We start from the raw sequence: 144,179 nt of genomic DNA, 5'->3' as shown, positions 1-144,179 counted from the left end.
GGGGTTTGCCAACGGTAAATAGTGGATCCAGACATGCATTTCACTGCCTTTCATACAGAGGGATGGGAACAAACACCAAGTTGACACATTGCATACCAAAGGGGTGTTAGTCCCGCCTTCCTGTTGTCTCTTCAGCACCCAAGCCCACTCAGCAGGCTTGCCTCAATTATCTCTCATTAGTATGCACTGCCACCAGCTGGAGAACAAAGGAATGCAGATTCCTTGAGCCTTTGATATTTTAATTAGGCTGCTCATGGCTGGAGGAAGTTGTGCTTTCCCCCTTGTCGGAATGCTTTGATGTACCCAGGCCTGTCACATTCCATGTGAATATGACAGGGGAAGATGGCGCCTGTAGGCTGTGTCTTCCGAGAGTACAGGTGACTATGTTTTTGGTGCAAGAAGCAGATGAAATGGGTGCGGATGGCTGCACTCATTTCTCAGAGGTTGGTCTCCCATCATTCATTTTCATTTATCAAAAATCAAAAAAGGCCAGGCGTGCGCACTCTCCCTGTGCGGATGGTTGAATTCCTCACATACCTGCTCTGATCGATTGTGCTGCAGCCAGCAATTTCATGGATGATCAATGTACATATGACCATCTCTTCAAATCAAGAACGTTTGAAATTCAACTTGATCCGAGCAGCTCATTACCCCATAATCTTAGGTTTGCCCTGGCTTCGTCAACACAACCACTTTATTAACCGGTCAGCTGGTTCGCTCTTTCTGGGGCCAGAGCAATGGATAACCCACTGTTTGACTCAAGGATCAGCCGGATTGTATACTCCGCCCGATCAAGTCAACCGTTCATCCCATGCTCTCTCAGTGGATCTTGTGTTGCTATAGCAGTATGTGGCCTTTCAAGACATCTTCAAGGACTTTGGGCCTCATTACAACTCAGGCGTTAAGGGTTAACGCCACCGTTAACCCTTAACGCCTGATTCTGATTTTAACGCCTGCTTTTAGCAGGCGTTAAAATCCATGGCGCTAACCTGCCATGGTGCTAATTACGCCGCCGTAATTTACGGCGGCGAATTAGCGCCTTCCCCACTCCCATTATGCCCTATGGGGCAAAAATGGGAATGGGGAAGGGAAAATGGGAAATGGGGATTTACCGCCCCACTCACCTTGGAATGGGGCGGTAAATCCGCCATCCACCATGGTGTAAACAGAGTTTACACCATGGTGGTAAAGTTGGTGCACTTAGCACCAAGGTTGTAATGAGGCCCTTTGTGTACAAGAACTTACCTCCACACAGACGGGATGACTGTTGTATCAACATTCTCAAGGACAAACTACTCATCTTTGGTAGAATGTACAGCCTATCCGGTCCAGAGAAGGGGCTCAATCTTCATCATGGCTTAATAGCAGAATCCAAGTCCCCAGCTTGAGCGTCTATCATTTTAATTCCAAAGAAGGACACTAAGGTTTTTTTCCTGCTCGCCTAGGAGGGGCCAATGGGCACTCGCGAACCATGTGTTCCATGGTGTTAAGAAAGGAAGAAGGCATACTATGGCAAAAGGGAAAATACACACAGTTGCACTGTGAACAACTCTGAATCTAACAACGTGTATATAATACCCAAGTCTTGTGTATATATGTAAAACCCAGGAACGTCAATAAGGTAAAACAGGATTACCAATATAGGAAAAGGGATGTGGGGTAAACACTTAGGACCTCCTTATGACTGAAAGGAAAAGTCGGCAAACTCTTTACCCACTATGCTCTTACAGATACTGACAGCGCTAAACCCACGTAGCGGGCAAGCAAGGACAGATTCTGTGAACTGACAATCTGTAGAATACTGAATAAGGAAATTATAAACAGTACTCACGAGGACCGGAAAGACCACTTGAATGTCAGTAATTTCACGAACCCTGTAGATCAAACAGGGACCCAGAAGGCTGTAAAAGCAAAGGGTTAAAGATAACGAAATACATAAACCCTAGTGAAAGGCAAGGAAAACTAAAAGGGGAACACTCTGGAACTTGTAACAACAAACCCACACCTAATAATCAATGGAAAATGAATGCAGAAGTGTAATGGAAAACATGGAGTGGAATCTCAATAAAGTAGGATCAGGAGCAGGGAAAATGATATCACAAAAGGAAACCTTTCCCACCCAATCCAAGGAGAAAAGGCAGTCACTAATTCTACGAAAGTAAATATTAATACATCATGCTTTTCAGTAACCAGGACAGCATAAAGGGACAGAAAACACCGGCAGACTGGGCTGCATCAAATAGTGAAGTACAGAGAAAGGCTGTCTGCAGACAGAGGAAGACAGAAAGGGAAAAGCATAAATCAATTAGCACATAATCCGAAATCCAGGGCAGAGGAACAAGATACAGGAGCTAAGGAACTGGGCACAAAAGCTAGGGACTGGAACTAGGTACAAGGCACAGAAACCAGGAACAAGGAACAAGGAACAGGGGACTAGTCACAACAGGAACACTGCTACAATGACCAGCGCCGGACTGAAGCAAACTGAGGCTTTTAAAGCTGCTAAACGAGCACACCCCTCAGGCGTGCCGCCTGCTGCACCTGCAGCCACAGGTGTTGCCTATTCTCCACCCAGCCTTGTGCTGCAAGGGAGGAGACGAAGCAGTGAGCCAGGCATTCTGGGAAACAGGAGGTGAAGCAGTGAGCCAAGGCATTCTGGGAAACATAGTCATTTGATTTAAGTAACATGCTGGCTGCCAGAGAGGAGATGAAGCAGTGAGCCAGGCATTCTGGGAAGCAGGAGGTGAAGCAGTGAGCCAAGGCATTCCGGGAAACATAGTCATTTGATTTAAGTAACATGCTGGCTGCCAAAAACCTGGAATGGATCCGGAAGGGAAGTAACTTGGATTATAAGGGTTTAACGTTCCCAATTCATCAGAACACTGTAGCATAGGGTTCGAAGGGAATGTCCAGTAGGGAATAAACCCCAAAACATGCCCCCAAGTGGCGGGAACGGGAGCGAAGGGAGCGAGCCGTGACACATGGAACCACAATACATGGAGGGGCCCAAGTTGCGTCGTCAATTGAGTTCCGTAGTAGTCAAGGGACCACAAGCGTCTCTGACTTGCATAGGCTCATCTTTGGATATCGCTCTGGGATTTCCTTTGGGCGTGTCATAGGTAGATCGGGTATTCCGATTCTTCTTCTCTGCAAGTCGTTCCTGAAGCCGGTAATCCACCTGCATGACCAGGGTTATCATATCGGCTAGGTTGGCAGGTGCGGCTACTCATGAGACCTCATCTTTCCGGTCTTCATGGAGTCCACAGCGAAAGATGGTCAACAACGTATCTATCATCTGGCCAAGCCGTCCCTGCATCAAATTGTTTGAAGTGGGTGGTATAATTCAATAGGTCCAGTGTACCCTGGCGGAAATCAAGAAGTTGCTCCTGAGTGGAGACTGTGGTTTCTTGTCTCCTGAACATGGCGTTTATACTATTAAAGAATCCTGCATAAGAATCCATCAAAGGGTTGTTCGAGACCACCAAAGGGGAACCCCAGGCCAAGGCACCTCCCGCCCAATTAGAGATCACGAAAGCGACTTTTGTTCCGTCAGTGCGGAAGGCAAACATGCCTCCTGGAAGGGACCATGGAGGGATCTGAGTTGCATGCGGGAGGGCCATAATCTGACGTAAAGCTATGTTTTCTGCTTTTAAAGTTTGTATTTCTGCCATCAAATTTTGCACGGCTGCGGCTAGGTACTGTAATTGATCCATGCTGGGGAAAACGGGCGTTGCTAACTGTCAAGTTTAGAATGTTCTCCACTAACCTTTGTTCCTCGATCTGTTCTGCAGGTAGATATAGGAGGGAATCCCCCACTCTGTTCATCCCCTAATAGATGACAGGAGGACGTGCAAAGTTGGGGAAAACCTCTGTGTTGGGAATAAAACCCCTGAAGCGTTGATAGAGCAGGCTGTGGTGCAGGTAGGGTTCTGTGATAGAGAAAATGCAAGTGTTTTCCTCTGCAATGTCTTTGGTAGTGGAGAGGAAGGTTGCTATCTGAAGGATCCAATAATAGGAATATAGTGGGAGTCCAACAATGGGAAGAAAGAGAATAGGGAGTTTTAACGCTGGAGGCAGTGATATGTAACAGTAATCAATCTGTCCTGGAGTGTTGATACTCCGTGCCGCTTGGTGCGAGGAGCGCGGGTTACAGCATTAGCAGGGAGCGAGGAGCGCCTGATCCAATAACTAGTGAGGTGCATGGAGCGCAAAGAGTCACTGACATGCAAGGGAAAGGAGAAGGCTAGTGTGGAAGCAGAGCGCAGGAGGCGCAGAGAGAAGGAGGGGCGAGCTGGATGGGGGCAAGGAGCGCAAAGATGGAAAAGCATGGGCCGGGGGAACAAAAGCGCTGTGTAGAGCAGCAAGGAAGCGAGAACCGGACACGAACAGAAAGAACGGGGGAAGCCGCGAGGAGTACAGCAATATTCAGGAATTACTTGGAACCGCTGCTGGCAAAAGGAGCGGGAAGTTGATGTTCACGCTATGGATTACAAACGTAGCACGGCCAGCGAGCCACGGATTACCAACGTAGCATGAAGAACATAACACTGGGGAAGAAAGTAGCAAGTAGCAACGCAATGAGTGGCTGATCTGGGAGGACTTATGAAGGCAGCAAGTTGTTCATGAGTGTAAGCTCAAAGGAAGACTAGACCGTGGTCTGCTCTTCTTGTTTAGTTCTTAAGCGACGGCCATCTTGGGAGGGGTATGTTTGGAGGTTTTAACATAGTAGAGCAGGGGTTTCTTTCTCCAACTATCGCATATCTTTCAGAGCCTGCGATCCTTGACAAGCAATTGAGTTAGGAGAACGGGTTAAGAATGCTCTGATACTGTGGTTAGGACAGAAGACCTTGCCCAAAGTGTTAGAAACTTTGAGTCTGGAACAATTTGTTAATTCCTTGCCTCCCTCGCTCCAAAGACCAGTTTTACAATTGAAGAAGCCCACTCTCCCCCTAACAGTTGAAACAGCTCAAAATGTTTTAGATGGAAATAAATACTTCTATTCGCTACATCGAATCGAAAAAAGAAAAGAGAATAAGGGACCTCTTAAACCCACTTTTTCTCCTAAAGAAAGAGTCGATTTCTCCAACCGATTTAAGGATCCTAATAGCGGGGGAAGAAGGAAAATAGAGAGAATACAAGAACCCAAACCCAGGGAGGAAATTAAGCTGTTATACCTATTGAGTATTACATTTATTCCAGAAAAGAACAAGTTAAGTGAACCATTGAGAAGCCAGAAAGGTTCCAAAGCTGGTTTGGAACACTTGATGAAAGTCAAGAGAACTGACTTTGCTGACCTTGAAGAAGGGAACCCTGAGGCCTTTTGAAACTGTGTAGGAACTTGCGGAAGCGATTCCTGAGGCATATTGGAACTGTGTTGATCTTGAGGAAGGAAACCCCAAACTCTTTTGTGTGGGACTGTTTTGAACATAGGTAAGCGGCTGAAACGCAAGCCAAGAGCTGGAAGGGGCTCAGAACCTTACTTGGAACACTATTATGCTGACATCCCTACACATTGTTTAGCTTTAGTTGGGAGGGCAAGTACAGGTTTTGGACACAGACAGACCTTTAAGTTGAATTTACTGACTCAGACTATCCTTGGTTTCTTTAGGTAGGGAAATCCCACCTTAGCATAGGGCAAGTTAGGCCTTAGACCAGCCTGACATTTAAGTTAATACACATGTTTTGTTTAAACATTGAATCTGTTCTCTGTTTCTTGCTTCAAGATGCCTTCACAGTGGTCAAATGTAAAGACATCCCTTGACTACACTCACTTGATGTTACCATTCTAGTGAGAAATCTATCAGTATTAATGGCAGTGATATCCAATCGTCCTACATCTTTAATCTTGGGTCTTGTGAAGTTCCCTATTTTGATGAACAGATTTTTCGAGTGACTCATTTAAAATTGAAAACTATGAGAAATCCTAATAGTCAAGTAAGGAAGAAAGATTTGTTGTACTCCCCTCATAATTACTACAGAAGAGTTATTTTCTGATGATCCAGTCTGGGACTGGTACTGGGAAACCTGTAACTCTACTATGAATACAGGGGAGGCAAGTGAAGAAGAGGAACAGGAACCTGGACCAGAGGGCCATGTCTTTAGGGGAAGGGCATGTGATGAATCGTGCAGCTCCCCCACTGAAACCCTGCCTAAAGTTTTCTCCCAGGTGGCAGACGCTTCCTGATCCTGATCTTGGGGGTGGTGTACTGCGGGAGGATCACCTGGAAGGAGAAAAAGCCCAGGGTGGTGAGGAGATCCTGTGGCATGAGACGCAGTATTTTTCCTTGAAAGGGAAGAACCTTTCGGGAATGCCAAAGCTTGTAATGGCTTGCTGTTATAATATATCTGAACCACATGTTAAATCAGTTGATGTAGGAAAAGTTGGTATCACACTTATAAATACCACAAGGAAAGGAAAACCGGTTAAAGTCTATTGAAAATCCCCCTTTCTCCAAAAGATACACTGGAAGGAAATGTATAAAGATCGGAACAAACTGCCTTCCTCTTTCCAATTAAATCCTAATGATTCTTCTTTGAATGCATTTAAGAAAACCAGATCTGCATTTAAAACTAAGAAGTTGATAAAAAAAAACGAATGTTATTCATTGGGACTACAAGTCCCATAATCCCATGAGTACTGGGACGAGGAATGAGGAAGAGTGTTGAAGAGCAATGTTGCAGCAGTAGTCAGGCAATTACACCTAACAACATACACCTGAAGGACAGTAGCCAGTAGGATCACTTGCATATGAGTGAAAACTTTTATAACGCGACCGTTGATGATTGAACAGTGGGAAAGAGTACAAAGTAGCACTCGTGTGCAAGTAAAACATTACTGCACTTTAATTAAATGTTTAAACATCGGAAAACAGATGAAAGGCGGATTGTGTATAACTAAAAGCAATGCTGAGGCAAAGGGTGTCATCTGAGTCAATTATAAAGTGGTTGAATACAATGTTACTCTGAAACAAAGTGGCTAAAACATTAATAATTGTGATTTGAGGAGAACAAGCATTGTCCAAGCCAAGAGGGAAACAAGCATTGCCCAACACAAGAGTGAATGAAACCTTTCCCAAAGTCCCAGAGTGATGCAAGTATTGTCCTAGGTTAAGAAGGATACAAGCACTGCCCAGGACAAGAGTGTACTAGCATTGCCTAAAGCCAAAAGTGATTGACACGGTCTATCACTAGAATACTCTGGTTGGCAAGTTGCAAAGAGACAAATATAGGGTTGGGAATAGGGAAGTTTGCTGCTTGTGATTGTTCTCTACAAGTTGCTATAACTCGCATTGCCAAAGCCAATGGGTGAAAGGGAGAATAGCATCCTAAAGGCATTTGGCTGTTGGTGTTACAGACAGACAAGAGTGGCAAAGAGGCTGCCTTTCTGGAAAGTGAATGCCAGAAGAAGAGTGCCTTGCTTACTTGAAGGTGTTGAGGTGCCCTAAAGTGAATCTTGTCCTATCTGTTTAAAGTCACAAAGAAACAAAATGTTGAAGTTGTGGAAATACATTGGGCCTCATTACACGGTAGGTGGTAAGGGTTTACCGGTACCGGTAAGGGCACCGGTACCGGTAAACCCTTACCACCTTACTACAAGGTCCCTTTGCGGGACCCGACCTTAACGGCTGGTGTAGACTAGCCGTTAAAGTTGGGACCCGCAAAGGGACCTTGGTGCTAATTATGGTACCGCAATTAGCTCCTTCCCCATTCCCATTGAGCCCTATGGGGCAAAAATGGGAATGGGGAAGGGCCATGGAGAAAAAGGGAATTACCGCTCCACCAAACTTGGAATGGGGTGGTAATTCCCCTTTCCTCCATGGTGGAACCGGTATGGTACCGGCGGCAACCATGGTTCTAATAGCACCATGGTTTACCGCCTACTGTGTAATGAGGACCATTGTGTTGTCAGTAGATTTATAACGTCAGAAGCACACTGACGTTAATCTGGAACACTGTGGAGCAGGCGAGTATACACACATAGTGAACATTAAGCAGAAGTGCTGTGAAGCCATCCTGACAAAGATATACACTGGGCCTCATTACAAGTTTGGCGGTAGCCTTGCCGGTAAAACCGGCAGGCTGCCGCCGAACTTGCGCATTTTACCAGCGCCCGGGAATGGGCAATTACCGGGTCATTACGGCCCCGCTGGACCCGGTATTTTCCCATTCCCGGGTGCCGGTAAAAAATGCTCCCCGTTTGAGGCCCACAGAATGGTGCTGGTGCATCCGACATGCTATGCTCGCGGGTGCCGGTCTGCCCGCCAGGTCCAACCTGGCGGGCGAATAGGCACCTGCGAGCAGAACACATAGTTTGCCGGTCCGGTAACTACAGTACCAGCAAGCTTACTGGTACCGTAGTTACCGGACTGGCAAACCTGTAATGAGGCCCACTGTGTTTCAATAACATAACTTGAAGCTGTTTTATTAACCTAACCAGAAGTTGTTTATCAAAACCTCATAAGGAACTGTGTTTCTTCTTTGACATTTATACGTTATCACAAACCATCTCAGCATAAGATGACATTGGTGCTATTTGATGAAGTGGAAATTCACTGTTCAAGGAAGAAGTAGAACCTTTCTGTTGGTTGAACTGTGATTAGAAAATCTTTCTTATGACATCTTGAAGGTGCCAAGAACTGAATTGAGACTTTGTTTAAAACCCAGATTTCCTTGTTTCTGTTTGTTGAACATTGGAACTGAATCCAACTTGAAACCTGGGGAAGGGGTGTTCACCCAGGGTACCAAGAGAGACTGTGAATATATCAGAAGTCCACCTGTTGATATTGTTGTGAATTGCCATATATTCTTTGCATATTTAATGTTTAAGGCCAAAGGCCAGATATCCTGTATTAGAGTGTTTTCCTTTGGTTTTGACAGGCAGGGAAATCCTTGTCAGAGTAGGGATAATGAGGTGTTTGATGAAACTTATGATTTAATAAAATGGCGTATTTTGAGAAATCATCCAAAAGTGGTCCACCTCACATTTCTGACCCCTCACACAAAGCAGCTGACAGGGCTATTTGGAGACACATTCCTGATCCACAGCAGTACCATGGTCAAGTGCCCAGGTCCACCACAATTCATGTTCAGGATTAAACTGCCCTGAAATAATCATTTAAAGCAACTCGCAGTTCTTGTCGGGTCCCCAAGGTCTGGAACTCTGCTGTAGATGGTGCTGGATAATTTTGGCCCTCCTGGCTGTTGGTTGCTTGGCCTTCTATGTGACTGGGTCAAGGACCTGACATTGTCAAGAGAGGATGGGGACCCCTCTCAACATAGGTCAGGAGCCTACCAGGTTGTTTACCAGAGCCCCCAGTGGGGGGAGGGAGTTGGGAATGACCTAGTCTGTGTTCCTTTAGCCTGTGCCTTGCTACCTGATCTAAGTACAGAGAGACCAGGCGGAGGAAGAACGGTGCTGTGGAGCCTGGAGGAAGATTATTGAGACCGCGTGCAAGATGAGGTATTGGCTGTGGAGAGAAAGTGGTACGTGGGTGTGAGAGTGCATGCATGTTGTAGAGCGTGAGTGACTTAGTGAGACTAAGTGGGCGTGTATGGGAGCAAGTAAGGCTGACGGAGTGAAAGGAGAGTAACTAGGGAAGAAGGAGGGGTGGAGTGTAGTGGAAAGTAGTGGGAGGAGAGAATAGTGAAGAGTAGTGTGAGGAGAGAGTAATAGTGAGTAATGGGACGAGAGAATAGTTGAGATTAGTAGGAGGATAGAATCAGAGAGTAGTCGGAGGGGAGAGTAGTAGAATAGTGGAGAGTAGTGGGAGGAGAGAGTCATGGAGAGAGGTGTGAGGGGATTGAGTAGTAGTAAATAGACTAGTCGGTAGAGAGTGAGAACATCAGAGGCACAGAAGAGGGGGAGAAGAGAGAGAAGGGGGAGACTATGGGCGGAAGAGCAGGGAGGAGAGTACGAGGAAGGAAAAGTAGACAGAGAGAAGACCAGAGCAGGAATAAGAGGGTGTGTAAGGGAAGGACAAGTTGAGCCTGGAGGCAGCTTCTGAGTGTGCCTGGGAAACCTGTATTGCTGTATCTAATGAGGGTTGATGCTGCTGCAATATACCTCGTTGTAGGGAGGTGAGTAGGGAGTTTATAAATTGGTCTAACATCAATGTGTCTAAAACTTCTGGTAGGATTTTCTTTCCCATCCATTGTGTTAGAACATTTTGTACGCGGCTCACTTGGGAACTTTCATTGGGTAATAATTGAATGTTCCGAAATTGTAATCAATAGAAAATCTGTTTGTCCTACTCATTCTAACAGGGCATTCTTTATCCCGTATGTAGAAATGGGTTGTCCCTTGGGGATTTATACTCTGGAACAAGGCCTGTAGATCTCCTTTTAGCAAAGGGGCTAAATAGCAAATTTTAGGCGTTTGTCCCATTGAAACTAGGCGGTGATTCTTTCAAAAGTAAGGAAGAATCCACCAAAACTTCTGCTTCCTGATATGGTTGGAGAATCTCATGAGGTACTATCCAGTGAGGGAAACCTATTTGAATTGGGGTTAGACTTTCTTCAATACATTGATTGACTTGGCTCTGTGATCAACGATCTGTTACAAGATGGACTCTAGCGTAGCCATTTCTCTGATGGGATGAGGGGCCTCCTGAGCAAGAATGTCATACTTCCGACTCCCAGTCATCTGAGTCTCCCAGAAGTTTAGAATTAATGGTAGTATCCTAACCTATTGCAGGACTGCCAGCTGAGATTTTACCCCCTAAAGATAGTTTAATGTTCAAAAGGCCTATGGGTGAAAGCTTATCAATGGGTTTTGCCATACAACCTTATTTCCCGGCTGGGTCTGACTCTCTATTGGGTCATTAACATCCCACCCCAGACACCATATGTGGTGGGTCGGAAGAAAGAGTAGCACATTTTAAGGACATTTTGTATTCTCTTTATTAAACTAAAAGAATAAGGGGTATCTCTCCCTATGACTAAAGGGAATACCCTACCTATCGAAAGAAATTAGAGGTGCTTGTCAGATGTCAGGAAGTCCAAAGTAACTCTGTCCTCCGTCCAAGCTAACCCTATCTGATCCTACCACTAAATATAACTAACCTAGGCTAAGCAAATCTCTCTTCTTCCCTTGGTCTTCTCTTTATCCTACTATATCTTAGTATAGTCCTTTCTGATAATCCTTCTTATTAGGTCTTGCAGTTCTTCAAGACAACCTTTTGGTTCTTGACCTTTCTGTGGTCCTTTCTTGGTAGTAGTTTTCCCTACAAACATTTCTCCTCTTCTTGGTATCACATACACATTCTTCACAGTCTTTCTGGTTATGTTTTTGCAAAGTATCCATACTTCTATTTCTTTTTAGGTTTTCTTTGTCATTTGTACTCTCTCTGAGGTTTTGCTTTCTTCTATCCTCTTCAATTGCAAGCCTTATATTTCCTTTCTTGTTATATGTATTAGGCTTTCCTTTCTCACACGCTTCAACTTTGCATATATAGGCTTCTTGTCCTTCTTCATTCACGGCCACAGCCTCCTCGCTCCCCAATGATGTGCTGTCCAGGGGGCGTGGCTGGGTCTTGCGCCTCTGCCTGGTAGAGGCATCCCTGCTGCCTTGCTCCACAGCACTGTCTCCGCCCTCTTTTTCCAATGCCACCTGTGGATAAGGAGACATAGAACACAAACATCAGGGTACTGCACCAATGTGTGCATGGCAACACAAACATGCACATGAATTACACTAGTGAAGGGAACCATCATCCTCCACCATAACACACATGTACATGCAATACACATACATGCACATACATGCCTGTCCATCCCAACAGACAATCACATCTGGGGACATGGCACTGTCACAAACTACCTACTGTGCATGCTACACACACATGCATCATGTGCTCATACACATATCATGCACACACATCAACTGATAGTCCTCAGAGTGCGATGAGCAATCACATCAGAGTACAGTCAACTTCAATCCCACCACATGAGTACTTCACACATTGAAATGCACCTGTTTCATCCAGCCATGAGTGATGCCCATTCACACAATCACATCTTTGACACATGTAACAAAACACGTGCACATTGTGAAAGGCAGCAGTACAACACACACTGCAAATGAAATCTCATTAAAATTACACATGGTTCACTGCACACATGTAGAGCACTGTCTGGGTCATGCACGCAGACATCCGTACAAGAGGCATACTTGCTGTAAGACTAAGGTGCTCACTCCCAACATGCAGGACATCCACATGCACTGTGGAGCCCAGCAACACATGGACACTCACCTGACGACTCCAGACGTTGCTGCAACTCGCTGATCTGGGTGTGCAGCAAAGGGTAGAACTTTTCCAGGACCCGCATGTTGGTGGTGTTGATCCGGCACCCGCACCCCTCTTCGGTGGCACCGGCCTGGAGGAAGCGCAGGGCCTTGCTGTGGGTACTGGATTTTAGGTCCTCCCATGGCTTGTGCACGTGTTTGAAGGTGTGGGATGCCACCCCCTCCGCGTTGATGGCATCCACAATCTCTTCCCATATCAGTTTACGTCCTTCCTTGCCGTGTTGCATCGGGGCATTGAAGAGGGCATCATAATGCCCAGGACCTGCCCCACCAGGATGTCAATTTCCATGGCAGTGAAATTGACAGCCCTCTGCCTCGCTGCCACGGGGTTGCCACTTACCTCAGAAGATGTTGGTTGAGACATGGCAACCCCTGAGGCAGGTGTGAGTGGGCAAGGTGGTCCTAGAGCTGGGCTGTGGAGCCCTGGTGATGTATGGCACGTTGGGAGTCTGGTGAATCAGCTGAGGTGGTCACAGGGCCAAGGACAGCAACACTGGCAATGGCTGGACAGCAGGCACTCAAAATGCAGGGCAGGTGGGCAGCAGGCGCACACAGTGGGCAGGCAGCAGCAGATGGCTTGGTAGGAGGCAGTTCAGGGCAGTAGGACGCAGGTAAAAAGGCAGGAGCGTGGGTCTTCCGTGTCTATTGCGTGGGCAGCCAGAAACAGAGTGACGGTTACTTTGCGCGTTCGTAATTAGCGCGGACACCTGAAATCAGAGGAAAGGCCCTCAGCGCGTAACTTACATGACACACGCTGGGCGCTGGCGCTCTCAGGATAAAGAAGTGCGTACAAGCAAATCCAGCCGTACGTGTGATTGGGAGTGAACGGAAAAGTGCATTACAGAGAATTTTGGGGTGGCATGCAATTTGTTCACTACTGTGACATTACAAACTTCTTATTTTGGGGGGGGTTTGCCTCTGCGCATACACGCCTGTACTTTTCTTTTTCGGAGGCTAACAGTGAGTCACGTACACATTATTCATACTCTGGGTGCCCCTCTGTATTGCGTACCTCCATTATTACCATTACAGTAGCTTTCCGGGCTTCGCGTATGCATTTTCTTGTGTTGCTGGGTGCCACAACGTATCGCGTAATGCTTTTTATTTTTACGGGAGCTACAGAGGTGTCGCGTACACGCATTTTTGATTTTTGGGGTGCCTGTGCGTTACGTGTCCCGTATATTTTTTCACCATGGGTAATATTGAGCCTTGCTGGACCACAGAAGTACGTTTTCCATCACGTTGTTAGGGAGAATTCTCACACAAGTGCTAAATTCCCTCTACCTTAGAGCCCTCCAGCTCATTTGCTATATTTTGGGACTTTGAACTTTTCATTTTCAGTGTGTTTTACTTTTGTGTTCTTTGGATATGGAGTTTTAAAACAACTCCGTAGGCATCATCTTTTTCTGTGTGTCACACAGCACCTTCAGTGCAGTGGCACAGGGGTGTCTTTCAGACTCCCCAAGGTTTAAATACCTTCTCTGGGACTGACTACTGTCTCCCAGAGCATGTAAAGTTAAATTGACTTTACTAGTCTCTTTAAATTTACAGACCCAGCACACACTATCTTCCTATAGAGTGCTGGAGGGGTTGCCTAGCATCCCCTGAGTCTAAACACTCATGTAACAGTCAAATGTTACCCTTTCCCACTTGAAATGGCTGATGGCAGTGGTTTTAAACAAACTACCATGATTTTTCCCGACCGTGAACACCGGTAGCTAAAAATCGGGTCAGCCATGTTTTCCAATATGGCGCCCTAGACCTATCTGTAAAAACAGACTCCGGTCATCTTTTTTCGCCATTTCTTTTTGGAAAGGTCCTTCTTGTGTTTGTCTCTGCACGCCAAACCAGGTTTGGTCCCTTTGTTTGTTGGCCTTTGGCGGGCTTCAGCGCTGAAGCCCTCCTCTGGTGCCTGAGTGTCTGGGGTGGACAGGATGTGAGGGAGGTGCCCGGAACTCCCTGTGCTTAGTCTCCTAGGAGACCTGAATGCACTCTGGCGTGATTGACCGGCTGGCTGTCTGGCAAGGACAGCCACCCTGCTGTGTGACAGCCAGGCTGGAATGAATGGAGGAAAACTGTTTAAAAGTCGGTCTCTGAGACTTGGAAAGCAGAGTCTACCACTGGAACGAAAGAACCGGAGACGAGCTGAAGGAAGACGACTGCTGCAACTCCTGGTCTACCAGTGAAGCCCTGCTGCAGGTCCGAATTGCCTGAAACTCCATCGACAGAGAAGCCCTTCAAGGTTAACTTCTTCCCTTCAGTTTGATGGGAACAACCAACTCGTAAGCCGCCTGGACACCATCCCCATATTGGTCGAATTTTCTCCAGAGTGCTGTTGAAAATCGGATAGCCAGTGGGAAGGATACCAGTTTGTGGTCTTTAAGACACTCGCACCTTAAACCGACGTCTTGCTAAGCTTTTGGCCTCATCCCTGGGTAGTGCAGGAACCTCCCGACATCCTAATTCTTGTCCCCATGACTGAAGCTCAGGAACAGCGAGATCTGCTCGAACTGCCAGGAACAACTGCCTCAGCTACAGCTTTTCTTCACTAACAAGGTACTGTGCAAACCCGGTCCGGAAATCCTTTCGGCCACCAAGAAAGTGCGTGAAACTTTCCCGACTTTGAAGGCTTGTCCTTCCCTAAACATTCGTCAAATTTTCACCTAGCCAAATTCTTCTAAAAACCGTGGCAAAGACTTTACCGTTACTACCAGAACTGTGCTATCCAATACAAAGACTCTGAACCATTGACTTTGGCCCAGGCCTATGAGATGAATTGCTGGTTGTAGTTTACTGAAACCCTTTGCCCTGCCTATGAATGCATTTGTGCTGTTGATCCTTATAACCTTGTCTTTTTACCCATTTTAAAAGTATAAGAAGTGTCATTTTGCTCCCACTTCAGGAGAGCTAAACTTGTTCATTTACTTACCGGTTGTGTATTTGTGGTTTATTAGTGTGTGATATTGAGCTACTCTTGCTAGTGTAATGTTTTCAAACTGGCTGAGTAAATAAATGTATATTCTTTCACCAAGAAACCTTGAGTAAGTGTTTGTTTGAATCACTGTATTAGTTGATCCTTTGTGTAACTTGTTCTACTGCTCACTTAAACTCTTGAGATAGGTCTGGCTGCTCAGCCATCACTACCACTTTACTGTGTAGTACAGGCTTGCACCAAATGTGAAATTGTGCTTACACTTGTAGTCTTAATTGCATGTAGTGTTCCCAAAGGGTACTGCATGTGATTCTGCCTAACACTGGTGTACAGCGGTGAGGATAAAGTATACTTGTTACATTTAGAGTGCTTTGTTCAAATAATCTTCACAAGGCTAAGCAACACTACAAGAGCAATTGTTTTATCATGACTGATATGGAAAGCTACAGACAGGAGACCCTAGTCACTTAAACAGTTGATCAGTTGAGAGTTATGTGTAAAGCTAGGAATCTCACTGTAAAAGGCAATAAGGTTGAATTGATAGAAAAGTTGTTAGAATACCAAAGTCTGAGGAGTGGGTCTGAAACCCCCACCCCTGCAGCAAATGTGGAAAATGTTGTTGAGGATGATAATATGTCAGAGCCCAGCTCTAATATTGTGGATGAGTTAGATAAAGCAGAAGAGTCTCACAATGTAGGCCCTGTTTTACCTCTACCTGCTCATAGGCCTCAACCTTTGACCTCAGGGACCTCACCAGTTTCAACACTAAGTCCTGAATTAGTCTCTTTAGAAAGAATGAGACTTGAGTTCGAGTTTAAAAGAATCCAAACTCAAACTGAAAGCAAACATCAATAACTTAAACTCAGAGAAATGGAGTTGAGCCATGCACTTGAAATGAAAATGTCTCTTGAAACTGGTTCTCTCCAAGAGTCTTCTAGGTCTTTCAGTCCTAAGAGGCCTTGCATGCCCAAAGATGCATTAAGTATGTATGAGGTTAAGCTTGATATTTTGGATTGGTTGGCTGCTTTTGAATATAAACACCAACTTTGACTTAAAACAAAATTTAAAAGAATGGACAGCATTGATCAGTGAGATTTTTAAACGCTGCAAACAATCCAGACACATTCTGGCGTCATGGACCACATCTATTGTGGTGCCCATATTCAAAAAAGGGCGAAAGGAAGATCCGAAAAACTACCGCCCTATAGCGCTACTTGATACCATCGGCAAAGTTTTTGGGGCACTACTTTTAAAACATTTCCAGCGATGGGCAAAGCACGCTGTGTGTGCCGACCCGTTTCAAACGGGCTTCACCAAAGACAATGGGACGGTGACTAACATCTTGTTTCTTAGCGCTTTAAAAAGCAAAATTCTTGGAGGTGGGCCACGTGTCTTCCTTGCGTTTGTAGATCTGGCGCAAGGCTTTGATCAGGTAAACAGAGCGAAATTGTGGAAAAAGCTGAGACTCTGGAATTGTCCAACTGACATCCTTCAACCGATCCAAGCGCTCCACAAAGACACTAAGCTCTGCGTAAGGCTGAACCAAGCGGGTTTGTTGTCAGCGGAAATTTCTGTGGAAAGAAGGGTAAAACAGGGCTGTCCATTAGCCCCGGCCCTCTTCATCGCATATCTTGGTGACTTCAAGGAATCTGAACTACCCATTCGCTCTTTCCCCCCGTCCATGAGAAGCCAGAAAACTACAAGGTTATTATACGCAGACGACCTTATACTAATGGACTTGACTCCGATTGGCCTTCAGCGCCAGTTAGACAACCTGGCTATTTACACCAGAGAAAACAATCTTACGATCAACGTATCGAAGACAAAGATCCTGGTCCTAGAAAAAAGGAAAGGACCAAAAGAAATAATGTCTTGGCATCTGGGAGGGGGTCCCCCTAGAAAAAGTCCACAACTTTAAATACCTGGGAATAATGCTCGACTGTTCGAACACAAATTCAAATCTATAGAGCTCGTTAATGGCCAAGGCGACCAAATTGGCGGCACAAGCCCGCGCTCTGGATAAGAAATTCGGACGATTTTTCTTGCTCCCAGTGATCAAATTCTATCGCGCAAAAGTGGTTCCGTCCCTTACCTACGCAGCGGAAGCCCTGCCACACACACCTGGACACCTGTGGCCAAAATTAGAGGGTCATTTCTGGCGTACGGTACTAGGCCTCCCAAAGTCCGCATCAATGCCTTTAATTAGAAGAGAGCTAGGTCTTCTCTCTCTGGGAGGGACTACAGAGATCAAAGCAATGTCATTATACAGGAAAACGTTTCTCCTGGATTGTCCGCACTTACTAGCCACAATACGAGCAGAAACAACAGCCGCACGCTGCAACGTGCTAAACTCTTGGGAAGCAGCGTGCAAAGCAAAACTGCTAGAAATCCAGTTCTCAGAGGATGACCTTGTCCGGTACCCGAAAAAAATAAAAAGGAGAATGGCCGAGCTTGACTGGATTAAAACCTCGGACACTGCTACAAAAGCGAAATCAGTCAGCCGCCTTCCGCCATATCAAACCAAACTGAACTCGGTCCCAAACTACCTGACCAAGTTCCCTAGAAAACCAGCCAGAAACTTGTTTTTGAGAGCACGATTAAACTTGTTGGCAACAAATGAGATTTTAAAGCTGAGAGGTCAAAGCACCTCAGACTCATGTCGTTTCTGTGAAAACGAAGCAGAGGTGGAAACTATACGCCATTTGCTACTAAACTGCCCTGGAACAAAAGAAATAGGCGAGAATTTTTGTTAGCACACCTCTCGGCGTCTTATACAAAGGAAGAGGAAGTATGGTGGAGCCGCCTGATGAGCGGAGAAAGAACAACCTGGACAATTGCTACTAGACAAACTCTTAAAGCTATTCTGTCAAAATGGCCAGCAGAGTCAGCTACTCATAACCCAGTAGAGCTAGCTGCTAAATAATAAATAACAACTCAAGCGACCGCAGAACTATTCTAGGAACCTGCAAAAAAAAAAAAAAAAATGTACTGGACTTACAGAAATGTCTCTTTACATAAACGTTTCTTTACAAAAATGCTTCTCCTTCACTTCTACTTCCTCATTTTCACCTTTATCCTCACCGTTTCTCTGCTCTCTACTTTTCTACCTCTGCTTTCTTATTCTGCTTGTTTCCGCTCTCTTCTCTTCCTTCTTTTCCTTCTCTTCTTCGAATCAACTTCTACCCACATCATTGTTCATTTTCAGTTTTCTTTCTACTTCTACAATGTTTTGTAAAAATCATTGAATTAATTAAATCAACTAAATAAATAAATAAATAAATAAAATATAACCATGGAATTCAAGAGATTACAGGGAATCAGCTGATTCCTTGGCTTTTTTCTAGGCTACCCCCTGTTGCAAATGATGTGGTAATGGAGTTGGGGGATACAGACAGAAAGGAGTATGAAACTGTGAAGCTAGCTTTGATAGCTAGATTTAGGAAGACCCCTTCTCAGTATCTTAAGAGGTGTAGGACCCTCAGAAAGCATGATGGTACCCCTTGGGCTACCTGGGTGAGTGCATGTTTGAAAAACCTAGATGGATGGGTTAAGGGTTACAGAGTAAACACTTATGAAGGTATGAGAAATTTGTTTATGTTGGAATCTATTTATGATTCCTGCTCTCCTGAGCTGAGACAGCACTTGGCTGACTCTAAGGAAATTGATCCAAAGAGGTTAGCAAGGGCACCTGACTTGTGGATTGCCAACAGGGCCACTCACAAGGATTTTGGGGTAACTCAGAAGAAGGATGAGGGGAAGCAGCACAAAAAAAGATACCAAAGAGAATTCTTATACCTCCAATCCAAAAGAGGGCCCCAAACATAACAAAGGTAAACCACCAGGGAAACCAAATCAGGCTAGTGTACCTCCTGGTGCCAAACCAGAAGGAGGTCAGAACAAACCCCCATTCATAAAGACATTTGGAAAATGTTATGCTTGTGGGTCAACTGACCATGTGAAAGGGGATCCCAGATGTAAAGGTACACCTTCAGGGATCAACACTGTCTTCTTAGCCTTCTCCCCAGAGGATGAAGTATCAATGGCAAGTGGAAACTTTCACTTACTGATGGGGGCGTGGCTTGGCAGCCATGGAATAGGCTGGAAACCCTGCGAGCTCCGTGATCCGACAACTTGATCCGACCAAGAAACGCATATTTTTTTGATCAGTGGTGGCCCAAAAAGTATGTGCTGGCGTGGGAAGGCACAAAGCAGAGCATGAGCAGGTTGACTGCAAATTTAGAGCGGAGGAACAGACGCATTGTTACTTTGTTCTGAGAAGTTGGCCGTGGAGAAGGCACCAAAATGGCCACGGACGAGAACAAAGAGATCCCGAGGGGCGCACCCCTGAGACGGAGGAGCTGTCTCCGCTCGACAACAGCAGAGGAAGATCGCTAGGGATACGAAATAACTATCACATTGCCCAGTCTGGGTGGCCGCGGAGAAAGAAAAGCAAAGGGAAAAACGCTAGTTGAGTGCTCTGAACGGAGCGTGGACGATCGAAGGAACTAGCAGATACCATCGGCCCTTTGAGGACAGTGAGAACCCACCCTTGCTGGGACTGAGGACCACGGGTGAAGGGGCTGAGCCACGACTCATAGGCACAGCGCCATGTCTAATAAACCCCCAAGACTGAAGAGTAAGCAACCCACATTAGAGGAATACACAAAGACGCCACCAGGCCCGGAAGGAGCCAGGAGCAAAGACAAAGCCCAAGCTGGGAGCAGTGCCACCATGGGCGCGAATCAGGAGGTCCTCGAAGCGATCGCCGATCTGAATGCGGCTTGGGAGACCAAGCTCAAACTGCCGGTGGCAGAACTAAAAACAGCAATGGAGCTCCAGGTCGGGGCAGTGCAGGAGGATGTGAATCTGCTACGGCAAGACGTAAGGTCTCTGGCGGAACGCAGAGAGAACCTCGAGAAGGAGATGGGCCCTAACACGGCAGACTGTGCTTTTCACCGGTCGGAGCTTCATGCCCTGGTACAGCGAGTGGGTAATCTGGAGAGCAGAGCGGAGGAGGCAGAAGGGCGGGCCCGGAGAAATAATATCCGTATGGTTGGACTACCAGAAGGAGCGGAAGGCCATAACCCCACGGATTTCGTTGAAACAATGTTGCTACAAGAAATCACTGGAGTGCTGTCTCAGGGGTGCACGGTGGAAAGGGCACACAGGGCCCTAACGAGGAGACCGCCACTAGGAGGCCCACCTAGGCCGGTGATCGCTAAAATACTTAATTACAGGGATCGAGAAAGAATCCTGGAACACTTCCGCAAAGGTGGGACAGTACAAAGAGGTTCGGCAAACATAACGGCTTATCCAGATTATCCCCTGACGGTGCAGCGGAGCAGAATGAACTTTGGGGCAGTTAAAAGGAGATTGCGAGAAGCGGGTCATAAATACATGCTGCTCTACCCGGCCAAACTGAAGGTTTTTCACAAGCACAGAACTTTGTTTTTTGAAACTCCGGAAGAAGCCATGGGATGGCTCGACACGCAGGGATGCCCCCAGGAGTCGGACGTTCGGACAGCAGAAGGAGGTGACGCGGATAAGTAATGAACGAGAGAGGCACCAGGGGGTCTCAGAACTTAAGACTATGGGACTTGAATATAGTCATTAAAGTAGCCAGCGTAATGGTGTTGTCGGGATGGGATACACTCATGATCCGCGAATATTGCGATTTAGACTTTAACTAGGAGCCTTGCAGGACCAACCTGTACATCCCCCATTTAGAGTTTAGTTCGGTTGCCGATAGTGCGGTGACGCCCTACTGGGGTCTTGCCTGCGGTACCAGGGTAGGCCCAAACAGGGGAGCCTGAGATCCAGGGATGGAGCTGGGCAACTGTTGGGGTAGGTTGGGGAGGAGGGAGGGAAGGGGTTGTGTGCTGTGGTTTGTTATAGTTGGGGTAGAGTTATGGGGTAAGCCTACACTTCACGGAAAACGAAATGAACCATGGGAGACCTTAAGATAGTCACTTGGAACGTTAGGGGGCTCAATAGTTATCTGAAGCGGAACAAGGTAATGATGTACCTACGCAGACAGAAAGTGGATATAGCCCTGTTACAAGAAACTCATTTAACGAAAGACAAACTAGAAGTGATATGGAAAAAATGGAGAGGGACAATGGTGGGGGCAACATACTCCGCCTATGCAAGAGGGGTAATCACATGGGTGGCTGCGCATGTTCCGTTTCAGTTGCTGAGCTCGCAGGTAGAGGCGGATGGTAGGATGGTGATTATGAGAGGGATGGTGGAAAACAGAGAGATCTGCATTGTGAATACTTATGCTCTGAACCAAGATACAGCTGTGTATTTTAGGACCCTGTATAGTAAACTCAGTGGCAGCGTGGAGGGGGCCATATTGTCGGGGGGAGACTTCAATTGTGTGTTGAACCCCACCATCGATAGATCAGACACTAAAATAGTTAGACCCACCCCGGCTGCAAAGGCACTACATGCACTATTGGCAGAGTTTGGGCTTATAGATGCATGGAGAACATGCCATCCGCAGGATAGACACTATTCACATTATGCGGCCCCAAAGGGCCTACATACAAGATTGGACTATATATTTGTGACGCAGGAGTTGCTGACCGAAATACCGCAGGCGGAATACAAAGCTAGAGTCCTCTCAGACCACTCGCCACTGTTGCTAACATGGCAATACCGACCCCCTAGGGGAAGGATACCCACATGGCGATTGCGTGCAGAAGCTCTTAAAGACAGCGTATTTATTCAGGGAGGATATGCGAGAGGAAATAATAAGTTATTTCCAGATAAATACCGGCAGTGTAAAGACAGCGGGCACACTCTGGGAAGCTTTTAAAGTGGTGGTGAGAGGAATTGCCATAGCCAAGTCTAAAGGACTGCAGGATGGGATTCTGACCGAATTACATAACTCTGAGAAGGAATTGGAGAGGGTATTGGAACGGGGCAGTAACACTAAGGCAGATATTGAAAAGGCTGTGGGCCTGCAGCAGAAATGTGCAGGATGTTGGGAGAGATTATGTAATCTTAATTATAAAAAATACATAGAAAGACAACATGCTGGAGGCGACAAACCAGGAAGACTCCTTGCATGGCTTTACAAAAACGAGACTCCTAGGCCCCCAATCAGAACAATGGTGAGAGATAATGGCGATGTAGTGGATACGCAGGAGGGGGTTAACCAAGAAAAGAATTTGTAGACTATTATAGGTGCTTGTAGGGAGACGAGACGGGAAGCGAGAGGGGGGAGATAGGAGACATATTGGAAGATATTGGGCTACCCCAAATTAGTGCAGAAGAGAGGGAGGAGCTAGATGCCCGATCACTCTAGAAGAGTTAGAAGAAGTGGTGAGGCAGCTGCCCACGTGTAAAACCCCGGGAACTGACGGACTTCCGAGTGAATTTTATAAGGCATACAAAGCAGAGATTCTCCCCCCACTGCTGGAAATGCTTAACGAAGCATATGAAGTTGGGAGACTACCGGAATCACTGCGCAAAGCAGTTATTATACCACTCCCCAAGCCCGACAGGCCTGGTAGTGACTGTGGTTCCTATAGACCCCTATCGATGTTAAACCAAGATAGTAAGATTTCAACAGCAGTGTTAGCAAACAGATTGAAAAAGGTCATAACCAAATTAATTCACCCTGATCAAACAGGATATGTTCCAAATAGGAATATTTCGAATAATTTGAGGTGACTCCATCGAGTGATTGAACATACTGAAAGGAACACTAGCGAAATGGCGATAGTGTCGCTGGATGCGATCAAGGCATTTGACTCGGTCAAGTGGCCCTGGCTGAAGGCGGCCCTAGCCAGCTATGGTATGGATATCTTCACTGGGTAGAACTTCTATATAGCGAGAGTGAAGACAGGAACTGTGATTTCTGAAAGGTGGCAACTTGGTAGAGGGACCAGACAGGGATGCCCCTGGTCCCCCACGTTGTATATTCTGGCTTTAGAACCCCTGGCGATTTATCTGAGGCAGCAATATGACGCAATAGGCATTGTTGTTGGAGAAACATCACATTTAATTTCTCTATACGCAGACAACATGTTATTGTATTTGCGCTACCCAGAGGAAAATCTGCAGTATGTATTAGAAGTGATAGATAGGTTTGCTGAACTCTCAGGTATAGCTGTGAACCCAAGTAAATCCTGTGTGTTTCCGCTGGGCAGATATAGAGGGCTCTTGGCAGAGAATTTGCCGGTACTCCAGATACCGTGGGATACCACAACCTTTAGGTATCTTGGGATAGATATACATCATACAGTAGAAGCCGAACATAAGAATAATACGGAAAGAACGGTTCAGAAATTGGAAAACAGCATGAAGTTCTGGGCAAAACTCCCCTTAGAAATGATGGGACGGGGGGCGATGTTCAAGATGGTGGCATTGCCCAGACTGTTGCATTGCTTCGTGAACATCCCATACTCCATACCCCAGCAATTCTTTACTAAGCTGGACAGCATATGCAGGGAATTCCTGTGGCACGGGATGAGGGTAGCCCTATGGAAACTCCAAAACCCGCATGAGAAAGGAGGCATCAAATTACCTAACTGGGAAGTATATTATGTAGCGAGCCAGTTGCAACATGTAGCCAAATGGCTCTCTGCGGAGTCCAACTTAGAGCATAAGCTGCATCAAGGAGATTGCACCCCATATTTTTTGAGAGAAATGATATGGTTACCCAAGCGGGAGCTAAGAGTTTGCCCAGGGATGTTGGGTCTTGGGTGGGGGATGTGGCAGAGGGCGTGCCGGTTGATGGATAAGCCGGCCCTGTGCTCTCCGCAAATCCCACTGGTTACAATGATGGGAACAGAAGAGCAACTTAGGTTAATGATTAGGAAGTATTGGGAACCGGTAGGAATAGCAACATTGGGGGATGTGTGGCAAGAGGGGAAAATACTGGAATTTGAGGATCCGGTGGAACAAACGGGGTTGAGCACTGGGCAATATATTACATATCATAGGATTGGGCAACAATTTAAAGATACCTGGTCCGAAGTGGAACTTGCAGAGGAACCGGACACGACACTAGATGTGATAAATGATATAGCAGAAGGTGGGCATGAAATGTCTAGAGTGTACGAGATGATGATGACTCAAGTGGGCAAGGAAGTGGTGCAATTTAGACTGGCCTGGGAGGAGGAAGTAGGAGATGTGATGAGTGACGGGATGTGGGAAAGGGCTCAGGGGTATCATAAGAAAGTGTTGGGAAATGCTAGGCTGCAACAAATACAGTTGTATATAACACACAGAGCATATCTGACGCCAATAAAGGTAGATAAATTTAAGAATGCTGGAAGCCAGGTGTGTCCCAAATGCAATGAGGAAAACGCAGGAATGGTGCATATGTTCTGGGCATGTCCACAGATAGTGAAATATTGGAGAGATATACCACAGAAAATGGAAGACAAGGGAATCCGCATGAAGGTGGATACGGCGTGGGCTTGTTTGTTGGGAGGGTTTCCCAGACCACGAAAGCTTAAACATGTGAGCAAATTGAAAGATCTGGCATATGTATTGGTGAAGAGAAGGATTGCAATGGGATGGAAAGCGTGCCACAAGCCCAAAGTGGAGACGTGGTGGAGGGACTTGCAGAAGTGGGAGGAGGCAGAAACAGTGGCATGGCAGGAAGTGTGCAAAGGAGACATAGAGGGTGAAGCCGGAGCCCTAGAGGGTTGGAGACAGCTAATAGCAGAGCTATTCAGGCCCACGTATGATGGACCAAGTGATGATGATTCAATAAGCATGGCGGGAGAGGTCTCACCACCACAGGAGGTGGAGACTAACAATGAGAGACAGTAGGCTTGGGAGGGGGGTGTTACGGGAAAAACAGTGGACGAAAAGTAACAATGTATGTGTAGTTACGAGCAAGATATGTAACCACTGTATGTTGAGTTGGGTTTGTTATTTGTTGTTTGAATAAAATCAATAAAATTGTTTTAAAAAAATAAAAAAAATTAAAAACATTCACTTACTGGCTGAGGAACCCATGAAAGTCTCAGCCATTGTTTCTTTAGTATCCCTGGGTCTGTGGGAACAGCAGAATTTAGATGTGTATAACTCTATTCCAGACAATACTAAAGAGTATTACAAAGACATTGTTCTTGTGAATGGTCAGGAGACCCCTGCCATCAGAGACACTGGCGCCAGCATAACTGTAGTTGTTTAATCATTTTTCAAGGTTGAGGATGTTGCTAGGGCACCCAAATTCCTAACTAAGCTTGATGGAGGCCCTGTACAAATGCTTCCACAGTTACCAGCTCTCATCCAGTGCAATGACATTACAGTCAAGATACCTGTAAGTGTGCAGAGTGAAGTACCTGGGAGAGTCCTGTTGGGGAATGACTTAAAAACTCTTGGAGTTGTATCAAGCACCCCCAGGCCTCCCAGCAAATGGAAACAGGAGCAGACTAGGAAGGCCAGAGAGAGTACCTTAAGAGGCTCTCAGGAGGAGACTATAGAAGAAAGTATTACTCCTAGGCCACAGGAATTACTGACTGCTATTTCAAAGAAAAAGGAGTAAAAGGGGAAACCTAACCCCTCCAGGAAGAAACCAGCCAGCACTCCTGTGCTACCAACAAGGACATCCCCGAGAGGACTGTCCAAAGTCACACCTGTGACTCCTCCACCAGCTGAGGCTGAGTGTGTGGAACAACCTTGTGTGGTTGAATCAGCTGCTGAGGAATCAGAGCTGGATGTGGACCTTGCTCCTGTTGGAGATCTGGATCCTGCAGACCATTCTGAGCTGCAGTCTTTACTGGCAGAAGGTGGACCCTGTAGGGCAGACTTCAGCAGAGGTCAAAGAGAGTGTCCTACTCTTGAAGGTCTTCACCAACAAGCAGATTCCCAGCTGGATGGGCAAGAGCCAGGGAAGCATATGTTGTACTGGGAAGATGTCCTCTTCTATAGTGAACCCACTATTCTATCCCATGGGACTACAAAATACTTGTAGTGCCTCTTGAAAGCAGACTCCAGTTCCTACAGTTAGCCCATGAGATACCTTTGGCTGGTCACTTAAGTTTGAAGAAGACCAAGGAAAGGCTCTCTTTGTTTTTCTACTGGCCTAAGTTGGGGTCTGGTGTAGATAAGTACTATAGGAGCTGTCACACTCGCCAAACCTCTGGCAAGAGTGGAGCCAAGAATGAGGCACCCTTGGTGCCTCTCCCAGTGGTGGGAGTTCCTTTTGAGAGGGTAGGAATCAACATTGTTGGTCCCTTATACCCATTTGCATCTTCAGGAAACAGGTTTATCCTGGTTGTAGTAGACCATGCTACTAGGTATCCTGAAGCTATACCTATGAGGACTGTTACAGCTCAGGCTGTTGCTAAGGCCCTACTTGGTATTTTTACCGCGGTAGGTTTTCATAAGGAAGTTATCTCTGACAGGAGGTCCAATTCTATGTCCCACTACATGCAGGCCATGTGGAAAAACTGTGGAGTAACTTACAAGTTCTCAACTGCCTACCATCCTCAGACAAATGGATTGGTAGAGAAGTTCAACCATACAATGAAGAGCATGATAGGTGCTGTACAGGAATCCCTTAGGAGAAAGTGGGACCTTCTACTGCCAAGCCTTCTATTTGCTTATAGAGAAGTCCCTCAAGAGGGAGTTGGATTTAGTCCCTTTGAACTTCTCTATGGCCATCCAGTTAGAGGCCCCTTGGCGCTAATTAAGGAGGGGTTGGAGAGTGCTCCTTCCCCCAAGCCAGTGAGAGTCACTGACTATGTGATAGGTCTCCGGAGGAGAATGTCACACATGATGGCAGAAGCCTCAGATAACTTGAAAGCAGGTCAGGCTCTGGTGAAGCATTGGCATGGCCAGAAGGCCAACATGGTAGAGTTTTCTCAAGACCAGCTAGTTCTAGTTATGGTACCTACAAGGCAGAGGGCCTTACAGGACAAATGGATTGGACCCTTCAAGGTTGTGGGTAAACTTGGAAAGGTCAACTATCTGGTGGACTTAGGCAATCCTAAGGAGGCTCCCAGAGCCTTTCACACCAACCGTTTAAAAGCTTATGTCTCAAGACCAGAAGTGGGAGCTTTGCTTCCAGCTACAGCTCAAGAGGAGGGGGAGAGAGAACCTCTACCTGCCCTGCGCAGAGGCCAGCCTTTAGATGAGAACATAGAAGGAGTTAATCTTTCTTCTAACTTGACACCTGAACAACAGGATGAGTGCAAGTTTCTGTTAAATCAGTTTGCCTCCCTGTTTTCACTATCACCAGGCTTGACCCCTTGGGGCCATCATGATATTCTAACTGGTGAGCGTTTGCCTGTTAAAGGCAGAGGTTACAGGATGTCAGATCATGTAAGATCCCACATAAAGGAGGAGGTCAACAAGATGCTTGATCTCGGGGTAATAGAGTCCTCTACCAGTCCATGGTCTAGTCCAGTTGTTCTAGTACCAAAGGCAGGATCCAAGGAGTGGAGATTCTGTGTGGACCATAGAGCTCTTAAAGGCATGGTCTAGTAAAAAATGTTATTGTCCCTACGGGTCGGCCATGTTTTTTTAAGCCTAAGTGGCTCGATTTTAGATAACTTTCCTATGGACCTTACCCGAGTTTTCGTCCATTAAACGCACGCGAAAACAAGCACCAGGGAGCCGCCATTTTCTGATAATCCTATCTTTTCCCTGATCACCCTGGCTGACCTGCTTTTGCGGCACTAAATCAATTCCCCCGCCACTGAGCCTGACATTATCAAAACATTCATATTCCCCGCCTCTCTCCGTGATGTTACTGTGCTGCGTAGGCAAACGCGCCCAGTGGTCTTCTACGCGACTCCACACAGAACCCGGAAACCAACACAGACCATCTCACAACACAGCGCGCCACAATTCGGAATATGAGTATGTTCGGCTCTAAAATCAATGCGAAAAGTAACGAAATAAATTGAGGCCAACACACAATGATAAACGACAGTTAGTCTACATGCGTGAGGAATGATATGCTATATGATATGGCATTTGTAACGCGCCTAAACTCAAGTGTTTCTAGGCGTGACGAGGCAGGTGGGGAACAAGGGCAGACAGACAACGATCCTACTAGGCCAGGTGTCTTTCTGATCGCGCATGGGGAAGGGCTGTACATGGTTAGTTGAATACAAATTAAATAATAGGGCCAGCTGGTGGCAAGTGCAAGGTAAATGCCGGGAGAAGGGGCTGAAGGATACAGAGACAGTCCCGTAGTGCAGGTAGGCAGTGCAGGGAAAAGTGGCTGGGCCAAGGACCGAGATCGCTGAGACCAGTGGACCTGCATGCCCATGTGCCCACTACGAACACGTTTTACTTGCTTTTCCTAGCTCTTCATTCATTCATTTATTTATTCATGCATCCATTCATTAAATCTTCATTCCGGTATAGAAGCGTGTAAAGATTTACTTACATTATATTTGAAATTTCCATTGTGTCTCTTCGTAATGCAGTCTGTAAAACGGACCGTGCTCTTGACAACGATTTTTCGTATACTGAACTAAAATGAAACTCGGTCTAGTTTCTGAATTTTCTGCCTTATCGTCTCTTACGTTATTGTGCACTCCCTTCAAATGTAGTTCTTTCGGCATGGTCCCTGTCTCAAGGTAAAAAAACAATAGACCCTTATACTTCCAGTGCGACTTGTGGGCCTCATCTGGGCGCTGTCCTTCGCATTCTTTATTTGCAACATCACGTAGTATAGGCATCTGTGAGAACTTGAAGTTTAGAATCCGTCTATGTAGTGCGCCTCAATGTGCAAATGCGAACTGGCTTCTCTCCCAAATGCCACGGCCCGCTTGGCTGGCGCGTTCTAAGTGCCCCAATTTTGTCCCCGTTGTCTGCGAGCTTTGCAGCCCAAATTGAGATATTTAATTTTTGGCGGAAGGTCAGGGAAAGTATAAAGTACCACAGGAGTTGAGTTAAAAGTGAGATTTATTGTTTGTTTGTTTGTTTTATTATTTGCAATACGCAAGCCTCCCCTCCGTTAACAGTGTGCAGCATTTACATTTACATGAGATGAGACATGAGAAAAATATATAGATACACATATGTGAGGTGAATAGAGAGAATTCAAAGATGACACCCAGCTTGTTCGCCACCCATGATGGTGAAGGTAGGGGTTAGGTTTACACTGTAAAATAACATTTATTTACAAAAAGACAATCGTATTGCAATTATTTAAACTTCACAATCAGCTGTGCTTCGGGTGGGCATGGCACAGTCGCAAAGTTCAGTGGCAATGGATCACTGCTCTGCACAGAAACGTCCAAAATTCCATATCTGTGCTTCCCTAACACAGCAACAATAAGGCCTTTCACAAAGTCGAACTGCATTTCATCATAGACTGGTTTGATCACCCATTGCTTACTTCATTTTGAAAACACCTTAGTGTAGCGAGGCATCCTTACTTTACCCCTAGTCCTAGATTGTTCACGTCCGACATTGCTGTTATGGGCCAAGACCGCTAGTAGAGTGCGATGTTTCATGCCCCGAAAGCTAAAATGCAAGCGCTTTGGCCTGTACTTTAGGCACATATTGTGGAACACCTCCAAATCTACTGTGTGACAGAATTCTGTCAGTCCTCTCAAATCTCTTGATATAGTTTTGTCGAAAACAATCTTCTCAATGGCTTTGTGTGTCGGTGAAGATGGAATCAACCACTTCTTCTTCCGTGCCTCCTCTGGGGACAAAGGGCCATGTTCACATTGGTGGAAATGTTCATTTGCTGTCCAGCGGTGAACGTTGGTACAGTGGTGCATCAGTGACCGCCATTTTTCAAGTAGTATTTCCACTGACCCCTCACAAGTTTTTGAGCTCCACCAAAGATGGTTGGTGATAGAATGTGACCACTGCAAAATACTTTCAAAACCTTTTTTTTTCCCTGCAGCCGAGATTTTCTTATTGATTGATTTAGCAAGATGCCATACGTCAAATTGATGTTTAATATGTGGGAACTGCTCTCTCATTGTCTTGGCAATTGAAACGTGTCTATCCGTGGCTATGAGGTCGATGTGCATTCCCCTTGATTGTAGATATTCCACTGATTTTATAAATCCTAGTTTCTCCATGGCCACTGACGATGTACATTGTGTTACCTGCAAGACCACCGAACTCACAATTTTCTTACTATCCATGTCCTGAAAGTGGTAGGTGCAGTACTTGGCAGAAAATCCAGGGCTGTCGCACTGTCCATCACCGGCTAGCCTGAATCGTTTGCCTTCGAATGTACTTGCTAGAGACAATTGTTCAATTTTCCAAGCATCACTAATAGCCGGAAACAGATAATCACGTTGGTATATGTAGTACAGCGCTTTAGAAATGAAATGGAGTCCCACAAACTAAAAGAAAGCCTCTAACTTTCTAAAACTGGAGCCACTAAAAAGTGATGCAGCTGCACACAGTAGATTGCCTGCTGGCAGTTTCCCCAGCATCGGTTGTGCAGACCATGAGAACCTATGATTTAATCTACAGGCGGCATTTATTTTGACGTTACTGCTTTTTATTTGACGAGTCACATTAATCAATAGCTTCCCACATACTTTCCCTCTAATGGAATGCACACATTTCAGCATACTTATAATTTCCATCAAACAACTGTGGAATACAATGTATTTGCTCTCTTTCATTAGACTGTCATCCTGTGTCAACGTTGTTTCGGCCTGTGACGTTGTGGAGATTTCAACACATTGGAAAGTAATATCGCTGATATCAAGTTCTGATGCGTCTATGGATGCTACGGCTGGTTCATTCTCTGTCATTTCGACATCTATTACTTCAACATTGATGGGAGAACACAACAATGTCGACAGGTTTTTTGGTGGCAAATTTTTGGCGGGTGTAGATTGTGTAAATTGATCTGCAACTACTTCGGAGCTATCTTCAATACATTCAATAACATCTTCTTGTGGTGGTGCGGTCGCACTGTAGCTATGGTCCAATGCAACTTTGCTGTAGTCTCCAAACACAGTTAATTCATGTTCTGGCCATTGGACATGAGCATCTCGAGCCTGAACACGCCTCGCCTCAATTAATAGTTCCTCCATAGTGTACACGGTCTGGCAAGTCACATCTCTCATTCGCTTCACTGTTTGTGTGTGTATAGTTCTGACACCCACGGGTAACTGGAGGAGAGATTGGAAAAGGGATGTTCAGTTTAAACACAAGATGGAGTGTAGTAGAATTGACTGGAAAAAAACATAAAATAGTCCCCAGCACAAACATTTTTTTAAAGTTATGAACTGTTTGTAACTAACCTTTTTTTTTTTTTCTTTGCAACTTTTTTGACTCGACCTTCAACATCTGCACGCTGTAGCTCCGATTCGTTTCCGCATGTCCTCCCTTCCTCTTGCGCTGCAACGACTATATTTTCTGTATCCGCATAGACAGCACGGAATGAGGCTCCATCGTCTCCCTGAAATATAGTACTTTCATTACTATGTATCAAAATATTGTTAGCATAAAACACACGTGAGGACGAACACACAGGTACATCTCAATAGCCAAACACGATTTAAACATTGTGTGCAGCAATCAAACAACAAGTATTCGACCAGTGATGATCTATTTCGATGGAACTGTCAGTATCCATACCTCTGGCTCTGCATGGACTGCCGTGAATGATTGTATTGGAGAGGAGGCATCCGCATCTCCCTAATACACAGTACTTGCATTAGTATGCTTTTCAATATTGGAAACACAACACACACTTGGGGTCGACGGCACAGATACATATAAAGAGATAACCACAAATGATGCATTGTCCAAAAGAATCAAGGAAAATCCAAATATGATCACATTTCATCGACTTATTTCTCCGATTTATTTACATCTGCATCATCTAAATTGGATGTTGTGATTGTAGTGGAAGCTTCGTCGTCTCCCTGAAACACAGCACTTGCGTTAATAGGGAAGAAAGTATAGCAAATGGAATCACGTTATATGATCACGCATGATGGAGCTGTCATTATCCATACCTCGTGCTGCTGAAGAATATCTATGGATGTTGCAAATGTAGTGTGCACTTCCGAAAGCTGTTGCGCCGATTCGTATACGCATGATCCCGCTTCCACTTCCCCTGGATTTACTTGAATGTCAGGCTCTGCATCAAGTGCAGGGGTTGACGCTCCATCAACTGCCTGAAACATAGTACTTGCATTAGTGAGGATTACAATAGTGAAAACATAACACACACCTGGGGTCGACAGCACAGGTACATATCAACGGCTAACCACGAATGAAACATTGTGTAGAACAATCAAACGACAAGAATTCCAGCTCTGATGATGACGCTCGATGGAGCTGTCAGTATCCATACCTCCTGCTGTTGAAGAACATCTAGAAATGTTGTAGATGTGGCGGACGCTTCAGCATCTCCCTGAAAGACAGTACTTGCATTAGTATGGATAACACTAATTATAACTGAAAACAAACACCAGTGGACGATAACTAAGGTGTATATCAATTGGAAAGCACTAACCAAACATTTGGTAAAATGATTACACGATAAAATAAAAATATTACTTGACATGCATAAAACAAGTCTGTAGCGGATTAGCCGAGTAAGATTACCTGATACGCGCTAGAAGTGGTTGATAACTGCGATCACGTCAAGGATGTAGAAGGTTCTTGCTTCAGATTCAAGGGATAGTCAAGAAGTTGTAAAGGTAAATTAATGATTGATAATGAAATGCCAATATTAAAAATAGCCATGTAAGGCGACAGAATACTTGTAAAATGCTCGATACAGCACAGTTCCCTGTTCCCATATATATACATTGCGTTTGTGGGTTATGAAATCGAAAAAGAATATATTGGTAAATGTCATTATTCAAAAAACTATACACTCATATCAATATCGAAATTATTACAAGGGATAGAACACCTACAATATCAATTAATCAGTTCGGATACCTACACACTACCGCAGGGCCTAAAGCTAAATCCGGACACTTGACTCACCGGTGGCGGAATGTGGACGAATAGAGTGGGAATAGCGTTTTCGAGCAATTTCCGTGTCGTGCGCCGTTTATTCTTCTTTGTTACCCAAGATGTTGTGTACATGTCCAAGGAAAAGTGCCGGCTGCAGATGCGGTATCAATCACCCCTCTTGTCCTGTAAGACTTGTTGGACTTTACTTTCCAGCTCATCCAGTGGATATCCGTAATGTCTGACTCATTCTCTTATTCGATCAACAGTTTTCGTGAATACATGCATTGTAGTGCCTTCAGATTTAGCATGGGTCTTCGAAGGGCAACCGCTAATCGAACAGGCAGGCATTGTTGATAAATCTGAAAAGTAAATATCGACATTATTATACAATCTTCAAGAATAAAGATTTGATACAAAAGTAAATGATTCATACAATGATCAATGCAAGGTTTGTTTTGGTCGCAGGAACTATACCAGTTCATTATGTGCGGCTTAGTATTTGCATAAGTTGCAGAAATGTATAAATGATGTGACTAAAAACTGAGCATGTGACTCATCCCTTGGATGTTCTGTATTGCACGAGAAGGAAACATGCTTACATTATAGACTGGACCCCCGAAGTGTGCAATTCGATGACAATAGACACAGATGAAAATAAATAGATCTATTGATAGAATAGCAATGGAAACTCAAGTCAATAGCAATGAGACCAATGAACCTAGCACTATTGTGTACTCAACTCGCAAATAGATAGAAATTTAAAAATCTGCGAAATATGACTAGGATACATGGCCTTACCTTGACCAACAAACAGTTGGATTCAGCAAGCAGAGCAGTATGTTGCAGGAGAATAGGTGGATGGCCACAGGTAGCACACTGATGGGTTTGCTCTAAGTGGTCACAGAAGTTCACGGATAGCACGACGACGAGCAGATTAGCGTAGATCTCAGTGGTTGCCAGGTAAAACGTTCAGGAGTTGACTTGCAAAGCACAAAGATGTTCTCATGAGACATATCAAGTGGTTTATAAAGTATTAGAAACAGGGGTGTGTTTGTGAATGAATGACGTATGTATGTCGTGGTCTTAGGGGAGCGGCCTGCTTCAAGGGGAGGCCTGGCTGGAGACACGGGGTCTGAGGAGGCCATGTGACCGATGGCCCCTTGGCGTGGGATACCTTTTGAAGTGTACATGTAGTTTGGCACCTTGGCCTTTCGCACCCCTGACAGCCCCCCATGCCAGTGCGCATCCACCGGCGCGAACCGCCTTTGATATAGGGGGGTGGGATGGATGGGCCTGGGGCGTGCAGATAAGGCACAGGAAGACTGCTGAATGGAGACACACTTATGTGGATTGCAGGGGGGCGGCCTGCTTCAAGGGGAGGCCTGGCTGGAGACACAGGGTCTGAGGAGGCCATGTGACTGATGGCCCCTTGGCGTGGGATACCTTTTGAAGCGTACATGTAGTTTGACAGCTTGGCCTTTCGCTCCCCTGACAGCCCCCCATGCCAGCGCGCATCCACCGGCGCGAACCGCCTTTGATACAGGGGGGTGGGATGGATGGGCCTGGGGCGTGCAGATAAGGCACAGGAAGACTGCTGAATGGAGACACACTTATGTGGATTGCAGGGGGGCGGCCTGCTTCAAGGGGAGGCCTGGCTGGAGACACGGGGTCTGAGGAGGCCATGTGACCGATGGCCCCTTGGCGTGGGATACCTTTTGAAGTGTACATGTAGTTTGGCACCTTGGCCTTTCGCGCCCCTGACAGCCCCCCATGCCAGCGCGCATCCACCGGCGCGAACCGCCTTTATATCAATATATAGTATATCGTCTTTAAATCAATGATAGTATATCGTTGCTTATCAATAACAAATGCCACATACCGGAGATTCTTGTGAGCACAGACCCACACTTCAACCGGTGTATTATAGTGGTCAAGACATAAGGCCTGTATAATCCAATGGTAATTGTTAGTATAGACATATGTGTGACTTTTATAGAGACATAACCCACTGAAAGACTTTGAACAAGTGTTATTTAGTGCATGCATTATCGAGAATATGTTATGTTAGCTTAGATAGATAGTGACCACCCTGCTTCACAGCGACCAGACCTTCACCCATTCGGAGCACAGATGTCAGACGTCCATCCTTGAATGGAGACACACTTCATTCATTTAAAAAATCGAAACAACTGTTGTTAAAATATATGTGGTGTTTTATTTTGTATCTTATTTTGATGACACAAAAATACAAGACTTTAAACATTGTACAGTTCAGGTTGCAGCACAGCGAGAGACAATCCCCTGTACTGACCGCTGTCACTCGGGAACGTTTCTCTAATGGCACGAACGGCACAGGCGGGTATCACTCTTCGAACGCGGTGCCCAAGCCTCCCGTGGAGACACCATGTAAAGGAACGATAGGCCACCAGCCTGTACCACCTGTGAAAAGGAATGAAACAAACTGTTTTTAAATGACCAAGATAAGTTTAATAAACGTTTGTTGTCAATGACAATTCTTGTAACTAATGGCATTCTGCACGGACAACTTTTATCTAGACAATGCACACTATTGAACGACTTACATGCGTTACAATGATATGTAGATGTAATTTTGGATATAGTAGAAGAACATGAAATAGGAGTGGCATGACAAGCAGAGTATACTTACTCGTTACTCGGATTACGAGGACGAACAGTTGCGCGAAGTTCGTGCATAAGCACCATCATTATTCTCAACACGGCTCGTGTGAGGCAGGCTGCCCTGAAGTCTGGCAGCTCGGTGATGCATTGCGGTCGTGGCTCGCCTTCCGAAATGTAGGCCAGGCATCCCGAGTTTTCTCGGCAGCAGCAGTTCTCGTCCTCAGTTGGCATTAGCTCACACCAATTGCATGTGCACCAGGTGGAGACGGCGTCCATTCGACTAGGCCCAGGCTCTTCATCTGTTGATTCGTCCTGCCAACGGCCGTCCCAATCCCCATCGTTTTCGCGTGCTTCCCTTTCCAGTAGTTCCTCCTCGGTATACTCGGGCTCGTACATGTAGGGCATTATTGTAGCCATTGTGTGTTAAACAAACTAAAATAATTTATAGCGGTGGTACTGGTATCTGTTCACACGGGCTACAAGCGGCGAAGGTAGCTGAACAGAGCACTGAAACGAGTCACAGAATACTCAAAGTAACACAGAGAGAGGAATGGAATCGAAAATCTGCTGCTGTGTGTTGTGAAACGGTCTGTTTATACTTATTGAGGAAAGAGGCGTCCTGCCATTTCCATGGCGACACGTCATTAGCTGAAGCGCAGCGAATGTTGACACGAGACGTGCTTTGGCGTTGGGAAATGGGCGGTACGAGTCTGCTGATGACAGGCTCAGGGGCGGGGGAATTGATTTAGTGCCGCAAAAGCAGGTCAGCCGGGGCGATGGGGGAAAAGATAGGATTATCAGAAAATGGCAGCTCCCTGGTGCTTGTTTTCGCGTGCGTTTAATGGACGAAAACTCGGGTAGGGACCATAGGAAAGTTTTTTAAAATCGAGCCACTTAGGCTTAAAAAAACATGGCAGATCCGTAGGGACAATAAAAAATTTTACTAGACCATGCCTTTAATGCAGTCACAAAGACTGATGCCCACACTTTACCAAGGACAGCTGAACTGGTGGATAAACTTGGCTCAGCCAAGTACCTCAGTACATTTGATCTCACTTCAGGCTATTGGTAAATAGCACTGACAGACCATGCCAAGGAGAAAACTGCATTTTCGACCGCAGCAGGCCTCTACCAGTTTAAGGTAATGCCTTTTGGACTAAACAATGCGCCTGCTACATTCAAAAGGATGGTTAATCAAGTTCTGAATGGGATGGAGGACTTCTGCATGGCATACTTGGATGACATTGCAGTGTTCAGCCCTACCTGGAAAGAACATGTTGACCACTTAGGATATGTTGTGCAGGCTCTTGAGCAGGCCCATCTGACCATAAAGGCTAGTAAATGTCAAATTGGTCAGGGCAAAGTGGTCTACCTTGGACATGAAGTAGGAGGAGGTGAAATCAGGCCATTGCCTTGCAAAGTAGAAGCTGTACAAAACTGGGCCACCCCTACTACTTAAACCCAGGTGAGAGCCTTCCCAGGTCTCACTGGGTACTATAGGAACTGCATAGAGAACTATGGGACCATAGCTTCTCCCTTGAATGTGGTCTCCTCTCCCAAATTCCCTAAAAAGGTCAGGTGGAATGAGGCGTGCACTCAAGCATTTGAAGGCCTAAAGAAAGCCCTTTGTCAAGCTCCAGTCCTAAGAGCTCCTGACTATAACCAAACCTTCATTGTGCAGACAGATGCTTCAAATACAGGTATAGGTGCAGTCCTTAGTCAACTGGATGAGAAAGGTAGGGAGCACCACATTTGCTTCATCAGCAGGAAGCTGAAGGAACCAGAAACAAGGTGGGCAACCATTGAGCGTGAGTGCTTTGCTATTGTGTGGTCACTGAAGAAGTTTAGACCATACTTGTATGGATCTACTTTTGTGATTCAGACTGGCCACCAACCCTTGAGATGGTTGATGCAAATGAAAGGGAAAACCCAAAACTACTGAGATGGTCAATCAGCCTGCAAGGGTTATGATTTTACCATTGAACTCAGGTCAGGGTGTCACCACCAAAATGCTGAAGGTCTCTCCAGGATGTTTGACCGACTGGTGTAAGGAGATTCATCCAGGAGTGGATTAAATCCTCCTGTCCCTTAGTCTGGGGGGACGAGTGTTAGGGAGAATTCTCAAAATGTGAATTCTCAAAATGTGCTAATTTCCCTTACCTTTTGAGACCCCCAGCAACTTTGCTGGATTTCTAGGATTTGATTTTTTACCTGGGAAGAGCGTGAGCCTTTTTTCCCCCCACTCTTCCATGTATTTTGTGTGTGTTTTACTTTTGTGTTCTTTGGTTATGGAGTTTTAAAACAACTCCATAGGCGTCATCTTTTTCTGTGTGTCACACAACACCTTCAGTGCAGTGGCACAGTGGTGTCTTTCTGACTCCCCAAGGTTTAAATACCTTCTCTGGGACTGACTACTGTCTCCCAGAGCATGTAAATTTAAATTGGCTTTACTAGACTTTTTAAATTTACTGACCCAGCACACCCTATCTTCCCATAGAGTGCTGGAGGGGTTGTCTAGCTTCCCCTGAGTCAAAACACTCATGTAACCGTCAAATGTTACCTTTTCCTACTTTAAATAGCTGGTGGCAGTGGTTTAGATCAACTACCGTGATTTTTCCCGACCGTTAACAACAGTAGCTAAAAATTGGGTCAGCCATGTTTTTCAATATGGCGCCCAAGACCTATCTGTAAAAACAGACTCTGGTCATCTTTTTTCGCCATTTCTTTTAGGAAAGGTCATTCTTGTTTTTGTCTCTGCGCGCCAAACCAGGTTTGGTCCCTTTGTTCGTTGGCCTTTGGTGGGCTTCAGTGCTGAAGCCCTCCTCTGGTGCCTGAGTGTTCAGGGTGGACAGGATGTGAGGGAGGTTCCGAAACTCCCTGTGCCTAGTCTCCTAGGAGACCTGAATGCACTCTGGCGTGATTGGCCGGCTGACTGTCCGGCAAGGACAGACACCCTGCTGTGTGAGTGACAGCCAGGCTGGAATGAATGGGGGAAAACTGTTTAAAAGTAGGTCTCTGGGACTTGTAAAGCAAAGTCGATCACTGGAACGAAAGAACCGAAGACGAACTGAAGGAAGAGGACTGCTGAAACTCCTGGACGACCGGTGAAGCTCTGCTGCAGGTCCGAATTGCCTGCTGCAGGTCCGAATTGCCTGAAACTCCATCAACAGAGAAGCCCTTCAAGGTTAACTTCTTCCCTTGAGTTTGGTGGGAACAACCAACTCGCAAGCCACCTGGACACCGTCCCCATCTGGTCGAATTTTCATCAGAGTGCTGTTGAAAACCGGAGAACCAGAGGAAAGGAAACCAGCTCATGGACTTTAAGGTACTCACACCTTAAAACGACGTCTTGCTAAGCTTTTGGCTTCATCCCTGGGTAGTGCAGGAACCTCCCGACATCCTCCTTCTTGTCCCCACGACTGAAGCTCAGGAACAGCGAGATCAGCTCGAACTGCCAGGAACAACTGCCTCAGCTACAGCTTTTCTTCACTGACAAGGCACTGTGCAAACTCGGTCCGGAAATCTTTTCGGCCACCGAGAAAGTGCGTGAACCTTTCCAGACTTCGAAGGCTTGTCCTTCCCTAAACATTCGTCAAACTTTTCACCTAGCCAAATTCTTCTAAAAACCGCGGCAAAGACTTTACTGTTACTACCAGAACTGTGCCATCCAATACAAAGACTCTGAACCATTTGACCTTGGCCCAGGCCTATGAGATGAATTGCTGGCTGTAGTTTACTGAAACCCTTTGCCCTTCCTATGAATGCATTTGTGCTGTTGATCCTTATAACCTTGTCTTTTTACCCCTTTTAAAAGTATGTGAAGTGCCATTTTGCTCCAACTTCAGGAGAGCTAAACTTGTTCATTTACTTATCGGTTGTGTATTTGTGGTTTATTAGTGTGTGATATTGAGCTACTCTTGCTAGTGTATTATTATTATTATTATTAACTTTATTTTTTTTTTTAAACCTTTACAAAATTTGAATTTGAATGAATTACTTTACAAAACAAGTTAAAACACTGAATGGAATCAAGTAACAAATACACATTTCATACTCATAAAATACATAAATACCATATACCAATTATTCACTTTGTTATTATATTCATAAAATGTTACATAAAAACATATAATCATTGGACCTCACTTTAAAGGAGCTTAAAATAAACAATACATTAAACAGTCATTTGACAGAATTCATGATAGATCACAAACAACGCTCAAGAATTCATTAACACGTATTTTCAAAATCGTCGAGTTTCCATGGAGCATCTCATACCAAATAATATCCCTATTTACATTAGAGGTGTCAGTTACAAAATTAGAAAAATATTCAATTCTCTGTTTCAACAGGCTGGGGCAAATCAAAAGCAGATGTATTAATGATTCCTTGATTCCGAGTACTTTGCAATGCCTACAGGTTTTAAAAGCTATTACATTTCTGGCTCTAATACTCTGAATCTCAAAAGTGTTTAATACATTAAACCGGAATCTCATTGTAGAATTGCAAAAGGCTCTAGAGGGATATTATAGCAGGTATTTCTCTGGCGCTACAAACCATTTCCAAAAGTAAATTAGTTGTGAATACAAAGGAGAGTTTAAAATCACCACATTATTTTCGAGCCCGTCAAAAGCTTTTATCAGTTCTTTTACCTTACGTGGGTTTTTTATAAGATTCTCATTTGAGAGGCCTATATCGAATAATTTTTTGTCACATACATTTTTTAAGGCTTTCATAAAAACACCCTCCAGATCCATACACAAACAATGATACAATGTGTTACTTTCAGAGACGAGACACTTCAGCATTACTGACAGCTTTTTCCAAGATACAATGGCCCTCATTACGCGCCCGGCGGTAAACGAAAAACGATGCCGGTAAATGATTACCGGCATCGTTCTCCGCTAGGTACGATCATGATCCGTGAAAGTGCTCTTAGCGGCATCGTAGTTAACGGTGCCGCTAACTGCACCAAGGTCGCGCGCACGCGACCTTCCACGCTGTAAATACCGGCATCGCGCAAAGGTACGCGAATCACGAACCAAGCAGACATGCTCTTAACGCCATCACAAAGGCCGTTAAGTATCTTACTGCCATGGTGCTAATTCCGCCATCGCGAACCAACCGTAAATGGCCATGTGCAGTGTACCCAGCTGCCACAGGTGCACAGAATCAGCACAGGTGGAGGCAATACAGACTCACCAAGCACAAAAAGAGCACACCCCACCCCTCCCCACACCCAGTCACACTCCACAATGATTCCCATACGACTTGCAATGTTGGGGCTGGAGGACCTGATTGCAATGCAAGTGCTACAACTACAACAACAACAGGCAGCACAGAGGAGACGCAGGAGGAGAAGGAGGGCAAGGCAGGGCCAGCAATCCCCACCAGCACAGCCAGTGCCACCACGCAGGCAGCCCCCAATCCCACGCATCAGAGCCAGTCCATTCAACCTCACCGCTGAGCAGATCCACACCCTGTACCGTTTGGACCGGGACACCATCACCACCATCGTGGACATGATACACAACGACATCGTCAGCATGATAGAAACACCCACCGCCATCCCCCCCTACTGAAGGTAGTGTCCGTGCTCCACTTCCTGGCCACAGGCACCTACCAGCACACAGTGGGGCACTTGCATGTCATTTCACAACCATTATTCTCACGTACACTGATCCAAGTACTCGATGCCCTCCTCAAGCACACAGACGACCACATCCCATTACCACGGTCTGCCCAGGAGATTGCAAACACCAAAGTGGGTTTCCATGCACTAGCCGGCATACCTGGTTGCATCGGTGCCATCGATTGCACCCATGTTGAATTGGTGGTCCCACATGCCATGGAGGTACCGTATCGCAACCGTAAACTATTTCACTCAATCAACGTGCAAATGGTCTGTGACTCCAACAGGATCTTCACACATTGTTGTGCCCGATTCCCCGGATCAACCCATGATTCAATGGTCCTGAGGAACTCCACAATACCACGCTACATGGAGCGACATGCAGGGCCAAGATCCTGGCTACTCGGTGAGTCCCATGTCATGGCCATGGAAATATGAAGTGGGTAGGTGATTGACGTACCAATGCATACTTTACCTGGCTGAAAGAGGGGGGGGGAATGATGCATACTTTACCTGGCTGAAAGGGGGGGGGATGATGCATGCTTCACCTGGCTGAAAGGGGGGGGGGGAATGATGCATACTTAACCTGGCTGCGAGTAGCAGAGGCAATGGAGCCAGCTCATGCCCTAAAGCAGCACAAACGTCAGCTGACACCTGTACACATAATGCCCGATGTTAGCAGCCCTACCATATGAATGAAGGTGTGCCCCAACCATGACACAACCATCTACAAGTGCATTGTACCGATTCGGACCACATTGACTTCAACGAAATGCACCTACATGCCCAGCACCAAACACCATCAACTGAAAGGCCTGTCCCCCATAACTGCGCACAAAGGTGGCACATGACGGACAGACACAACAATACACCATTACACAGACAGCGAGGCCCCAAAAATGTCCCTATCAACATCAGTAGTGCTCAGTGGGGTCATCATGAGGCTGACAGCAATGTTGCCATGACGTGAGCGTTGATATCACAAGACACGTGCCAGGTCACCAAAACAAACGCCATGAACGAACACAGTGGATGGGCACTCACAAGGCACTTGACCCCCCTGCATACATTGGTTGATGGCATGCAAAACAGTCCATGAGAGCCATGAACATATACCGGTCACATAGTGTGAATCCATTTGTGCATGTCAAATTGGTACAAAGTAACAGTCAAATGCATGCCATGGTGGCACATCATGTTTGGTATTTGATGTCATGACTGACACATACATTGTTGCCCACATACAGGTGATGCAGGCTATCCCCTGAAGAGGTGGCTCCTTACACCAGTCCGGAACCCACAGAACCAGCACGAGGAGGACTTCAACCGTGCACATACACGTACCCGTGTGGTGATTGAGCAGGCATTCGGCCTACTGAAGGCACGGTTTCGCTGCCTCAGCAGGTCTGGTGAACCGCCTGTACCGCCATGAGAAGGTCGCAAAGATCGCCATGGCATGTGTCATGCTACACAATATGTGCATCAGACGAAATGTGGCCCTGACCCCTGACGCTGAACTGCAACCACCTGACGATAAGGATGAGGAGGGTGGGGATGGGGCAGCACCTCAGGGAGGCAGCGATGCACAGGAGGGGCGTGAAATGCGTCAGACTCTGATCAACCAATGTTTCTAGCACACACGAATGGGGGGTGTCACATGGAGATGGCAATTGGGGCACTATGTGTGTCTGGGATATGGACACTGCGGACTGTTCACCAATAAAGCACACATACGCAATGAGCAATGTCCACACATGTGATTTGTGGTGAAGAAAAAATATATTGTAAATGTGAATTCAATTAACACACCCACTCCCCCCTCCATCCTCCACTCCCCAACACACCCACTCCCCCCTCCTCCCTCCACTCCCCAACACACCCACTCCCCCCTGCCCCCTCCACTCCCCAACACACCCACTCCCGCCTCCCCCCTCAACTCCCCAACACACCCACTCCCCCCTCCACTCCCCAACACACCCACTCCCGCCTTCCCCCTCAACTCCCCAACACACCCACTCCCGCCTCCCCCCTCAACTCCCCACAAAAGTGCGTGGATCCCTGTGTCGCAGTGCCTAATGTGGAATTAATCCACTGGTTGGCCTCTACTGGCAGCCCCCTCTGCCGGCCCCCGGGGCACCCCTGCCTGTACTCCGCAGGTTCCTGGCCGACCTGCGGACGGGGCTGCTTGGGGCAGAACTGGCAGCGGAGGTGGTACTGGGCTGCTCGCTACGCCGCATGTCCCTCATGGTCTATGCAAGCTCACTTAGCACGTACCGCACCGCGGCTAGTTCAGCACAGATGTCTTTGCTGGAGGATTCAATGGCTGCCTTGACAGTCTCGGCACTTCTTTGCATGTCTGCACTGGCACCTCCACAATCGGCCACATGCAGCGTGAGGAGTGAGGACAGTTGGTGTTGCCTCGTCAATATTTTGTCCAGCGACTGTTGGTAATTTGGGGCATTGTATGATGCAATTGCCGGGCTCATTGGGCTACTCCCCTCCTCCACACCTCGCACTGGGCAGGGAGTGGCTGGCCAGGAGTTCTTAGGGGATAGCCCCTGTGTGTTGTCATCGTGCAGGCTACTTAGGGACAGGTGGGGGGAATGAAGGTGGGCAGTGGGGGGAGATTCTGTGTCATCCTCATCATTCCCCACATCACTGTCAGAGCAGGCTGCAATGGCAGCAGTCTCCCCAATTGTACTGCTTCCTGCAGACACATTCCCCTCAGTGGGCACCAGTTGTTGCGTGTCTTCTGTGGGTGGTAGCATGCTGCTTGCCTTGGGGATCATCGCTGCCCTGGGCTGTGTTGTGACAGGCAATTTTGGCTGCTGTGATTTGTTTTTGGGTCCAGCAGAGGTGGAGGGTTGGGGTGCTGTTGCCTCTGGCCTGGCCTTCTTGGCAGGTGTGGTGCCACTCTCATCCCTGCCGGTGTCCGATTGGGAGCCTGTGGTGGAGCAGAGGAGGGAAAGTGTTATTGATGGGTCAGCAGACATTGAGCAGGCATTGTGATGACTGCCATGAATTTGATGGATAGATGGTGCACTTTGTAGGCTGTGACATACAGGTTGTCTCCCTTTTGGGTGGGTTGAGCATGCAGGACTGTGGGTGCCTACTGTGGAGTGTGCATACTGCATGTGTGCAGGGTGTAGGTCAATGATGCCTGTTGGCAGTCTTCTGCTGATGTGTTGCGTTAACCCTATAGGGCAACATTGTGATTCCCATGTAAGAGGACTTCAGGGAGTTTCGCATGGCTTAATTGGAGGTACCTACCTGGGTAACCTGATGTCGGGGCTCCTCTCTCCATTCCACCGACCCCCTCGATGCTCTCAATGCCGATCGTCATGGCACATATCTCCTCCCACGGCTGCATTTTAATTGGGGAGTCTGCTCCTCCGCCAGTTGCCATGCCCAAGTTGCGGTTGGCCGACAGTATGCTCCTTACCCGGAGCTGGAGGTCATCCCACCTTTTACGGCACTGTTTGGTGGTGCGGGGTGTAGTTCCTCCGGCACTGACCCGTTGTGCAACTAGTTCCCATATGGCCTTTTTGCGTGCTATGGCCGGTCTGGTCATTTCGGTGGAGAATACGATGTCTGCCTTTTCCTGGAGCGTTTCCGCCAACATTGTTAGCTCTTCCCTGCTGAAGCGGTCCTGCCGCTGCCGATCGCAGGCTTTTTTAACAACTTTTGGCATTGTGGGGATGCGTGGATGTGGGTGTAGTTTTCTGCAAGGTCTCGGGGTCAGATGTGCAGTGGTTGTGGAGGATTGCAATGGATTGTGTTTTTAAAGATGGCCGCTGTGCTCTTTCCCGTTCCGGTGCGATGGCATAATTTCCGGATCCGGCTTTTTACGGTCACCGCTAATAGCGATCACCGCTAATAGCGGTGACCGCAATTTGCGGTGCACGCTAACATCGGTGGGTAGGGAGGCGGTGGTGCAGTTTACACGGCATATGATGGCGGTAGCTGACGTTTTTTTGGGAGGTTACCGGCATGGCACAATGCTTGTGCCCGAGAGGTCGTAATTTACCGCCTTTAACGGTTCAAGACCAGCACGGACACGTTAGTTGCGCCATGCCGGTAATGTCCATTACTTACCGCCGGGGTCGTAATGAGGGCCAATACCTTTTAGCGATGACAAACCAAGCTCATATCTTATCATTCCCATGGGTATACTTTTCAGAATATGCCTTAATAACTTACGCCACACACTTGCTTCTATAGATTTCAAATAAGGTGACAAGTCATGTGAACAAAATTCAAGACCATAAGTCAATTTTGGAATGACTTTGGTACGATAGAATAATAAGCAAGGACTTAATGTACATTTTCCATATCTTCTATCTATGATTTTCATCTGATTAGCTATGATCGCCACCTTCGTTCTAAGAATGTTTAACGTATAGCCTAATGTGTGTGCACTGGTATAAGTATAACCCAGATATCTCAGAACTGAATGTTTTTTTATCTTTATGCCACCACAGAACATTATTAGAGATCCTTGTTTCAATGGTTTCAAACCCGTATGAAATATCACCATTTTGTTTGGGTTTATTATCAGTTTTCTTTCATTTATAAAGTCTTCAAATGAGGCCATCATTCTCTGTAAACCAACTTTTGTTCCGTCAAACAACAGGAAGTCGTCTGCGTACGCAACCCACTTAATGATTGTACTTCCTAGCTTTGGAGAAACTAAGCCACTTGTGTCCAAGATTTTACCTACTTGGGAAAAATAAAAATTAAAAAGAGTTGCTGCTAATCTACATCCTTAACGTAAGCCATTGTTAGTCATGATTTGCTTGGATAATAAGCCTCTATTACTTAAGCGTACCCTAATTACTGTACTTGAGTAGAACGGAGTAAAACATTATTATAAACTCTAAGAGACCTTTTTCAATACCCGATTCATCAAGAGTTTTCCATAGGGTACACCTATCCACTTTATCAAATGCCATGGATAGGTCCATTGAAGTTATATATAGAGAGTGATTATATTTGGTTCGTTCTTTACTCTGCAGACTTGCTACAACTAACCCACCCACGTCTGTTCCTATCAATTGTCTGAATCCTATTTGCCTCAGGTCCAGGATACTTGCTAGTGTAATGTTTTCAAACTGACTGAGTAAATACATGTATATCCTTTTACCAAGAAACCTTGAGTAAGTGTTTGTTTGAATCACTGTATTAGTTGGTCCTTTGTGTAACTTGTTCTACTGCTCACTTAAACTCTTCAGATAAGTCTGGCTGCTCAGCCATCGCTACCACTTTACTGTGTAGTACAGGCTTGTAATGAAGGTGAAATTGTGCTTACACTTGTAGTCTTAATTGCATGTAGTGTTCCCAAAGGGTACTGCATGTGATTCTGCCTAACGGCAACATCCGTAACATCCGCACCATCCGTAACATCCAAACCATCCGCAACATCCACACCATCCGCAACATCCACACCATCCGTAACATCCGCACCATCCGTAACATCCGCACCATCGGTAACATCCGCACCATCGGTAACATCCGCACCATCCGTAACATCCGCAACATCCGTAACATCCGCAACATCCGTAACATCTGCAACATCTGCAACATCCGCACCATCCGTAAAACATCTGCACCTTCCGTAACATCCACACCATCTGCACCATCCGTAGCATTCGCACCATCCGCATCATCCGCGACATCCGCAACATCCGTGACATCAGCAACATCTGCAACAACCGTGCCATTCGCAACATCCGTGCCATCTGCAACATCCGTGCCATCCACAACATCCGTAACAAGTTGTAGCACCAAGATTGTTCCCCTTCTCCTACCAGCATTTTTTATAATTTCCTAGGACCACTCGGAAACACTACTACCCCACAATTCCTCCCAACTGTTTTTTCCCCAAATCCCTGGGACGAAGAAGAGGCAAACTGGAGCTATGAAGATTACCCATAGGAACCAATGTACCATGTATTCCTATGGGCAGTCTCCATCTTGTCCCGTTAACCAGGTCAGGCAGAGTCAGGCAGGGCTGGACAACCACTCACACCTGACTCCTGTTAATTCTCCCAGCCAGTATAAAAGGTGGAGCACACAGGCACACTTTGAGCGAACCGGGGATGCTGGAGGAAGCACAGTGGCCCGGAGGAAGGAACTGAGCTGGATGAACCCTGGAAGACCTGGAGGAAGAAGGACAGCCAAAATACTGAGCCTGTGAGTACAGGGAAGGCTGCAGTATGGCGAGGGAGCTCTGTCTCCAGGGAGCCAAACCACAGGCAGCTGAGGTTACCTGACAGTGCCCAAGCCACAACTCCTCCCCTGGGTCAGATACTAAATCCCAGGCCTTTGAGGGGCATTTGGTGAGGCCCTGACCTCTGGAAACATCCCATGTAAAACCTGCATCTCCCAAAACCGCCAGAATGCTGTATTAGGGGAATTGGCGAAGTGGGAGCAAAATAAGAACATTGCGTTATGGGACTTGAAGTCAGAGACATTTTTAATGGTTGAACTTTTGGAGCAAGGTGGTGCCCGAGAAGGAGCAGTTCTTCCAGGGTGACGGCAAACGAGGCAGTGCACAGTGACAGACTGAAGGGCTGAACCGAGGCAAGGAGAAACCTTGGACACCCCGGCGAGAGATTGTTACCTCCGAAGGGCCTTGAAGGTTGTGCAAGAAAGCCCAGGTTAAGGCCCAGTCTCAGATGAGGGAAGCCTCCCGGGTGAAAGGCAGAGTTGGGGAGGTGCAGCCGCAGTTATTTATTTAATTTTTTTTTTATTGACTTTAGTTTTGTAAAGAGAAACAAACTTTTTTGTCACATTCAATTCAATTACAGTCGCCAGCCCACGTCATGCTATTAGTCCATTATTCCCTTGAATTAGGCAAGCGTGGGCATAATGGATCGTCTGAAATTAAACCATGTTTTTGGCGAACTAATGATTTACAATAGTTTATGTCAGTATCATGTCCACAAAGTTAATCACGTTGCAGGTTAGTTGTACATTTCTTCCCGTTATCAGATACGACCACCATTCTTCCATATTGCCGTTTTTAGGGGCATAACGATCAAGATGGAGAGTACGCTGTTTAGTAATTTGTGTACACTCAATTATGAGATGTTTGATAGATTCAGGGTCATGCTTACAGAAGCGACAGTTTACGTCGATAGTCATGGGATCTTTTATGCTTCTTTTATGTAGCTTGGTGTTGGACAAGTTAAGACGAAGCCTTAAAAATTGATTCTGATGATATTGAGAGGGAAACTTGGACAGGTATTTTAGTAGGTTCCCTCTTTCCTGTTCACACGGTCCAAGGTCTAGTCCAGTGGATATTGTTGCTCGCCTTTCCGCGTTTTTAATCCACTTGGATTGCATGAATTTTGTTTTTGCCTTTTTTGGCATCCGTAGCACCAGAGGCATTTTTATGTTTGCTTCTTCCAGGATGCTTAATACATTTTTTTCCCAGTTTTTTAGCATAGATGCAGATGCGTCAGTTGTTTTGTTAGCCAAGATTGCGTAAGCAGTTGCTACCGGCACCATTCTGATTTTTCTCAACTGTAATATGGATTTCCATTGTAGGATAGAGTTCAAGGAGTCAAGGCCAAGTTCGTGTCTCACAGCCATCATTGAGACACATTGTGGTAGTTGGAGGACTTTGCGCCAAAAGCAACCTTCAACTTGTGCCCATAGACTTGCTCTGATATTCCACCCTGTTTCACTCCCAAAACATATTGCAGGGATCACTTTCTGTAAGTAGAAAGTCATTACGGGTTGGAGTGAAAATTTCCCGTAATTTAAATGTAATTTGCGACCTTGTAGAGCAAACATTTTCATCCGCTGGATGATTTCATTTATCCAGCTCCACTCTCTGATTGAACCATTAAATGAAACGCCCAGATAGCGGATGGCTTCTGTTCTAGCTAATATTTCTTTATCGATGTGCCAGTTGAACCTTGGTTTTCTTAAGTTATTTCCTGATCCAAAGACCATCACTTGCGTTTTATTTGCATTTATCCTTAGATGGTTTTCTGTTAGATAGGTTTGCAAAGCTGTTAGTGATCGTTGTAGGCCTATTTCGGTGCAATCAAGCAACACTATGTCGTCCGCATAGATTATATGTGTTACATGTGTGCCGTTGATTTTTGGTGGAAAGCACCTCGTTTGAGCAAAGGCTTCGGGTAGATCTGAAATGAACAGTTTGAACAGAGTGGCTGCTAGTGGGCATCCTTGCTTCACCCCCTGGGTGTTTTTTATTTCATCGGTTAGTTCTCCTTCTGCATTTAGACGCACGCGGATACTGGTTTTGGTATGTAGTGCCACTAGTGGGGCTAGTAGTTCGTTGGGACATCCCCATTTTTTTAGTTTGTGCCACAACAGGTTCCGGTTTATGCAATCAAAGGCCTGTTTTAGATCAATAAACGCTAAATACAATCTTTTTTTCTGTTTTATTGCATTTAGTTTAGCCAGATTTAATATTATTAAATTGAGTTCCACTCCAACTCCTTTGGTGAATCCGGTTTGTCTCTCATCATGGATCTTATTCAGTTTTGCCCACCTTTCAATTTTTTCTTGGAGGAATGTGGCAAATATCTTCCCCATAGTGTCAAGCAAAGCTATGGGGCGATAGTTTGCGGGATCGTCTTTGTTTCATCTTTTAAACACTGGAACGATTATTGCTTTCGTCCATGAGCAAGGAATTTTAGATGTTTGGGCAATCTGGTCAAATAGCACCTTGATGAAATTTGTCCAGCTTGCTTTGTTTGTTTTGAGCATGATGTTGGATACTGAAGGCAAGCGTCCCCACACAGCACGATCCTCCCCGCAATGAGAGACAATAACGGACTCTCCCAAAATGGGAATAAGGCCAAGACAGAGTGCGGGTGAGCGTAAATGGGAGTTTATCAATCAGAATAGGGCATGCAAAGGACTCTGCAAACTCCGAGAGCGCTCTGTCTGACAATAGCAAAGACAGTCAGTTATATTACAAATACACGTCATAAGAACCTACATACTATAGGGGGCACAAGTTCAAGGGGATTGGGTGGCGACGACTAACTATAGGTGCTGCTGTGATGTGGTTGGCTTTGGCTGGAAGACGTCACTGGTCAGCCTCGTGGGTTGGGCTGGGCCTGGCAGGGTGGCGGAGTTCATCCGGCTGGTGTTGTCGTGCCATCACGGCCAATGTCAGAGATGAATGTCTTTTCCTGACTCATTTGCCCTAGGCCATGCACACCGCAGTCATTCACTCGTTTCAGTATTATCTTCTTTAGTAAATCTTCCAATAGGTTATACTACAGGTTAATGCAACACAGGAGGAAGGCACCTTGTGAGGGGACTGGAGGCAATACGTCAGGGCATGGTTACCAGTGTCCTGTTGACCGGGGCCATAGGTCGAGGGGCTAAGCTTCAGGGCCTGGCACGGGCGGTGCATGTCTTCTTGCTCTGTTAGAAGTTGTTATGGATGTTCCGCTGTATGTTATCAAAGTGTTGGGTATCTTTATTACACAGGGCCATAAGTCTGCGGTGGTTCGGCGGGTTGTGAGGTTTACGAGGGGGCGCGTGCGTTCAGGCAGAGGTTTACTGCTGTGCTGTAAATAATGCAGGTGGCGGGTGGTGGCCTTGGGTGCTACAGAGGGGGTTGCAAGTCTTTCAAGCGGCTCCAGCCTAGTTGGGGGAGGTAACGCAGCGCGGCGCGGTTTCTGCTCTCATGCTTTGGCAGCCCTCGCTGGGTGGGAGGGGGAATGGCCTTGCACATATTTCACAAAAGTATCTCCCTCGTGTGTTGCCGATTTAGGTAAAGACATCACAAACATTTGAACATTATATAATACTTGTTCGAAACACTACAGAACATGCATTTAAACTTTGCTGGATGTGTCTTGATTATAACCAGTCTGAGTACCTTGTTCATACATTTATGTTTTAACACGTACAGTATTTAGTTATATGCATATATATATTTTCAGTAAGTGAGGTAGAGTTAGGGTTGGTGGAGGACATAGAAAGTAACCCGCCACTTGTGCGTGATGGTGGTGGCGCATGTGGGGCCTAGACATGCACCTTCTCATGCATTCTTCACATGGGCCCTTTGGATGGTTTACATTCGTTTTCTTGTGTCCTCTAGCAGCATTTAGTTCAGTTATGGCACGGGCCCCATGGGGTGTGCGTTTTGCAGTCATACATGTATTCGTGGTGTGTGTCGTTATTATTAGTTCCCAACTGTAATGGTATATGCTCACCATCGTTCGTATCATGGGGGCATGATCTCTTGTAATCATACATCCTGCAGGCTTTTTGTAATATAAGGGGTTTATACAATATTAATATACAAAGATTGTCGGGCCTGTAACGACCATTTTACTGTTCATTTCATTTTGCCTAGGCCTGCGGGCCGGGTCATGCTGGGAGCGATGATACGATACACTACGGGAGGTGAACTGTTACAATGTTAAGCTATTATGCTAGCTCATGTCCGTCTTGTTCGTGGGAACGTGCTCGCAGCGGATCTACCAGGGTGCTGCGGCAACAAGGATGACTGAAACCCTCCAAGGGTGGGGGCCGCGCTACAGTGCGCTGTGCTCACACCATCTTTACCAGACAAAAATGGTTTCTAGGCCTAGCTATATTTTAATACGTGTGGGTGATTAATACGTGCGGGCAATGTCTCCAGTGGGTGAGCCCTCCACCACCTGGGCCCGGGTGGCATGAGGGGACGCCCAAAGGAGCCATAGTCCTCACCTGGAGAGAAAGTGTAGGCGAGGGGGGTCGTTTTGGACCAGTCCTCCCCTACATTTCCCCCCTTTCGTTACTAAAGTAACGAATTCTTCAACTCTTCTATCCTTCTACATTCTGCCTCTTCCATCACCGCCTCGTCCCATGCCGGAGTTCCCTTGATGGGCATCCATGCTCTGCATACCGCTCTTAAGCTCTCACCTCTCCGGGCATATTCATCTGGGGTACACGTTAGATATATGCACCCACCATCTGCTTCTAAATCTACCCAAACTTCCTCATACCATTCTAGTATACGGGGCTCTTTGATGGTGGTGTGCCACAACTTATCTACAATATCTTTATCATGGTATATGGGCACCAGTTGGTACCTGGGTGAATTATCTATCCCTGTTTGTACTTGTGCTTCTTGCATTGTTTTCATTGTACCATGTGAGTTGCCCATTGTCACCATCATCATTGCACCATTTGGTACTGCGTTAGCACAGACTCGAAGACCCACCTGGCACAGGCAAAAAAGTAGAAGGAGCAACACAACAGCTGGTATTAAAAATTTCACAGTTGTTCCGAGCCATGAGGGAACCCAGGAGAAGATGTTGTCGAACCAGGTACTCGCTTCTGCTCCACCTTCCATTTTCATTCTTTCTCCTAGGTTGTGGACTGCTTCAATCACATGGGACAGGGAGCCATTCTCTGCGTCTTCAGAAGGTACGAAAGTGCAGCAGGCACTTCCTATTTTTCGGCAAACACCACCGTCCATCGCTGTCAACAGGTCTAGAACATACCTGTTTTGCATGGTCATTAGTCGTAAGGCTCTTAGTTCAACTCTGATGATGTTGAATCCTTCTTCAGTGTCGTTCGCCAGCTGAATCAGTTCCCAGCGTGTTATCTGGAGCCATTTTGCGTTTGCCCTTGCTTGGACACTTGAGACGAGTGAGGCAAAAAATGTTTCTGCTGAGCTGAATAATCGATATTTGTCTGGGATCTGAGCCAATAGTTCTGATGATGCCTTTGATATGTAATTTGATGCTCGCCTGTTGCGGGTCAGCACTTCTTCCTTGTTTCCAGAAGACAGGACATATATTTGTGTCTCTGCAGTTGGTTGAGCCACACTCTGCATGCGTTCCCGTGTCCCATCGACGTGGCTTTCTGGTATCACCATCAGGGCTGAGTGTAGAGTGGCCATTGAGCAGCTGCCACTCCATGACTGGGGGAGGTGTAGGTATGCCTGTTTGCCGCACACCCAGTACGTGTCCATCAGGGCCGCTGTCCCTTTCCTTAGGTCTGGGATGGCGAGGGTCTTGTTGCAGTTCTTGTTTGTTCCCATGGGGGTTCTCCCTTCTCCTCTAAAGCACAGTTTATAGTCCATTTCGCTCTGTAGTTTGAACGGTTTTTCAATGGCAGTTACCCAGGTTAGCTTTGAAATGTGTTCTCTCCATACTGGTGTACATGTTTCCACTATCCACCGTAATTTATCCGGCGCCACACCTCTTAGTGCTTCCGCTTTGCACAGTACTTCTTCATCCTTCTGCTTGTTGTCAGAAAAAAGTGTCCCTTTTATCACAAAAAATGGTTCTTTCAAACATACTACTCCTGCCGTTTTTGGGTAACATGTTTTCTCGTTCTGCAGCATTTGAAAAGTCACTTCGTGTGCCTGGAAGGTGTTCTTAATCCTGCACAGCGTGAGATGAAGGAGACATTGGGCATCCACAATAGGCAACTCTTTGGGTAACAACACTTTGGGTGTACCTGATGCATGGGGGATGAGGGAGCAGACATAACAGCTCTCGTTTGTTGTCTGTTTAGCTGTGGCACTCATGTCAGCATACCACTTATTTGTTTGATGGGGGTGTCGTGGGTCTTCCATCTCATCTAGACCTAGCCCATAGTACTCATCATACTTTCTCCTCCCTGCTTCTCTCTTTCGTCTGTTGTTCTTGTTGCTCATGTACTTCACACCCCCCTGGGCAGTGGACACACTAGACCCCCCTTTCTCTTTCCCACCCCCCTTGACCCATTCATCATATAATATTTCGTGCATTTCTAGTAGCTTATCGTTTTCTTTCCTGACGTTATCTGGCAGATTGTTTTCTGGGGTGTGGGCAAGCTGGCTGGTGGGGGTGTTATATAACCATGATATGGCAGACGGGTTTCGGTCATTGAGACTGTGGGCATTGTAAGTGGATACCCCTGGTGGAGCCACTGTGTTGCTCTGCATTCCACCCTGTGGCTTTTCTCTTTGTGAGGTCACAACACTGGATGGCGTGGTATGATACCCCCACACAAGTTTAGTTCCGTCCCATATCAAAAAATCACCTTCCTTGGTATTGACCCCTGCAGTTGCATTGGGCCCGGTGGTACTGTTAATTGGTCCAGTGGTGTTGTTACTCCCCCCTCCCCCCTCGTACATCTCGATAGAGATGAACGCTATAAACCAATATGTAACCAAGCCAAACATTATCATAAAAAACAATGTGATGCATACTGATAATCCACACTCATACGAATATCTACATCTCTCATATACTAATTCTCTCATTCTACTAATTCTATCCGTTGCAGGCTGCCCGTTAGATGCCATGGAAGCTCCTGTTTGAGATATAAAAGTGCATTAAGTGCATGCATGTAAACGTTTTGCTGGCACCATCTGTGCCAATGCATTTGACGGGGAATGGAAGCGGGTGGGGATGTGGGGGAGGGGTATTCACAGACAAGGGTATATACATTATATTATTTCATTGATTACATATAACTCAACACGATAAAATAATTAAAAAAAAGAGAAAACACACACACGCATAAAAAAAAAAAAATATTTTTTTTTTTTTTTTTTTTGTAATATCTTTGTCAGTCATTATTCCATTGAAGTCCAGTGCTGACCCATACACACACACAAGTCGGTATTTAGATATTTTACTCATTTGCATCGTTTGCTGTTGTCTGTGCCTCCTCATCTATTTCCTCGTGTACATTGCTGTATGCTTTTCGTACGTCGGTCAAGTGCACCCAGTACCTCAAGCCCTTCACTTTTACTGCCGTGGGCGTGCAAAATATCACTTCGTATGGGCCATGGAATCGTGGTGCATTCCACCGACGCACGAAGCTTCTGACATAAATTGAGTCGCCTGGCATTAGCTGTAACTGTTGCTCTGGCTCCGTGACAGATCCCGTTACATTTCCCTCTTCTCTAGTGAAGGGTGGGGATAGTTGCTTTGATATTGCGCGCGCTGCCCTTGTTAATTTTCTTAGGTAGTCTGTGAATTCATCTCCCAATATTGCGGCGCTCCTGTGAGCATCTGAGTGTTCACGCAGTGGAGAGTGTGCTGTGTTCATTCGTCTCCCAGTCACGATCTCGTGTGGGGACAAATGGTGATCTTTACTTGGTTGATTTCTCAACTCAAATAGTGCCAGGGGTAGACAGTAAATCCAATTTTTCTTTAATGAGAAGCATAGTTTTGATAACCTGCTCTTTAACAGGCCGTTCATCTTTTCCACTACGCCATTACTTTGAGGATGATAAATCGAACACAATTTATGTTTTATACCCAATAACGTGGTAACCTCCTTGAAGAGTTCATTCACAAAGTGGGAGCCGTTATCTGAGCGAATCACGTCACAAATTCCCCAGCGCGGGAACACTTCCCTTACTAGGAACTTGGCGGCGCTTTTGGCATCAGGTCGCGCACATGGTCCTGCTTCCACCCACCTTGAAAACGGGCACACAACCACGATCATGTACCGTGCGCCATTACATCTCTCTCCCATGTCTGCATAGTCTATATGCAGTTCTCTGAAGGGGCCAATGGGTTTGGGAATTGTTCCCCGGAGTGTGCGTAGGGTCATTCCTGAGTTGTATATTTGGCATGTTGTACATTCTATTGCCAATCGAGACACATGCTCCTGGAGACAGGGCACAAACCATTCTTCCTGTATTTCTGCTGCGATGTGCTGTTTAGTGTTGTGTGCGGGGAAGTGTAGCTGTTGAAATGCTACTTCTAGTAACTGCAGTGGCATTACCACTTTCCCTGAGTTATTTTGCCGCCATAATAGGTCTGTTCCTGATTGGCTGCATCCCCGTTTTGTCCACGTTAGTTTTTCTTCTGCACTAGCTTTTTCTTGCAATTCTAGAATTTGTGATAAGGACATCATATTGTACCCTTCTGACAGTTCTTCGGTTGTTATGTTCTTCATCATGAATTCACCTGTGTCGTATTTCTGAAAATAGGAAGCCTCCTTGGCGGCAGCGTCCGCTGCCGCGTTCCCTAAAGACACAACGTCTGTATTGGATGTATGGGCCTGGCACTTCACTATTGCTACAGCAGTAGGGTTTTGTAGGGCCTCTATTAATTCTTTTAACAGTTCTGCATGCTGCACTGGCGTTCCGTCTGCCCTTCTGAATCCCCTACGGCCCCATCTTGCTAGACCTCCATGGACTGTCGTCGTCATGTAAGCTGAGTCTGTGTATATTGTAACTGCACAGCCCTTTGCTGCGTGTAGTGCTTCTATGAGCGCAACCAGTTCTGCTGCTTGTGCAGAGTAATGTGACGGGAGGCGGTACTGTACTAGTGTTTCAAATTCACCTTCCTCTAATCTTACTACCGCCATGCCAACATGCTTTTCTCCCGTATCCATATCAATTGATGCAGATCCATCCACAAAGTACACCTCCCCCTCGCTGAGAGCGTTTTCACACACAACTGCGCCCTCCCCTCCTTCTTCTGTGTGGGTTGTGCAGTCGTTATTTTGCATATCCTCCAATGTGCACGCTTCTGTGATAAACGTGGCGGGGTTCACTGTTTTACATCTCACTATGTGGATGTTGGCGCTGGACAATATGACCTCATATGCTGTTGCCCGCTGTGTGGTCAGCGTGCTTTTCGATCTTTCAAGTATTGCAAATAATGAGTGTTCCACAAACAATGTTACAGAGCATCCCATTACTATTGTGGCACTTTTCTCAATCGCGAATGCGGCTGCTGCGAGCGATTGTTCGCACGCGAAATGACCCTGCATCACGGCATCCAAAGTACCACTATAGTACGCCAGGGGCTTGTGTCCTAAGGATGTTTTTTGTGTCAGTACTGCTGTCATAAGTGTGCCTTTGCAATGGGAAAATAAGTAAAATTCCTGTCCATAATCAGGGTTTGCTAGTACTGGAGCGCTTGAAATTAGCTCTTTCAGTGATTGAAACGATATGCTCATTTCTTCTGACCATTTTATTTTTCCATTCTCCTGTTGTGCTTCTTTGAGTGCTTGTAGGAGGGGCCTGGTGTAGGCTGCATAGTCTAGTATCCATGCTCGGCAATAATTGCACATCCCCAAAAATGTTTGCATGTCTTTCACCGTCGTGGGCTCTCCTACTGATCTTATTGCCTCCACCCTGTCGGGAATTATTCTTTTTCCATCTTTTGATATGAGCTGTCCCAGGTATAGGACCTCAGTCAGGCAATACTGTAGCTTCTCCCTGTCTACCTTGTAACCCTTGTTAGCCAGTAAAGTCAGGAGCGTTGTTGAATCTTTTCTACACGTTTCTTTGTCTTGTGCACACACCAATAAATCGTCCACGTACTGGATAATCGTACTCTCTACTGATAGGTTCCCCAAGTCTTCATGCAATATGCGGTTGAAGATGCTCGGGCTTTCACAGTATCCCTGTGGCAGTCTGCAGTGTTCATATCTTTTTCCCCCCAGTGTGAACGCTGTAAGGTATATACTCTCCTCAGCCAGAGGTATTGAGAAGAATGCGTTTTTCAAGTCCACTACTGTAAAATGTGATGCTGGTTTTGGGATACTGCATAGTATGGATGCAGGGTTCGGGACTAGAGGGAACTCTTTCTGTATTACATCATTGAGGGGGCGTAAGTCCTGTATCATCCGCCAAGATCCCCCCTTTGCTTTTTTGATTGGATAAATACATGTGTTACATGGTGAGTTTGAAGGCACTATTATCCCTTGTACTAGTAGTGCATTTATCGTTTCTTTTATCCCTTCTTCAGCCTCACGGGACAATGGATACTGTTTGACTCTGGGTAAGATAGCTCCTTGTTTTAGTTTTATTATCACAGGTTGTACTCCATGCAACAGTCCTACATCATGGGGGCCTGTTGTCCATAAATTGTTTGGTACTAACCTCATGTCGTCATCAAAAAATGACGGTGGTTTTCCTACCACCGCCATCAATTGGACGGGGATCTCTCTGGCTTGGATCAAAATGTCACAGGGCATCGCTATTTCCATTACTATCTCACCATCTGCTTCTGTGTCTAAAAAGAGATCCTCATCTGTTACTTCGCGTAGGGCGAGGTTTGCGTTTGTACACAGTACTGTGCGCCACTCACATCCTTCTCTGTCCATTCCAATCACAGCGATCCGTTTCGTTGATACCTGCACAGCGTGCAAATCCAACGACACCACTGATCCTGGTGCTGCATTTGGACACACTATGGGGCGGAAGAGGAATTCTGCTGGAATCCTCCAATCCATGTTTTTTAGCTCTGGGACTATACGGGCCAGAATTTTTAGCCCTGCAATGAACATCTCTTCCTTTTGTGGCAGCCCTCGTATTTCCTGTGTGGTTGTGTAGGCTTGCACTACCAACATTGCACGCAAGGGACATATCCCGGGTGTAGAACACACTATTCCTCCTTCGTTAAATGATATGGTCATGTTAAGTTTACTCATAAGATCCCTCCCCAGCAAATTTATCGGGGACTGTTCATAGTACAGTAAGGGTGCTTTTACGGTCTTGCCCCCTATTGTTACATCCAACGCTTCTGTGTAAGGAACTTCAATTACAGCCCCAGAGAACCCCTGCGTCTCTAACTTCCTGTTAGATAACGGGAACCGGCCCTCTCTGACACATGATTTCTCCGCTCCCGAATCAACCATGAATATAAATTGCCTGTCTCCTATCTGCGCCCCCACCAATGGTTCCTCTGCTGCACAGTGGGTGGTAGATAGAACTGGACACGCAAGTGTTCTCTGTGGGCTGTCCTATGCGGGGTGTCTCATGGCCCCCCCTTCATTAAATACGTTACCTGAGACCACTGACATGCCGTTATAAGGTGCTGGTGCGGGGGCCCCGTTAGCTGCTGTCGCGAAAGGGTTGCCTGGTGTATATTGCATGCTGTCGTTGTTATGCATGTTTTGTGGGTGGTTCTGTGTTCTATAATGGGGTCCCGGTTGCTGGCCCGTGTTACCCTGGCTTGGGTCTCTCAGTTGCTGTTGTCCCATCGGAAGGCCATATGGGCTTCCCGGGTGGGGATGGCCATACTGTTCCACCTCCTGGAACCCGTTGTTTTGCCTACTTCTGCACTCCCTGGAGTAATGCCCCCATCGTCCACAGTTCCAGCAACTCCCCTGAGGGCCCCTGGGACCTTGCCATCCACTTCCTCCCATCCCCCCGAACCCCTGTGGTCCACCTCCTCTTCGGCCCCTGTACCCACCTCGTCCCCCTCGAGGGGTCCACTCTTGCCACTGCGGACCTCCACCCTGCTCCTGCTCGTTCCACTGCCGCTGTCCTGTTCCCGCCCAATTAGTTGCCACCCTTCCTTGTATTGCTATCAGCCCCTCCTCCTCATCTTCTCCCTCCCTGCTGTGTGGGAGCGCGGCTACTGCTGCTGCAACCTTCACTAACTTTGTCTGCACCAACTTCGCCTCGTCTGCCAATCTTTTCTGTGCCACCTCCTTCTCCCTTTCCTTAATTCGTTTACAATGGTGTACTATTATGCTCTGAATTTCCGGCCATCCCTTTGCTTCTATACCTGCTATTTTGTCAAGCGCCTTCTGCACTTCCTTTGGGAGCCCCCTTTTTATAATGAAGTAAAATAAAGATGTCGATTGATACCAGGGCGTGCCCGTCTCCGCTCTCCACATCTCTTGGACCCGAAAAATGTAATCCATAGCCTCCTCCCCGTCATTCATTGCACACTGCATCACAGACTGTAAGTCAGGTGTATCTGGAAATGTTTCGCGTAAGGCGTCCCACACCCTAGCCCGCACTGTGTTAAATGAGGCCCCATCATGGCGGTCGCAGTCTAATGTTACTCCCGGGAAACCGGCTTTAACCCATACTCTTTCAGCCTGGTCACCCACCGCTGATACGAGCAGACTTTTCACATCTCCTACAGCTAGGGGTACCCCAGCTGTATGTTTTTCGAAGGCGTATATCCACTTACTTGCCCCTCCTGATAACGGGGGCAATAACTTTAATAAATTAGCCTTATCCATCTGTGCCCATGGGATATAGTTAGGCCTCCCTCCTCCCCTATGTATCAACGGGAGCTGTAGCTTTCCTTTCGTTGTTGCATCCGGACCCGTTTTAGCTGCTGATGTTCCTAGTGATGCCATCTTTCCCACTCTGTTCCTCAGTCGCCCCGACCAGTCATCATCTAGGGTTCTCATAGAACATGCACCTTCCTCCCCCTCGCTTCCCCCTCCTATTGCCATACTCAACCTGTCGCTTTCGTCTAGCTCGTCTCTAATATCACAAAGTAATTCCTCTCTAAGTTCCCCAAGCCTTTCTTCGTTACCACCATCTTCCTCTCGGGTCCCTACTTCTATTATTCGTGTTGGTTCTTCCTCAATCCTAAACAAGATCTCGCCCTTCTTCCACCCCTCTTCGGGCCGTCTGCTTTCATCCGATGCTCTAGACGTACGTCCAGCTCTGGTTGTATCCAGTGCTGTCCGTTCGCATATGTTTTTTATCCTCGAGAGCTCATCTTTTGCTATAGACAGTCTTGATTCTAGATCATTTGTGAGTTTCTCTATGTCCACCCTGTGAGTACCCGACTGGCCTCGTTCTCTTGTACTTTCATATGGTGGGGGTGCAGTGGGCCGGTGGGGTGTGGTAGTTGTCGGGGGAGGTACATACGTTGGATCACTGTATCCTTCTGCGGGTACAGGTTTCTTTAATATCGGATATAAACTTATTACCTCTACTGGTGGCGCTACACCTGGCAATTCTTTGATATCTTTCTGTAACACCAGTGGATTGTCTGTAGTAGATGGGAGATCGGGATTTGGTGCTGGCGCTTTAGGCGGCGGTACCTCTTCAAATAACCGCCAGAGATCTAATATTTCCCTCCTATTTTGCAGCTGTTTCCCCCGGTACTTTATGAAAATGCATGTCATCACCGTATCTAGAACATGTTTGTCAAATGATCCTCCCTCTGGCCATATTTGGGGTAGCCCCTCTCCTTTCAACTCGGTTACCCATTGGTCGTGATATTTCTTAATCCGCTCCGCGTGTCCTGGAAGACTTTTACAAATATGTGATAATGGTGTTTCAGCCCCCATCTCTGTGTCTTCCTAGCGCTTATGTGTCGCTGTGTGTGTGTTTCTACAGCTACAATGTGAAGGTAGTGTAGATATTATTTTTTAATATTCTACTTCACATTCAATGTTATGCTCGGTTGGGCTCCCCCTCCCTTGACTGCACAACACGGAACAGGCGGTACACAGTTTTTAACTTGTTCTCTTTGGGAGACACATACAACAGCAACTCATCTTTTATTTTGACAACATCAACCCGGAAATCAAAAAGTACCCACTCACGTCGCTGTCTCAATGTTGCCTCCAAAACGTTTTATCCGGTCACACTTACCATGACCATTTAACAATTATACATTTATAGCTGTTTTACACATTCTCAACATTGCAGTCGTCCCTTGACACATACGAGGTGCACACACCTCTTGGTAACACTCAGTACACCATTCACACTGTCCTCCCTTTCCTCCCTAGCCGGCTGTTTCTTTTTATCTTACTTAGAGCATATGCATATATTTATAAGTTTTAACCTGCTCTCCCCCCTTTAGTAGGACCTTTGTTCTCTTATTTTTCTCCCAAGTTCGTGCTAATTCCGTTTTTATCCTCCCCCTACCCTTAGAGAAAAGAAAAGAAGTAGTAGCGATCACTAATATATTCTCAGTGCCCCCTTTTGCTGAACACTTTTATCTTGTATTTCACTTCATCATATATTCCCAGCACTAGTCAATATAGCACTATGCGGCGCCGCCTTCCACCCCCTTTCGGAGCTAGGTTCCCGTCACTTCTATCTCTTTATTCACCTCGTAATCCTAATGGCCATATGCAAAGAAAAAGAAAGGAAATTTTAGAATGGTCTTTAGTATATCTTCGTACCCCCTTTTCGTTCCCTGTCCTACGCTTCTTTCCCCGCTCCCTTTACAATCGCTCACACTCAGTACTCACGTGCCCGTCTTGAACCGATAGTCTCCGAAACTGGGTCCGTCCAGGCAGTGTCGCCGTCAGCTTCAACAGTCAGCCCCGGCTCCGGCGAGCGGTACTCAAAGGGGATTTTTTTCCAATCGGGATCCCGTACCCTTTTTCTATTGAGTGCGCACTTCTTATTGTACCGGTCGCCGTTGGCGGGCAGCCTCCTGGAGCCGGCTCACCGTGCGTATCCCTTTCCGACCGGAGATTCTCGTGCCAAAAGGGGACGGTTATAATGGGTTTAGGAAGAAATAAAATCACGCTATCGGGGTCACCACTGAAGGCAAGCGTCCCCACACAGCACGATCCTCCCCGCAATGAGAGACAATAACGGACTCTCCCAAAATGGGAATAAGGCCAAGACAGAGTGCGGGTGAGCGTAAATGGGAGTTTATCAATCAGAATAGGGCATGCAAAGGACTCTGCAAACTCCGAGAGCGCTCTGTCTGACAATAGCAAAGACAGTCAGTTATATTACAAATACACGTCATAAGAACCTACATACTATAGGGGGCACAAGTTCAAGGGGATTGGGTGGCGACGACTAACTATAGGTGCTGCTGTGATGTGGTTGGCTTTGGCTGGAAGACGTCACTGGTCAGCCTCGTGGGTTGGGCTAGGCCTGGCAGGGTGGCGGAGTTCATCCGGCTGGTGTTGTCGTGCCATCACGGCCAATGTCAGAGATGAATGTCTTTTCCTGACTCATTTGCCCTAGGCCATGCACACCGCAGTCATTCACTCGTTTCAGTATTATCTTCTTTAGTAAATCTTCCAATAGGTTATACTACAGGTTAATGCAACACAGGAGGAATGCACCTTGTGAGGGGACTGGAGGCAATACGTCAGGGCATGGTTACCAGTGTCCTGTTGACCGGGGCCATAGGTCGAGGGGCTAAGCTTCAGGGCCTGGCACGGGCGGTGCATGTCTTCTTGCTCTGTTAGAAGTTGTTATGGATGTTCCGCTGTATGTTATCAAAGTGTTGGGTATCTTTATTACACAGGGCCATAAGTCTGCGGTGGTCCGGCGGGTTGTGAGGTTTACGAGGGGGCGCGTGCGTTCAGGCAGAGGTTTACTGCTGTGCTGTAAATAATGCAGGTGGCGGGTGGTGGCCTTGGGTGCTACAGAGGGGGTTGCAAGTCTTTCAAGCGGCTCCAGCCTAGTTGGGGGAGGTAACGCAGCGCGGCGCGGTTTCTGCTCTCATGCTTTGGCAGCCCTCGCTGGGTGGGAGGGGGAATGGCCTTGCACATATTTCACAAAAGTATCTCCCTCGTGTGTTGCCGATTTAGGTAAAGACATCACAAACATTTGAACATTATATAATACTTGTTCGAAACACTACAGAACATGCATTTAAACTTTGCTGGATGTGTCTTGATTATAACCAGTCTGAGTACCTTGTTCATACATTTATGTTTTAACACGTACAGTATTTAGTTATATGCATATATATATTTTCAGTAAGTGAGGTAGAGTTAGGGTTGGTGGAGGACATAGAAAGTAACCCGCCACTTGTGCGTGATGGTGGTGGCGCATGTGGGGCCTAGACATGCACCTTCTCATGCATTCTTCACATGGGCCCTTTGGATGGTTTACATTCGTTTTCTTGTGTCCTCTAGCAGCATTTAGTTCAGTTATGGCACGGGCCCCATGGGGTGTGCGTTTTGCAGTCATACATGTATTCGTGGTGTGTGTCGTTATTATTAGTTCCCAACTGTAATGGTATATGCTCACCATCGTTCGTATCATGGGGGCATGATCTCTTGTAATCATACATCCTGCAGGCTTTTTGTAATATAAGGGGTTTTATACAATATTAATATACAAAGATTGTCGGGCCTGTAACGACCATTTTACTGTTCATTTCATTTTGCCTAGGCCTGCGGGCCGGGTCATGCTGGGAGCGATGATACGATACACTACGGGAGGTGAACTGTTACAATGTTAAGCTATTATGCTAGCTCATGTCCGTCTTGTTCGTGGGAACGTGCTCGCAGCGGATCTACCAGGGTGCTGCGGCAACAAGGATGACTGAAACCCTCCAAGGGTGGGGGCCGCGCTACAGTGCGCTGTGCTCACACCATCTTTACCAGACAAAAATGGTTTCTAGGCCTAGCTATATTTTAATACGTGTGGGTGATTAATACGTGCGGGCAATGTCTCCAGTGGGTGAGCCCTCCACCACCTGGGCCCGGGTGGCATGAGGGGACGCCCAAAGGAGCCATAGTCCTCACCTGGAGAGAAAGTGTAGGCGAGGGGGGTCGTTTTGGACCAGTCCTCCCCTACAATACTCCATCAGGGCCGGCAGCACGTGATGATTTTAGTTTCTGAATTGCGTGTGAGATGCTCTCGCGTGATTCTCTTACGTCCCAGATGTATTGATCTGTTTCTAAATTTGAGGTTTTAACATCGCCAGTGTTGTTAAAAACTATATCATAATGAGTTATCCAGGAGGATGCATTCACGCCGTTTGTTAAATAATTGGGTTGCGTCAAACATCCATTATTTATTATTTTCCATATATTGGAGCTGTCTTTTTGAATTAAAAGACGCAGCATTAGTTCTGCTTGTTCCTGTCTTCGGATGATTTTGAAGGATTTCAGCCAATTCCGATATTTTTGACGCCTGTTAGCTAAATGTTGTAGTAGGTTTGTCCCTCCGATAGATTTTAGTTTTTTTAAGTCGCTGGCAAGTAGCTTCTTTGCTTCACTTAATGCTGGGCTAAATGGATGGGTGTGGTCTCTCGTCGTTTTCTTGTTTACATTTCTGTGCGGATCCAGGAAAGGAGTATATTCTGTGTGTAAATTTGTGGAACATGCCTCCATAAAGGCTAAGGTTATTTTGTCGATTTGCTTGTTAGTTATTCTTAGGCGGTTTAAGGAGGAGTTAATGTCCAATTGCGTGGGGTAACATTGTAGCGTTGTTATTGAGCCTGTAAACCATGATAGAATAAGAGGGTTATGATCACTATTGGGCATTTGTCTTACTTGTAAATCAGAAATCAGGGCATACAGGTTATCAGATGCCCATATGTAGTCTAAGGTTTTAGATAGACCACCACGTTGCCATGTTGCTGCGGCAGGGATATCTCCTTTTGTACTCCCATTCAGCAATACACAATTACGAGCTGATATTTCATATGTCCATTTCGTGCTCCGATCCGACCTTTCAGATGGGATCACTTGTGTAATATCCATATTTGATTGATTAGGTGTTTTGAACCAAGAAAAGTTTAGATCTCCGCAGATTAGTATAAATGGTGCGACGAATGCTGCATAGCAGTTATCTATTTGGGTAGTTATTGACCTCAAGTAGTCATCATCTGTAATCATTGCGGGATTCCAGTAAGTGTTTACCAGCAGCAGATGTTGTTTTCCTTTTAGTCCGTGTATAGTATGGGGCGACGCTTCAAGCGTAATTGCTTGAACAAATAAATTTGGATTTTGGATGTCGATTACTTTCCATCCTGATGAATTTTTTATCATGGCAAGAAGGCCGGAGAAAGGCCTTCCCAGTGCGTTTTTGCCTGCTTCGTTTAAGTATGTTGTATATCCGTCGCAGGAGGGTGTCTTTCTGAGCCAAGTTTCCTGAAAACAAATAAACAGGCTTCTGATGTCTTGTTCTCTTCCTTCCCGAAATTGGTGAGCAAATCCTCTGGTGTTCCAAGTTGTTAGTAATTGGGTCACTTGTCTGGACCCTCCGTGATCCTATACGTTATTTTTTCGTCTACTTGTTTCGGAGGCCTGAGTCAAATGTTGTTTAAGTTGGTTTCTCAGGTCCTCTCTTTTTGTAATGAGTGTCTTTTTGTGTTGGCCTTTTCCTTGTGTCGATTTGTTTGAAACTGGAGAATCGATTGCTGTGGTTAGATTAAATCCATAAAACAGTAGATCTTCTTTTGCGTCGAGTATTGGGCGCGCCACTGTTTTGGATTGCATATGCAGGATTACCCAATCTGATCTGGATTCTTTTTTGTATTCAACGATGTTGATATCGTCAGAACGGATATTCCTCAAGGCAGGTATACTATGCAATAGCTTCATCACATTTGTTCTATTGAGGTTTATTTCGTTTTTTTCCTCTAGAATATTTTCAAGCTCCAGTTTATCCAGACAACCTGTATGGTGGATCGGTTTATCGCTTCTACGTTGTGTACCAGATAGATTTAGATTTTTAGTTTGGGCCTTTGTGTGTTTCGGATTTAGTTTCAGTAAAGATTTTACAGGTGAACTTTGGGATAGTCTATTTGTTTCTGTCTTATTCATTCCACAAATTTCTCGCCGTTTTTCAACTTCTTTTGGCCATCGCCCAACTGGGCCCAAAGGATAGCACTCTGAATGTACAACTCTTTCTTCTCTACTAGATGGTATTAAAGTGATCTGTTCTCTTTCTGACGGATCATGTGCCTTAGGGACATCGTCGGTTTCTTGTTCGTCGTCAACAGAGTAAGTTGATAGATCACAAAGATCAAATTCCTCTTCTATGGACCGTTCTACAGACGGACTGCTGTCGTCTCTTCTGTGTTTGATGGGAGGTTCTTTGTTGTTTGTGCAGTAGGCAGCACCCGGCCTGACAGTTTCATGCACGTAATTCTTTTTAGTTTTTTGTTTCACTGGTCGCGGCGAGATGTTCAAGTTTCTTATAAATTTTTTTGCCTCGTTTGTTCGCGGGCGTTTTGTGGCCGGACCTCTCTTTTGAGTTTTCAGGGTAGTGGATTGAGTTGTTTTCAATTTCTCTGCTAGTTTTGCTGTTTGTATAGTTTTTGCTGTTCCCGAGAAAATGTCAAAAGAGATTTTCTTCTCTGAAGGTGCTGCTTGGTTCACCAGTGGGATCAGTGATATAGGGAGCAATTCATTCTGCTTTGCTCCAACTGTCACCTCTGCAGCTTCTATTCGTGTTGAAGATCTTCTTTGTACATCAATCGCAGTAGCGGGGCCCAATATATTGTTTGCTTTAATGCCGGATCCAACACTTGGGGGCATTGCTTTCTCGAATTGGTTGCTTTCCTCGTTCTTATTTGCCATTTTGTCACCACTAGTCGCAGTAACTGTGAGTTTTTCCTCCAGATCAATTTGTTCCTTACGTGGGTGATCATGACTCCCTTGTTGTTTAGACTGCTTCTCATGGTTCGTATGACTCAGATTGCCTACTGTAGGCTCTCTCATTAGATTAATGAGTGGTTGTACTGTAACGTTATGTCTAAACCACTTGGTGCACTCGACTAGGGCTTCAGCAACATCTGATTTTTCGTGTGCCTCCCGTCGTGTGATTTCATTTAGGCGTGAGTGCCATTGGTGGGTCGACGCAGCCTCAAGGTCCAGACGCTTGCTTAGATGTTCATTTCCCTTTTCTAGAGTCAACAGTTTGTTGTTTAACACTGCTAGAATGGCGTTTTCGTCCTGTACGGATTCTTTTATTGACTCGTATAATTTCATGAATGGCATTAGTGCTATTGAAGTGGCCGCTAGGACATTATTATGGATCTGAATTCCGGCTGCGATGGAAATGTTTTCTTTGCTGTTTATGTGATTTTCGGAACCTTTAGTTTTGTTTTGATCCAATGACCCGTTTTCAATCGGGTTCTTTTCTGACTGATTTACATTATGTTCATCGTGTTTTTTGCAATCCATTTTTGTCTGTCGATTGTTTTGTTGATGGGCATCAGGTACATCCAGATTCAAGTGGCATACTACAGAGCCAGGATATGGTGAAGATGTTTTTTTTTTAGAAGTATGTTTTACTACTTTTCGCAGAGTGCTTGCCATACAACCAGGTGTTTGTTCAATGGCATTTTTGGATGAAAAGCTTTCATTTAGACGCTCACGCATTAGATTAAAATCTGATTTGAGACGGGCAGTTAGCCGTGCTTCCCGCGCAGCGATGTCGAAGGACATGGATGTATTCACGTTTGGTGTCAACTGTGATATTAACTTGGGCAGTTTGTTTTCAAACCTTGCGCAGGCAGCAGGTGCAGCGTTGTTATCTGCGTCATTAGATGTACGTCCAACTGCTTTATCTGCAGTGCATATTGTTCCATTCGTGTTTATATGCATTTGAGAAGCATCTTTTTGAATAGGAGGCCTCAGGTCAAAGAGTTTTGCTGTTTTTTGAAGCTCTCGTATACTAGGTTGACCATGCAGCGCCTCTGTGTTATTTGATGTGTCATCAGATTGCATGTAGCTGATTTGTTTTCCGGGAGATTTTAGGCTTCCAACTGATGGAGATCGTATTGCCAATAGATCTGCATCAGTGATGTCAAATGAAAAGGTCTCAGAGGCGTCTAGGTAAACTGTTGGAGGATGGTCTGGCAGATCAATTTGTACAATTTTAAGGAGAGCAGGCGGGCGCACTAAAAAATCGATCTTGCTATGTTCAGTGTGCTCTTTTTGACGTTCTGCAGATATTAGACCTTTAATGTCGGACGCCGGGAGCATTGCAGACTGCACATTAAAGTTTGCACTTTGCTAATGGACCATTTCAGAGTTAGTGCCTATATTGGCGTAGTGAGTTTTGTTATTTGCCTCAGGGTACACCGCTACAGGCGGGATGTCGGCTCCTGCTTCCGCTTCCACTCCCTCTCCTCCCACTCCTGCCTCTACTACATCTACAGCCTCAGTTGTCGCGGCTGCCGTTGAGGGTGGTAATGTAATAGAAGATGGCAGTAATAGACTAACTGGAGATGCAGTTTGTGCCAGGCTGGGTAAACCATCATTCATTATCTCTGAAGATGTTTTCACTGGGCAATCAAAAGCGCGCGGCTCTGCTTTTTGGAGCAACGTATTTGGCATACGGTGAAGTGCGTTTATCTTACCTTGCTCCTTTTTAGAAATGTGTTTCCGCAGCCGATTTTGCGTGTGTACTCCCACGCCTGATGTCTCTTCGCCTGGGGATAGTTCCATCTGGTCCGCACCCCTAGCGCTCTATGGTCAGCCTCGGATGTCTCGGGCGCTCAACAATTCGAAGGCGTACTAAGGCGGACTGGACAGAATCGGTTCTTTTCTTCCGGGCTTCGCGACGTTGCTTTCAGCTGCCTTCCAGAGCCAAACAGCAGCAAAACAGCGTAAGTTCAAAAAGAAGCACCGCCCTTGACTCGCACCGGGCTTTACGCCGCAAGGGCTCCGGGCGCTTCGCTTTAACTTCCTGGCTCCGGGGGGCGTGGCTTGTCGCTCGGAAGGCCTTAAAGGCAAAAGGCTCCTTTCTGTCCTGCAAGCGCAAGCTCAAGTTTCTCAAAAATGCCCAAGATGAAAGAAAGCTGTAGCTCACACTCCACACCGATGGTCTATATTCCAGACCAGACCAAACCAGAGCCACAGCAGCAAAACAGCATAAGTTCAAAAAGAAGCACCGCCCTTGACTCGCACCGGGCTGACATTTCTTTTGAACACTGATTTTCCTTTTTGCATTACACATTCCCTTTACACATTTATTGTATTAGAAAGAGGGCAAGCATTAGGTTTATTAGTATAGACCATTTTATTTTGGCTAAGGACTGACTAGGACTGTATTTTCTTTTTGTTTGAAGGTCGAGAATACTCCCAACTTAGTTACAGGGCAAGATAGGTGTTTTCCAACCCCTTTTAAACCATCAATAAAGGTTTTGCAACTTGCAGCTCTTGTGTCAGTGTTTACTTGTGATACTCAGCGTTTCTGTGCCTTTCCAGTGCAGCCGCTACGCATGCTCGGCCCACTATGGTGTGATCTATTAAGTTTCCCTTATATACAGCAAGGTAGTATACCTGACACTTCCTCAAATGCATTGCTGGGAGCTTTGCACTATCATGTCCCCATTTTCTCATATAAATGAAAACCTAAGTTGAAGACTTTGCAGCATTCATTTTACTGGGAATCACAGATGAACTTTTATTCACCCATGCACCATCGTACCTTGTCTCAAGTCTCTCTTTTCATGTCCCGAAGAGGGCCGGGCCCATTTGTTTGTTAGAATGTGGACCCTGATACAGGCCTGAAACTCTCGAGTTGACGACAGACATCTTTGTGGGCTGTGTCACACACTCCGTGTTGACGGAGATTGTACTTTAAATCTAAATAGTTTTCTCCTTTGTTTTGAACTGCATGTGATTGATTCTAGTTTGTGATTCAGTTACACTGCACTTTTCAGTGTAGGTTGTACATATGTGGCTTTGTTTAAATGGCTACAACTCATGTGTTTTTTTTTACAATCTGTTGATTCTTTTCAATTTTGTTTCCAGTTTTTTAAATAGGTTTCCTTCTTTTCCTAATTTTCTTTGTGTTCTTCATGTATTTGTATATTTTTCTTTTTTTCATGCTTTATTCACGCAAGGTAGCTTAGGTGTGTTTGGGTGTTTTTGTTAAACCTTTTTCTGCACTTTTGAATTAATGTTCATGCAGTAATTGAACCATTTTGTGTTGTGATCACTTGAATGTATGTTCTGATATAACAGACAGAGCCAAACCAACTGAAACATGCACAGCAGGACAAATTGCAAACCAAAATAAGCAAATGCTCCTTTATGCCCTGGCCTGCCACACTAGGGCCTTGGGTCTGCCACACCCAAGCATGGACTACCCACAGGAGGGTATAAACCACCCCACAAGAGCAGCAACTTCAACTACACTTTCAACCACCAAAACCAAACATAACCTCCTTATGCCCTGGCTTGCCACACCAGGGTCTCAGGTCTGCCACACCTGAGCACAACCATGCTCAACTACACAGAGCAACCAAGCAACAAACCGAAATCCTGTTATGCCACCAATCACCTAACAATGTCCTGAGAAATAACCACAACACCAACCACGACACTGCACGCACCACAACCAAAAGCTCAACCACATCTCCCTGAGAAACAATAAAAAGAAAGAACAAAGAAAAGAAACTAACTAGACAAAGATCACACGTAACACAAACACCACTGCAAGAGAGCAGCAACGTCACAACCCACACAAACACAGGAGACCAATCCCATGTTCACATGTATCCTCACATGTCACCCAAACACAGGATGGTCAGTCCCATGCTCAGGCAACATCGCAATCTATTAACTGATAAACACAGAGGGCCTCATCATGAGTTGGACGCTAACGCCGGGGTTATAAGCCCTACTGCCAAACCCCCGGCGCTATTAGCGCCAGATCACGGGTTTGGCAGAACGGTAAGTCCCCATTCCCCATTGGACCCATTCGGGAATTCCCCATTCGCCATTGGGCCCAATGGGGAATGTTCGGCGCTATTACCGCAGCTCAGAGCTGGGGGTATATCCGCCAAGCCTGTGATTTGGCAGACCCTTAAATGCGGCGGTAATAGCGTTACCGCCGCATTTAAGGCCTACCGCCAAACTCGTGATGGGGCAGAGAGAGTTTTTACATGTTTAGAGACAGGGATCGTGGTACCATCAATGTTTTTTTTAACTTGATTTTATTAGCATTTGTAAAGAGAACCAGACAATTTTCAATATAACAAAAACATGTGTATCCTACATTAACGAGAACCGTCTAGATCCCTCCCTCCCCCGTCCCCTCATCCAAATCAACATTCTGTTCAATGGCTGTTTCATCAGCCATTGTCTCAGATCGAAAGGTTCTCATATTGTCTGTGTATATCGCTTGTGGTTGCCCTCCGAGGCCCTCCCCCTCTCCACTTAACTCTTCCCCATTCCACTCCACACACACTCTGGATCAGTCCACGTGGCTGTCTTCCTGCAAACCCATTTGAGCATTAGGGCCGACAACTCAATATGGAATCCCTCCATTCTATCATTCACCGCCGCAGTGAGCTTCTCTACCACATGTGGGACAGGGTCCCCCGATTCCCACAACCCCTAGGGCACTGCAGAGATGCTCCCGGAAACATCTTGGACAATTTCACCAGATCGCTGTGCCATCCCATTAGCATTTGAAAATGTTGTTCTATTGTGGAGGTGAATAACCCCCCCTGGAAGACCACTTTATAAACATGTTCCCACTCCACCTCAGAGATCTCTTCGCCCACTAGCTCCAACCAATATCTCTGGAAGGTTTGCCTCCCCTGCAGACATGTTTCATTCATAGCTTTGTATAATTTGGATTATATGCCCTTCCTTATCGCCGCTTGATCTAAGACTTTTTCCACTGGTGTTAGTTCCTTAGCCACCCCTTAACCCCACTGTGGGGCTGTGAAGATACCCTTAATCCGAAGATATTCAAATATAGAAATTGAGTCCCCTCCCAGTATATCTCACACTTTACCCCATTCATGGAAGCTCCCATCCTCGAAAAATAGTCCCACTCTCTCCAGCCCCGCATCTGACCACCTCTGCGAGTGCACAAACCCCTGGCACCCCAATTCGAACAGTGGCCCCATAATGAAGACATAGGGGAGGGCCATGAGGTGTAACCCGCATGTCTCTAGCGTCCCGCCAGGCTGACCACAAAACTCCCAGTGTGGGGTGGGAACGGATACGTTCCAGGATTGACCTGATCAGGGACCAGAAGTTAAGGGGATGTGCCACAAGATCTTCCAGGTAGGTCCAATAAGTCCTCAGATCTTCCCTCATATGTTCCAGCATCCCCCTCGTCTGTGCTGCTTTATAATAAAGGCAGATATCCGGAAACCCAAATCCCCCTTTATGCCTTGGAAGGGTCAGGGTTGCCATTTTCACCCTTGGGGTCTTGTTTCCCCATATGAACCTACGAAGCTCACTTGTAACTTCTAAGAAAAACTTATCTGGAAGTTGGCTCGGGAGAACATTAATTTTTATGGCAGTTATCCTTCCATACCAAGTCAATATCAAAGGGAGCCACCTCTTCAGGTCGGCCGTGAGTTGTGCGCGAAAGGGATCATAGTTTGCTGCCACTATATTTCCTAAATTCCTCGTCAATCATATGCCCAGGTATTAACACTGCTCTGGTTAACCTTCATTTCCTGTTAGCTCTTTATCGTATCTATGAGGGGGCTTTGTGGCAATAGCGGCAGGATAGCAGACTTTCCCATGTTTATTTTGAGTCCTGAGAGGTGGCCATACTCCACAATCTGGGTCATTAGTGCCGGGAAGGAGACCTGCACATTCGTGAGGTAAGCCAATATATTGTCACCCAACAGTGAAATTTTGCATTCAAGTTCTCCCCCCACGATACCCCTGATCTGGTCATTCGCTCGAATTGCAATCGCCAGCGGCTCCATGGCAAGGGCGTACAGAAGCGGGGAGAGGGGACAACCCTGCCTGGTCCCTCTCATGAGTTCAAAAGTCTCTGTAAGTCCCCCATTAATTTGAATCCTTTCTCTGGTCCTGGTATATAATTCAGAGACCCATTTCTGGAAGTTTGCTGCCAGCCCCATCGTCCCAATACCTTCATCATGAAGGGCCACTCAACCGTATCAAAGACCTTTTCTGAGTCCAATGTGACCAGGCACGCATTCAGTCATCCCACTTGTGCCCCGTGGATCAGGTTGATAGTTTTCCTGATGTTGTCTGATCCTTGCCTTCCCCTAATAAATCCCACTGGTCCCTGTGCACTAGGTGTGGCAGTCTTCCCTCCAGTCTCGTTCCTAGGACTTTCGTTAGTATCTTCACATCTCTGTTAAGGAGGGAGATGGGCCTATAGGAGGACCATCTAGTGGGGTCCTTCCCTTCCTTTGGGATCGCAACAATAATTGCTGCCATCATCGTGGGAGTGAGGGGTTCACCCTCCAAGCATGCATTAAATACCTTCACTAAACATGGGGCTAATAGGGATTTAAATAATGTATAAAATGTTATCGTGAACCCATCTTCCCCCGGGGCAGTCCCTGATTTCATTCCCGCAATGGCCCGCTTGACTTCTTCTACAGTTATGGGATTATCTAGGGTTTCCGCTATCTCTTTGGGTAACCCTGGGATTGGTAGGCCTTGCAAAAAATGTGTCAATTTTGATCTCATCACCTGCCCATTCCGATGAATAGAGGGTTCTATAGTATTCTACAAATTCACTCCCAATACGGTAGACGTTGTGCAAGCACTATTATCCTTCTTCTTAATAGCCCTGATGCTCCTCCTCTTTTTCTCCTCCCTCAATCTCCATGCCGGGATTCTATCTGCTCGGTCCCCCCTCTCATGGTACTTCTGTTTCAGGAACAGGAGTTTTTTTTCCGTATCCTGCGTCAGTATGGCTTTCAGTTGTGTTTTATATCGCCGGAGCTCTTTCGCTTTGGCGGGCGAAATATATTTCCTGTGGGTACCTTCTAGTTGGATCTCTTCTATCTTCCTACAGAGCTTAACCTCCTCCTTCCTTTCCCTCTTTTTCTTGGAGCTTATCCTCATCAGGTTCCCTCGTATGGTGGCCTTGAAACCATCGTAATCCGATTGGATCCCCACCTACCCAGTGTCATTAAAAAGGAAGTACTCTTTGATCTCCCCAAGCAGTTCCTGTTGCAACATTTTGTCCTTCAGCAGGAAGTCAGTGCATTTCCAATTCCCACAGGAGGCCTTCAGGCCCCCCATGGCAACCTGTATTGCAACCATATTGTGGTCTGACCACAGGATCGATGTAACCCGGGAATGTATGACCTAATTTTTCAGGGTCACATCCACCAAGATCAAGTCGATGCGAGAGAAGGTATCATGAACCGTGGAGAAAAAGGTAAATGGCATGTCCCGTTCTGGCACAGGGTGGAAGGGAGTCACATAGACCTGGTACCTCATTGACCACATTAACTGTTCCAAATCACTTGGGTTGACCCTGCTGAAACGTCCCGCCCCCATCCTCTTGCGGGCCCTCAGTGGGTCCAAAACCATATTAAAATCCCCACCCACCACCAATAGACCTTCAGCTAACTGAATCAGGATATCACTGACCTTCTTCCAAAATCTGCATTGCTGCACGTTAAGTGCGTATATTGAACCAATCGTAAGCTTAACCCCTTGTAATTGTCCCTTTGCAAACACATACCTCCCATTGGGGTTGATTAGAACCATATCTACAATAAAGCTCAGCCGTGATGAAACCAAGATCGCAACCCTGCGTATCTTTTTTACATCGGAAACCATAATCACCTCCCACACCTCTCGGGAGCGCTGTCTTGGTTCCCTCCCCCTTCTTCCAATGGTTTTCCTGTAGACACATCCAGTCGAGATTGGACCTCTTGAACTCACGTAGCACCATAGATCTTTTGGAGGGCGAGTTAAGGCCCCGGACGTTTAGGGAACCTATCTGCATGTCACCCTGGCCAGACATCTCCTTTTCCCCAATGGAACACTTTACTTACCCCTCCTCTGAGACAAGCCCACAGTCTGGACACTCTTAACCGGGTCCCTACACCACACCAATGATTTAGATCATTCACGTCTTGAACATGGATCGCCCTTCCCCCGCCTCCCCGACCCCGCCTCCCCTACCCCTCGGCATCCAACCCCGCCCAGAGTCATTTCCCCTGACGAGATTGAATCACCAGTGGTCCTCCCCTTCATGGACTGGCTTAGCCAAACGCATTAATTCAAGCCCCCCCTGTTCCCTTTAGTAACTACCTACAACTCACACATAAATTCACCCCTCCACAAACGTCTTAACCATCAGAAAACAGTTCTATACTCTCTGACATGTCTCATGGCTTATGGGGGGGTCAGCCCGGGGTGATCCGAGTTTACTGAATTTTCTGGAGCCTTTACTTTACGTCTATTCGGACCTCTTATGCGCCACCGCCTGTCTTCCTGGCCCTTTCCATCGTCTGCTGCTTTCTGCCAGTCTCCTCCCAATAAAACCTATGTGACCCTCCTTATATCTTCCTCGGCCACCAATTTGTAGCTGTATCCCTGAACTTCAAAGGATATAGAGAAGGGGAACCCCCATCGGTACCTCACACCCTTTTTGCTGAGCCACTTTGTGATGGGGCGCACAGTCGCCTGTTGGCCAGTGTAAGAGCCGATAGATCGTGATAGATCGCCACCTTTGTATTTCCCAGGGACACATGACCCAGCCCCCTTGCTTTCTTGAGAATTCTTTGTCTATCTGGATAGTTATGGAAGCGCGCGAGCACTGAGCGTTGTCCCCTCCCGGTTGCTCCCGCTCTATGGACTCTCTCTAGTTTGGGTTTGTCCATGTTCTCGTCACTGAACAGCATCTTCACCACCACGTGGATGGTTCTCCGGAGGTCTCCTTCCGTTTCACCTTCCTTCTGCGGGATTCCAAAGAAACACAGATTATTTCTCCTCTCCCGGTTTTTGAAGTCGTCCATCTTTAGAGAGACCTCGCCTTCTCTTCTCTCCAACTCCGCTAGCCTCATGTCCAGCTGCGTTTCCAATGTTTCGAGGGAGGTGTGGTTATGTTCCACCACCTGTAGCCTCATACCATCAATTCTAACATTTATTCAGTCTACTTTGCTGCCAATGTCTACCCTCATTCCTCTAATCTCTTCCAGAAGGGGGACGCAATGGGCCTCATTACAAGTCAGCCGGTCCGGAAACACCGGTGGCGGTAAATTCGCCACCACCGTTGGCTTCCTTCGGACCGTCTGATTCCGAGCTTGAAGGCAGGAGGTGTCACTCCCGTCAGGTCTGACCTGGCGGGAGTAACACCACCCGCCTCAGGCGAACATGGAAACACCAGCTCTGTCATAGACGGAACCAGTGTTTCCATGGTCCCCATCACCATGGAGTCCTATGGGACTCCATGGGAATGGGGATTTACAGAATTCCGCCTCCAGAATTACCGGGTCACCGGGGTTGTAATGCCTCAGTGATTCCGGCAATCACGGAGGCGTAATGGTATTACGGGTTCGGCGGCAGCCTGCCGTTTATTCCGGCACGGCTACCGCCGGATTCATAATGAGGCCCAGTATCTCTCTTTGTGGACATGGCGTCACTCCCCTGCTCAGACATAGTGGGGTTGGATCTTTCGCCGACCAGCTCTGGATTCTGGTATTCAAAGTGCCTGAGTTTTGCTCTCCAATCCATATGCAGGGTGGGGCTCTGCTTTATGGGTTTGGGTCGGGTCCCAGTAGCAGCACCAGTTCTCTGTTTGTCTCACTCGTTGGTAAGGGCTTATTCATCCACCCCCGGGTCCCACGCTCAGGTACCAGCCTTCTTCATTGTCTTTGCCTCCCCCATTCGGGGCACTCGGGTACTAATGGTGGGGGGGGGGCTTTGGGGTGACAGACTCACCACCTTCCTTCCCCCTTCCAGGCAGGGAGAGGTTTATTTGAATTGTAAAGTTCCATTCATTTATAATCTTCATAAATACGTTTTCTTTCAGTTCGGTATTCAATAAGGATGAAGATATCATTGGTAAGCTTTTCATTTGGTTCAGAATTCAATAAGTGTTAAAGGCCAATTTACCTCGTTGTTATATATCTTTATAGAATACCTTTAATAACATGCCCAGCACTCAAACTTTCGCCATAATTGTAAAAGGTTTAATTCAGTTCATCTTGTTGTTGTAAGTCTTTATAAATTGCCTTTGTAACATGCTCTTAGACTTTCGAAAACATGGCTTCATGTGCACGCGACCATTCTGCTACAAAGTATTCTCAGTTGTTCAATAGTTCATGAGGATTCAAATCCGAGATCTTCGAAAACGTGTTTTATCATGCAAGCGACCACTCCGATACAATGTAATCCTCTGTGTAGATTCAAACACTTGCATACCGGGTTTCCACTCTCATAGAAACTCACTAGTTCCATCTTTCGGCGTTCATGCAGCGCAGATCTCTCGGCCTTCTGCTCTCCGCCTAAGGGCTCCACCTCTTGCCCCTCAGGCACTTCTGGGTCGGCTTCTGACCCCAGGAGAATAAGCGCACTGTGAACACCGGAAAAAAGGGCCGGCTCCCAGCACGACTACCCTTTCAACATTCGTTCGGTTCCACAAAGCCCCAGCTCCCGGGCTGCACTCCTCTGAACCGTCAGCGTACTGCACACATACAGCTCCCTGCTGCTTCTCTTGGCCACTCTGCTGCTGGTCCACCATCATCGCCACTGCTTCTCCCCTTGACATTATTTGATTGGGCTTTTTATACACCTGCAGCCCTTTCACAGGCTGCAGGTGCGAATGAGCAATTAGCCCTGCATGACCATCATTAAGGGGACATGCCTAACCTTTACAACTCTCAGCAGGCCTATTCCTCGTTCCACTACCAGAGTGGTAAAAGCACCTAGTCTTCATTACTCCCGGTGGCCTCTTCTTCGTCTCACTACTGTTAGTGGTTATATACGAGGAAGTCAGGGGAGTTGACTCATAATAACCCTTGAAGGCGGGGGAAGGGTTGGGTTGGTTGTCAGTAAGAAAAGGGGGATACATGTCTCTCCAAAGGACATTCCACTCCCACTCTCCAAAGGCCCTCCATCCAAGTGATGCTCCTTTGCTTGTCCACCCCTAGGGTTAGGATCCAAAAGCGAAGGCTTTCCCTGGCCATCTGTGCAGAGGACCCATGGGGAATTGGAGTGAGACAACCCACAGGTTTCTCACAGGGATAGAACCATAGTGGAGATAGAACGTAGTTGGGGGTGAGATGGTGAGATGGCGTGATCGGGTACATTAGGTTAATGACAGGGATTGCACAGGTTGCAACTTGCAGTAGAGGCGGAGTGCTTACCTTATGTTTTGAGTTGGCAGTGAAACTAGCTGTGGATGATCCACGATTGCTCTGGATGTGAAAGAGTGGCTGAGCATTGTCTCATCTTGATGTAAGAGGCTGGCGGGACGTTGAAAGTAGAGTAGGTAGTAGATGTGAGGTGTACAGTTAGTGAAAATGGGATAGTCCCATCTATGGGTTGCCCGTCCATGCCCGGACAGGCACAAACAGGCAGTGGCCTTACTTGTGGGCCTTGGTGTGTGAGCGGTTCGCCTGCCAGCGAATGTGTGTCTCTAGGAGTTGTTGAAATGGGGGCGTGGCTAGGCGCCGAGGCAAGATGGCTGCCTAGAGGATCGGCTCCGCCACACATAAAAATAAAATAGCATTAGGGTACATAATATAATATAAAAACTTACCTTATTCTTCATTCCGAGCGTTATAAACATCCCGCTCGCATTCGGTGGAACTTCTCCGCGGCTCCGGCGTCAGGAAGGGCTTCATACGCTGCAGGCTTCTATCAAGGACTTCCGCATCGGAAGGACGTCGGAACGCGAACCGCCCCTCGTGAGGAGAGGTGCGGCGTTCTTCATCAGCTGACACCGCAGGCTGGGCCTTGACTTCGAGCACGTTTCCATGAGAACGCCACCTGCTGGAAGATAAAGTAACAACCATACAGTAAGAAACAGCCTTTAAGCATACGCACTAACATTTTATATAAAAGCATACTGAATGAAAAAGGCTTAGGAGAGAAAAAAAAAAAAAAAAAAAAAAACTTTTAAAATTAACATGAAAGACTGAAAAGTTAGTTTTATAATAGAGGCAACACGGATCTCCAACCTTAAATAAGGAAGCTAAAAGTAATTAAAGGGGCGAACAGGCTACTCTACAAAGTCACACAGAAAATCACAATACTGAGCACGTCAGTCAATCTCCCTTCTACAAAGACCCATTTCTCCTTTGGACTTTACTTCACTACCATACCTTCTTGCTGCAAATTACCGATATTGTACGGTTAAACAGGATTATAACCACACAGCCGGTTTATTCCTACAGCTCCACTGGTCCAAACCTCTATCTATGGACAACAGCTCTAAACAACAAATCCATTGCAACCTCCGGTAGTATATTCCTTATTATTCTGGGCTTTTCCATGTTTTGGTCTCTCCAGGTCAGAGGTAAGCTTTGCGAATAATATGGATGTAATAATTATATACTACTCGTCAGCATAATTATCTTCTACAAAGAATTACAAGCCATAACTACTTGTACAAGTTATCATCTTCTCAGATATGGCAACCAGCAAAGCAACCCAAAAAAATGGTACCTCTACCAAAGACGCCACCGCTTCCTCAACTACTCTAAAAAGACCCAAAAATGACTCCCCACCTCCAATTGGATTCTCAGACTCCGCGATTGAAACCATTCTAGCTGAAATAAGGGCACTCAAACCCTTTATGGAAACCACTAACACAAAGTTACAACAACTCGATGAAAGGTGGATGGGAGTTATCAACAGAGTAGATGAGGCAGAGAAAAGAATTGGCGCGCTTGAAGATTTATCACCCAAGGTTGCACAAATGGAGAAATCCATCAAAGAACTTCAAAAGCATAACGAAGATTTGGAAAATCGGAGTAGGCGTAACAACCTACGCATCTCAGGCCTGCCTGAAGGAGCTGAGGGCACAGACCCCATTGCCTTCCTACAAAAATTCCTACCGGCCATACTACATTTGCCTTTGGAAACCACTTTTAATATACAACATGCCCATAGGATTGGCCAACCCTCAGCCTCTCCCTCAGCTCGTCAGCCACCAAGAACGCTCATTTTTTACCTGTTAGAATACTCTCAACTGCAACTTATCATCTCCACAGCTAAAGAACGTAAATCTCTAATCTGGCATGGTAGTAAGTTATTTATCTCACAGGATGTTGCTAGAAGTACAGCCCAAAGAAGAAAGGTCTTTCTATCGTTCCGGCCTGCCCTTAAACAACTTAATGTCCGATACGGCCTGTTCCACCCTTGCTCCTTTAAAGTTACATACGAAGGACGCTCTGCAGTCTATGATGATCCCGCGGACCTAAGGCTCTTCATTCAATCCATCAAAAATGAAAACATGGATACCTCTTCTCCAGCGGCGGCCTCTAATTCATCTACTACTTGAAACTGGTTCCCCATCACTTGACTTTTACACTCATAAGTATCTAATTACCTAATGCTTTGAATTTACATTGATATTAACTATGTGGGGTGGGCGCTCTTTTGGGTCCATCTTCCACAGGAAGTCGCTTTTTCCTAGTTAGCGACTCGGTAGGCGTTTCCTATCCCCCATATATATATCCCCTCAACTCCTTATCCCATGTCCTGTTTGATCCCCAAATTCATTCATTCGTCATGGTATACTACCGGTCAAGATGTGATCAAACCCCTATCTCCCTTCCCTGACCCTCAATGTTCCTTCCTTCAGCACAAATATTGGTGTATACATTATTTCAATCGAATGACAATGGTATATGTGTATTTTTGTACGATAGCTATAAGATGTATGAATATCAAATTTCCGCCAGCTAGATGATATTAAAATGCATAACATGGAATATTAAGGGTTGCAAGAATCCAATGAAAAGATGTAAAGTACTATCTCACTTAAATAAATTTAAACCAACGATAGCTTGTCTACAAGAGACACACTTATCCCTCAAAGAATCAATGAAACTCAAGTCTCTTTGGGTGAAGGAAGTTGTTGCAAGCCCAGCTTTATCCAAGAAAAATGGTGTCGCGATACTTATTAGCAAAAAACAACCCTACAAAATCCTTGCCCAAGATGCAGATACAAATGGTAGATGGGTTTGGGTGAAACTGCAAATTGACACGACACAATTATCAATTCTCAACATTTACGGACCTACACTACCAGATCCCTCCTTTTGGATTAATATCAAACAAATGATTTTGAAAAATGATTTCGTCAACCTGATAATGTGTGGCGATGTCAATCAGGTTCTTGACCCCTTTTTGGATCGAAAATCCAGTTGCATATTCAAACCCAACAAAACTCACAAATCCTTTATAAATTGTCTAGGAGAGACAGGACTAATTGATTCATGGAGGATATCTCATCCTTCACATTTGGATTATACCTACCATTCTCCCCCACACAACACATTGTCACGTATTGATTATATTTTTGCTACAAAAACTCTTTCGGGATCCATTATAGACTCAAAGATTGCCAATATCATTATTTCAGACCACGCTCCTGTCATTACTTCCTTCTCCCTTACAGATATGAAAAAGGGTTCTCCCAGATGGAAACTTAACAATTTTCTTTTAAATGATCCTAAATCTATTCAATCCATCAACGCTTTCATTCAACAATACTTTAACGAAAACCAAGATCAAGATACCTCCACTGTCAATAATTGGGATGCTTTCAAAGCGGCCCTTCGTGGTCACATAATGGCCCTATCAGGCAAGAATAAAAAAATCAGGAAAAAACATCTCGATGATCTTTACTCTAAACTCACTATTGCAGAACAACATTATTATACTGACACTAACTCAGCCAATCTACGACAAGTCATTAAGATACGCTTTGAAATCAATAAAGAAATTACTGAGTTGGCGGCAGGAACCATTCTTAAGTATAAAACTAAGATCTATCAAACTTCTAATAAAGCAGGTCAAATGTTAGCCTCTTATCTAAAAACCAAAAAAGAAAAAGTTCAAGTCTCTCACATTCAAGATAAGCTGGGCAAGATGCATCATAGGCCTGATGAAATATTGGAATGCTTTAGAAGATTTTATACGGAACTATATACTCCAGAATGCGCTATTCCCAGAGAAAACATTGATTCCTTTTTGAACAACATCAGTAGAACCACCTACCCTGACATTGATCTATCACATCTAGAAAAAGACATCACGTCTATTGAGATTACCAAAGCCATCCATGGCCTCGGAAAAGGAAAAGCACCAGGCCCTGATGGACTATCTACTGAATTCTATAACACATTCTCTCAATCCTTAACACCTAAGCTCAAAAACCTTTTTTCATATTTTATCTCACAAAAATGTTCCTCGGGATCATGTTCTGAAGCTTTGCTTATCATTTTTCCAAAACCTAACAAGGACCCTACTCTTCCTAGTAACTATCGACCCATTTCCCTTATCAATATTGAAAGCAAAATTTTTCCCAAAATACTTGCCAATAGAATCGAATCCTCACTCCCAAGTCTAGTTAAACCAGACCAAACAGGATATGTAAAAGGACGTAATATATCCTCTAATGCAAGACTCCTATTAAACGCCATCAACCTTGCTGCCAATGACAAAAAAGACACACAAGGCTATGCGGCCATTGCATTAGATGCGGAATAAGCTTTCGATCGTGTTGACTGGAATTTTATCTTTCAAACTCTACGGTGGCATGGTTGTGGTGAAAAATTTATTTCACTGGTCAAACTGCTTTACTCTGCCCCCAATTCGGCTATTTACTTAAATGGTCAAACTTCCTCCTCCTTTCACTTACTAAGAGGAACGCGTCAAGGTTGCCCCTTCTCACCATTACTATATATCCTCTCTCTTGAACCACTTCTAGAATCAATAAGATCTACCACAAACATCCCAGGAATTCAAGTCGGTGCTTCAATAAATAAAATAGCTGCATATGCGGATGATATTCTTATATTAATTAAAAACCCCAAACTTCACATTCCCAACCTCTTGAGTATTTTATCACAATTCGGTCAAGTATCAGGATATAAATTAAATACACAGAAATCAGAAATTATGCCCTTAAATCCATACTGCCTTAAACATGATATCGTCACTTTTGGCCTCAAATGGTGCAATAGCTCAATCAAATACTTAGGTCTTCGTTTTGCCCCAACTATCCCAAATACGATCAAACTCAACACTGAAACACTACTGGGCACCCTCAAGGATCTAACATCCAAATGGTCTCCACTATACCTCTCCTGGTGGGGGCGCTTAGATACTATCAAGATGATGCTTACTCCCATAATACTATACTATCTGCAACTTCTCTCCGTCCCATTATCCCTTTCCTTTTTCAAAACCATTTACTCCATACTACTTAATTTTCTATGGGGAAAAGGAAAAAGTAAGAGAATTGCCCTGACGAAACTGAAAGCCCCCTATGATATGGGGGGAGTAAGATTCCCTGACTTTAAATCATATCATCATGCATTTCTTATAAAACAATCTCGTCAATGGTTCATTGATCCTATATCCGCTGATATCCCAACCTGGTGTACATTAGAAAAACAAGTAGTTTTACCACACGAAATCACGGACTACATATACATTTTCAAACATTCAACTAAAAAGATTTCAGACCCTATTAAAGCTTCAATATCTGCTCTACAAACCTTTCTTTTTCCTCACACTATAACTCCTAGTAAGCATCTTTCCCCACTATTATGGCATAATAAGAACATAGTAATTAATAACAAGATCCTTAACCGCAAAACATGGATTCAAAAGGGTATCAGATTCGTCCAACAGATTATAGATGACACGTATGTCCTTTCCTTTCAGCAATTCTCCACCATTTTTAACATTACTAAGAAAGACTTTCAATTTTATAACAACTTAATTAATTCCTGCCTTGATGCACTTGCCCAATTTTCCAATGAAATTCTTACTCCTGATGCCCTTAGACTACTGCACCTTACCACAGGTGGTGAGGTTCGAGCCTCTAAAATTTACAATATGCTCACCTCAAATTTTAAGATTTGCCCTATACGTCTGAAATGGAAACTTGATTTGGGCTTCATGTTTGAAGATGAAATATGGCATCGTCTGTTTGCTAAAATCAAACAAATATCGGTATCAGCAAATATATCACAACACTATTATTTCTTCATGCACAGAGCATTTATTACTCCAGCCAAATTGACTAAGTCTAATCCGAATTATAATGCTAAATGTTGGTCATGTGGCATATCTCCCGCCACGTATATGCATATGTTTTTTGAATGTTCATTTACTGTTAAATTTTGGCAGGAGATCTGGAAGCTTCTTAAATGTATCTTCTGTGTTGATGTGCCCTTTTCCTTTGTTAACATATTTTTAGGAAGTATAGCCATTACAACTCATTTCCCATCTGACTCTGCAAGACTTTATGACTTATTCATCTGTATAGCTTTAAAATGTATTACGGCTAACTGGAAAGACTCTAGTTTACTTTCCACCAAAATCTGGTGGAACACTATTTGTAACACTCATAAACTAGAGATGTGCATGGCCAATAATCACAACACAATTCCTAAATATAATGCTAAATGGTATTTTTTCACCAGGTATCTTAACTGTTTTAATGCAACTGCTCATGGTACATACATTTACACCCTTATATTAGCATCATTATTCATATTTCCATACATATTCAAAAATGCTAGAACTTGATAATGTTTGAAATGATTATATTATTTTGATGAAATAATCCAATACACCCATTCCCCCCCTATCCTCTTCCCTCCTTATCCTTATATGTCTCTAGTCTGTCTCCCTGTACGTCTCCCCCCAAATCTCTATTTTCACTACATATAAATCACTCGTTGCAGACCTGTGATATAATCAATTCTAAACTACATGTTATATTAATGCGGTTTATATCTATTATAGTTCATATTACATTCGCAAGTGAATTTAACAAATGACTTAGCCTTATAGAAATACTATTACAAAGGATCAAAATCACTTACTATGTCATTTCTCTGTGGTTCTTGTTTTATTCAAAGTCTATAACCTGTTGATATCTGTATCAAAATCAATATTTTAACAATAAAAATCATTAAAATTAGGAGTTGTTGAAGTGGCAGTCAAATCTGGTGGGAAGGGCTCCAGGAAGCACTGCTGTTGGGAGAAGCAGGTCACGCAACCAGAACTACCTTTCTACCCCCAAATGCAGAATGAAGAGGGTAGAGAAGGGAGCCTTCTATATAGCTGCTCCTCTGTCATGGAATCTGCTGCCAGCCGCTCTGTGAGGTCAGTCCTCCTTGGCGGCTTTCAAGAAAAAACTGAAGACGTTGCTATTCTCATAATCAGCTTCCTTTGGCGGCCCTTAAGCTCATTGCTCACCCAGCTACCTGGTCTTCTTGAACTTGTGTTTCGTGTATTGTTTCTGTCTTTGTCTGCTCAATCACACCCAAGGGTCCAAGGTTGTGCATTACAAATATTCTAAACTAAACTGTGATGGCGCGGTCAATATTTTGATCTCAGCAGTGGGCCGAGTTTCTCTTTTCATATACTCCCGGTCGTTCTTTACCCGATTATTTATTATTCTCCTGCATATCAGAGTGTCCTCACCTCCTCCTGCTCTCACTTGTTTCAGCTAAATACACACCTCGAGTTAAAGGGATATTTTCCTTATTTTCTTCAGATGGATTTCTTTCTACATTGCCTTCAGCCACACATGAAGCGTCCATAGCGTTCTCCATGGAAGCCAGTCTCATATACGTGGCTATGGTAGTTCCCTCAAGGAGTTCCTCACAGGAACGGGAGTCCTTGTGCCGAAAAGGGGAGTCTCTCCCGGTGAGGTCCCACTTGCCTTGACCCTTAGGAAGGGTCTTGCTGCACAGGCTCACATACCTAGCCTCACAGGGGGAGTTTCCCCCTAAGGGAGAAGGGGCTAATACTTGTGATTCGTCACAGGATATAGGGACACCTTGGCTATGAAAGGAAACGCCCATGGTGGACGTAAGAAGGGACAGCCTTAGTGAATCACTTTTCAAGCCTTTTAATAGAAACCCTTGAGCTATCTTCGAGAATTGGGGTGTTCTTGGGGCCAACTCTAACATCCAGATAACAGCTGATATCTTCCCCGTCTGTCCCAGGTGAACTTTCAGGCTGCAGTCATATTTGTCACTCGCCCCACCTTAGCCAAGGGTGGTGTGCCTTGCCCTACACTAGTTCCCAATTCCAGTCGACACATAGGGTACTGCAAGCCTAGTGTCACCATGAGCTGAGAAAAGGCTCAGGGTTCTGGATAGGTCCTTCCGGCTTGGACCCACAGGGAAAGTTCCTGGCTCCAAATCTCCAGGTGCCTTTCTAGCAATTGAAGCTAAATTGTGCCACCTGGATTGGGTAGCCCATCAGCCAGTCTTAGGTATCTTCTTTGGCCGGTTTGGAAGTCCCATCAGAGTGCAGATTATGGCTCTCAGGAAGTCTGTATCGCTCTCCCACTGTTTCTTCTATTTTTTGGTTTTCTCTCCAAGTCTTATTTATTTGCCTTAGTTATTTGTCTTTGTGGGCTTGTTAATCCCATCGGAATCTTGATAGTGAACCCCGGTTATCCTCACTCTCACCCTCTCTCTTGGGCTCTGTAGGCTTTTCTACTGCCAATTCCTGGACCCAGGTCAACAAAGCTCTCCCCTTCTCTCACCTCTCCCTGCCACCAATAGCCTTTTTGTCTTCTATCTTCCTCATGGTTCAGCTCTTCTCATCACTTACCTATACACCCTCCAACTCCCTCCTTTGCCCAGCCTTTCCTCATTTCTCTCAGTCACAGTTCTGCCGTTTCCTTGGAGTTTCCTCCTACCTCCTGTTCTCTGATCCTGCTCTTGTTCTTCTGCACCTCCTTACACTCCCTGATTAATTCCTCCTGCCACCTCTTCCACAATATTGTTTTTCTCCACCTCCAACCTCTCTCTGATGTTTCCTCCCTCTCCATTCTTTCTAGCTGGCTTTCTCCACCTCCTCGCTGTTAACCTCTCCATAAAGACCATCACCCTTGGTCTGTCACTGACCCCATTTATATCCTGGGTGATTAAGTAATTGGGGCAAAGGAGCCTGGCTTGGGACACCTGGGCCCAATTGTCAGTGAATACATGTCATGTGATTGGCTGATTGCCAGTTAGCCCTCCTCTCACCCAGGTGTTCTGAATAGTATTTGTGGTTAGCCCAGGCCTCCAAGGTCCAAGGCCTTACCTAAGTGACTCGCCATCTTGGAATCGGGCAGCTCTGCCATGGCACCCACCTGTTCTCTCTATGGCTTCCCAGCATCAATGTTGATTGCTTTCCCCACCTTCACGTCTCACAGTTCTGCGTATACCTGAGGTCTCCCTTATGTTTCCAGCTGCAGCAGACTCCTGCTAAAACGTGATTGCATCAGTGGTCTGACCAAAGCACTGTCTCAGTCGGCACTCCTCTCTCCACAGTATCCCTTCTTCACTCCGCCTATTAAACTTCTTCTAGACTTACTTCTTATTCATTCACTTCGTCAGACACTTATTCTTCATGCATTTACTTCTTCTTACCTTTACTTCGTCTGCATCTTCACATTGTTTAGGTGGCATTAGATATGGTAAGGTTAGCTGTAAGCTTAGGGTTGGGGTCAGGGAGGCGTTAATGGGAAGAATGTGGGCTAGAAATGAAATGGGGGGAGGGTGTCTCCTCTGGTAATGACAAATTGAATAGTAGAAGAAGTGAAAGACTGAAGAAGTAAAGGTATGAAGACATTAAAGTGAAAAAATGACTGGGGGGCATGGCTAGTGAGCCATGTAGGCGGACGTGCTTTCTCTGAAGCTCCTGCAGATCGGAACATTATCCGACATAAACCCGCATGAATGTGGATACGGAAGTTAATACTATTGAAGGAACGTGTGTGTGATGCTCCGGGGCACAGGAAGTTATATTGTTACATCGAGGAACGGAGCGGCTGACATGGATAAAACCAAAGGAAACTGCGGAGAATTGAATGCTGCAGTGAAGAAAATTGTGGCCACCTGAGAACAAAGAGGAAAACAGCTGACTCGGGCGGATCGTGTGCCCGATTGCAAAGAGACCGAAATATGCCACGGTCGTGGTGCCCTTAACAGAAACTGTGTCAGGAAGGGAGCAAGGCACCCCCCGAGCGTGCAGCGAGAAGTAAATGAAGTCCACCACCCGATGCAGAGGACGCACAATATACGGTCCGTAGAAATGTTCGTCTGTCAACACTGCGGAATACGCACTTGCGGAGCCCCGGGGGCAGATTGAGATGGAGACACCGCTGATGCGCTGACGAAGCCGGGCCTGGCAGAGGGAACATTGTAGCAATAGCACGGCGAGTCGAGACGGGCGGACTTAACGTACAACGCCCCGGACATCGAGAGACAAATGAAGAGAGTGCAACATCGGGGTTACATTAGTATCCAGGAACACCTAACCCGAGCAGGGCTACAGCGTTGTGCAGGGCCTGGCGATCAGCAGAGGGGGCTGGCAATCACGCCACAGTAAAGAGGAGCACACAGGCTTGGCGCAGAGAGGTGCTCTGCAGCAGATTGTGTAGGGTGACCGCACTGTACATTGGGGACCTTAAGTAGCGGAGGTTGCACATTACTGAAGCGGATCGCTTGGAATACACTTATTGAACGAATGACACTGTCAGGTGGAGATGAATAGCCTGCTGAAGTGCCCAATGTCACAACAATAATCAAAACAGCTGCACATGCACACAGAGGGAAATAAGAATTGTCAGTGCACAATTACGTGGGAGGACCCAATCCACTCCAGGCACAGACTCAGCAGAATAAGGAAACCCCAATTTAGCCCACCCGGGTCCCGTTGCCAACCGGGGACCAACTCGACGGAAGCCAAAGACCAAACGCTGTGGGGCTCGTACACACAAGCCGAGAAACATTAAAATGGCCAATAAACTGCCTAAAACAAAGGGCAAACAACCCACGCTTGATGAATATGCCAGAACACCCTCGGTGGCGGAGCGGGCCAGGAGCAAGGAGAGAACCCCCACCATGGGCACAGATGCCACAAGCAAAGACCAGGAGATCATTGCAGCAATCGCAGACCTGAAAGTGGCTTGGGAAACCAAATTGGGATTGGCCATGGTCGAACTGAAGGCGGCACTGGAGCTCAAAGTTGGGGCAGTACAGGTGGAGGTGAATCTCCACCGTCAAGATTTCAGAGCGCTAGCAGAACGGACATGCAATTTAGAGAAGGAAGCGGCCTCGAATACAGCTGCATGTGCAAACCACAAATCCGAGCTCCATGTCCTAGAACAAAGTGTGGGCAACCTGGAAAGTAGGGCGGAGGAGGCGGAGGGACGCGCCTAGAGGAACAACATACGTATTGTGGGATTGCCTGAAGGAGCCGAGGGACCCAACCCCACGGAGTACATCGAATCAATGCTGCTGCAAGAGATAACCGGATGAGTACTGACCCAGGGGTTCGCGGTGGAACGAGCGCACAGGTCCCTGACGAGGAAGCCACAACCGGGAACCCGACCTAGGCCAGTAATTGCCAAGATCCTGAACTATCGAGACTGGGAAAAAATCCTATAGCATTTCCAGAAGAGAGGAACGATACAAAGGGTGTCGGCAAACATAAAGGCATACCCGGATTACACCCTGCAGGTGCACCGCCGACGCATGAACTTTGGTGCAGTGAAGAGAAGATTGCGAGAAGTAGGCTACAAGTACATGCTGATCTACCCTGGAAAACTGAAAGTGTTCCACAAAAACAGAACACTGTTTTTCAATACCCCGGAGGATGCAACAGAATGGCTGGATACGCAGAGCTGTCCCCAGGAATCGGGTATCCAGAAGGAAGATGCTACAGATAAGTAGCATGGAGACTGCGGTACCTAGGGTGTTGCAGTCTCAGACACTGGGACTAGAATATAGGACAGGATACAGTCTGTCGGAATAGAGCAGCCAGGGCTATATACATATGATCCTTGAGCACAGGAACTTAGTGAAAGGAATAGGAACCTAACAGAACCAGCCCTCACATGCCCACGAACAGACCAGTTAGGTTACCGGTAGACCGGTGACACCCTGCTGGGTTCCTGATCTCGGCATCCCGAGGCAGGACCAAACGCGGGGGAGCCTGAGATCCAGGGATGGAGCTGGGCACCAGTTGGGGACGGGTAGGGAGGGGGGAGGGAACGGGTTGTGTGCAGTGTATTATAGTTGAGGAAGGAGGAGAGTAGGGTTAGTTGGGGAGTTTATGTTGGAAGAGGGAGGGGTACAAGCCCAATTTCATGTCAAACTAGACTGGAGAGGAAACCTAGGACGGGAGGAGGAGGGACAAACCACGCATGGCAATGGGTAGCCTTAGAATTGTAACCTGGAACGTGAGAGGCCTCAACAGTTATCTGAAGAGGAATAAAGTAATGATGTATTTGAGAAGGCTGAAAGTTGACATACCGTTATTACAGGAAACCCACCTTACTAAGGAGAAACTGGAGGTGGTCAAGAGAATGTGGAGAGGGACCACCACAGGAGCCACATACTCTGCTTATGCAAGGGGGTTAGTCACGTGGGTGGCACCTCATGTATCATTTCAGTTGCTTCAGTCCACAGTAGACCCAGATGGTAGAATGATAGTGTTGCGGGGGATGCTGGAAAACACGGAAGTGAGCATTATAAACTCATACACCCCTAACCAAGACATGGCGGCCTATTTTAGGGCCCTATACGGTAAAATTAGCCCCCTACTGGGCAGCGCAATTATATGGGGAGGGGATTTTAATTGTACATTACACCCCAAAATGGATAGGTCAGACAGTAAACTAGATAGACCCACCCCGGCTGCAAGAGCATTACAGGCCCTGCTGAGAGACTTTGGACTAGAAGATATCTGGAGACAGCTACACCCAGAAGACAGGCAGTACTCACATTACGCGGCCCTCACAACCTGCACACAAGACTGGATTATATGTTTGTTGCCTCAGAGTTGGTAGGAGAAATGATAGGCTCGGAATATAAGGCCAGAGTACTTTCGGACTACTCCCCCTTGGTCTTGGAGTGGAGGCACCAGCCCCCTAGAACGAGAATCCCGACATGGAAGCTCAGAGCCGAGGCCCTGCAGGACTCGGGATTTCGTGGGACTTAAGGGAGGCGATTATTGAGTACTTTGATATTAATACAGGGAGTGTGCAGTCAGAAGGAACCTTATGGGAGGCGTTCAAAGTGGTAGCACGGAGCGTAGCCATTTCCAAATCCAGAGAGCTCCAAGGGGGCACAGAGCGGGAGCTACAGGAGACAGAGAAGGAGCTGAAAGAAATAATTCAGAGGGGGAGCACCTCACAGGAGGATGCCGAACGTGAAAAGCTGTTACAATAAACTAGCATGGAGCACTGGGACAGATTATGTAAACTGAACTATAAAAAATATATCGAAAGGCAACATGCGGGGGGAGACAAACCGGGTAGGCTGCTGGCATGGTTATACAAAAATGAAACACCACGAACAGTGGTCACGGAGATAAAGGGGGAAGAAGGCCAGACCTGGGAAACCCAGGAGGGAGTCAATGAGGGGTTCCTCAGATTCTATAAACGCCTTTATGAGGACATGGGGGAGGAGATGGGTCAAGAGATTCAGGAAACATTGGAAGACATAGAATTGCCCAAATTAAACGATCAGGAACGGGAGGACCTGGATGCTCCAATCACCCTAGAAGAACTAGATACAGTGGTCCAGCACCTACCCACATGTAAGGCTCCGGGGTCAGACGGCTCCCAAATGAATTCTATAAGACATACAAGCAGGAGGTGCTCCCCCCACTGCTTGCCATGCTGAATAAGGTGTTTGAACGAGGGAAGCTGCCAGAGTCCCTGAGGGAGGCAGTGGTCATTCCGCTCCTAAAACCGGGCAAGCCAAGCACGGATTGTGGGTTATATAGACCCCTATCGATGCTCAACCAAGACAGCAAAATCCTCATAGCTATGCTGGCAAACAGGCTCAAACGAGTTATTGGCAAACTAATACACCCCGATCAAACAGGCTACGTTCCAGGCAGGAATATAAACGACAATCATAGGAGACTCCACCACATTATGGAACAAACAGAGAAGGACCCCAGCGACATGGTAATAGTCTTGTTGGATGCCAGTAAGGCCTTCGACTCTGTGAGGTGGCCGTGGTTGCTAGCGGCTCTGAAAGAATATGGGATGGGGCAGGGGGACCTGAGGTGGGTCAAAATGGTATATAGCTCCCCAGTCGCCAGGGTTAAAACTGGCGCAATAATCTCAGACAAATGGCAATTTAGTAGGGGCACTAGACAGGGCTGCCCCTGGTCGCCCATGCTGTACATTCTTGCCCTGGAACCATCTGCCTCAGACAACAGTATGGAAAGATAGGGATCCTCATGAAGGGAGGATCGCACCTCATATCATTGTACGCCGATGACATACTGCTATACTTGCGCTTCCCAGAAGAAAACCAACAATATCTCCTGGAGGTGATGGAACGTTATGCCACCCTCTCGGGTATAGCGGTAAACCCCAAGAAATCAAGCATGTTCCCTTTGGGGAGATACAGGTGAGCCCTGCATAGGAACCTGCCGGTCTTGCCGATACCCTGGCAGACCTTGACATTCCGATACTTGGGAATCGACAAATATCACACGGCCGAGGAGGAACACAAATACAACACGGAAAGGTCAGTGGAGGGCATTAAGAATAGCATGGGGTTTTGGTCCAGGTTACCCCTGGCCATGGTGGGTAGGGCGGCTTTGATCAAGATGGTGGTCCTGCCGAGATTGCTAGATTTTTTTACGAACATCCCGTATATGCTCTCCAAACGTTTTTTTGCGAAACTCCACAGTTTATGCAGGTGTTTTATATGGCTTAACTCCAGGAATAGGGTGGCCCTTTGAAAGTTACAAAACTCGTGTGACAGGGGGGTATAAACCTACCGAACTTCGAGTTATACTACTTGGCGGGACAGCTCCAGTATGTGGCCAGGTGGTTGTCCGAAGAAGAGACGGCCGAAGCCAGGCTATTGTACAAGGACACTGCCCCCTTTTTTCTAAGAGGGGTGGTGTGGTTGCCTAAATCAAAGCTGCAAGGAAGGGCGAGACTGTTGTTACTGGGCTGGGAAATCTGGAGCAAAGCATGGCAAATGGTAGGAAACCCGACCCCATGCTCCATGCAGGTGCCGCTAGTGGCGCTATGTGGGGAGGACTTGCAAATGATAAAAGGGGTCAGCAGATACTGGGAACCGATGGGCCTTCCGACCCTCGGAGATGTATGGCAGGAGGGGGAGGCACTAGACTTCCAGAGATTAATGGAGGACACCGGGGTGCACAAAGGCCAATATATCACTCACACAGGAATTATCAAACGGGTGCGAGAAAGGTGGCCTGGGGCAGTGCTAGCGGTGCAACCCGATGCGGTCATTGAGACGATGTACGATATCTCGGAGGGTGGGCACGAAATATCCCGCATATAGTAACTATTGATGACTAGGGTGAGCAAGGAGTTGCTCCAACTAAGGCGGAACTGGGAGGAGGAGGTGGGAGAACCTATGCTGGATGGACAAGGAGATAGGGCTCAAAGGTACCACAAGAAGGTGTCCCGAAAAACAAGAGGCTACAGCAGATCCAGTTATATGTTACTCATAGGGCATATATGACCCCTAGCAAAATCACCAGGTTTGGAAGTTCAGTGACACAGAAATGCCCAAGGTGCGGGGAGGTGGAAGCTGGGATGATACACATGTTTTGAGCTTGCCCGGAGGTGGGTAGATTCTGGACAGAGGTTAAGCTACGCGTAGCCGAAAAAGGGATTACACTGGAGGTGGAGTCAGCTTGGGCACGCATGCTGGGGGGTTTTGCCAGACAACGCAACCTTAAGCACATTAGTAAGATGAAAGACCTGGCCTACATCCTGGCCAAACGGAGAATCGCAATGGGCTGGAAGGCAGCCCAACGACCCAGAATAGAGGCGTGGTGGGCTGACCTCCTGAAGTGGACAGATGCAGAAACGACAGCTTGGTATGAAGCAATCAGTAGGGGAGGAGAGGAGGAAGCGGGACCCCTGATAGCATGGAGACAACCGGTGGCCACGATGGCGGGACCCTCCCAGGCCGAACTTAGTGAAGACGATATGAGGGAGATTAATGTGGAAGACAAGCCCGGAGATACACAAGTTGGTGGCTTTGAAGCGGCCTCGAGTTAAGGGGACAGGAGGGGGGGAGGACTGTGACGCACAACATGTGAATATAATGATGTGAAGCTCAAATGCGAAAGTCCTCAATGTTTGTAATGTTTGGAGTGTTGTTAATAAAAATAATAAAAATTGTTTTAATTAAAAAAATAAAAGTGAAAAAATGACTACCGACGCCGGCTTCAAACAAGTCTGTAGGCTCCCCCGAATCCAGCGCTGACGCTACTCCTAGGTTGGCTTCAGTAGCCGGCATGCCTAAACTCTTATGACAACACACTGGTAAGTGGAGAGTGTGTGGTGGCAACTAGCGGACAGTGGATTAGCTGTCCTTTACTTTTTTTTTCATTGTTTGTTTTAGCCAGTAACTGGTATCTTGTAGTTCCCTTTGGTGTATCACGGTAGCTTGGCACAGGCCACTGGTAAACCATTGCTCCCTGACATACCCCAGACACACTCTCTGTATTGAGGTATGGGGTAGGGAGTCCATCCAGTGAGTGGATGAGATAAGCACACCCACATTGATCTCTTCTCTTTATTCCACCATGAAAGAGATGCAGAAAAAGATAAATTGCCTACGCAGTATGCTGCCTAGACATGTCAAACATCTTTGCAGCCCCTCAAGGAGCCAAGGAACTATCAGGGGGGCCCCTGGGACTAAGAAGGTGGCCAGATATATCCCCCCCAAGAAAGCTGAGAATAATATCCAGTCTAGAATTACTGGGCTTCGGCTGACAGTATTTTCTGGCATCACTGTCACATCCTTGAAGCATAGGGCTGAGCTATCTGCTTCATCTGCTATGGCATTGGAAACGAGTGCTGCCAGCCACTCCTTCACGATGGACAACAATGGATCACTTCTTAACCTCTGGAATAATCTACAGAGAAACTCTGTGGGCCACGTGTGTTCACAAGGTGACAATCTTATGGAGACTAATCTATCTGCCTCTCCTAACCTTGAAGCACAGGTCTCCGACACGGGGCAATATATTGAAACTATTGCTTCAGAAGGAGAAGATCCTACAATTACCACATATGTGGATCCATATTCTTTGATTCTTTTGACCATAATCTCTTAATTGGATGCATTGTTCATCTTGTTCTCATCGTTCGCCATCGAACAACAGACACAGTGGTCAATTTGTCGGTTTGCCATCCTGATAAATAATCGGGACCACACACCTCCCCATTGTCATGACATTGCTTTCTCTGAACTATCTCAGGGTATTGATTGCCCATCGGTTACTTGCTCTAGTCTACTATCAGACAATTTTGATTGAGAATTCGAGGGTGACTATATTGACCATTCGGACACATCTCGGCTGGCGCTCGGATCGAATGACGCTGTCCGTATTTCCGCAGCAACAGAAGTGGAAGCTATTGAGGCACTCTGTAATGAGATCTCGTTACTGAGAACTCCACCTGAAATGACAAAGACTAGGGCTAAGCAGAGTGAAAAAAGACAGCCCTGTCGTGCCTTAAGCGGGTTGAAATTCTTCAAGCCATAGGGCTCCCAAGAGAAGCAATGTTCCATAGCACGGCACTCAAAAACGGCCAAGGGTTCAGTCTCCTTATTTAGTAAGGAACCCGGGAGATGGGTCCTGTAGGCAAGTAGAACTCAGAGGTCCCTTGGACATGTGGGTGTGCCCTGCACAGGCTAGGGAACCTCGTGTTTGCACTAACGAGCAGGAGGTTATATCTGCTGGATACAAGGGATTTCGATACCCGTCACAGCCAAAGTCCTGGGCGCCTAACCTTTCAACTATCATCACTAAACCGAGCCAAGCTCAGAATATTCCGATCCATACGACTGACATTTTAAACACTCCGCAACCCTCTCTCAATATTCAGTCATGGTCCAATCTGGGGTCATTAGTCAAACTTGAAGAAATTACGCTTCACAGCAACAGTCCCCTTTTGAACAGATCAAGACTTTTGCAACTGTGGAGGGCCATTCCTTGGCTCAATGCTATTAGGCATGAGGCCATCTATGGAGTTGAGTTGCCCAAGTGGGATAGTGTGTCAAATTGGGCCCTCATTAGCCCAGCCTCACCAGCAATTAATGCATTGCTTTGTATGGAGGCCCAGGCACTTGAGAGAAGGGGCTTTAAATGAACGGTTTGCTGTCTGTCTTTAACTGATAGTGAGGTTTGTTGGGACAAGAGATCTTGTGCGAGGAGGCCCGCACGGTTCACCTACAATTATCTGCGTAGTCGTACTTGGGAACAAGAAACATATATCTACCCCTGAAATTCAGTACTTAAAAAACCATTGAAGATGCTTTGTTGGAACACTTCGGGGTATAACTCCTTTATGAAAAACCAAATTGGATTGTCCGTCATTGGTGATAGTGATGAAATTATACTGCAAGAAACCTGGGCCACCAACAATCTACCTATTGATAGTTTTAATATGATTTTTAGGCATGCATCATCTGGCGTTTTAGGCTGCCCGTTTGGTGGTTTAATCATAGGAGCCAAATCCTCTATGAAAGTATCTGTTTTCTGTGAAGAGAACACATCATCCTATACTCTGGCAGCTATGATTACATTGGATTCGATTGACTTCAGCCTGCCCTCCGGGGTCGGCCAAAGTTAAGTAAATACTATCCCAGATGGAGGATATATTGGGAGCCTGGAGTGAAAGATACCCGGAGGGGAGTATTATAATTGCAGAAGACTTCAATGCGCCCAATCTAATCAATTATAACCTGCAGAACCTGGATGAGGTCAACGGGGGCCCGACTGAAGGGGGCACTGAAACTGGTCAAGCGAAAGATCAAGCATGGTACCACTTTATGTCTAGATTCGATTTGACCTGTTTGAATTGTAAGTCTGGGGCTACTGGGATGCCACTGTTGACATGGAACAATGGCAATCGGTTTTCTAACTTGGATTATCTATTTACGGATAAGACCACAAGGTCTTGCTGTACCAACTTCATTTCCACTTTCGTTTCTATTAGTGATCACGTGACACTGAGATGGTCACTTGAATTGCATCGACCACACAGGATCTCCAGGCTCCAGAATAAAGCCACCATAAATTCTCAAGAGAACCGCATAGTGTGGGGCCCTAGAAACATCAACAAGATAGGCACATACATAAAACTGCATGCCAAATCTTTCATTTGTTGGCTTGATACCAGCAATTGAAGCATACAGTGCTTCATGGTGTGGTTGAATGGGGTGCTGCATCTTCAGTCCTGTGCACATGGACAGCTGGTGCATCATTCTAATTGCTTTGATCCTTCTATAAATAGGGCTAAGAAAAACCTCCAGACCACATGAGATCCATATGTATTTCTTGCCATTATGATGCTCAGTGCAAGAGCAGATTAAAGACTCTTGCTATTACTAAATATAAGAACTGGCTAAGAAGCCATCGATTTTCCCTGCAATCTTCGAACTGGATATCATTTTGGGAAATGGCAAAAAATAATTATGAAAAAAGGTTCTGGGCCATGTCAAGACACTTTATTTCTAATAGTGTGAGCATAGAACTGAATCCTATATGTGAGAGTGTCTGGGATGAAACCATTGGGAATTTCTTCTATTGCCCTAGTATGGACCCAGAGTTAAATACTCCCTAGGTATATAAGCAAGAATTTGCTGAGGGTTTCCAACGCAATGATATCATCCATATAATTCACTCTTTGAATAACTCTCGAGCCCCTGGCCCTGATACACTATCCAATGCAGCACTTAAAGAAAATCCAGAATTATTGGCAGTGGTCCTGGAAAATCTTTTAAAAGAAATTTCAATGGAGGCGGTCCATTTTGATCCCCGTCCACAAAAACGGAGACCGCACTGATCCAGTGAATTATCGCATTCTAGCAATGATTCACGCCCGTCAAAAAATCTTTGCGAATATCCTACAAAAAAAACTGAACAAGTGGATAGTGGAAGTGGGTCTGCTGCCACCAAATCAAACAGTCATTCGTAAGTGGTGCAATACCATGCCCAACATCCGTCTCTACCTGGCTTTATAGATTTTAGACGGGCATTCGATACTGTTTCACGGCCACTGTTGTGGAATAAGCTCTGATTCTGGGGCATCGATTGCTTATTGCTTTAGTTTATCAACTTACTTCATACTGATAACTCTGTAAGGGTACGACTAAATCAGATGGGGCAGATGTCATCTGAGATAAGGGTTAACATCGGAGTGAAGCAGGGGTGTGTATTGGCGCCCATATTTTACAATCTCTATGTGAGTGATATGGGTCCTTTCATTCAATCGACCCGAAACCTCCCCCTAAAATGGGAGTGCAGGCCGTGTCTTGGCTTGGAGATGCCGAGTATACGGTCATGCTGGATCATACACCAATAGGGCTGCAGAGATCGATCAACGCGCTGGCTCTACTTGCACACAACAATAATTTGGTTGTTAACACTAGCAAGACTAAAGTGTTGGTTATTGGTGTGTGCTCCAGCAGGACTGCCTTTTCTTGGTCCATGAATGGGAAAAGGCTTGAGGTGCGAAAACAGTATAAATATATGGTCTTTCCAATCTGCAGTTCCCCATATGTGGAATGTTATAACCGGCATGTCCTTCTAAGCTCCTTAAGAAATGGTTCCTCTTCAAAAATGGAATTCGCCTCAAAGCTGGGAACAACGTCAATGGTCAGAGAGCCTTGTATTGGAAAAGTATTGTGCCTCGAATTCTTTATGGGCTGGCTCTGGTGCCGGCTCATTGGATGAGTTGGGTGACCCGTTTGGAAGGGAAAATACTGCGGTCCACAGTCAGTACCCGTGGAGGCTATGCAGTGTGAACTGGGCTTGCAATCTATAAGATCACACTGGCTTGTACAGCAGAGTATTATGTATATTACTATTCTGCAAGCTGATTGAAAACCTGGCACTCTTCTGTCTTATCTGGCTACAGCCAACACAGGCTGCTGTAAGAATGTGTTCCTATCGCAGATGCGTGAGGACACGGCCTCCCTACTTTTCTTTGCCTTCATCTCTCATTGAATGACCTACTGGCCCTTCCAAACTGGGACCAAGTCTTAAAGAAGAAAGCCTCAGCTTTGGCTCATTGTAATGATGTTGATCGTCTATCTTCCCTCAAACTTTAAACAGAATATAGTAAACAGGGTTTTGGTAGAAACAGCAGACGTGCACCATGCACATATCTAAACAAATTCTATTTGATTTATTATCTATTTGTGCATGAATCTTCTCCCTACTTTGGAGCATATGGGCAGATGGGAAGCTCTGCCCAGGAAGGAACGACTCTGTCGTTTCTGCAACCAAACAGTGGAGTCAGCGCATCACATCCTAACACAATGGGCCTCATGACAAGTTTGCAGATCCAGAAACAAGGGTGCCATTAAGCTCACTGGCGCCCTTGTTTCCGGACCGGCAAACTACGTGTTTGCCTGCCGGAGCCGCTGTGCCCGACAGGTCTGACCCTGCCGGGCGCAGCAGCCACAGTAGGCAAACCCTTCACGAAAGCACCAACACCGTTATCAACAGTGCCGGTGCTTCTGTGTCTCCACTCTCATAGAGTCCACTGGGAGTCTATGGGAATGGAAACATACATTTTACCGGTGCCTAATTACCCAGGCCGCCAGAGTTGTAATCTCCGGTAGCACCGGGAAGTCAGGCCCCAGTAAAATATTACGGGTCCGGCTAAACTGGCACGCTTACCGCCGGATCCGTAATGAGGCCCATTGTCCAGCTATGATGTCTTCCTATAAAAAAGGGTACGCCAGCTTGATTTATCATAAACTGAGCAGAGAATGTGATCAGTTTTGGAGTGCACTGGTCAGACCAGAATCAGTTGTAATTTCTGCTGCAACATATTATGTATGGACCCGTGCTTGTGCGCTTAATAATGAACACTGATTTTAACTCTTCTTCTTCTCTTCTTTTTTTTTATGTTATTGTTTGTTGTGGTTGTAGTGATGTTTTTCGATTATGTAGATAAATAATATTCTCATTTTATTATGTTATTGATGTGTACTGTATTTTATATGGTAGTATTAATTGTGTATAAGGTTTGTTTTAACGAATCAACACATTAAAAAAGTTATCCACTGTTTAGCCTGTTCTAATGCATTTTAAAAATGTAATATCTTTGACTCAAATATCGAGTCTGTGTGAAATGCATGCTAGTTGCAGCATTGGACATTTGCTTCCAAGCTTCAGCAAAGGCCTAATTTCTGAATACAGTCTGCATTTTCTGAATCAGTAGAAAAACATCTTGTTTTTGCCCAGGCCAGTCAAGGTTTGTTTTGAATTTTGCAGGAGCTGAAAGCAGTTCTTTTGATTCCCATGAGAAACAAAGAGTGTTTATTTCTTACGGCATTCCATCAGGTACTTCGGGCAAGTATCTGTGGAGTGCTATCAGCAGGTGACCTTTCTGGAAAAGTACTGTTCTGTAGTTATGTAAGTTAGATTGGGGGGCATCAGACGATGCTGGCAGAGAGAGACACACATCTTCTGCTGGACTGAGAGAAGGTGGACACATGTTATCCGGTCCTGTCGGTCCTGTTGTGCTGTGTTAAGACTGATTTCCTATACTCTGGCCTGGTGGACAGATGTATAGAAGGCCAACCTATATTGTAACAGGGGCAACTCTGGGAAGCTGTAGCCAAAACAGTTTAAGGTAGCAGTGACAGGCGGTCTAGGCTAAGATCTTCAGAGGGGGGAGATTGTAAAGGGTCAACAATGAGGTCACACAATGGGAGTCACAAATTACCCCTAGACAGGATGTATACAAATACAGTTATTTAATTATGGCCAAATACACTATAAGAAAAATGAACACAAGCATGTAGACTTATCAACCAATACCATCAAACTAAAATACATATATACAATCACAGGTTCAAGTGCATAATACAAATCAGAATACTCCTGCAAGGGAATGAATAGGCAAGTATTACACACGGAAAGGTCCACAGAGAATTAACCCCTAACTAATTTTGTCCACCCCTAAGTTGCCTGGGGCCTTGTGCCCTATTGTTCAGGATCCAAAGATACAGCACTCAGGAGGCAGGAGAAAATGTAGGTAGGGTCTCTGCGGTCCAGTGATGGATTCTTAGAGCCAGGGTTCAAGATAGACAGTGTCCAAAATTCCCCCCAACAGTTAGAAGTCTTGCCAAGGCAAGTGTTGGCAACGCCAATAGGTTTAAGATAAAGGGTATTATAAGTCCATTGACTTACAATGGGAGTGTAGGGGTATGTTAAAAGCTCACTAACTTACCCCCTTCACTCCGAATCTTCCCAAGACTTTCCAGAACAAAGGAAGGGTGTCCTGGCTTGCTTTTCCCGCTGAATTCCGCAGTCCACGATTTTCAGGGGTTGCAGGTTTGAATGATTCTCTGGTTAGGATCTTTTGCTGGTGTAAGGACTCTTGGTGAAGAAATGCAGAAACAAACGATGCAGCGCCCTTCTCGGGACTGGAGGCGGGTCAGGAAAGCAGGGATGCAGCACGACTCAGAAGCCGCGTCGGACTTTCTGCTATTTCTCCGGTCTCCTTGGTGCTAGGACGCCGAAATTTAGCAGAGGGTGTCGTTGCAGTGGCAGCTGAGGGTGTGCCCAGTTCCAGACAGAAACGGAATGGCAACGAAGATAACTCAGTAGCCCAAAAACGAAGCTGGTCAGCCACAGGACGATTCCCAGGCACTTCCGAAGGCGTTTTTTGTGTTGGGCACTGTTAGTTCCAAGTATACTGCAGAGGCTGATGAATTATAAACAAGACCTTTATTAAGAAGGTTCAGTCATATGCAAGAGACGACCCCCAGCAGGAGGCTAACAGGCCATCAACCGCCTCCCTTCAGTCAGCCTTCTCTCTCTTCAACACACTAGAACTCCTGGCAAACAATGCAGCTCTAATGTGTCCATGGTGACAGAAGGCAGTGATGTATACAATAAACAAACACTTGAGGTTGACAGGTATAAGATGTAAATGTCCAGCACAGGCTGAGAGGTGCCTTTCCTAACACCTCTCCTCCTTGAACATGAACAAGTAACTTTGGGGCAGTAACACTATAAACAATAACAGCAAAATTAAGGCTAACAAAAACATGGCTAGGAGACACTGCATTCAAATAAAAGAAAACATTTGCGGTGTGTTTGAGAGGAGGCCCTACTCCTCATCCTGTGAACCTCCTCTCACCTCATCTCGGTTGACTGACGAGAGCCACCCTTTCCTTATTCCAAATGCCTCCTCCCTTGACCAGTACCGCCGAACCCAAATCCTTCATGACTTGTTTGGGTTCAGAAAACAACGAGCCTCCTTTGCGAACCTTGGTAGGAAGTTTAACTTTAATCCAATTACCCTCTTCAACCCTGAGTTCCTTACAACAATTCTTCTGATCATACCTCTCCTTAGATCTAACTCCAGACTCGAAGATTTTCCTTTTTACACTCTCTAGATCCACACCCACCATTCTTGATTTACCCATCCAACCTGGATACAAATGGGTATTTGGTTTCCTACCTCTTAAGATCTCAAATGGGGTGACACCTGTGACACTATGGGGAGTTAACCTATACTGAAATGTTCGTTCCATCACCGTTCTCACCCAATCTCCTCCAGTAGCTACCGCTATCCTGATAGCCTCCATTAACGTTCTGTTAAACCTTTCTACACATCCATTGCTCTGAGGGTGATATAAGGAAGTATTCACTTGCTCAATTCCATGCTTATCCAAGAATTCTTTGAACTCTTTGGAAACAAGTTGGGGTCCATTGTCGGACAAACACCTCCTTGGAAACCCTTCTCTCCAGAATAGTTGTTCCAAAAATCTCATTATGGTACTGCTGGATATGTCCTTGAGTACACACACTTCTGGCCATTTCGACAATAAATCCATTACTACTAACAAGTAGCTATCCCTTCCACCACCAATGTTGAAGGGACCTAGGAGATCCAAAGCAATTTCATCCCACGGAACACGCGGACACTCCCTCACTATCATAGGATCTTTCTGCACCTTCAACCTTTTGTTTCCCTCAACACATTCCACACAATCTTTGACTTGTTCCTCTGTGTCTTTGTCTATACTAGGCCACCAAAATTCAGATCTTACCAATCCCTTCGTTCTGGCAAGACCTAGATGCCTGACATGAGCTAACTCCAAAACAAATTTCCTCATACCAACTGGAACAACCATCTGATGACCTTTGTATAAATAGCCATCCTGAACCCATAGCTCCTCCTTTACCTTGACAAAACCACTCATCTCGCCTTTGTGACTCCTAATTTTGCCTTCTACAACCAGTGTAAGCACTTTTTGATATACATCATCCTCAGTGCACGACACGTCCCACTCACTCTTCTTTAATGTTTCATGTACCTGGAATATTTCTGCACTCTCCCCTGAACTTAGAAAGTCATCATCAGCACTCGAAAATTCTCTCTGGACCGATCTGGATAATGCATCCGCAACTACATTAATCTCCCCCTTTACGTGGAGCATAGTATACTGTAGACCTTGCAATGCCGTGACCCATTTCATAATGCGCCTTGACACTCCCTACAAACCACCTTTTGTGAAAATTCCAACCAGGGGTTTATGGTCTGTGCAAATGGTGAATTTCCTCTCCCACAAAAACCTTTTAAACTTCTCAACTCCCCAAACACATGCCAGGGCCTCCTTCTCAACAACAGAGTATCTATATCTGGTCCCTTCAAAGACCTGGATGCAAAAGCCACAGTTTGTAAACCTGCCTGATCCTCTTGCATCAGAACAGCACCAACACCATAATCACTAGCATCAACAAAAAGCAATGTAGGTCTACCTTCCTCAAATATCTTCAATATCGGAGCATTGACAATAGCCTCTTTTATCATCATAAATTCTTTCTTACACTGGTCATTCCATTTAAAGGTTACTCCCTTGCGGGTAAGAAAGCTCATGTTCCTTGACATTTCTGATAAGCCTCTGACAAATTTGCCATAAAACTCAACCAGTCCCAAAAATTATAGTATGTCCCCTTTAGACGTGGGCTCCTCCATTCTTTTTATGGCCTCAATGGCTTCCTCTTGGGGCTTGAGCCCCTCTCTGGTGATCTCATGGCCCAGGTACACCACTTTGTTGGCTTTGAAAGTACATTTTTCCAAGGCAACCGTGAGCCCTGCTTCCTTCAAAATGTCTAAAACTCTCCTCAGCCGATAATCATGCTCCTTCTCGTCACTCCCACACACAAGAACATCATCCTGATAACACATAACCCCTTTCTCATCTCCAAGTAATCTATGCATAATGCTCTGAAACACACTTGCAGCTGAGACCAAACCAAATGGCATGCAAACACACCTGAATAAACCAATTGGGGTGATGAAGGCGGTAAGATCCCTGGAATTAGGGTGTAGTTCAACCTGATGGTAGGCCGACTTCAGATCTAGTATGGAAAACACCTTTGATCCAGATACTCCCACCATCAAATCATCTATTCTGGGAAGAGGAAACCTGTCTGCCACAACCATGCTGTTCAAATGTCTAAGATCAATACAAAGCCTCAAAGACCCATTGCTTTTTCTGACCACCACTATGGGACTAACCCACTCAGATGCACCTATCCTCTCAATGACCCCATCACTTTCCATTCTCTTGAGTTCCTCCTCTACATCTCCCTTAAGGGCAAGAGGAATGGTGCGCAGTTTTGCAATTTTTGGGACAGCACCCTTTTTTAGGCGAATTACATGCACAAAGCCCTTCAGACACCCCAATTTCCCAGACGGACTTGCTTGTAAGTCTCTGTAGAATCTCCACCCGCAACAGACATTACCTGCTCGGGATGACTTGCCTCAAGCCTTATCTTCAATTCGGCCTGATCACTCCATGACAACAACTCTGCCCCTTTGTTGGTAACATACACGTAACCTTTGGCCTTCCTGTCCTTAAATTGTAGTTCAGCATCAAAGCAACCTATAATGTCTATGGGAATATCTCCATAAGCATTTGCTTTGACAGTATTCTCCCATAGAGTACAACAATCGAATTTGTCCTTCCACACTTCCACACTTATCAAGGTGTAATCAGCACCACTATCCATTAGCATACGTATGGGTACTCCTCGAATTACAACCTCAGCATAAGGTTTCTGCTTTTTCACCCTGCCATTGATGGTATTCACTGTAAATACAATTTCCCTGCCATCCTCACAATATGATTCATCTTCATAACTCGCACTTATTTTATGCACTTGGTTTGACCCAGCATTGAACTTTCTACAACACCGGGGAATGTGCCCTCTCACACCACACTCATTGCATATGATATGGACAGCAAAGCATTCCTTATCTGATGCTATATGCGACAAGCTTCCACATCTAAAGCACCGTCTCCCTGGGAAACCCCTTGAGGGTCCAGAATCCTTAGCCATTTTGAATGAACTTATGTCTCTGGGCATTCCTCTACTGTCCTTAGCAGGAACCCATTGGCGCCACCCTCTGCCAGTTGCACGCTTATTCTCTTCATTTTTTTTCCCATACTGCGAGGCACGTCTTGGATTCCCAGTACTCTGCCTCTGAACAACTTTTGACACTTTTTGCACTGTTCCTTCACTTTCATCCAATTTGGGTTTACCATTGTTCACCGAATCTGACTGAAGGACCTTAATGCATTTATCAGTATGTTCCACCATTTTTGCTATCTCAATTGCTCGATCTAAAGTGGGGTTCCTCTCTTTCCATAATTCTTTCCTGATACTGTCATTGGAACATTTGATCATCAACTGATCTCTCAGGTGTTCATCTTGGCATTGAGTAAATTTGCATTTCACTGCCAACCCCCTCAGGGCTGTTCCAAAGTCTTCAATGCTCTCACCACTCTTCTGTTCCCTCGTGGTGAATTTATATCTTTCCAGTATGATGTTCTCCTCCACCCTATAATGTCTGTCTAAGTTCGCTAGTGTCTTTTCATAGGGGCCTGCATCTAGTAGATCATTGGGTTCCGGCAATCTTTTTAAAACTTCTTGCCCCGCTGTCCCCAAACAATGGAACAACAGCGCCTCCTTGCGTTCATTGGAGTAATTGGCGCCAAACGCCGCCAACGCATACTTGCTAAAACCCTCCTTCCAGTCTACCCATCACAACCCTGGGCTCACCTGGGGCAGACAGGAAAAACACAGGGGCTGGCACATTCGCCATGGCTCACTCACAAAAGCTGCAGCTGCAATGTATTCGGACACAATGTATTCACTCTCAGCCTGTAATTCAGAATGCTCAGCACAGGTCTCTCACCCACTCACCATAAGCACCGTCCGTGCTGGAGGCAACAGGGACACTCATCCGGCACCCACCGGAAGCATGAACACTTGCTCCAAAATGAAGGATCCACCCAGAAGTCAATCGATCCGCCACCAGCAACAGTGGCTCCAAGTGGAGGCTTGCTTCGATGCGGAATGCCACTCGAAATCACCCATTCCACGACACTTGACGGCAGCCTCAATCACCATGGGAACCAATAGGAGTCAAAATGGGCACCACGCCTCCGGGTCCCTTACTCTAGTGCGTGGCGACGTCACACGGAAGACACGGAGCAGCACAGATGCTGGTCATCAGGGCGTCACCCGCATCAGCGCGAGGAGACAGGCAGCGCGCGCGAGCACGCAACCGCGGCAGTCAGCTGTTTAACAGTAAATCCACAACAGCAATGGTGCGCAAGTGTGCCAACCACCCCCAAGCCACTACCTCAATTCCCCGGATTCCAGTGGGGGCGGCAGTGGGCAACACTATGGCCACGGCAACACGCTCCACTCTCTCAAGTCTCTCACAAAACACGGGAGCATGTACAGTACCTCCCGCGATGATCCGCTAAGACCGCTTTGCGTGTGCCTCCCGCGGCACTCCTGGGCTCCACCAAAATGTCCCAAACCAGCAATAAGCGGCGGCCACCGCTTGCAGCAAGGCCTCGAAGCCACAACACCAGCAGGATCCTCTGGTCACGCCGGGGGTCGTCTCCGGGGTCCGCTCAGCGCGATCCTCGTCACCAATTGTTAGTTCCAAGTATACTGCAGAGGCTGATGAATTATAAACAAGACCTTTATTAAGAAGGTTCAGTCATATGCAAGAGACGACCCCCAGCAGGAGGCTAACAGGCCATCAACCGCCTCCCTTCAGTCAGCCTTCTCTCTCTTCAACACACCAGAACTTCTGGCATACAATGCAGCTCTAATGTGTCCATGGTGACAGAAGGCAGTGATGTATACAATAAACAAACACTTGAGGTTGACAGGTATAAGATGTAAATGTCCGGCACAGGCTGAGAGGTGCCTTTCCTAACAGGCACCAAGTAGGCTTCGGCAATGGATGGTCCCTCCAATCCAGGGGTTGTAGCACCTTCGCAGGCCTACTGGAGATCAAGAGACAGACAGGGCTCCACCAGGACTGCAGCAGAAGTTGGTTGCCAGGCCTCCTTCAGACAGGTTACAGGTCTTCTCAGCTGGACGGATTCTTGGCTCCTTCAGGTTATTCCAGGATCTGTGAGAATTGCATGCAGGGGCCCTCTTCTTATCCTAAAAGCCAAATAGGAGTCGAAACTCCCACTAGTCAATGGCAGAACTAGCCCACACACACCCCCCACAGTGGTCCAATCAGGTCCCCTGGCGGGAACACTCATGCATACCACTCAGACACACAGAAACCAGGATGTGTATTGGGGTCAGACTGACCCAGCCCACATCCTGCCTGCAAACACACAAAGCCCTCCAGTAGCCCGTCAAAAGCTGCTGCTTTCCCGGGCACTGGAAGTCCTTATAAGGATCTTTCCGGCCTATGAGGCCAGGAAGAAGGCTAAACAACAAGATGCAAAAAGAATGGACGAAAAACCTCGTGGCGCGGCCATGTTTGGCCAGTAGCCACAGTAAGTAGCCAAACGCGGTAAACGCGGTTAAGCTAACATGAAATTCCCCAAAAAGTGGGGAAAAGTCACTACTGCCACCAGCCCATCTTTTAAGCACCTCAGAATAACCAAAAAATTCTTTGAGTGTTAGCCTAGGGCAAAACAAAAATGAACCCCATTGTACTGCAGTGTAAGCTGCTGTGTGCAATGATAAAAAGTTACCACATGTGATACAAAAGTAACCACAAGTAGCAACATAGTCACAAGACTAAGGGAAACACTGTTTCCCAGTACTGATAGCCTTAAGGTCATATCAGTTTCCCCATAACAAGTGAGCAAAGGCCAGCTTCACTGTACTGCAAAAAGTACAGGTCAGATTGAAAAACAAAAGCAAAAAGTTTTGGGGTTCCATAAAGATGTAAGGAAAGGTGCAGTAAAGAGAATCTTTCCTAACATGCTGTCTCTCAACGCCAAGCCTGGTTTGGGAAGCTGTCCAGTGAGGTTCTTGGTAGGGATGAAGTCATGCACAACCATGCCAACGGTCATGTAACCTTTTTTTTCGAATTCTGCATTTTATTTTTGTAATGTTTATGTGAGTTAATAAACGGTATAAATTCCAGTTTTATAATCTAACTGAGAGTTAGTGAATTCTTGTGTTCCAAGTGTACATTGCCTTCCCATTCAGTGTGTTGGGGGAAAATAATAAGATATATAGACATCCGTGCACTGATATTTGGGAGCGAAAAACACCCGTGTTTGGAGCTCAGAGGCCCAGGCTCTAGCAAGACATCCATGTGCGCGTGTTCCTCCGTCCTCCTCTTATGGGTTCCTGTAGACCACGTCACCTTCAGGTCAGCTCTTGGCAGTATTTATCTGCTGGATTTTGCATTGCACTTCTGGTCATCTTGCCATGCCGTGCCTCCAGCACTGGTTGGTTGCTCCAGTTCAGATGCTTGGGGCATTATTTTGGTGAGATAGTCTTCATTCTTCTTACTCTGAATGGTGCTGGTGCTCCTAGCTCTGTTCCACTGTCCCTGCTTATCCGCTCCTGGACTGCGTCTTCATTTCAGCTCCATGCCACGCTCACTTGATGAATGCTTCAGGGCAATGCCGGATTGTACCATTGGTCAGCTCCTGCAAGACACTCGGTTATTAGGCAGTCACGCCAACCTCCCTTGACCTCATAGACGTTTCCTACTCTGGAAATCTCCTGTGCAATTTCCTTCTTTGTTGTTGACTATGGCGAAACAGCCATTGGTATACCCAAATTACCATTTTACCAGGAACAGTCTGATTGTCTATCCTTAAAATCCTACAGTCGTGAATGCAGTAATTGTCTAGACGAAGATTGTCTTTGTTCCTGAGATCCTCTAAGGCAGTCTATACACTAGACGGGTATCCAGTGGTCTCTCTTCTCTGTAAAGTACAGAGGTGGTGCTCAATGACAATAACAAGAGGGAGAAAAACAAGCGAATGTTACTATCTATTCAAAATGAAAATCTGCAAATGTTAGGAATGCCAGTGTGATGATATTTATATGATATGATATTTTATTTATATCGCGCTCGTACACAGGTGTTTCAGAGCGCGGAAAAGTTTAATGTATTATTAAACACTAAGCATAAAATAAAACTAATTTTAAAATCAACATTGCTCAAAACCTAATTCACCCTCTTGTTTTGGATTGTTGCTAATGTGTTAACACTACTTTGTAAATGTAAGACGTTTCATGTGAAATATGGTTTGAAGATGTAAGAGTGTATATTGTGAGCTAGTTATTTTTGTAATTTTGGGTGTATGATTTAAGGTCTTTTAATTTAAGGGGTATATTATTCACATTTATTGAAATGGTTGATGTTGCCATTTTTAGAAAGTATTGCATGTTTTCAATGTTGGTTGTTTTATCATGGCTGTACATTGTTAACATATACTGTGGCGGATCTAGGGATATCGTCACTGCTTCCCTGGAGAGAAGCTTCCGTTATATGGCCAAGGAAAGGCAGAAGCTACCTAACTATGACCCTGGTGGTGGTCATCTGCGGGAGGACCATGTGAGGGAAGCCAAACCTAGGGAGGCAGCAAAAGACACTAAGCGCCTCATCACGGCTTGGGAGGAGTGGTATAAATGCAGTGGTAATGCTATTAACGCCGCATTACCGCTCCGTCCAATCCCATGATTGGGTGGAAAGTTGGAGATTTACCATTAGCTTGCAGCTGGAGGTAAATCTGGCCACTTTCCACCATTTACGGCACTATTACAGCAGCGCTATTAGCACTGTGGTAACAGCACCCAAAATACCCCAATGAATTTACCACCCCCACCACAACTCGGTGGAAAAGGGTCAGTGACCCAATATATGAAGAATATAATTACCTGGATCAGGAATGCAGACTTATGAATTTCCCGGGGGGTGCCCAAATATAGGAAGTGACATCACCAGCGGTTATATGACCACATTTGGACATAGTCGCCAACTTGATGCGAGGGGGGTGGGGGGAGCGCTGAACAGGGGAAACATTGGCTAGCATGTACTGCATATCCTAAAGTCAAGTAAGAAGGAGGTTTAAACCTCCCAGTTGCATTCCAGTAAGACATCACTGCCCCTACTCCACCCCTCTATAATCATCCAGGTTGTAGTAGCCCTCAAACGGCAGAGCAAGACAACTAGGATGGGAGAACGAAATGCCATCCCATCCTGTGAGTGTGTCAGACGTCAGAGCAAAGACTGCGTGTACCTCCTACCTTGGAGCACAATCTCACTAATTTGGTGCAAATGTCGCAAGTGGATGCATGGGAATCCCATGCGTGTGTGTGGGCTGGAGACCCCGGGTCACATGCTCACTTCTTCAGTGTGAAACTCTGGCCAAGGCTCTTTGTGCAAGCATTCAGGATGGGTCTCACACCTTTAAACAGTGTGATATATTGGGTGGGCACCTCACTCCTTGGAGCATGGTATACCCGTTGCTGGTAATCTCACAACTGAACATACAGTTGCACTCTTGGTCATGTCAGTGACCCCATGTATATTAATGGGGTCAGTCTCCCATCTGGGAAGACAATTATATTTCTGTTAAAACACTCTGAATTCTCACTCCAGTTTTCTCGATCTATAGATCCATACCATATTAATTCATTGTGTGTGCAGGGGTGATAACTTGTGTCTACGAGAGCTCATTCTTTCATTAAGGAGAGATAAAGGGGTAACAACCCCCTGTATGTGGGATCAGGCTCATTTTGCCCCATTGTTACTCACCACTCCGAAATAGGCCGAAGATGAAGAGGAGTGACCTTGGAGATAATGGTGGTACAATAATCGATATTCAGCCTTCCATCCAAGCTCCCCTGAGTACAAGACTCAGGCTTCCACAATGTACCTCTCTGCTGTTTCAGTTGGGACAGACAGAGGTGTCAATTGAATAAAAGAGCGGGGAGAACACACACCGCCAATACAAATGCTGCAAAGGAATACAAAGATATTAGACAGTGTTGAGGTTCATGCAAATAATTAGAACAGTTGAATTAAATGGGCAACTACCTAGTTAGGTATTGGAGTGGAGCTTCTCCGGGGTGGATCTACAAGGAATAACACAAAATGAGTGGAAATGGTCTAATTCAATATCGGTCCCAACTATATATAGAATTGATAACACCTAACCTGAATAAAGATATATTGAGGAAAGGAATCCAGGAAACAGAAGACAACGACAGGAGAAAATAACAAACAGGGATGTTAGTATAGGGAAGTAGCCCCGGACGGCACGAGGGTCGCACTAGCGCCGGGTTGGTGCAGTTTCGGGGAAGCGTTCATATGCACTTGAGGACAAGCTCACAAGAAAGTCACTCAATGTCCCAGAATTCAACAGAAGACAAATCTTCAAACAAGTTGTGGAGTTAAATAGCAGCAGAGATGGAGTTAGCCAATTAAGTATGTACCTGAGCACACATGTATCCAGAGTAGTTGTAGAAAAGTTCCAGATAGTCGACAGCAAGTCTCTACTTTTTTGGTTCCGAGTGCAGAAGCGGCAACCTGGAATGCAGTACCGCAAGAGACAGAAGGGAGCCGGATCCAGTAACGTTCCGAGTCAAACAACCAGACGAGCATGACAGGAATAAAGGAGGAGACGAGGCAATCCAGTAGTCAGGCAAAGGTCAAAACCAGGAGTTCAGATAAGGAATCGTGTAAGAAGACACGAAGAAGTAACGGATGTAACCGCGTGTAGCTTGTAACGCTAATTAGCAGCAACGAGCCCCTTGGAAGACGGTGGTTTTATAGTCGAAAGAGGGGCGTGTCTTGCCGTATGTCTTCCACGTACAAGACGTGTCAGCTGACCCGGAGTCCGTCATAGTTTGTACAGACGCCATGGCAGCCTGTATCTGGGCCATAGAGGAGCTTGTAAAGAAGTCGTATTGTGCAAGGAGGCCCGCGGGGAAGCCTGAAGTGTAACAGCATCCTCCCCCAAAGACTCCGGCAACCCCTTGGCGGAATGGAAACTCCTCAGAAGATCCGGACAATGCAAATTGGAGAGAGGCTCCCAAGTACGGTCCTCAGGTACAAACCCCTTCCAATCCACGAGGTAGAACAAGGTACCCCTAGACATCTGTCATGATGCCTACCCCCGGAGCACCAGGCCAGGCCCAGCACCCCCGGGAGCAGGCATCATGCCCCTGGGTAAAAGCCCAGCGGCCCCTTATAGGGGCTCTTTGGACTCTGTCCTGGCGCTTTGGCGCCAGGCTCATGTTGGACATCAGTCCTGGCGCCATAGGCGCCAGGCTCATAAAGGAAGGTGTTTTTGTGCACTTACCTGATGCAGACCATGCTGCAAGATTCAGGCCTCCCTGAGACCTGAAAGGGACTATTTTTTCATTGGGACTATTTTGCTACTCGGGCGTGGCCAGGAAAGGATACTTACCTGGAACTACTTTGGGGGCTATTTAAGCCACGCCCAGACAGTAGCTCACGCTTCGCGTTGTTCTGCATCCAAGCAGCTGAACGCTCACCGTGTCTGCTCCTGCATCTGGTCTCCAGCCACGCCCGCCTCGATCCTGAAAAACCTGTAAGGAAAGAAGAGAAGAGAAAGGTGAAAACCAAGGATTTTATCAAACTTCTTACCTGCATCCGGACCCTTCACGCCAGTGTTCCTGAGAAAAGACTTTCATTTAAAAGCACCGCGTAGCTCGCTGCAGCGCCGTGCTTCTCTCACCTGTCCTCGGGAGTTCTTCTGGCTCCACCGCGACTGTCTGCACCGGTCGCCACATCTCTGCGCCTAAGGGAGAGAAGAAGAGACAAAATGTGAGCAGAAGGAACATATGAGGAAAGCCTAATTTTCCGCCATAACACTTACCAGTCTTCCGTTGGTGGATCATTCCTCATTTCGGGTCGGCGCCGCTTCGTTGGCAGGTACCGCACCCTGGCCCCTATGGGGAAAGGACAAAAGACATTATTGGAGGGATAAAAAGACATTAAGAGGGATCGCCCCCATCGCTAACTCACCTGAGTTTACCATCGGCAAGTCAATCCCTCATCGCATCGCCTTCATTCTGCACCTGAAATAAAGGACAGATCACAGGTTAGAAAGGCAACAGAAAAGGAGGCTCAACACTTGAACTTTTGTAATCTTCATACTTACGGCGTTCCGCTCGGAAAAGTCAAGTGGATTTTGTCAGCGCCATTCTAAAAACCAGTGAAGTAACTGGACAAACACGCGCCCCTGCACCAGAAGCAGGATGGAGAGTTCATCCTTTCAAACCATAAGGTGAGCTTCAACCGGGGATTTCGGAGGGAGTTAGAGAAGAAGAACGAAGGGGGAAGGGGGGAGCAAGCACACTATTCTGCAGACTGTTAATCCCCTTTCTCATCTGCAGAAAGATATTCCTACGGGCCAGACAAGCAAGATTTGAGGGTCCTGTTCAGTCGGTGTTCCGAGTTCTGCACATCACGCTCGAAGAGGCCACTGCAACCCAGACCAGACCAGCGCCTCCGTGGGATTCAGGTGAGCGTTACAGAACGCGAAGCCTTCCTACAAATTCCCACCCAGGCGCTATGGAAACTTCTGAGACTGATCAGTTGGCCCAACTACTGGGGGAATTACGGGCCGAAGTACACGCCGCTCGTCAAGAGACTAATGCTCTCAGGAGGGAAAAGAACTGATCACCTGGCTAGACAGTTTTTGCAAGGTCAAGCTGGACACAGTCCTCTACCCGGTTCCGGGGGGAATCCCGCTCCTGTGGTTCCCAGTAACCCTGTGCATATTAATCTACCTGGAAACATGCTGCTGGCCCCACCCGAACGCTTTTCTGGGGACCCCAAACGATTCACCGTATTCATGAATCAGTGTCGTTTGCACTTCCTATGCAGACCTGGGGCCTTCCCTAATGACCAGACCAAGGTAGCCTTTGTATTGTCATATCTCAGCGGCTGTGCTGCCGATTGGTCAGTTCCACTGGTTACTCAAGATGAGATGACCCGATTCTCCGTGATTTTCAAGGATTTCAAGCAAGCATGGAAAGGTTATTTGCTCGACATTCTCAGGGGCAGGCTCTGGATGACAAACTCCTATCCCTGCGACAGGGCAATCAGGACCTCCTTTCCTACATTGCAACCTTTAATAGACTAATTGTGGAAACTGGGTGGCCAGAGGATAAAAGAATCACGTTATTTTATCGAGGTCTACGCGGAGAACTTAAAGATGTCCTGGCCCAAGTTGTAAATCCGCCCCAAGAATGCACAGAATATATAGACTTAGTGGTCCAATTGGATCACAGACTTCAAAACAGAAAAGCAGATCGGTCCAAGTTTGAGACCCGGGTGTTGGTCAAGACCCACTCTAACCCCAAGGGTGCTGATGTCTCTGAACCTATGCAAATCGGAGGGGTTAAAGGACCTTTGACTCAAAAAGAACGTGAAAGAAGACAGCAGATGCAATTATGTCTTTATTGTGGGTCCTCTGGACACTTTCTACGAGATTGCCCGGCAAAACCACCCAAGAAGGTGGTAGGAGCCGCTGATAAAAACCATGACGACTCTGTTTCGGGAAACGACCACGCCCGACAAGCATAGGGGTCCGCTTGCCGAGCTTGAAAACTAACTCTCAGACCCCGCATTTCATTGTGCCAATGGTCCTCATAGATCCGGAACAGCCTAAGTGGTTGCATGCAATAAAGGCATACATCGATAGTGGGGCTATAGGAAATTATGTGGATCGTGAATTGGTCTCTAGGATTAACCTCCCTCTGTGTCCTAAAACCAGCAAAGATGTCATCACCACAGTCGATGGAACCGAAATTGCCTCTGGACCGGTAACACATTCCACTGCTGAGGTGACACTTATAGGTCCGGACGGCCATCGGGAGGCAGTTGTTTTTGATGTAATCAAGGCTCCACAGTTTCAGGTTATTCTCGGAATCCCTTGGTTAGAGACACATAATCCTCGAATTGATTGGCGAGCGAAGAGAATAACCTTCCCGGATTGTGCACAAACCTGCTATCTAGAAAATCTGAAGATTAGTCTAGCGTCTGTAACCTCTGTCTCCATGCAACTACCTCCGGAATACCAAGACTTTCAGGACGTCTTCCAAAAGGAACAGGCCAACACGTTACCTCCCCACAGATCGTACGATTGCCAAATCAATCTGGTGCCCGGTGCACAACCCCCTTGTAGCAGGATTTATGCCCTTACTGAACCTGAGAATCTGCATTTGAGACAATATTTAGATCAATACCTAGCCAATGGGTTCATTCGCCCGTCAAAGTCTCTGGCATCCTATGCTTTGTTCTTCGTGCCCAAAAAAGAAGGCGACCTTAGAACTTGTATCGACTCCGAGCATTGAACCAGATAACTGTTAAAAACCGTTACCCTCTGCCTCTGATCCCTGAACTCCTTGACCAGGTGAAGGACGCTTGCGTATACACCAAGTTAGATCTCCGGGGGGCTTATCATCTGGTGCGAGTAAAAGCAGGCGACGAATGGAAAACGCCTTCCGTACAAAATATGGATTATTCGAATACCAGGTGATGCCTTTCGGGTTGTGCAACGCGCCTGCTGCCTTCCAATTCTTCATGAACGATGTCCTTCGGGAACTCATCGATGTTTGTGTTGTCGTATATATCGATGACATTCTTGTGTACTCCTCTTCGGAATCTGATCACAGAAAGCATGTCAGGGCCGTCCTTGAGAAATTGCGCCAGCACAAACTGTTTGCAAAGCTGGAAAAGTGCGTTTTCCATACCACCGAGGTTGAGTTTCTTGGATTCATCCTGACACCTAAAGGGGTCCGAATGGACTCACGAAAAGTGGATGCCATCCTCAAATGGCCATCACCTAGTTCGGTGAAAGGTGTCCAAAGCATGCTTGGTTTTGCCAATTTTTATCGCAGATTTATCCCAGAATTTTCACGTGTGGTACAACCCATCACTGCACTCTTGCGGAAAAATAAACGCTTCGAATGGACCGAGGAAGCCGAACAGGCCTTTCAGGAATTGAAAACTAAATTCACGTCCACACCTATTTTGAAGCACCCACGTCCCGATCTCCCATATATAGTCGAAACCGACGCGTCCAGCTTAGCCATGGGAGCTGTCCTGTCTCAGAGAGACCCTGAAACCAACCAACTGCACCCCGTAGCATTTTGGTCCAGAAAGTTCTCGCCGCCTGAGGTAAATTATGCAATCACCGACAAGGAATTATTAGCCATTAAGTCCGCCTTTAACGCTTGGCGGCATTATCTTCTTGGCGCCAGGCATACCATCACCGTGATCACTGATCACCGAAACTTACAATATTTAAAAACTGCCAAGGCTCAATCGTCACATCAGCTCCGATGGGCTTTGTTCTTTGCTGAGTTCGATTTTGTAATCACTTACCGCCCCGGCTGTAAAAATGGCAAAGCGGACGCGCTATCTCGAATAGGAATGGGAGAAATAGACACAAACTCAGAACCTGTGCCGATAATTCCCGAACAAAGAATTTTGGGGATAACCTCTTTACAAACCCTTGAAGACATTCAAGCAACTCCTGGACTCTACAGCCTTGCAGGATTGGATCCAAAGGGGGTCTTACTTTTCGGTCAACAATGGCCTACCTTACTTCCAAGGAGGGTTATTTTTGCCAGAAAAGGAATTGCAAGAACTGGTTATTTCCCGTCATCATGATACCCTGATGGAAGGACATCCTGGCATTGCCAAAACTGAGGAAAAAATTAAACGACAATTCTGGTGGCCTTCCTGGCGAAAGGATATTAAATCTTTTGTGTTGTCCTGTGAAGTTTGCTCCCAAAACAAAGGCCAAAAGACAAAACCCGCCGGTCTTCTTCAGCCTTTAGACATTCCACCAGCACCTTGGCACACCTTGTCACTAGATTTTATCACAGACCTGCCCCCTTGTAATGGATACAATACTATTCTGGTTGTGGTGGATTTATTTTCCAAGATGGCCCATTTTATTCCATTGAAAAGAATTACCTTCAGCTTCTGTCCTAGCCAAGGAATTCCTTGAAAATATCATCCGTTTGCATGGATTCCCGTCCATACTAGTCTCCGACCGGGGAAGCCAGTTTATTTCTCATTTTTGGAGGAAGTGTTGTCAACTGGCACAAATCGACGTAAGACTCTCAACCAGCCACCACCCACAGACCGATGGTCAGACGGAGAGAACGAACCAGACCCTTGAACAATACTTACGATGTATGTTGCACCAATCGGAGGGTAATTGGAAGGATATTTTATGGGTGGCCGAATATGCATACAATAACTCGGTTCACTCTGGAACTGGACAAAGCCCCTTTTACACCCTATATGGACATCACCCTCGTACTTCAGACCTGGACTCACCTCTGAGCTTTGAAATGCCCGCAGTGGACCATTTGCATTCCACGATAACTCAAGCCTTCAAGGATGCAACTGCACATTTGCAACAAGTGAAAGGGAAATACAAAAAGAATGTGGATCTGCATCGGAGTGAGGCGCCTCCATACCAAATAGGGGATCAAGTATGGTTGGCTACCAAACACTTATTGCTCAAGGGACCTCAAACTTTTAATCCAAGGTATTTGGGCCCTTACTCGATCAAAGCTATAATTAACCCAGTGGCAGTCAAGCTCGATCTACCAGCTAACATGCGGATTCACCCCGTTTTTCATGTGTCACTTTTAAAACCAGTGCAACCAGGAACCAGATTAATAAAGCCACCAGAACCAATCCAGATAGATGGGGAGCCTGAATTCGAGGTGAAGAACATTTTGGATTCTAAGATCTCAAAATCAAAACTTTTCTATCTAATTGATTGGAAAGGGTACGGGCCTCAGGAAAGGTCTTGGGAACCCAGCGACCACGTACATGCACCTCGGCTGGTAAAAAGGTTCCATCGGAATTTCCCAAACAAACCGAAACCTCCAGAGGGAACAACCTTGGGAGGGGCCTTGGGGGGGGAGTGCTGTCATGATGCCTACCCCCAGAGCACCAGGCCAGGCCCAGCACCCCCGGGAGCAGGCATCATGCCCCCGGGTAAAAGCCCAGCGACCCCTTATAGGGGCTCTTTGGACTCTGTCCTGGCGCCTTTGGCGCCAGGCTCATGTTGGACATCAGTCCTGGCGCCATAGGCGCCAGGCTCATAGAGGAAGGTGTTTTTGTGCACTTACCTGATGCAGACCATGCTGCAAGATTCAGGCCTCCATGAGACCTGAAAGGGACTATTTTTTAATTGGGACTATTTTGCCACTCGGGCGTGGCCAGGGAAGGATACTTACCTGGAACTACTTTGGGGGCTATTTAAGCCACGCCCAGACAGTAGCTCACGCTTCGCGTTGTTCTGCATCCAAGCAGCTGAACGCTCACCGTGTCTGCTCCTGCATCTGGTCTCCAGCCACGCCCGCCTCGATCCTGGAAAACCTGTAAGGAAAGAAGAGAAGAGAAAGGTGAAAACCAAGGATTTTATCAAACTTCTTACCTGTATCTGGAACCTTCACGCCAGTGTTCCTGAGAAAAGACTTTCATTTAAAAGCACTGCGTTGCTCGCTGCAGCGCCGCGCTTCACTCACCTCTCCTCGGGAGTTCTTCTGGCTCCACCGCGACTGTCTGCACCGGTCGCCACATCTCTGCGCCTAAGGGAGAGAAGAAGAGACAAAAGGTGAGCAGAAGGAACATATGAGGAAAGCCTAATTTTCCGCCATAACACTTACCGGTCTTCCGTTGGTCGATCATTCCTCATTTCGGGTCGGCGCCGCTTCGTTGGCAGGTACCGCACCCCGGCCCCTATGGGGAAAGGACAAAAGACATTATTGGAGGGATAAAAAGACATTAAGAGGGATCGCCCCCATCGCTAACTCACCTGAGTTTACCATCGGCAAGTCAATCCCTCATCGCACCGCCTTCATTCTGCACCTGAAATAAAGGACAGATCACAGGTTAGAAAGGCAACAGAAAAGGAGGCTCAACACTTGAACTTTTGTAATCTTCATACTTACTGCGTTCCGCTCGGAAAAGTCAAGTGGATTTTGTCAGCGCCATTCTAAAAACCAGTGAAGTAACTGGACAAACACGCGCCCCTGCACCAGAAGCAGGATGGAGAGTTCATCCTTTCAAACCGTAAGGTGAGCTTCAACCGGGGATTTCGGAGGGAGTTAGAGAAGAAGAACGAAGGGGGAAGGAGGGAGCAAGCACACTATTCTGCAGACTGTTAATCCCCTTTCTCATCTGCAGAAGGATATTCCTACAGGCCAGACAAGCAAGATTTGAGGGTCCTGTTCAGTCGGTGTTCCGAGTTCTGCGCATCACGCTCGAAGAGGCCACAGCAACCCAGACCAGACCAGCGCCTCCGTGGGAGTCAGGTGAGCGTTACAACACCCTGCAGTCCAGTATACGCGAGACCTCATATTCCTCCTCACCATCCACCAAGATCGGCGAAGGACGAGTAGGCAGACGGGTCCCCTGGATGAAAGGCTTGATCAGGGAGACGTGAAAGACTGGATGTATGCGCCATGATTGCGGCAGGGAGAGCTTGACCACCACGGGATTGATAACATCAATAATGACATAGGGTCCCACATATTTGGGCAGAAGCAAATTACGGGACGACAACCACACCTTCATGCCACTGCGATAGACTGGAGCAGGTGATCGATGCACATCAGCATACTTCTTGGCACGATCTTGAGCTCGGAGTAAATGACAGCGGACATCCCGATGAATCTTATCGAGATCTCTCATACAATCTCTTGCTGCAGGATTAATGGCCGGTAATACCGTATCAAGTGGGAGTGCCCTAGGATGACCACCAAACAGAGCAAAAAAGGGAGAAACCCCAGTTGATGTATGCATACAGTTGTTATATGCAAATTCTGCATAAGGCAAAGAAGTGAACCAAGACTGTTGGAACTGAAGGCATAAACAGCGTAGGTACTGTTCGATAGTAGCGTTAGTTCTCTCAGTCTGCCCATCCGTTTGAGGATGGTAAGCCGAGGAGTACCTGTCCTCAATACCCAGAGAAGCTGTAAGAGCCTTCCAGAATCGTGACGTAAATTGTGTGCCACGATCGGAAACAATAATCGAGGGTAATCCAAAGAATCGAAACACATTTGTCAAGAACAGTCTCGCCAATTCTGGAGCCGCAGGCAAACCAGAGCAAGGTATGAACAATGCATATTTTGTGAAATAATCAATGATTACCCAAATAGTGTCATGGCCCTGAACGTCAGGAAGTTCCACAATGAAATCCATTGACAGCATCTGCCAGGGTTTGTACGGCACAGGAATAGGTTGTAACAAGCCGACTGGTTTGGCACTAGAGGTTTTACACTGAGTGCATATAGAACAAGTCAATATGTAGTCCTTTACATCACGAACCATGGAAGGCCACCAAGCCCAACGCCGTAAGGCTTCAAGAGTTTTTTGACTTCCTGGATGTGCAGCAATCAAAGAATCGTGAGACCACTGAAGCGCTAAATCTCTAGCTTGACCTGAGGGTATATAGACGCGCCCTTGAATGAATGGCATACCCTGAATTACTTCCAGGTTGAAGTCAGTGATCTCTTTTGGATGGGTTGAGACCCAATCAAGGATGATTGAATGCAAAGAGGGCTGAACCGAACAACCACAAACAACTTTGTTCGGTAGAAGAGGAACTTCTTCGATCTGTTGAGACTGGCCATCCGCATGTAAGCGAGAGAGAGTATCAGCCGAAACTTGAGGTTTAGCAGGATGGTAAGTGATAACAAATTGATACTGTGAAAAGAATAAATGCCACCGTGCCTGTCTAGCTGTAAGACATTTCATAGATTTGAAGGCTAACAGACTGCGGTGATCAGAGTATACTGTTACAAGGTGTTTGGCCCCCAGAAGGTGATGTCTCCATTCCAAGAATGCGTCTCTGATGGCTAAAAGTTCACGTTCTGTGATGGAATAATTTCTTTCGTAAGCTGTCAATTGACGAAAGAAGTAGGCAACAGGATGAATCTCTCCCGAATGAGGACAGGTTTGAGACAACACCGCCCCAAGAGCATAACCTGAAGCGTCAGCTTCAACAAATAAGGAAGCTCGGGATCAGGATGTTTGAGGACAGGGGCAGAAGTGAAGGCTAATTTTAATTGATCAAAAGCTTTCTGAGCTTCTGAAGACCATACAAATGACACCTTGGCACTTGTCAAAGAGGTAAGAGGTGCAGAGATTTCAGAAAAACCATTGATGAAGTGTCTATAAAAGTTTGCAAATCCCAGGAATGATTGTAAAGATTTGACTGAATTGGGCACAGGCCATTCCAGGATAGCACTAATTTTGGACTGACTCATGCGCACTCCATTGTTAGTAAGATCATATCCCGAAAATTCCACCTCTGAGGCATGAAATATGCACTTTTCGGCTTTTACAAACAATTTATGATCTCTCAGGCGTTGGAGTACTGTTTTGACATGTTTTTCGTGGTCTTCCTGGTTTTGTGAATAAATTAAAATGTCATCCAGGTAGACAACAACAAACTGATCAAGAATGTCATAAAACAAATCGTTCATGAATGCCTGAAAGGTGGCCGGGGCATTCCATAACCCAAAGGGCATGACAAGATACTCAAATAGACCGTAACGTGTTTTGAATGCAGTCTTCCATTCGTCCCCCTCTCTCATACGGACGAGATTGTAAGCTCCTCTGAGATCGAGCTTAGTAAATATTTTGGAGGGTCCCAATTGATCAACGAGGACAGAGATCAGAGGAAGAGGGTACTGTTTTTTTATGGTTGCCGTATTCAAAGCACGATAATCAATACAGGGACGTAAATCCCTTTCCTTCTTAGGAACAAAGAAAAGTGGTGATGAAATTGGTGATTTGGAAGGACGAATGAATCCCATGGCCATGTCCTTGTCTATATGATCTTTAAGGACTTCATCTTCTTTGAGAGTGAGGGAGTATCTTTACTCCCGGTATTAGGTCTATTGGGCAATCATAGGCTCTATGTGGGGGTAGAGTCTCCACCATCCCTTTGTCAAAAACATCTGTGTAATCTGCATATTGAGAAGGTATCACAGAGACAACATTTTGAGAAACAGCGCCAATATGCATAGTAGGAGAAATCAGTGCCCTGACCGGACTATCCTGGGTAATACCGAGTAATGTAGCACATCGAGTATTGCATATATTGGAAGGGAACTGAATCTGAGATGTCGACCAGTCGATGGCAGGATTATGAAGCTTCAACCATGGAATACCCAGAATGACTTTGTAGGCTGGTGCTTTGATAATATCGAATGATATGTCTTCAGTATGGCCTTCATCGGTACTTATATGTAGTGGAACTGTTTGGTGAGTTACCATTCCTGAGACAAGAATTGAACCACCCACTGCATTCACTGTTTCAGGTATAGCTTTGCGAACCAGTGGTATTCTTGACATAGAGGCAAAGCATTGATCAACATAATTACCCGTTGCACCTGAATCAATCACAGCTGTGGTCTGGAATGAAACACCGCGATCTAAGGAAAATGTAACAGGTAGGCGGACTAAATGACTCGGATTCTATAATGTAGAGTCCAAAGGTGAGTTTCCCGACATAGGGACTCTGTCTACTGTTGGGATGTGGCGTTTCCCGCCTTTCATTTGGGCTTTTTGGGACATTCAGGCAATAAGTGATCAGACGCCCCACAGTACATGCAGAGATTGTGTGATCTATGATATTCTCGTTGAGCAGGGGTAAGTGGTCCCCTAACCACACCAATCTGCATAGGTTCTGGCGCAGGAAGTGAGGAAGACGAGGCCTCTGCTGAAACCGTGCTGAACAATGCTGGTTTCTTTTCACCACGTCTTTCGGTTTTACGGGCATCAATCTGAAGGACTAAATCTAGCAGTTCCCCGAATGCCGTGGGGACTACAGGAACAGTGGAGAGGATGTCCTTTAATTCATCTGAGAGACCTTGATAGAAGACGGCTGTCTTCTTTTCCTCAGGCCAGTCAGTTTCTGCTGCCAACTGATTGAACCGGGCCAAATAGACCAATAAAGAATTGTTCACTTGTCGATGCTTTAAGAGTTCCAGGTCAGTAGCTTGAGTAGTATAACGAGTATCAAATACTTTACTCATCATAGCAAGAAGGGAATCACAATTGTAGAGAACATGACTATTGGATTCCAACAATGGATTAGCCCATGCGGCTGCAGTGCCTCCTAAATGAGACAAGACAAAAGCCGCTTTAGTTGTAGAGGTTGGAAATGAAGCGGGGCGACACAAAAAATGCAATTTGCATTGGTTAATGAATGTTCGGTATTGTTTAGGATCGCATAGAAAGCATTCAGGAGGAGCTAGAGGGAACTGGGTTGTAAGCATGATCGGGTTTGATTCCTGCTGTAGAGGTGGAAACCCTGAACCTGATGCTGTAGCACCAGCACCGGCCATCTGTGGTGCTGGTGTGGTAACCTGGGCCTGAATGGTGTCCGTTGGTGTCCGTTGGCGCAGTGCCTCTTGTGCATTGGTCAAGTCGGTACGCAGATCCGTGACCATTTGCACGATTTGATTCAAAGCATCACTGACCTCCGTGGACATTTTCGTTGGCTGCTAATTCTGTTACTCACCACTCGGAAATAGGCCGAAGATGCAGAGGAGTGACCTTGGAGATGATGGTGGTACAAGAATCGATAATCAGCCTTCCATCCCAGCTCCCCTGGGTACAAGACTCAGGCTTCCTCAAAGAGGGGCTCTTTTCCACAATGTACCTCTCTGCTGTTTCAGTTGGGACAGACAGAGGTGTCAATTGAATAAAAGAGCAGGGAGAACACACACCGCCAATACCAATGCTGCAAAGGAATACAAAGATATTAGACAGTGTTGAGGTTAATGCAAATAATTAGAACAGTTGAATTAAATGGGCAACTACCTAGTTAGGTATTGGAGTGGATTTACAAGGAATAACACAAAATGAGTGGAAATGGTCTAATTCAACATTGGTCCCAACTATATATAGAATTGATAACAACTAACCTGAATAAGGATATATTGAGGAAAGGAATCCAGGAAACAGAAGACAACGACAGGAGAAAATAACAAACAGGGATGTTAGTAGGTATTACCCAAATTGTTCGTTTACAATTGTTCGAATGAACAATTGACCAAATTTAAAGGGTCACAATTGACCTTTTCACAATTGACCATATATATATATATATATATATATATATATATATATATATATATATATATATATATATATATGTAGGGGTTTTGGGGGGTTTGGCGTTGGGTGGGGGGTTGTGGGAGGTTTCCCTTTCCCCCCACATATATGTTACAATTGACCTTCACAATTCGGTCAATTGTGAAAAGGTCAATTGTAATTCGAACAGTTGTAAAACAAACAATTCGTATATAACCATGTTAGTATAGGGAAGTAGCCCCGGACGGCACGAGGGTCGCACTAGTGTCGGGTTGGTGCAGTTTCAGGGAAGCGTTCATATGCACTTGAGGACAAGCTCACAAGAAAGTCACTCAATGTCCCAGAATTCAACAGAAGACAGATCTTCAAACAAGTTGTGGAGATAAATAGTAGCAGAGATGGAGTTAGCCAATTAAGTATGTACCTGAGCACACATGTATCCAGAGTAGTTGTAGAAAAGTTCCAGATAGTCGACAGCAAGTCTCTACTTTTTTGGTTCCAAGTGCAGAAGCAGCAACCTGGAATGCAGTACCGCAAGAGACAGAAGGGAGCCAGATCCAGAAACGTTCCGAGTCAAACAACCAGACGAGCACGACAGGAATAAAGGAGGAGACGAGGCAATCCAGTAGTCAGGCAAAGGTCAAAACCAGGAGTTCAGATGAGGAATCGTGTAAGAAGACACGAAGAAGTAACGGACGTAAACGCGTGTAGCTTGTAACGCTAATTAGCAGCAACAAGCCCCTTGGAAGACGGTGGTTTTATAGTCGTAAGAGGGGCGTGTCTTGCCGTACATCTTCCACGTACAAGATGTGTCAGCTGACCCGGAGTCTGTCGTAGTTTGTACAGACGCCATGGCAGCCTGTATCTGGTCCATAGAGGAGCTTGTAAAGAAGTCGTATTGCGCAAGGAGGCCCGCGGGGAAGCCTGAAGTGTAACACCCATGGCCCCTCACTCCAGAATGAGTGAGCAGGTTTTAAGACCCTGCTGATTCTGCTATCCTACAGGCTCGAGCCTTCTATCCCCTGTCCCATCATGTCTTCCAACATTCTGAGCGCCAGCTTATGTACAGCAGCCAGCTCGGGACATGCCTGTTGCCAATTGAATGTAGCCAGAGCTACTATTTAGACACTGGGAGAGTGACAAAAACCCACATTGGTGGTGAAGAAGCACTCAACATACAGAACACAATGGTATAGTGTTGCAGTCCTGCTGAGAAATGACAATTTGGTCTGTTTAAATGTAAAGCAGAGTGGCTGAGAAGTACACGCACTGTGCCATTAAAAATAAAGCAGCTGTGGTGGGTGGAAGTGCTGCTTTGGTGGCATCAAGAGTATGCAATTCCCTGTGGGGTAGTGTTGGTCATTTCCTATTGAAGTATAGCAGCCCTATTGAGAAGTGCAATTAAAAGTGAAGCTGCCCAGTAGGCTGGATCAGTGCTGCCCCATAAAAGGTGTAGAAGCCTCTGTGAGAAGTGGCAGTACTGTCCCAACGGGGAGAAGTGTAGTATTTTCACATTAACTATGCTTAAGCACTTTGGGTTATTGAATAGTGCTGCTCCATTCTGAGTAATTCCATCCCTTTAAATATATTAGCTCTTGTATAACCACGACAGTGTTGAGTTATTCTGATGATGATGAAGATGATATCAGACTTGCTCAATATTTCTGGTTCTCTATCATTAAATGTACTTCAGATCTTCAGAGTCTCGAGAGGATAGCTCAGGGGTAACGTGCACGCCTTGGAAGCAGGACGACATGGAGCAACACAGGTTCGATCCCTCAGTCCGTGCTTAGAAACCTCTGGGTATTACGTGCATTATAAATAACCAATTAAAATTAGAATAAATAAATCTGCTGAGAAGTGCTGGGGCCTTGTCAATAAGAGTGTAGCGGGTCAACTGAGAAGTGCTGATGTTGTCCCATCAAAAGTACAGCAGCCCCACTAAGATGAACTAGCATTGCCTCAACAAAAGTATAGTATTACAATTATAGAAGCACTGTTGCCAAGAGGGTTGCACAGATGTACAAATACATCCAACCCAAAGCGATTTTTAGAAATTGAGGGACAGACTTGCTTTGCAACTGTGCCTCCATTTCCAAAAATTGTTTTGGGTTGGGTGTACCTCTACATCCGTGCACCCGGGTGCACAGATGTAGAAGTATGCCCAAACCAAAACGATTTTTAGAAATTGAGGGACATGCAAAACAAGAGCCTCTTGCTTTGCATCCGTCCCTCAATTTTTAAACATCGTTGTTTACCCGGCTGTCACCTGGGCCGCCAGAGAGAGACACAGTATGGATGGAACAAAGGGCCATCCATACTTTGTCTCTTCTCTTCGGCCCGCGGGGGACTAAGCCCCGACTTCACTCTGCCGGAGGGTACCGGAGCCCCAGAGCACCCACGTACTCGGCGCCCCTGACCTGGATACAAAAGTGTAAGCCTAGGATTAACACCCCAAAATTGAGCAAACTGAAAAGGCTGTGGCAGGAAAGTAAACCAGGCACTCAGCGGGTCTATGGCTCACACCCAAGTGATAAGACAAAAATCCCTGGCAGGAGAGTAAATCAGGCACACAGCAAGCTTGGGACACGCGCCCAAGTAGTGAGGTCATAAAAACCCTTACAGGAGAGTAAACCAGGAATTGGAGAAAGGAGACGAGAGACTGCCCGGATGTGAATTGTGGAATTAAGGTGAAACGGTGGAAAGGCTTACAAGATTCAGGAGGGGAGACTGCTGTCCTTGAATTGTGGACTGAAAAGGGAAGAACCATACCCCTTTGCAAAAGGCATCAGAGGTTCAGAGGAAAAACGGTATATCTGAAAGTACTGTATAAGTGGCGGAAACCCAAGTGAAGAGATAACCCCCTTTGAGATTGTGGAAAAGTACTGTTTTAGTGGAGGAAACTCAAAGGAAGAGTCTTCTAACTTGAGACTGTGGAGTATTGTAAGTGTTAAATTGTGTGACTGGAGAAGCTCAGAGGAAGAGTCATCCCCCTTTGAGATCTTGGAATATATTAAAACACTGTGTAACAGGAGCAGCTCAGGGGAAGAGTTGCCCACTTAATATTGTTAAAGTGACAGTGAAAAGGCAGAAGAAACCTAGGGGAAGGGCAAGCCCCTTTTCTGGTGGAACTTTATTGGTTTTCTTTTCTTAGCTTTAGAACTTTTTGTTTGGAACTTTGGAAGGAAGCTGCAGGTGTTCAGCTAAAGACATCTCTATTTCTCTCGTTATATTGAGTTTAGTGTGTGAGGGTCAGCTTAGGACTTTGGAAACAGGACAGAGAACTCTTTTTGATTTAGACATCCTGACACAAATGATCCTTAGTTTTGTTGAGGTGGGCAAACCCCTACTAGAGTTAGGGAAAGGGAGGATTTACCCAAACCCCTCTTTTTGTTTTGATAATAAGAGTCTTTATCCAACACGAAAACTCTTACATTGTCCAAGTCTTACTCTTGATCCCTTACAATACATACGTGCTGATGTTATGGTTTTACTTCAAATTTGTGATGGTGACTTGAGGTATAAAAAATGCTGGTTTTAATATCACTTTGATTTCATGCTTATTGTTTAATATTATGTTAAACCTTAATGCTGGCATTCTCAATGTTTATAGCTACATAGAGATGTTATCTTTAAAAGAAATTCCCACACATTTCTTTTAAAGAGAGCACTGTATGATTTGTACATGAGTTATGTCGACAGATCTGTATTATAGTGTATCCTATTATGCTTTTGGCCGAATATTTTTTATTTTGCAGAATGTTTTTCTTTCCTTTTTGTCCCTCAGAACCTGCTTTGCATGTATCATCTACCTACCAAACCACGTATTGTGTTCAGATCATCTTATTCATTTGGCAGATTAATATTCATTCCACTGAATGTATTTACTTTGTTTTGTCCCCCGCAGCCACTAGTGGGCATAAAGGAATCGGGGGTATTGGGAGATGCAACTGTTTTTGTGTATTTTGCAAAATCAAGTGTGCCTTTGTCTGTGTGTGTGTGAGTTCAAAGTATATTTTAAGGAGGTTTATTAAACAAATATTTTGATACCAGTTGTCAGGATGGTTGTTAATCTCTACAAAATAAAGTGTCAGGATTATAGCTCCAGGTGTCAGAATTTAAGATGTGGGAGGGGCCAGTGGGGTTTATGCAAAAGTAAGGTGAGGGGTACAAGTCAAAATGTCAAAGTCCTTCCAGTGTCTCAAACAAAAAGAAGTTCCCATAAAGTCTTCCTCACTCAGGGGGGTGTCTCTCCCCTTCCAGGGGCCAGTAAGAGAGAGCAGTGTCTTGTCCTTTTACCCTCTCTACTGGCTGCAGACGTTCCTGGCCTGTGCACCCACGACTCTCGGAACGATAGGTCTTTCTGTGACCCTTTGGACCACTGCCTCCTAGAATATCACCACAGGATTTTCTGTTGGTAGAGCTGTCGATCCTTCCCACCAGAATCGACACAAGGCCGGCGTGTGGATGACAGCCTTGTTCACTCTGTTGGGTTTTAATGGAAAAGAGTGGCCCTGCTCTTTTCGTCCACCCACGTCTCCAGATGCGCTCTCAGGCCCTTCTCTGTCATTTTTAACTGTAGGCTGTCTTCCCTGTTCCCCGGGATGGAGGAGGTATCTTGTTCCTCCACCCACCTGTACAATCTCCACTGGACCACCAGGTAACTCCAGAACCCCCCCTATTCTCACAAGCTCAGTAGGTGGTCTCCCTCGTCTGCCTAGGATGGTCCTGCTCTATCCCTCTATCTAGCGGCTCAGCCCCTTCCTCTCCCTTCTGATGGTAATCCTTCTCTTGTTCCTTCCAACACCAATCTCTCCTAATGCTATCACTCCCTCTCAATAAAATTCTCTTCTTTGCCTGCTCCTCTCACCTTTTCACGACAGTCCTCCCTCCTTCACTCTGACTCTCCTCATCCTTAGAACCAGGCTTCAGCTGCATATCTACCTCCTTCTGCCTCCTCAATGTGACATCTCTCTCTTCCCTCTCCAAATCAACAGATACCTAATTTTTCAAGACGGCATCTTGCTTCGTACTCTCACTTACAAGATCTCACCCCCTCCTCAAAGACCAAATCTCTTTCTCCAGCAATATCTCTCTCTTGAGACAATCAGATATGAGAGCCCTCTGTGTCACCACTGTGGGAAAGATATTGAAACACTGAAACATTTACCATTATTTTGTGAAATACTGGGAAATTATAGTAGGATTTGTTTGACAGATTTGTGGAAGATTTAAAGTTTCCTTTTGGTGAATATGGGATAATCTGTTTAATTCTACCTCATTTATATTACAACATTTTCTATTTCAATTTTAAATTTTTTTAAATTATTTTTTATTGGTACACTTGGTGGCACACGACACAACTCACAACATAGCAGGGCATCAATACAAATATGACAGAGAGGTCTGGACGATGAGATCAGGGTAAAGGCATTACAAGGTACTGAACGATAAAACATGAATATACAGAGGGGTGGGACCATGTAGTTCTTGTTGTAGCAGGAGTTCAATGTCAGGAGAGTAATTTACAATGATTGGGAGGACAAGGGTGTATCCGTTACTATTGTTGTACGCCAAAGGTACACTTTAAGTGGATTCCATATGTCTTTTGGGAGGGATTCAGGTGGTTGCATGTGTGCCCATTGCTCTACCGTATCGTTAGCCCACACTACATCTCTTAGCCAGTGGTCTTTGTTGGGAGCATTCACACTCGTCCAGCGCAGAAGAATACATTGCTTGGCTAACAGAAGGCAGGGCCGTACAAATGTACACATATTGCCCAGTGGTGGGTCAGAAATATGAACAAGCAGATGTGGAGGAGGTACATCGTTGCATATGCTGTGGGTATGCTCCAGAGTGTCTGAATTTTGGTCTAATGTATTAGATAGATTGGACATTGTGGTGGAGAAGCAACTTCCACGTACTTTCTCTTGGACAATTCTATTATCAAACAGAGGAAGGGGGGGGTAAGGCCAGAGAACAAACAGACTGGATCAATAGAGTTTTGGTGGTGGTGACTAAATAAATATTACGTGTATGGAAGTCGAGAAAGAAACCAAAGGTGGAGGAATGGTTATTGGATGTTCAAACCCTGTCGCAGTATGAAAAAGTTATGTTTTTGAAACAGGGTAGGGAGGGTTATTATTCCTGACTTTGGGGGACATTTGATGATTTGTACGGTTGAAAGTCCAATACCATGTATTAATTAGTCTGGTACGTCATTAAGGGGGTTGGTTATTGGTTATTTGGAGTTGTCTGTTGTGCATGTCGATGTTGTCTTGTTTTGTTTGTGGTGCGTCAAATGTTGGAGAACTGGGTGTAAAATGGTACTTATTGATTGCTATTAGTTATTTTGTTTCATTCATTCAAATATGGTACTGCATGTTTCCTGAAAATGTTATGAATTTTACTATCTGGAAGTTTTGTTAGGTTTTTCAGATGACGTTGCTGTTTCTTCTTTGCTTGGCATTCAAAACAACAAATAAAGTGGATAAAAAAAAAGAAATATGAACAAGCAGAGTAATAGTATGGGGGTAACTACCTTACCAGCCTTACTAGTCATTTCCGACAGCACTGCACACACATCTCTCCAAAAGGTCACAAGTTGTGGGCAGTCCCATAGCATATGAAAATATTTGGTATGGGTGAAGTTACAACGTGGGCATGCCCCAGTCCCCTCATTGGGAAACATATGCAATATGTCTGGAGTGTAGTGATACCGGTGTATCACTTTAAGTTGTATCAGTTGGAATTGGGAATTATGTGACACTTTGCGTGTTTGTGTGCACATGTCGGACCAGAGGTAATTAGTGACATATAGTTGGAGATCCTCTGCCCATTTAGCTCATACATTGTGGTGCAATATACTCGAGTGAGCTTGAATTAAATGATACAGGGACCACACTCGGCTGCGACTGTAACCCGGTGTCAAAACAAAACCTAATAAGGCATCGTTTGCAGGCTTAACCGGGAAGCAACTCCATAATTTCTTGCATGCTTTGCGCATGCTCGCATACTGCAACCACTGTGAGGACGAACGTGAACATCGGTGGTTTGCATGAAGTTGTCCTCATATACAGTGACCCCAATGTGTGGAACCTGTGTCACATCCAAGCCCTACACGAGCCGGCGTTGACCCGTGGTAGGGATGGAACACAGTTCCAAAGAGGAAAGTCTTCATGGTATGGGGCGTGTACACCTATGGCCTTCCATATTTTGCGCCAGGCAAGCGCAATGACTCTTGCAGGGTCAAATCCGCAGTCGTCTGCAAATCTGGCAGGAAGAAGCAGCGATCCCAGGTCCCTGTCCCCCGCTGAGTATTTTTCTAGCAGTGTGTGGGGGGTGGGTGAGTTATCACCAAACCAGAGGGCTGATAATTGTGCTTGTGCAGCTATCCAATACAGTCAGAAGCCCACCCCTATCACATGGCTGTGTTAATGTGTTCCATTTCAATCGTACCGCCTCAGCTATCCAATACAGTTGGAAGCCCACCCCTGTCATATGGCTGTGTTAGTGTGTTCCATTTCAATCGTACCGCCCCAGAGTGCCATTCCAATTTGCAAATTTCACTGTCTAACTCCTGAAAGAATGATCGCCCAAGCCACAACTGTACGTTGAGGCAGAGATACAAGAGTTTAGGAAGAACAGTCATTTCGAGGAGTGCTATCTTGCTTGCTATTGTAGTGGGGAGGTGAGTCCAGCTTGTGAGCTTAGCTCGTAGGTGAGCCATATACACATTGTAGTTGCAGTCATGCAGCATAGGGCTGTGTCTTGCAACTGTCACCCCTAAGTAGCGTATGGACTCTGGAGCCCACTTGAATCCCTGTAGATCTTTGGGTGAGGTGGTGGTGTCTGTAAGGGGAAAGAGTTTGGATTTGCTACAATTCACCCAGACACCCGATAGCTCTCCAAAATGTAGGATATCTTCCATGATAGGCCTCAGGTGTTCTCGGGGGTTTCATAGTAGACCAGTGCATCATCTGCATAAAGGGAAATTATCTGCGCTTTGCCCACTATTCTGTGCCCATGCTTAAGCCTTATTAAATCTGCCAATGGTCTATAATGATAGCAAATATCGGGGGTGACAAGGGGCATCCCTTGTTGGTGCCTCTGCTTATCTCAAATTGTGGGGAGAGCAACCCGTTTGTGTTGACCCTGGCTACTGGTGCTGTATAAAGGAGATGCAAAGCCTCAAGAAACCCTTGGCAAAATCTGCACTTGGATAACACAGCATACATGAATCGCCATGATACAGAGTGGAATGCCTTTTGAATGTCTATTGTAGCAGCTACCGCTTGAACCCCAGGATCTATCTGTGCCAGTATATTGAAGAGGCAGCGTAGGTTCAGTGCTGTGGACCTGCCCGGGATAAACCCTGACAGATTTGGATGGATAATGTACGGCATGACTAGCATCAGCCGAGTGGCCACAATCTTCACGAACACCTTTCCATCCGTGTTAATTAAGGATAGGGGTCGATAGGAACCACATTGATCTGCAGGTTTCCCTGGTTTCAACACAACTGTGATAACTGCCTCGCACATGGTGTCTGGGAGCAACAGGGACACAAGAGACTCTCGCCAGACCTGAAGAAGGTGTGGGGCAAGGGTCTCCTTGTAGCATTTGTAAAATTTGTCTGTAAGGTCATCAGTACCAGGGGCCTTCTCAGATGGCAGATGGTCTAGCACCTGAATGAAGTCGGATAGCGAGATCGAGAGATCCAATAGGGCCTTTGTATCATGTGATATCTGACTAAGTGGGAGAGTATCGAGAAACTCGTCAATCTCTTCCTGTGTGCATGTGTCAATGTGAGTATATAGGTCCTTATAGAAACCCACAAATACCTCATTGATGGCCACATGTGTGTGAACTAGGTTACCCAAGGTGTTCATTATGAGTGGAATGCACCGGTTGCCGTTCTCTTGTCGCACCATGCGAGCAAGCAGTCTGCCAGGTCTGTCTCCCTCCCCGTATCTCCTAGCAGACATTGGGGTATCAAAGAATTTAACTTTGTGCTCAGCATGGGTCCTAAAGGTGTTGATGGCCTCTTTGATCTGTGCCAATTTAGCCATAGCGGGATCATTCGTTTGTTCTCGTTCTAGTCTCCGCAGTCCGTCTTCGCATTGTACTATGTTATGCCGGATGGCTTTGAGGACACTGAACTCCACCGACATCGCAAAACCCCCCCCCCCAATGCAGACCTTGAAGGCTTCCCAGAGCACATCAGCTGAAGGTACAGAGACTACATTTTTTTCAAAAAACAGTTGCACATGGTCATCAATAGTGGATGCGACCGCTGCATCCTGAAGTGTCAAAGGTTTAAACCGCCAGTTTTTACGAGGCCTGGAGAGCATTGGCAATGCCAGGGAGATACTAACTGGGGAATGATCAGAATAGGTGCGAGGTAGCATGCTGGAGTCTCTGACCCCTCCGAGTAATGTATCGGAGATGAACCTCATGTCTATACGGGAGAAAGAGTTGTGGACCAACGAATAAAAAGAATAGGAGCGGTCCTCAGTGTGTAATGCTCTGCAAGCATCCACTAGCCCAAGGGAATGCATGCCCTCTTTAATAGTGGAGGCAGCTTCTGTAAGAGTTCTCTGAGTCTGGGGTGGATCTGTCCAGATTCAAGTCTATGATAGTGTTAAAATCCTCCCTCCACACTATAGGGATCAGTGGATATCAGACAATATCGTCCAGAATGGCTGTATAAAACTGGGGGTCATCCACATTGGGGCCGTAAACATTCAGCAACAATATTTCTCTTCCTGCAAGGGCCCCATACACCAGGACATATCTGCCCAAAAGGTCTACCTTTGCATGTTTGCACTGGAATGGGAGAGATTTGTGTACCAGGGTCATGACTCCCCTGGCCTGTGAGGAGTATGAAGTATAGAAGCAGCTTCCACCCCAGTCCCTAGCGAATCCCTCACAGACCGCTGAGAGGGCATGGGTTACCTGCAAATACAGAATTTGAACTTTGTGTCTTTCAATATATAGGTGTATATTCTGCCGCTTGATTGGATTACCCAGACCACGGATATTCCCACTAAGGCATGTTATGTCTCCCATTTGGGTACAGAGTGGTTAGTATTGTCTCCTGTAGTATATAGATCTGACCATCCCAGTATCTTTAAGTTCCTTTCTGCGCACAACATTCTCTTAACTGTAAGTGTAGTGTGCACCAGGTACTGTTTTAACAAACCCAACAGTCCCCTCCCGCACCCCCCTTCGAACTAGGGTGATGATATCCCCGAGTAACACCCCAAACTATTAACACAACATTGCATGGGGAAGCTGGTGCACGGGTTCACCCGGGCCAACACAGGACTTAAATACGGAAAAAGGGATGCGTGTCCACGTACTTGTTATTTAACTGCCCCCGCTACAGGCAACACGCCCACCATCAAACGTGGGTCTGTGAATAAGAGAGTGCCCATTCTCAGCATCCCAGTGGATAATATAGCGGTAACAAGAAAGTGTAAAGCTTTTCATGGAAAGCAAACCACCGGGGATGTGAGAACTGAGAAAAGTGAGTGACCTTTACAGGACAGCCATTGGGGTTCATGCTCAGGGTTCTGGGCGTCGGTAGAGTTTCGTCCAAAAACTTCATGGCTTCGCCGGGTAGCGTGAAAAAGAAAGTCTTGCTGTTCGACTCCACACGTAGCTTGGCAGGATATAACATTGCATATTTCAGATTATTGTCTCGCAGTCGTTTCTTAACCACAAAGAAGGATTTCCTCTCTTGCTGAACGGCCACTGAGAAATTGGGATAGATGTGTATTCTGTTTGATCCCAACATCAGGTCTCCTGGTTCACGGGCCGCTCGAAGGATCGTGTCACGGTCCCAGTAATTGAGAATACGGGCAATGATGGGTCGTGGAGGTGCACCAAGTCTGGGTTTAGGAGCCAGGAATCTATGTGCGAGTTCAACTGAAAACTGTGGCGATAACGTTGGATTCCCCAGAAGTGGAAGCAGGGTGGTCTCTATCCACTGCTCTAAGGATGTTTCAGTATTGCTATCAGGAACTCCTATAACGCAAATGTTATTGCGACGGGACCGTGATTCCAAGTCATCGTTCTTCTTTTCAACCTTGAGCACTCGCCTAGACCATGTATCGAGTTCATTTCTCATGGTGGAAATAACATCTTCCACTGTGCCCACTCTTGTTTCAGCCTCCACTAGACGTTGATCAATCTTATCTATGCGAGTTTTGATTGAGTCTATGGTGCTGGTCATTTCATCAAGCTTGCTGTGTACTTTGGCAAATCCTTCTTGCATGCATGCCATCATGCATTGAGTTTCAGTAAGTTCCATTGGTACTGCTTCTAGTTCCATGCTTGCGCAGCCCCGTTGGTGGTCAGTAGCTTAGGAGTGGATTTAGTGTTTTGGCCCATGGAGCGTTTGTTTATTGTGCTCCCTTTTGTCATACTGAGCAACGACAGGGGTCACAGTCCAAAGCTGGGAGCACTCCAAGTGTATCAAGTATCTTAATTCGGTGATCCACTGTACTGTAATGGTAGCAAGCAGGCCAATGCCTTCCGGCTTGCTGTGAGGACGCAGACATTAAAGATGAACACACAGCCTCTTAGGTGGTAGGGTGGGGCAATGTGATCACTCTGGGCCTCAGTCAACCCCCCACCCCCGCAGGGCAAAGCGAGCCGAGTGTAAAGCAGCACCAAAGTTGCATGCAGATCTGTCAGGCAGTTAATGTTACACTAAGTGCTAGGCGCTCACTCACCGCCGCCGTTACCAGTGGTCTGGCTATGATGGGTGGTCACCTCGCTGTCGGAAGGAACAAGGAGGTGGTCACACGGGTAAATACAAATTATTTAAATCTCAATTGATTCAAAGTGTGGAGAAGGATAAAGCTCAGTCAGATGAACAATTTATAAACCTCATATTTTAATATTTGTCGAAATCGACATAATAACATAAAACACATTTAATATCACACCATAACATCATAAAAACACATCTAAATAATACCACTAGGGATAAAATATCCAAATTTGTTTATGCACGAATCTAAAAGTTGAAAAAAGGCCTAACATATATTGGCAGATATGTTAGAAATCCATCCGTAAATCAAAACCCATATATGCTGGTCATTTTAGAAAGTGCTAACAAGAAAAAGTGCTAACAAGGTAAAGTGCTAACAAGGTAAAGTGCTAAGTGCCAAGTGCCTACTACATATAAAAATACCAAAGTATTTAGAAAAATGTAGTTTCAACAACACACTGCATCTAGTTCCAGCTGGAACTGATAGTCATCTTCTTCAGGGCGCACCATTAAATTGCATCTACCATAGAAAAAATAGAAATATATGCAATTTCTGATAAAGTAGCTGAGGCCCATATTTGCCCCAATCTGATACCAATAGCTTGATTGTAGCTCTGTGTATCTGAAAACCAAAGTGAAAATAACAAAAAAGAAAAAAGAAAAACAAGATATATCTGAATTAAAAAGACATCATAAAACTGACTGAGCCTCCAAGTACTACACACCAATTACAAATTCAATATCCAGGACTATCAATAGCAAGCAAACCGTGTGCTCACCTTGGTCTCCAAGATGGCCATCAATATTTGCCCAAGGAAGCTGTCGGGCTTTATCAGCAATGGTGACCAGGATGGCGCGTGGCGCTGGACTTGCAGTCCCTGCCTACTCGATACTGCAGGGCACAGAATGGTGGGGAAGAGCGTCAACGCTCCACAGAGCAGTCCTCAATGGAGTTGGGCATGCGGCCGTCCGGAGTGCCCTGCGGTGCAGGGAGATCCCAGCCATGGTGTCTGTGCCCCGGCCTCAGCAGCGTGATGTAAAATGTCTCTTGATGTTGGCGGGGTAGGTGCCCCGCTGGCCGCAACTGGAAGCTAATGTCAATGTGCTAGATGGCAGGCGAGGGTTCGCCGGGTTCTGCAACCCGGCATCAGGATTCTAGCGGCCCAGGTTGGTGCAAAATAGCCAGCTCCTGTGATGCGCCAGGAAGTGCCAGTCACGCTGCGCTTCCTATCCCTCACCGCCACCCCATCGCGAATGGGGTAGGGTCTGTGCGCTACCGGGGTTTTCCAGGGTTAGCCACCCATCCAGGGATGTTGCGTGATTAGATGAAGTCGACTGATTCCATCCCAGTTGGCCTCAGGTGCAGGAGCTCTAAATAAGAGCCGCCATTTTGGTCACTGCGCAACAGCGCCCCCCCCCCTCTATTTCATTTGTAAAATTGATTTAATTTGGAGTGTGCAATATATGAAGGTTTGATTAACTGTGGAAGGTTTAATTTTAAACTAAGAACAATATAAAAAATCTCCATCCTGCCTCTCCAATGTGATAGCTCACTTTCTCTCATTCTTCTTCCTTTCACAGCATTTCTCTCCTCTTCCAGGTGATACTCTGAGCTTTCCTTTCCAAGGTGGTATCCCTCTTCCTTTGCTCCCAAACAATATTGCTGCCTTTTAGCAAATTGAAATCTCTCCCTCCGGTGATATCTCATGTATCCAGCGCCTTGAAAGACTTGTGTATAGGTGCATTATAAATGCCATATCATATCATATCAAACTATAATCTCCATCCTTCACAACACTCTTACTACTACTCCTCTCCTGTAACCGCAGATCTTGTTCTCCTATCAAGAGCTCTCCCTCCACTCTACACCACACTTCTCTCACCTTACCACACACCAAGGTTTGCTCCTTCCCAGTCTCTGCCGCCATGCCCTCCTCACTTTGAGTCTGTAGGACATTGCCAGCTCTCCCAAGAATTGACACTGGCTGGCAGGAATGGCTGCCTTTTAATGTCTAGTTCCTCCTCCCTTATGGTGGAGCCCAGGGATACTCAGAGCACCTGTTCAGTGAGCTCTTTATTATTTTCAGAATATACTTGTTGTGAAAAACTGGGAACTTTGTGTCTCCATCATTACCAGCAGACGCGCAAGAGCAATCTTTGTATGATTGATAATGTTAGGCTTCAGCGCACATACATTCCATTTTGTTTATTTTGTTTGGCAGCTAATACTTTGTGTCTGCGTCAGCTGTGCAACCTGAGACTGTCCCAAGGTTCCTTTGGCAACTCTGCCCAAGGAGTAGATATTTAGTTTCATTTGTTCCTGCATGGCACGGAAGGAAACGAAGTATCACACCACTGGCCAGTGAATAAAGGAAGCAGAATCTCATTCCCTTAAAGGTAAAAGCTTCCTTGTTCATAAAAGGTGTTTATGTCCGAAGCTTCAGGCTCTCTCCATACTTTTTTTGCCTTTTCCTCCCTCTGACATTGAGGCTCTTGGGATCCCCTGAAGGGCCTATGGCAAGTCTTGGAAACCAGTGACTATCCCCTGCCCAAATATACGGGACTTCGTCTCAATCCCCCTCTTTCCTTGTGATGCTCCCCCACCTGGGGCTGTGGGATCTGTTGAGAGGATAGTACCCCAAAAGCTTCCTGCGTAACCCTTGTGTAGGTAGATTTATGGGGACCCAGGGACTGAACCCCAGACCATTCTCTCACCATCACGCCACGGGTACCTGGGGACCCTGAACCAATGCCTTCATGTATGGTGGGTTTAAGGGCTCTTGGGAGCAGATAAACCGGGACAGAATCTTGGAATTCCTCTCAGGGATATTCTGGGACTCTTCTAAACCCTGAGGAAGTTCTCCAACTCAACTAACCCTTAGCACAGCCTGTTGGTGTTCCTCTGGTTTCATCTGCTGTTTCAGGATCTTCCATCCTTCGCAGGGCCTGTGTTTCTGCCTTGTCGCGGGCCAGGTACTCGGCTGCCTTTCTGAGTAAGGGCTTCGGCCTTTTCTCGAATCAGGGGTTTAGCTCCCTTTTCGGATTAAGTTTCAGTTTCCTCTTTGGCCACTGCTTTGGCCTTCTTTCAGCGAAGGCATTCAACCTTCTGTCTGACCAGGGTTTTGGTCCTTTCTCGCCAGGGCCTCATCCTCCTTTCTGGCCTGCGCTTCAGCCATCTCTTAGCCCAGAGTGGTAGCTTTTTCTCGGCCCAGGGTTTTAGATTTCCCTCATAAGTGGCCTTTAGCTTTCTCCTGAGTGTTGGCTTCTGTCCCCGGGGCATCAACCTTCACAGCTCGGACTGGGGCCTCTTCTCAAGTCCGGGCCTCTGTCTTTTCTTTCTTGGTCTGTACATGGACCAATTCTTTAAATCTATCCCTCTCCTCTTTCTCTGGGGTTCCATGGGCCAGAATCGGGCACTCAAGGGTTCCGTGGTCCAGTGGGCCACATCCGTAGCATCCACACTGTGCCCTGATCAAGTTCTAGGGGAGGAACCTATTTGGGTTCCATCCTTCGGCTGGACAGGGTAATTTTCTTTTCTTGTGTGCGTATCCTGGCCCAAGGTCTTCTGTGGGCCTCATCTGCCCCGGTTTACCACCCCAGGCGAAGTAGCTTCTAACTCTCTGCTTTTATCTTCTCCAGCTTCATGGCACAGTTTCTCCTCTAGTTCTGAGTATTTGTTCAAGGAAGACATCCCTTTCCTCTCCTTTCTCTCTCATCTCTCAGCAGAGGTCACCCAGTCTGAATCGTTTATGGCCGAATATTCTCCTGCTGCACTGTGGTGGCTAGGGGAAGGGGGGCTTCCTGGTGTGCCAGTGAACTTCTTGAGGTTTTGCATATTGTCTTCTCACCAGCCCGTCCCTAGGGTCTCCCAGTTTTCTTAGGTGTGACCAGGATGGCTGGGCTGGTAATGCTCTTCTTTGATACGGTTGCCAACCTAGCAGGTGCTGCCTCTTCATTTCAGAAAATAAAATCCACAAAAAGAAATCAATCCTGGAGGGGCCCTCCCCTGGATCAAATGGTGTGCTTCCCCCACCCCAGACCTGAAAGGTTTCCAGGATAATCCATAAGGAGAGCGCAAGTGAGTGAATGTGTATGTCTGTTGGCCCAACATCCATGGGCCGGCTATTTAGTCTAAACGTAACGCTTCCCACTTCTGGCATCAAATGTGACAGGGCGGCTAGGACCAGTGGTAGCTGGGGAATGTTTTTATAGGTGGGGCATAAATATTTCCCCGAAATATGCCTGAGCAATTAAGTGCAGCGAGGGAGCCTGGACCAACCAAGGGTGGTTCAAGGGGTTCTCTCACGAGAACATTCTTTGAATAATGGGTTACAATGGTGCATTTTACTGTATATTTTAAATGAAAAATTGGGTAAAACCCAGAAAGTTTGCAATTGGTTTTGATGGGTAAAACTTGAAAGAATCCAATAGATGCAAGTCAGCGACAGTGCACAGGAGCATTTTCCAACACATTTTCATGATGCCCTTTCTCACAATATATGCTAGTATGAAAACACTTTGATGCCGGCTGCACCAATATAGACCAGTATTCCCATATGACACTGGTCGGCATCAACCTTTGGCTCTACAGATGTTTTGGACTACAATTCCAAGTGTCCCTTGCCATTAACTATGCTGGCTAGTGTGACGATTTCTTAGATGTTATCACTTCTCACCAAGGGGGGCCCCTTCCCATGAGGCAGGCAGGTGAGGCCACTACTCGATAGTCCTCGTGGGGGTGTTACACAGCAGGAGTATCTCATGGGCAGAGACTCCCCCACTGGGGACACGAACGACTATCTAGGGAGAACGTGGTATAATCACCTCCAAACCACCCTTCCAAACTCTACAACGACTGTACACCACAACACTATCCCCAATTACCCCATGTACATGTGTAGGGCCATAGTTATGACAACCACTGTGATGTTTAAGAGTAGGGTCGACATAAGAGAAACCTACTCAACAAGTGCTGAGACGAAGAAGAGGTGCAGAGCAATGAAGAATGCCCAGCGGAAGAAAGGTGAACATTCCAGTCAATCTGAGCAAAGTATGAACAGGTAGGACATGAAAAGGGAAGAAGAACTTAGTACGTGTTTGAGTCCTTCCTGGAGGAACCAGGAGTCAAGCCATCCCTGGAGGAGTCACAAGCGTGAGAACAGTTCAGCGTGGAAGGCAGAAGAGGCTGGTGACCGGGACGCCGGTGAGAAGGCAGTGGCCTCCCTATCAGGTTCACCATGAAGCTCCATAAAAGTAATCTTCTTCGTGGGAGTACCTGGCAGGAGTGTGAACCAGGTATGCCACAACAAAGTTATAGAGAAAAAGTCTGGGACCTGCACCCACACAAGAAGAGCAATATAAGTCATCTTCTTTGTGGCAGTGCCTGGAAAGAAGGTAAACGAGGTCTGCCATATCAGAACAATAGAACAATAGAGAGACATGGGAATGGGACCCGCAACTTCAAGACAAGAGAAGTACAAGCAATATTCCTTGTGGCAGTACTTTGCAAGAGAGTGAACCAAGTATGCCAAAACCTAGAGACAGGGAAGCTTGGGCCTGGGACCCTCAAAGTAAAGGTCTGCCAGGGTCCAATTGGGAGATCAAAGTAAAAGATACCAGGGAAAGAGAGTCATTCCCCCTGGTCATTTTGGAACTGTGAAACCAAGTGGAAAGAGACCAGGGGAGGGGAGGCATTCTCCCTGGTGGTGTTGAACTGTGAAACCAAGTGGAAAGAGAGATCAGGGGAAGGGAGTCATTCCCCCTGGTGGTGTAGAACTGTGAAACAAGGTGGAAAGAGACCCCGGGTAGGGAGTCATTCCCCCTGGTTATGTTGAACTGTGGAATTCGGATACCAGGAAAAGGGAGTCATTCTTCTGATAACAAGACCCGGGGAAGGGAGTCATTCCCCCCGGTTAGGTAAAACTGGGAAACCAGGATACCTGGAGAAGGGAGTCAATCTTCGGGTAGCCAAAACTGCAGGCCAAGAAGCCAGGGGAAGGGAGTCATTCCACCTGGAGTGAAGAAACAGAACATTCTGATACAGTCCTTTTTGTTGTGGAATCCTGGAACCAGGGGAAGGGAGTCAATCCCCCCTGGTTAAGAACTTGCAACCAGAACTGTGCTACCGAGTCCAGGAGAAGGGAGTAATTTTCCTGGAAAATAAACATTGACACAGCCTTCTAGTTTAGTTATATGTGTAAGGGATAGAAGTAGAGTTTTGACACGTGACAGTGGACTCTTGAATTTAGCTAGGACATTTTGACAGACATATTAGCACTTAGGTTGAGGCAGGGAAACCCCTTATATAGATATTTATTTATTTATTTTTATTTATTACATTTGTTACTCGCCCAGACCCGCAGGTATCACAGCGAAAATTCAATAGTAGCATTTTTATACAGTGTTACAGTTACCATCACACAGAACATATTTAAACTAAAATTCACATGAATCATGTGATCACATTTCTTATACTGAATTCCAATCGGTCAAAAGCAGGTCATATTTTGTTTGAACACTAGTTGCAGATCTAGAGGCGACCCCTGGTGGACTATGAGGGCCATGGGGTTACGTTAGTTGTTTAGATTCAAAGGGGGCAGTGAGCCAATAGCATTCTGTTAGGTTAATATTTGTTAAATTACCAGGTTTTCAGTGCTTTTTTGAATCTTAGTAGGGAGTCCTCATTTTTGATACTAAGGGGTAGTGCGTTCCAGTGCGAAGGGGCTAAGACTTTGAAACTATTTCCTCCTGCTCTACTGTATTTGTATTGAGGAACGTCCAAGAGGGCCCGTTTATTAGATCTCAGTGTCCTACAGGGGATTTTCTTTTGATGATGTTGTTGAGGTAGCTACGCGCTTTGTTGGTGATGCATTTATGGACGGTGCTGAGTGTTTTGAAGATGATTCTGGCTTCAATTGGCAGCCAGTGGTTTTCTCTCCTGATGCTAGATATATGTCCTGACTTCTTTATACCTAGAGCCGCTCTAAGGGCTTTGTTTTGTAATAGTTGGATTTTATTTAAGTTGGTTTTGGAGGTTCCTAGGAAGAGGATGTTACAGTAATCCAGTTTAGTTAAGATCAGCGCTCTGGCCAGAGTGATGCAATTTGTGGGGGTGAGAAATTGGCGGCTGAGTGCAATAGATTTTGCTGTGTACGCTGTGGAAGAGGAGAGGGCTGCTATTTGTTTGTGCATAGTGAGGTTGGCATCTATATATACACCAAGAGTTTTAACTTGTTTGAGTAC

This window comes from Ambystoma mexicanum, chromosome 13 (assembly GCF_040938575.1).
Source record: "Ambystoma mexicanum isolate Mex_15411 chromosome 13, UKY_AmexF1_1, whole genome shotgun sequence".
Lineage (NCBI taxonomy): Eukaryota > Metazoa > Chordata > Amphibia > Caudata > Ambystomatidae > Ambystoma > Ambystoma mexicanum.
Note: the sequence above shows the minus strand (reverse complement) of the source record.